A 105,071-nucleotide genomic window follows, 5' to 3' on the forward strand; every position below is an offset into this window, starting at 1 on the left:
GAGTACAACGGGTAGTCTAACTCATATTATACCATGCAAACCATCTCCTTCTCCTGAAAAATAAAATAAAAATATACCTGTTTTTTGTCCTAAAAAATAACTTTTTTTTTTTTAAAGTAAAAGTGGGATGAGCACTTTCAATATGTCATTGTTTTTTAATGAACTGAAGAGAGTTTCATTGATGAGAAAATTAAAATCAATCAATAGTAAATGACCACTAACATAGGAAATACAATCATTTAATTCCTTCGTCGTTTGTAAGAAAAATCATTCAATAAAAAAAAATTAAATTTAAGCAAACATAAGTTTGTGATCGTCATGGGTATAAAAAAAATTAATTATGGATGATGATAACTATTTAAAAAGAAATTAAGCAAACATGCTTCAGCATCCACGCCTACAGGTGTTCACGGGATGAGTCGGTTTTCATTATAATCTATTACCCGATGCAATCAAGTTTCATTAGGTTTGATCAATAAATAATTACACGTAACTTTATTTTAAACAAATCTTAAAAATATATATAATTAAATTACATTCTATATTATAAAAATTTCAAGACTTGGACTAGATTCTACTAATTAAAATTTGAACACACTTGAATTTAATTGAAACACTTTAAATCTCTATGACATGGACCAGGTATATAATAGTGTGAAACTGGGTCAATGCGTAGAAGAAACGCGTTGTATAGCTCAAATACAATGTTAAATGAGCAAGGATGGATACATCGCTGCCTGAATGCAGTAAAAAATAAGCAAGGGTCTCCACATCTTTGTAACATTCAATTTAAGGTGTTTTACTCTGATTAATTTATGAAATTTTTATGTTGGGAAAACGGGGTGTTACAATTGGTATCAGAGCAGGTTGGTCCGTCCGGCCAAGTAGTTGAGTCGTTTGTGTCGTGTGACAGTTAAATATTGTCGTTGTGTTTTTCTAATTAATAATTATGTTTTATTATGTGATCAAGTTGACTGACTAACTTTAATGTGATTTTTGTGTATTGTTGAAGTTTCTATTTGTTATCCATAGTTTAAGATATTTAAGCAATAACTGAATTTGTTTTCGTTTGTGTTTTGAATTTCGAGGACGAAATTATTTAAGTTGGGGAGAGTTGTAACACCCTAATTGTTATTTAATTATTTTTAGTTGATTTAAAGTCTTTCATATGATTTTAAATGATTTATGTTGATTTTGTGGTGTGGTGTATTTTATTAAATGGCTATTTTCATTATTTAATAGAATAAGTGAGAATTAGGATTTAATTGGAGTTTCGGGGTTAAATGAGAATTAATAGAATTAAGGGGAGTTAAAAGAAATAAGTGGGAGGTTATGTTTTACCGAGTTATTAGAAAATAGAACCAAGAGTCAGAGAATCAGTTTTACGTGAAAACAGCAGTTTTGGGATAAAATTAGAGAAAGCAAGAGAACCAAGGGAGAGCCAAGTGAACCAGATTTCTGTTGGAATTATTCTTCTGAATTCAGGTAAGGGTGAGGTTTGCTTCAATAGTGTAGATTATTATAATTCTGATTTTGGTTTAACGTAGTTCTGTTAAAAATTTGGAAATTGGGTTTAGGTTTGATTCTTAGATTTTTATATATTCTATTTAAGAAATTTGAAATTGTAGTGTGACATGCCCGTTTGGGTTTTACTCTGATGTTGAACAATTATTATTTAATTGATTTTGGGAAACGGGGTGTTACACTCCACATCTTTGTAAACGAGTGTGGGTAATCAAGTTAGTTAATGAGAGTATGATCTGTTTTAGAACATAGAATAAAGGTACTCTTATTTGAACATATATGAAAATAGTTTTTTTTTTTTTTTTAGATCACATATATGGAAATAGTTGACGCTATGACTAAAATGAAGATTAATTTTATGTGCCAGCAAAAAACTATGTGGGTAGGTGAGAAGATGAGAAGCCATGATTGGGAAACAAGGATCAAGTGGTGACATTTAAAGGATCAAAACCAAAGTGTTTTTCTGCAAAAGATTTTGAAGGAAGGTTGTGTGAAGCTACATAGAAGTGAAAATGATATGTGGAACAAGATGACATATGAGATTAGAAAAGTAGCAAAAGAGACACTGGAAGAATTAATAGGTTTTGGACCTAGCTAGGAGTAAAAAATCTTGGTGGAACCAAAGAGTTCAAATTAAAGTGAGAATCAAAACAGTACTTCACTAATAAAAAAATAGGGATAAGGGTGATACACATTCCAACCTTGATGACAGGGTTGTTTTCGAGGGGTGTGTTTTTTAGGATATAGTAAAGGCTGATTAGAGTAGTTTAATAGTTAAAAGGTAACATTTTTAGGATATAGTAAAAAAAAAAAACTAAGAGTTACTAACTCAACGATACCATTCAACATTTTCTACATTTTTTAGGATGATACGTTTAAATATAAATCTAATATTTTTTTCTTTCTCTTCAACGTGCACACAAATGCATGCAAAGGTATTAATATTAATTTCGTTACTTTACATTTAATATACAGATCTGCGTATCGGTGACGATGACTTTAAGAACCTTTGTTTGATTGAAATTGAAATGTTGTTTCAGGAAAACGGAGAGTCGCTTACTGACTTCAAATCTATACCCAGGCCAAACGCAGCAGACATGCCAACTTTCACAAACAAGCTTATCGTTGATGAGCTAAATTACAACAAAGATGAACTGTAAAAGACACATGCTGATATGTTACTGATGCTGATTGATGAACAAAGATATGTGCATGAAAAGATCATGGAGTCTGTTGGTTCTGACGACGATGGTTTCTTTTTCTTATATGGTTACAGTGGTATTGGAAAAACCTTTATATGAAAACATAGTCGGCTGCTGTTAGATCGAAGGGGTTAATTGTATTGAATGCTGCATCTAGCGGTATAATGACTCTTCTATTACCAGGAGGAAGAACCGCACACTCGACGCTGACAGTCCCTATTGAGATTATGAGGCATCATCACTTACGATGGAAAAGGATAGTCCTAGGGCAGACCTGATGCGTGCTGCAAAGTTGATAATTTGGGATGAGACTCCATTGATGCACTGATGGTGTTTTGAGGCAGTTGACCGATCAATGCGTGATATCATGTCCAAGATTGATCCCCTAAACGAGTTTAAACTATTTGGTGGAATGACAATAGTTTTAGGTGGTGATGTCAGGCAGATATTGCATGTTGTCCGAAAAGGAACGAGGCAGGATATTGTTGATGCATCAATCAATTCATCAAAGATATGTGCTTATTTTAATGTGTTAAGACTTACTGTTAATATGAGATTGGGTGCATCTTTGGTACCTGCAGAGCAGAAAGAAATTGCTAATTTTGGCAAGTGGATACTCTGAATTGGAGACGGCAACAACGCTTCGGATGAGAATGGTGAAATGAAGGTAGAAATTCCTGAAGATTATTTTTCCAAGAAAGGGGAATACTCGCACCAACACTTGATTAAGTTGAACATGTTAACGAATATATGATGTCACTGATTCCAGGTGAAGAGAAAGAGTATTTAAACTCTGATTCTGTTTGTCGCTCGGGTGAAAATTCTGATGTCCAAAGTGAGTGGTTCACAACGGAATTCCTTAATGGTATTAAGAGCTCTGGAATTCCAAATCACCGGTTGAAACTAAAGGTGGGATGTCCAGTTATGCTGATGAGAAACATCGATCAGGCCAATGGACTGTGTAATGGTACAAGGTTGACAGTTACACATCTAGGGAAGAGCACAATAGCTGCTACTGTAATTACAGGAAAAAGGGCAGGTACCAAGGTATTCATTCCCAGGATGAATTTTATTCCGAGTGATCCAGGACTATCCTTCAAATTCATGCGCAGATAATTTCCATTGACGCTTTGTTTTGCAATGACAATAAATAAAAGTCAGGGTCAATCTTTATCTCGAGTGGGAGTTTATCTTCCTAAACCCGTGTTCACGCATGGGCAACTCTATGTCGCTGTCTCTCGAGTTACTTCTAGAAAAGTTTTTTAAAAAGTCTGATCATTGGTTATATTTTAGAATTGTTGCTGCTATAATTTAGAAAACTAAAGTTGCGCATTGATTGAAAGTTGTTGTTGTTTTTTTTTTTTTTTAACTTCTTTGTAAGGCGTACTGGTCATTATAGACATGCAATTTCTATATAAGCGGATCTTACTGCCATTGACTATTAATTCATGCAGTTTTCAAGTTTAACAATCCGCGGAACCTTTTTTTTTACATCGTTGTTACCCCTAAAATACAATATTTACATTAGACCATTTGTTTTGTAAAAATTAAAAACAAATAACAATCGGTGTTTCTGTAGCCCAAACTACATTTATACACACCCGTAAAAATTAAACGTTTGCATTTACCGACTACGTGTATGCATGTGACAATGACTATTATATATAAAAAAATACATATTTTTTAGTTTTTATGATTAATAAAATACATTTTGTCAACAAATATTATTACACAGTACGTCGGCGTATTTTTGCAAGAAAATTACATATGCGAAGTTTAACAATGAATGCACCTTATACTATAAATAATTAGTACAAGTATAATAATCCAAATATTTTTATCATTATATGCAATGTTTAGATATTTCAAAATATATACAAAATTAAGATGATATTTTTTTCATATCGAATTTAAAATCTATACATTTGATCAAAAATGTTTTTTATTTCCCCGTGCTGGCACGGGTCACTATACTAGTTGTTTGTAATTAATCACTCCGTCCTTATATCTAGATACCCATTTGATTTTCTTTTTATCCCTAAATGTAAGTCCCTTTTCAAATTATTAGATACATTTTTTTTTCATAAACATACCCTAATTAATACTACTAACTTGCCTTGAAATATGAAAAGTCAAATTTAATACACACACAAACAAAGGAAAATTTGGTAATATTAACACACAAAATAGACACATTAAGTAAATTAACAACTTTTCTTCAGAAATGTGAAAAAAGCAAAGAGGGCTTACACATAGGGACGAAGGGAATAAGAAAAAGTTAATCGTAACCCATCAATCTTATATAAACTTGGTCCTATTTATGAGAAAAATTCAAAAAATTGATGGGTATATTTAATACTCCTTCGGTCCTTATTGATCCTATTTATGAGGAAAATTCAAGAAATTTATGGGTATACTATCTCTGGTTCTTTATATAAGAAACAAAACACATAAATCGAAACAAAACACATAAATCAAATAGACTAAGGAAACATTTTGAAAATAGTTATTTGCATTTAATACTCTTATAAATTGACATGGTGATGTATAACGAGGAAGCGTCGACCATGTTTCTCGCGCGGTTTGAAGCAAATCATCGGTTTGTAGGCGGTCGCGATCTAACATATGCTGAATTTCCAACAAAATTTACTTATGAGAAGAAATAAAAATAGTGGCAGCCACGTAAACTAGGATATCAAACCAAGCAAGTTCTCGGAATCAAGAGAATCAATCATAGTATGAAGTAAAAAATTTGGGATAAATAACTTATTTGATATTATGTGATTGCTAATTAATATAAAATTTAATGGAAAAAAATTATGGTCAATCTTAAATTTTAAATTAAAGTTAAAAATAAGGTAACTAATTAGTTGTGGAAGTTTCTACTATATTTATAAATGATTATTATAGTTTTTTATTTACAGAAATTTCAATTTTTATTGTTTTTATTATAGATTTTTTTATTAAAGAAATCATTAAAAAAATATTGATTTCTATAATCCTAATGTGCATTAAATCAGAATTAAAAAAGATATTTTGTGAAAAGATAAATAATGGATATTGGATATTTAAATGGATATTGTGAACGATTGTGGGTAAAGAAGTTAGTTAATGAGAGTATGATCTGTTTTAGAACATGGAATAAAGGCACCCTTACTTGAACATATATGGAAATAGTTGACGCTATCACTAAAATGAAGATTAATTTTATGTACCAACAAGAAACTATGTGGGTAGGAGGTGAAAAGACAAAATAATTAGATAGTTCAAGATCTAAGCATTGATAAACCGGAAAAGTTAGATCGAGAAATGGTGTAGGCATTACTGTGGATAAGGAATTGAAAAAGGAAATTGTGGATGTAAAGAGGATGTGAGATTTGATTGTATCCCACAAATTTTTAGTTTAATAAGACATCTTTATTATTTTTTTTTTTTTAAGGAAATAAGACATCTTTAATGTTATGAGTGTTTACTCACCTTAGGTAGGTTTGGAAGAATATTCTAAAGTTAAATTTTGGAAGGATTTGAAAGGTTTAATTCAAGTAATACACAAGGAGAAAATGTTTTTCTAAACCAAGTTGTTTGGGCTCCAGTGGCAAGGAGTTCCTTCCAAGGACGTATCCGGGGAATACCGGGTTTGATTTCTAGGGGGAACAATGATTGGCCAGTGCGCATGCCTCTATGCATGAGCTGAATTAGTCGTCCACCTTAGGTGGGCCGGAAACCGGTGCGAAAGCCAAAAAAAAAAAGATTTTCTAGGAGGGGATCTAAATGGGCATGTAAGGAGTGTTTGATAAGTTTTAAAGGCGTGAACAAGGGTATGGCCGTGGGGACATAAATGCATAGGGTAATTCCATCCTAGATTTTTTGTAGTCTTTTAATCTTACTTTAGGAAAATAAAAAGAAAATTTATTACATACAAGAGTGGAATTTCATGTTCTCAAATATATTTATTTCTTATTAGGAATTATGACAGAAATATTTGTTTGAATTTAATGTTTTACAAAGAGAGAGTTTGACTATCCAAGATATAATATTGGTTATGGATGTAAGGGTTAAGATAAGAGCGGAGATGAGAGGAAATGATTGAGATGCAAGAATCAAGTGGTGACATTTAAAGGATCAAAACCAAAGTGTTTTCCTACAAAATATTTTGAAGGAAGGTTGTGTGAAGTTACATATAAGCGAAAATGATACGTGAAACAAGATGACATATGAGATTAGAAAAGTAGCAAAAGAGACACTAGAAGAATTAATAGGTTTTGGAGCTAGCTAGGAGTAAAGAATCTTGAGTTCAAATTAAAGTGAAAATCAAAATAGTATTTCACTAATAAAAAATAGGGATAAGGGTGATACATTTGAAGACTATTACACATTAAGAAATTTAGCACATTCCAACCTTGATGACAATGTTGTTTTCGAGGGATGTGTTTTTTAGGATATAATAAAGTTTGATATAGACTCCAATGAAAAATATTTAATCAGGTCTCACTAACTTTACATCATTAAACAAAAATAATTTATTTATTAAACCTCATTTATTTATTGGTATAAACTTAAATTTCAGCCACATAACATTACAAATTTTACATTCTTTCGTTAAATAATAATAATAATTTGCATGAATTACATTACATTTTATTTAAAAGAGTTAAATATGTTTTTGGTCTCTATATTTTACCTTCCTTTAAAATATAGTCCCTACATTTCAATAAATATTTTTAAAATTCCTATATTTTTATTCCGTTACGACAAATAGTCCCTACCCTCAAATCTGTAACGCTTCAACAGTATTGTTCACTTTCATCTTCCTGTTCATGGTTTTCTTCATCATATATCATCACTACCATCTCTTGCTCCTTCTTAGATCTTCTCTCTACCAACACCACCAACTTATTACCACATCACCAAAAACAAAACAGACCCACAAATTTTCCTAGAAATTTTGTCAAAGTCTATCACTCTCCTTTGTTCCTTTATTTTTTTCCAAACTAGAAAATCTTCCACCCTGTAAATTTTGTCCTTCAATCTTCTTAGCTCCCACTCTCTTTGTTTTCCAATCCGACCTTGCACATCAACCGTGGCCATGTCACATGCGGCGATTCCCTGATTCTGAAACCTCATTCTATGGGTGTTGTTGTGTTTCGATCATGAAACCTCACTTCCCTTCCTTCAGACTCCTCTCTCTCTCCGCGATGTTTGTTGTATCTGTGAGGTTTGATCGGAATCGGGAGAGGGTTCAATGGTGGAATAAAATTAGGCAAGAGAGGGGGTGATGGAGAATTTATGAAGTGGGGGGACAGGGAGGATTACATAGGTGACTGGGGGGAGGTGCTATTGATTGTGTTTGAGGTGTCGTGGAAGAAGAGTTGATTGAAACCAGTGAGTTAAAGATCTCTTATTGTGTGGAATGGTGGAGGAATTGATACCAATGTGCTATTATTGGATCCATTAATCTCTATGATATAACATGACGATTGATGAATAGTTCTCAATGGGGAGAAATATTTATGGGTTTATTGAAGTTGTTGAGATGATGAGAGTTTTGGGAAGGATGATGAATTTCTGAGCAGCCACTTGAGGAACATTTTATTGTAATTCACTTGTTTTATTTTGTTTTTGTTAAAAGGGGTTTTATTTAAATTTTTTATAATTAATAATTGTAATAAAATAAATATTAGATTGCCACATCACCATTCTGTTTGGTGACTGAGTATAATTTAACAGCAGGGACTATTTATGCTAACAAAATAAAAATGTAGGAATTTTAAAAATATTTATTGAAATGTAGGGACTATTCTTTAAAGGAGGGTAAAATGTAGGGATCAATAACATATTTAAACTCTATTTAAAATGGGGACAAATAGATAAAATAATCTTTAAAACAACTATTAATTTAAAAAAAAAAAAAATTAAAACAACTACTCCATCCGTCCCTTAATAAGTGACCTAGTTGACCAAATTACGTATACCAATGCGTAATTTTGAGTTTAAATATCTTGAACAATATATTGGAAAAAATTATGAAAATTTGATATTTTGAAAATACTCATCGAGACGAATCTAACGATATCTTATATGATGTTATTTATCTTTGTATATTAGTTGAAAAATACGGTCAAAGTCAGTTAGGTCAAAATTAAAAAAATTCCAAATGGGTCACTTATTAAGGGACGGAGGGAGTATTAATTATTAAAATATTACTTCTTTTGTAAGCGAGCCCACATAGTACATATTTTATTACTTCTTTTGAACATGGGACCCGTTAGTTGCTTTGGAGAGAGGGCCCTTATGCAGTTACCCATTCCTTAATAGGGACTCATTTTTTCTTCCTCCAATGGAGATCCTTAATAGGGATCCCATTGGAGATGCTCTAAAGGAGTCTTTGCAACATCAAATTTAAGGTCTCAATGCCATTTTTTTTGGTAATAAAATGTGGTTAATAATAGAAATCTAAATTCACGTTAGAACTGATTAAAGAAAATCGATGTTTACACATATCGTAAGGATGAGACATACAAGTAAAATACGTAATTGTTTTTTCAGCAGTTAAAAACAATTATGCAGACAGTGAATTTTGCATAATTGTTAAGCATTTTCAAGCCATTTTTCGATCAGTTTTTATCTGTAAATAAATCAGAGCATTTCCAAATGCAATATAAGCCATACAACATTTAAACTCAGTCATAAAAGAAAAATACAATATCTTTTTGTCCATAATTAAATCAAACCAGCATTTGGTTCAAAATACACAAAAGTTTGAAATTCATCAAAACGTTACACAGTGTCCATAATTAAACAGCACATTACAACTCATTACATATCAATAAATTAAATCTTTACTTACATTCAATGCAATTGCATATGGAAAAAACATACATATATAATATATTATTTTCCACAATATTCCGAAACATAAATACGACGTCGCTATCGTCTTTAACAAGCCAAGGCATATAACTTGCCGTTTTTCATGCATATTCATCTCTATCTTCTCCTAGGTCTATGCATGACATTTGACCAAACAAGTGACATGTATATTGATTTTCACCAAGATGCTCAAAATAAGTGTTAAGTTGTGCCTTCAAATCATCAAGAAAGTCGGTCGGCGTTATCATAACCTTAATTGTCTTTTTTAAAAGCGGAGTACCTAACATGACCTTCAATTTTTGCAACCTCATACATGTTTCACTTCACAAAAGCTTTATGAAAAAAAATCATACATTAGGATGTAATTAAACGAAACGTAATAATAATCAATGAAATGTACATAAAATGCATAAACATTAAAAAATATGCACTAGTTTCACCACATAAAAGTCATATTATCATATATTTATATAAGTTACAAAATGTTATTTATATATTGGCCACAACAAATTGGTGTTACAATTTCGACCCAAAAATACGCGTCGGTGTAATTTCTACCAAAAAAAGGACTAACACCGACAAGAAAATCACTCATTAAAGATCAAATGATTGGGGAAGATCACGTGAATTAGAATCTTCCTCATCTTCCGCAATAACTTCAAATGGTTGCTTTGGTTTTTCGGGAGTGCCCAACAAAATAGGCGCCGCTTTGTTCGACTCTTTTTGTGGTTTCGGCGGTTTCTTTCCACTTTCAATAACTACGAGCTTTCGGAACAACTCATGTTCCCATGTCACCACATCTTCTTTCTTATGATTGTGTCACTCCGTAGATGATGGAGGTAGTTGACAACCATTCTTCAAATAAATAAGCACGAAATGATTTGGAATTACTCCAAGGCACGTGATTGGATTGATCAAGTTTGATCTTTGTGTAACAGTTATAAATCCTGCCTTATTTGGTTTACGACGTACTCACTCAAACAATTCTTCCCTATCTTTCGACTTAACATCGTCTGGAAAAAAACCTAGCCATGTCAACTTTGAGGGCATGAAGTGGGAGGACATCGGAGGACACATAAACTCCATCAATGTTTGGTTTGGCTTCAACCTTAGGCGGTTTCACATCTCCGAAAATTTCGACAAAATTTGGTTTTGTCTCTCCCGGAACATCTTCCGTGTTCTCTACCATTACTATTATTAAACAACACAAAAATATGAAATAACAACTAACTAATGCATATACATCAATGCCATAATGAATTAAAACAAAAAAAAACAAAGAATTTTTTTTGGAAAAACTGGCAATACCGAGGATTCCGATGACAGGGTTCTACGTAACTGACGTAGAAACCCATAACAAACCAAAAAATAAACTGATTAAAATGTTCAATAGTTGTTTTTTTTTACGTGAAAAGTGTGTTGATATCTCCTATGCTTGATACTTGAATGATTTTGGTGCAAAATTTGATGAAAAAATATTGAATTTAAGAATTGGATGAAAGTGGTATGGAAGTTGATGATGAAATAGTATGTAGGGTGAGCAGGTGACTGTTTCATTTGATGAAACATATTTCTCAACAGTTAACTACCGAGGTTTTCCTCGACAGTTAACTGCAACCAGTTTTTGAATTTCTCGACAGTTAAATGCTAAGGGGGTAATTACGTATTTTACTTGTGTGTCTCAGCCTTACGATACGTGTGAACAACATTTTCCTAATTAAAAACATAGTTTAAGATAACTTCACGGTAGAACTAAATGAAAATCTTGTCACATGAAAGTATTTAGCATAAATTAATGTCAATATACAAGGTCTATTTTCTATAATAAAAGAGTAATGATTACTCCCATTTGACAATTCCATCATGGGTGGTGGTTGATGGTGTTCAACCTTAGTGAAGCTTAATCTTCTCTATATTTGTCTACTGACTGGATGTCCCCACTCCCCATATACAAACCATTTTGAAGAAAAAATAGACGGGTTATAGTTCATCCATATTTTGAAATGATGGATTCGAATTAATTCTTGCATTAATAAATTAATAATCACGGCTCCTTCCGTTTCAAAATACATATTTAAGTCAACAACTTCACATATGTCAATGCACAATTTTGACTGTTAATATATTTAATTATCTGATGTAAAAAATTATAAATAAAAATTTAATATTTTGAAAATATTTGTCGAGACAAATTAAACAACATCTTACATGCTAATATTTGTATTTATATATTAGTTAAAATGTATGGTTAAAGTAAATCAAGTGAATAGTGCATATTGCAAAAATTGGACATGTATTTTGAAACGAGGGAGTATTTTGTAAAGTGTGTGAGTTAAATGGATACTTCCCCCACACCTCAATTGGAGTTAAGATCCACTCTATTTTTTATTTTCTTTATTTCTTTAATTTGGAGAGATAAAGACACAAAAAATCTTACATATAATTAAATTAAATTATACCATCATTAATTAAATTAATGAGGGTAGAATTCATTTAATGATGGGACCCACAATCTATTTTTTTGTGCCTATCTCTTTCATAATTGCAATCTCCATTTTTATAATGGAGAGAATCTCAACTCCCTCAATTGTCGGCTACCTCCACCCTCCACCTTTCTCTTTCAATATCCAAACCCCATTCCTTTGGATGTAGCTTTATTTGGGGTATTGCGTTCGCGTCTTCATAGTGTTGTCACCTCACCATCCACAACCCCTTGTGGGGTAATTTAAGTAGTTGTCGACGGGTGGTTTACTCTGTCTCTGACAATTTTATGTTTGTCATATTTAAAACCCTCTTTGTACCGGATTTTCTCGTGATTTAGCAAGTTGGTTGCCTAGTCGTGATGGAGTTATGGATCTAGTTATCCAAAAGGGTATGTGAAACGGATGTTGTCATGTCTAGTGACGTTCTCGTTCTTAGATTCTTTGATTTTATTCAGATTTGTTGTAATTTACAAGTTTTAGGTTTGGCGTCTTGATGGCTTAATGTGATTTATCAAGGGGTTTGTTGGTGTCATGGTGCGTGAATCAGTCCATGTTAGCGGCCAGTTCATTCCTCGTAGTTCATATTGAGATGTGAAGAGTAATTGAGAGTGTTATCTATGACTCGTCAATCAACTTTTATAGAGTGTTATCTCTGGACACCATTCTTACTGCTAATGAGGTGGTTGATGAGGCAAACAAATTAAAGAAAGAGTTACTTATATTCAAGGTTTACTTCGAAGAGGCACATAATTATGTCAACTGGAAATATTTAGAGTCAGTTATGGAAAAAATGAATTTCCCCGTTTTGTGGTTGAAGTGAATTATGAAATTTGTAACTTCTGCAATGACATTAATACTTGTTAATGAGAGTTCAAAAAATAAGTTTTCTTTTGGGAGGGGTTATGACAAGGCAATCACCTCTCCATTTTTGTTCTCAAGAAGGGGGATATTAGGAAAAGACCTTGGATTAATTGGAATACCATTATCTACCTAGGCAAGGAGAACATATGTTTAGGGGTGTACAAATTGCGGGAATTTAATTTAGCTTTGTTAGGAAGATGACGTTGGAGGGTTTGTGTTGAACATGATAGTTTGTGACTGAAGGAGGGAGGATGAGGGAGGCTGGGCGTGGTGAGTCTGTGTGGTGGAGGAATGTTAAGGGTCTGCATAGAGGGGAGGGCTTGACAATATGAAGATGATTTAACGACAACTTGGTGAGGGTGGTGGGAGACGGCACAAGAACGTTTGTGAGAGATTGAGAAGGTTGTTCGACTAACAGAGAGTTGTTTCGCTACACTAGTAGATATGTATGCGATAGATTGACAGTTTGGGGGTGGGGGGGGGGGGGGGGGGGGGGGGGGGCTCTGAAATGACGATGTCGGTTATTTGCTCAGGGAGGAAGAGATGTTGGGGGAATGTTGTGAGGCTTTATCTTGCATTCTTTTACATGTGGAGTTGGTATCTTACACCTAACAAAGGTTACGCTGTTAGTGGAGTACACCGATTGTTGACTGCGGTAGAGTCGAGTACCCGCCATGATCTTTAGGAAATCATTCAAAATAAAACAATACCACCAAAAGTTTCAATTTTTTCTTGGAAGTTGGGAAAGAATCGACTTTCTACCAAAGATAATCTACTAAAACATGGTATTTTCACACAAATTTAAATGTTTGTACTATTGCCTGTGACTTTGAGGAAAAATTGGATCACTTGTTCTTGGGATGTAAGTTTTTTTGAGACCTTGTGTTATGGGTTTAACCAGTCAGTTGTATTCTCTTTTTATGTTTTTTGTTCGTGTATATTTTTAACTCTTGTAGTACTTTGTGTTCCTTACACAATTACACTCCTTGAGTTTGAGAGAACATATTTGTATATAATTTCATTTTGCTTTATTCACAAAACATATACAATATATATCTTTGTAATTTTATTTAAAAAATAAATAAATAAAATTCACTAACTACTTTTCTTGATATATGTAAAATAAAAAGTAAAATGGACTTATACTATAAAAAGACAAAATATTTAGCGTTTAATTGTTTTTTTTGTCAAGTAATATATATAGTTGCTCGATCTCACACATTTTAAATTTGAGGCGTTCGAGGTTTGAACCCCAATCTCTACATGTATTATACAATGTTCTTACTAACTGAGTTAATCTTACCGATTAAATTATTAGTGCATGAGTTGGAATTATATAAAATTCTTCCAACTAAGTAAAACATTTTTTTTAAGGGCACATGACTTCTTTTTATTAATGTAGTTCACATAAATTGAGTGCGGACTAAAGTGCATGAATAATATAAAATTGGAAAGATTTAAAGAATAATTTATTTATAAATTAATTCCTAAATTTTCTGGCTCAAAAGACAAATTCTTTCATTTTGTTAAAAAAATTAAATTCTTTATTATATGATAATTTGCCCGTCTTAATTTACAAAACTAATTGTCCTAATTTATTAAAAAAAATTGTCCTAATTAAGTTCTTGGATTAAATATAAAGTCCATATATCTATTCCCTTTTTTTAGTTCATTCTATATACACAATCAATCTAATGTTTTGTAAACTACAAGTAAATCGCAACCAATCAAATGAATGACTAAAAATAAAATGATTAAAGTTTAATTTCTGTAATTTTTTCTTTAAAATTGTAATTTTTTATTTTATTTTTTTAATTTGTATATACCAATAATGTAAAATTATTTTATACATGTATCCAATTAAATCACTTTATGATATCACTAATTTAAACCCCGACCTTATATATATATTATACATCGTCTACAACTACACATTATATATCCTAATAATAAAGTTTCAATTGTTTCAAAAATAAATAAATAATAAAGTTTCGACATAAAATAATCTCTTCCGAAAAACGTAACGCAAATTTAAACATTGGGATTTGTCAATTTCCTACGGCTTCATGATTAACATCACCAAATGACTCATCTTGCAGTTTTTCTTGCATAAAATGCTCTCATTGACACAAATGTTATTCATGCAATCAATTAATTAAAATCATCATATGATATGGCATTCAACATTGTTTTTCTTCTCTGCCTCTTTTCTCAAATTATTACTACCACAGTGACATTGAAAACTTTCTCAGAACCTATTTCTCCCAATATTCTCGATGTTACTTCATTAAATCGAAGTAGTTTTCCTACAAACTTCATCTTTGGAGCATCAAACTCGGCATACCAGGTTTTTTCGGTTTATTCTTTATCTAGATCTTTTTTATTTTCCGTGGTTAAAATTGATATCGTTTCAAATAGTTAGTGCATGTTTGATTATGTGGTGAGATTAAAAAATTATGATGAACCAGAACCACCATGATAGTGTATAGTTTTTGTCAAAATTCATCGTGATTTGACCAATTTGACCGCTCAACCAAACATGCTCTTAGTGCCCGTTTGTTTTCGCGCTACATAAAAATCAATCATGCGTCAAGTTCAAAGCTAGAGTTAATTCGTAGCTTTTTGTAGTGTATTGGGATGTAGTGCAAAAGTGAATTCAAACATACACTTAATATACTCTAATCACATTTTGAAGCAACTTTCTACGTCACAAATTAATTTTTTATTTTTATTTTTGCTACCAAGACATGAGTTTTGTTGTGTTCATTGTATATAAACATGTACAGTACGAAGGTTCTGCAAAGGAAGGTGGCAAAGGAACAAGTATATGGGATACCTTTACTCACAAATATCCAGGTTATCTCTATCTATTTACCTTTAGGAAGCTTTTAAATTATTTATTAAAAGCTACTTTGTTTTATACGAAATTAATTAAGCTTCCCACACAAAAAAAAAAAACTCTCATGTATAAATAATAAATATATATGTATACTTTTTAAAAGGATTGGACAGAAAGATGACATTTTTTTGGTCAAGTCCTCTTTCTTTAATCTTTTTTCCAACTCTTTTATAAAGTACAAACCATTCCTAAAGTGATTTGGTTCGGATAACAACTTATGATTTCAAACCTACAAACTTAATCATTTGAAAAACACATGAGAATATCTACTAGTGTTTCAATTTAGTTAAAAGTGATTTTAAATTATGTAATTTAGTTCAAATGTATGAATTCTATTAAATAGAGTGTCATTGTTTTTTAATTTTAAATTATATATATGTGTGTCATGACATGATCCGAATCAAACCAATTTGTTCATTACTTTCATTGGGTTGATTGCGTATCAAAAAAAAAGTACAATTTTTTGAGCCAATCTGAACTAATGATTCTTGACCGAAACTGAGCCAACCCAACCCAACTCATTTTATTCGTTGATCGAAATATATTTTCAATTTTTTATATAATGTTTGTTTATTTTTTCTTCCATAAAACAAATAAGTTTATAGGTTTAGTCCTTGTAATATAGGCAATTTTTTTATTCCCTTAAACTAGAATTAAACATTAATTTGAAATAAAGAATATGTTAATTATTGTAATTTAGGGTTTCTTAAAGAGTAAAATATATTACAAGTACGTAAAAATAACAACATTATTAACTTTTTTAATCTTGTACTAGAATAAACTTTTTTTCCCTCAAACTTTAGTTGGGGTATATTTATTTCTTAAGATCAAATAAACTAGAATATATTTAAGAGTAAGTATATCCCTTAAAATACATATACTATAAGGATTAAAACAAAACAACTAGAATTAAAGTATGTCAATGCATGACTTACATTTAATAAATGGTGATCGATATACAGAAAAAATAATCGACAGAAGCAATGGAGATGTCTCTATTGACGGGTATCATCGGTACAAGGTATGATTCACATATCATTAGCAAAGTGGTTAAACTTAAAACTTTCACTTAAAGCAAAAATGTCTCAAACAAATTTTACTTTAGGTTTCACTCAATGGATTTTCTACTAAAATTCTTTAATATATCGATGTATTTTATTTTTATGTTATAGAAAATTTGTTTTATACAGGAAGATGTTGGGATCATGAAGTATATGAATTTAGATGCATATAGATTATCCATCTCATGGTCTAGAATACTACCAAGTAAGTTGATAATTTCCCATCCTTAAACAATGCATATATCAAGTAAATTATTGTAGTCATAGTAAACTATATCCACATTTAATCAAAAAAATAAAAATAAAACTATATTCACAGATGGAAGGATAAGTGGAGGCATTAATCAAGAAGGGATCACATTCTACAACAACTTCATCAACGAGCTAATAGCTAATGGTCACAAATATTAAAATTTGCATTTTATAATTTCTTAAGCATAGCATAGTACATTGCAATCATAATTGAAAAATTATTAGTTTTGCAGGTATAGAAGTATTTGTGACACTATTTCATTGGGATCTACCACAAGCCTTGGAAGACGAGTATGGAGGTTTCTTAAGTCCTCGCATAGTGTAAGCGACGATGTACTAACGTTAAAACTATAATTTATTTAGAATTATATGAGTAAATTAAATTTTCTTCTAAGTTGAAGAATGCTTTAGATGTGAAACTAGTATCTTTTTGTGTGTGCATGGAGCGGTAAGAAGAGTCTATAGTGCTACAAAAAGTTTGATTATACTTTTACATTTTGAATTTTAGAAATGATTTTCGGGATTACGCGGAGCTTTGCTTCAAGGAATTTGGAGATAGAGTGAAGTACTGGATTACGATAAATGAGCCATCCACTTACTGCACAGGTGGATATGTTGTTGCGATATTTCCACCTGGTAGATGTTCAGATTGGCAAAACCTCAACTGCACCGGTGGTGATTCGGGGACAGAGCCATATTTAGTTGCACATCACCTACTCCTTGCTCATGCAGCCGCTGTTCAAGTTTACAAGACAAAATATCAGGTTCATTTTATCTTTGAGTAATGATAACTTTGAAGCTCTAAAATGTACCAAACTTATGTATATTAGTCTTCCTTTCATCAGTCTTGAGTCTTGACAAGCAGTTTCCTCTAGATTTTGAAAGCAGGACACAATCCTTTTGTACCAAGCGCGTCATAAGGCCTTTATATCCTTGTGTCTGCTCAACAAAGTCAGTTTCCTCTACATCACGATGTAGAAAAGCACTTTCACATCTAGTTGATAAAGGCACCATCATTTGAAAGTTGTAAGACCAATGATAGTTCTTACTTCTTATAGTATATCCCATATAGCAGCAGGGGGAAACATTTTGCGCTAGACATCCTTGTATTACTTGTGTCTATAGACAAGTTCTCATAAATGTTTTTATCAACTTCAATACTAATTGTGCAAGTTTAATTTACAGGTTCCATTGTTACTTAAAAGCCAAACTACATCTCAAAAGGGTTGGATAGGAATAGCCTTACAATCTTACTGGTTTGTGCCGTTTTCAAATAGCAAATCCGATGAAAGAGCTGCAGAACGAGCAATTGACTTCATGCTTGGATGGTTAGTAGCTCATTGCACACTCGCTCTATATATGAAATTATGAACTTAACATCACTTGATTATATTAAAAAGAAAAAACAAATGGAGCATGATTTACTAAAGCATTTTCATTTTTCATTCATCTATCAAAGTATGAAGTATTGTTAATTATTAATGTTATTATTATGAAACTCTCAATACCCTCGTCGTTTTTTGGGTGCATCCTATCCTGCACCACCACGATGTATTGTAATTTAAAAAATTATATTATAAAGTTTTGAAAATTGAATAAACACATATCCTCAATTCTAGTAAGGTATTGCAAGTGTGACAACGGGAGACAATATGTGCCCGCGTGCACACACACAGCACCATAAGAAAGCTAAAAAACATTCTATTGAAATCTCTATTTCAGGTTTATGACACCATTGACAACAGGAGACTATCCACAACATATGCGATCCTTGGTTGGACAACGATTGCCAAAGTTCTCTGAAGAACAAACCAGGCTACTCAACGGTTCTTTTGATTTTATTGGATTAAACCACTACACATCTCGATATGCAGCCAATGCACCTAATTTAAACACTACTATACCTTGCTATCTCACAGATTCCCTTGCCAATCTTACAAGTAAACACACCTTTATTCATCACTTATATCATAATGAATTTTAACTAATAATTTAAATCTTTGTTGAATTTGACGACGATCTCTCTTATTTTTTGTAATGGAAGCTGAACGTAACGGGATACCCATAGGTCCACAGGTACGTACAAGTGCGACCAAATCAAATGAAGTTTATCTTTCTGCTAAAATAAAAATATGAAACCTCCATGATTATATATATCTGCAGGCTGCTTCAGATTGGTTTTACAGTTATCCAATTGGATTTAAGAAACTGTTGGTCTACATCAAGGAAAAGTACAAGAATCCATTGATTTATGTTACCGAAAATGGTAAATTACAACAATCCTCGATAAATATTGCAAAGTAAATCTATGAATGAACATGAATATGTGAACTAGTTATTTGCTTAGGTGCATCACACACACACACATATCATATACAAGCATATGGATAATGGACTTACCTTCATGTACAAGAAATTTTTCCTCACATACTTGGCTTGATTTGCAGGTATAGATGAGAAAAATGATCCAACACTGCCATTGGAGGAAGCGCTTAAGGACATTGACAGAATTCATTATTATCAGGACCATCTCTCATATCTTCAATCAGCAATTAGGTAATGGTTGTTTTTATATCTAAAAATTCTGTCTATTTGCTTCAATACACATCTTAATACTTTCTATTTTGTTTTGTTTTTTGTTAATATATAAGGATCGGCGTAAATGTAAAAGGATATTTTGCGTGGTCGCTATTGGACAATTTTGAATGGGGTGAAGGGTACACAGTGAGGTTTGGAATGAACTTTGTAGATTACAACAATGACTTGAAAAGATATCAAAAGCTCTCAGCACAATGGTTCAAGAATTTTCTGAAGAGACTTTAATTAGACTTTCTGATATTTATATGCATGTCTCTCTTTGTAATGGTATTTAAAAAAGAAACATAAATGAAGTAGTTACATATGATTGTTCATTTTCTAAAGAAATTATGCGATTCTATAAATCATGGCTTTTGTGTATATTTAGTCTTTTCTCTTGTTATGTTTCAATAATAACCTTGCCACACCCTTTACAACCCTTACCATGACCACACTGACATTTAGATGTTATAAGAATCTTTGGTAATCTATCTTGGAAAAGCCTCTGAAAGAATCATGATTCATATCGAAGAATATTCTTCATTGCTTTGAAAGTCCACCCTATCAACTAAGTTTCGAAGACCTACTAGCAACTCCTCCTCCCACTTAATCACCATTCACCACTGACACGACCAACACCAGACGCCGTCCCTCTAGCTTACAATCTCAGCCACAGTTGCTTGCTTCTTTGTTTTCGGCCATTTGAAATAGTCGGGGATACATCACTCTAAAGCCTGTTCTCTCAATCCATTGATCCTGCAAAAAACATCATTAAGGTTAGTTTACCTCCCAAAGATATGTGTCTCCCTTTCCAAGCCCTTATACTCCTTAAATTTTCCGTTCGCCACAACTTTCGTAACCAGCCTATATAAGCCTTCTATGATCGATGCGAATGCAAAAGGGACAAGTGGATCTCCCTGTCTAAAGTCCCGCTTGATTCGACTATCATCAATAGGGCTACCATTAACTAGTATAGACACATGGCTGCCGAAAATGCATGACATAATCCACTTCCTCCATGCATCACAAAAACTCTATCTAGCAAGCACATATTCAAGAAACTTCGAACTAACTAATAATATTTTTGTTGTCCTACCACTAAAATGGTAAAAGGCTACAGAGATTTGCATAGCACAAACTCTGGTACGTGGATACAGACGCATCGACACTCCTAATGTCAAAAATGCCTATTAAGCAAGAATGATAAATGACCTTTAACAACACCCTCTTCATTCCTCCTTACTCCTTCAATAATTACCTACAATTTCATCAACCTAGTATATAGATTAAGATTTTGTGATTATCAGAAGAAAAATGAAAAATCTATAACTAAAAGCATAAACACAAGAATTTATACTCGAGTTCTATAACTTACATATTAATAGGCTTTAATTGGAAACTAAAACACAAATCCGTTGTAGTCTAGTTGGTCAGGATATTCGGCTCTCACCCGAAAGACCCGGGTTCAAGTCCCGGCAACGGAATCTTTTTTTATTTATTTATAATTTCTCTTTTTTTTTTTTCCTCGAAGGACTCTGTTTCTTTTAAATATTTCCAATTTTGTAAATACATCACGAAAATGGTAAGTTGGTGCCAATGGAATACTACTACCACCCCTCACAATATCTGCAGTGCCAAACTTTTGAAAAATTCTTATTTTTATAAAATACACATTAAATTCTTTTAAGTTTTTTAGGACTGAGTTCAGATAATTTTTTCTGCATTGTGAGTTTATGCTTATTCAAACTTGATTTTGTTTAGACAAAAGTAATTTTAGAACTAAAAAATTGATTTTAATATGTTTGATTATTTTCAAATAAAATCAATTTTGTCTTGAATTAATCTCTAAAGTTAATTTGTAAGCTCAACTTTCTTTTTCATTTAAGTATTTAAATATAAATTACTTATATTCAACTTACTTTTAATCAAAATCAATTCATTCAACATGTGAAATACGGGGTTAAGTAGATGTTTTCAAGACAATGAAAAAGTTGATAACCGCTTTGAGTAAATACAAATAATAACATATCTGAATTTTATTTATTATTGTCATTTTGAAAAGAACAAAAACACTTTGGAACTATTTGTCAAATTGTTAAAATATAACAATATATGCGGTAATAGTAAGCGTGACATGAGCTTGAAACATGTAGCATATATAAATTTGTTACAAAAGACAATTTCATTCAAAGGTGTAGTAGCAACTAGAACCTCAAAAACTACTAAATCTAAATCAGCAGTATCTTATATGTACAGTAACTTGAAAGATCGGTATGAAGTTCAGTATTGTATCCAATATTACAAAGAGTGGGCTTGCATGGCGAATCAAACCTTAACCTCCAAGTTATAGCTTCAAACACACTGTGCTTAGGTGAAATTGTCACCGCGGTTTCAAACACACTAAAACTTAATGGTCTATCAAGCCTATAGCAATCCCTAAATAACATGATACTTGTTCCATCACTGTCTCTTTTACGGCTTTATTATCTGAAATTTGATCAGTACCAGCAATCTACCTCTTCTACTTGCACTGCTGGCAAATTCCACTTCTTTGGAGGCCCTGAGGCCTTTGGAGATCCAACAAAATTATGCACATCAAGTTTCTCAAGTTCTACAGAGATCGTACGACCATAAAAACTCTGCAGATAAAGGATAAAAAACATTAAAAAGATAGCATTCAGTTGTCAAAGTTGATAATCAAAAGATAGGGCATGCCATTAAAATCTGAACCTGTTGATCCATTGTTTCAAGTGCAAGCATGGCATCGTCTTGACATGTGTATTGAATAAAAGCAAGTCCCTTTGATCTTTCTGTGCTTACATCTTTAACCATTTGGACTGGAGCACACACCAAATAAATGGCACAGGTGTGAGCCAAAGTACTAAAATCAGTTATGCACCATATTTTAAGTGCTGCTATATCGAAGTATGAGAAAATTCATGCACTTACCTTCAGCTATCTTGCCAAAATTTGAAAATTTCTTCTGCAAAGCATTCTCGCCAGTAAAATAGGGTAGATCTGTCTCCAAAGAAGAGCAGGTAGGACTTCATAAAAAAATGGTAAATAAAAGAAAGAAATATCCCTTCCAAAAAAATAAAACAAAATGCTCCATAGTCCATAGCATCCAGATATCAGGAGAGAATATTAAAAGGATATGAAAGACTGATCACAGATCAAAATGAAGAACTACATAATGTAAAGAAAATTCTCCACACTCAACAATCAGCCAGATTTGTGAAAACAGAAACTAGTCAATCCACAAGTGTTTTTTTATCTACATCAAGTTAATAAGATAATCCACAAGAAAAGTTTTTTTTGTAGATATCTGGATGAAGCTTAGTGCTTTGGAACAAAAGGCATCAAGTGTGTTAGTGGAAGTCCATAATTTCGAATTCAAAAGCATGTAATATGACAGATAAGTGAACGTCAATTTTGTAAAAAATCAAAATGTAGTTGGCACAATCATCTTAGAGAAGATGAATGCAATATTGCCAATTTTCCATCCAAATGATTGTGCAGTTGGCACCTTCGGATTTTCATTTATCAGTTACGGACATTGTAAAATGACTTTTTTTTTCATTATTATACTGGAACTTATTTCCATTACCATACAGGAAAGAGGAACAAGAACCCATCTAAACAGAGAAAACAAGTTGTTAAAGAGTCTCACATTGGATGAGATATGACCTGACTATGTGTTAAAAGTGGGAGCAGTCCTCACCTTACAAGCCGGCTTTGTAAGGTTGAGTTAGGCCCAAACCAAATTCTAAGACAAGCATATATAACAAGAACCAAAAAAAGCATAATATTGGCTTAAAAAGGCTCTTAAATCACTTTTCACTTCTAACAAGAATACCCTTCTCCTCTACTGCCCAAGAAAAAAATGACTTAACCTACATAGATGCAACAGAAACACATCTATCCTAAAGATGTTGCAACATGTTTTCAAAAGCGTGCTTTAGCAGAGCAGACATGTCTTAATACTACATAGACCGCTACAGACATGCACTAGCTGAGCAGTTTAGTTAACTCTATGATTTCAAAATAGCTGCCATCCCGTTATCTGCTATCTCACTATAGCATTTTTTGGGTTGACCGCTACACTGCTCTATATGGGATTGATAACACCGGTTATAGATAGAAATTTCTGAATGAAAATTCAGTAGTTGCATGCAAGCTGCAATCCAAACCAGTAGAGATAGCACAGTACACGCCTTCATCACAAGAAAGAATCTGACAGGAAGGAAGCTTCCCTTACAAGGGAAGAGCAAATACTACTCAGAGAATGCAATTCAAAATATTATAAATGATGGTCTGCCTGCGGCAGCGTAGCATTCTTCTTATGTATATCTAATGTGTTAAGTAAAAGCATTGAAGAGAGCAAATGGTGAAATGAGGATTTTCGTGATGCAAATAAGCAAATTAGAAAGAAAAAGGTAAATCAGACCAATAGAGCTTCAAATTCCTAGTCCTAACTAATAAACTAACGAAAAACCACGCATCGAGGCTAGGCTGGTGATACCCATTCACAAAAGTGGTTAGTATTATTTTGTATGTGAGATTTGTCTCTGGGCTAGGAGCAATTGTTCTTGATAAGGAGTTCATTGGATTGAACTCTTGTTTTCTCTTATTGTTTCTGTTTTTCACCATTGTAGAGCTTGAAGCTCACCATTTCCCAATTCAATAACAATTGTTCTATCACGCTAGTACGATTCAACACTTGTAACAATGAAAACAACAATGGATCAACTCCTAATATAATGTATTCCCTATAGATTACATTCAACACTTGTAACATTGAAAACAACAATGGATCAAATAAAGAAATTGAAAACAGCTTGAAGGGTAGAAAATTATGAGAAAATAAGAGAGTGAGAGAGTTACTTACTTTTAACAAGGATTTTGCTAGCAAGCGGATATTCGTGTCGCATAGATAATGATGATCTGAGGAGGTTTAGACGAGAACGGTTTGGTGGTGTGTAGTAAGGGAATGAAGCCAACCCCAAAATCTTTGTCTCCATCAAAACTAAAACCAAGCAACCTCGTATTCGTCGTCGTCTCTGTGTCAGAAAATAATCCCAACTCCTTTTTGACTTTTCAATTGTTGGATTTAGACTGGTTGGTTGCTTCCGTTTTCGGTAGAAAAAATAAATTATACTACCTCATTTATTTTTTAATTGTTACATTTTAACATTTTACACAAACTAAGACAATCAATAAATGTTACTATTTTTGATATAATAATTTTTATTTTTACTATAATAACCTTATTTATTTAATATCTCCACAATAATAAATAAGGGTAATATTAGTAAAATAACATTTAATGTTGCATTGATCTATGTAAAGTGACACTTAAATAAGAACAAAAAAATTCTTTAAAAGAGACACTTAAAAAGGAACGGAGGGAGTAGTCTTCCATAGAAAATTGTGGGTTTAAATACTTGGGATTGTCTATTGCGGATGATCCTAAGAAGCTCCAAACTTAGGTGATTGTATTGTGCTTTTAAAGTCTATCTTGTCGGTTGTGCCAATTTACTTCTTATTTTCTTCAAGGAACCATCAAGTAATATTTCTCTTATTGAATCTTCATTTGATTTTTTTTTAGGGGAGAGTGAGGATGCAAGGAAAATCCACTAGGTGAAATGAGATAGAGTGTTGAAACCAAAAGATACGGGAGGTTTAGGTCTAAGAGATCTGAAATTTTTTAATTTAGCTCTCTTAGAAAAATTGTGATGGAGGTTGAAAATTGAACTAAACTGGATGGACTCAGTGTTTTTCGGATGGTTGAATTTTTTTTTTTTTTTTCTTAACACAGTCTCGATGGTTGGATAAACTCTCAAAAAAAATTTGGGTCGTATTTGACTTCCGGTATACATTTTACCGAAATCTCACAATGGACGCCGATGGTCATGTATGATCAAGTCGGGTGTACCTCATGAACAAGATGTGTGGTATTCAAGCCAATGATTTGATCTATCGCGACTCGTCGTATGCTCTTTCTCGAAGCAGATGGGGGGATTTGTTCAACAAAAGGCCCCATAAGACTGTGTAAAGTGATCATACCTTGGGTGATACCCCTATTTATAATGTTGTATTCTATTGATACACTCCTTGTTATTTTTATATTTTCTCCTTTAATTTGTTCAACTTGTAACAAAATTAATATGGTTTACTTTGAGCAACTGATTTCAAAATAGATGTGATGTCTATCCTCTTTGAATGAGATACATGTTAGTAGGAAAAACCCAACAATTATCTTATAGTTTGTCGGCACTTAAGGTAGTAGAGCACGTTGGTCCTTAGTTTGTTCATGAAGTGGGATTAAGGTGATCCCTGAGACGATGTAGGAGACATAGTTTTGTGTTGCACGTTAGTAATCGATTAACGTTTTTGGATAATTCACTCTAATATAATGTTCACAAACAAAAATTATAAAGATATTATTTGGGTGAAAGTTTGTGTGCATGAATGTAGAATATTTTGGTGATAAGAAATGCTAGAAATCTTACATTGAGTAGATAAAAATATTCAATGTGATATTTTTCAATTTAATAAACTGATCTCTTGTGATAGAATCTCTTCGCGTATTTAAATTGTGACAGTTGATGTTTTTGCTAAGAATTGAGTCACAAAAAATCAAAAATAGCAACCTACATAGTATTTGCTACGTAGGCTTTTACACAGATGGCTATGACAGATAAAATTGTTAAATGTGACATTTAAATCATAAGTCTATTATTTTTCTTCAAAAAAAAGTCACAAGTCTCTTCAACCTAATATATTAATCTTTTAAGGTTAAACTCTTTAAATGAGATTAAACCCTAATATAAAAAAGAGAATTGTTTTTTGTAATAGAGATATTTTATGAAAAATTTGTAATAATATGATGAAAAAGAAATTAAGACAGAACAAAGAAATGTTGATAAGAACATGAGAATTGAGATGTGAGATGAGATGGCAACGGTTATGATGCCAAATAAGCCAAATATTAAAGAACGTGTACGTGTCTGTTGTCCTCACTCTCCTTCCTTCCTTCCAACGGTAAACTTCACAGAACCTGCTCTTGCTATCTCAATCACCAGATGGGCCCCACATTTTCATAGCTGGTCCAATCTTATTCATCAATACAAAGAAAAGAAATCAAAATCTTAATCAGCAAGGAGGAAATTATTGGGGCACTTGCACAGTGGTTTAAGTCAAAGATCAAAATCATAAAACACTCTTTCAACACCGATATAGTACACTATTTTTATTTATTCTTTTATTCATTCACACATATCCTAAGACCAAATTTTCTATTTTATTTTTACAACTTTCTCCAGCTTTAACTACCTTCATGTCCCAAGTTACATTCTTACCCTCCACTTTCATTTACATGATTCATTTTTAGTGATCACACGTTATTAGAGTCAACATTCAAATTACTACATTTTAATGCAAGTTAATGTTAATGACCCCTTTAATAATTGAAGAAAGTCATGCTTTACTATTCAAATTGAAATTTATGAAATGTTAACTAGTGTTTTCGAAACACTCTTTAAGAATTTTGGCAAAATTACACAATTAGTCCCTTAACTTTATTTTAGGTAACACTTTCGTCTTTTATCTTTTTTTTGTCACGATTTAGTCATTTATGTTATAAAATAACAACATAGTTATCTTTTTTATGAAAAAAATAATCAAAAACTCCAAAAAAAAAATCATCAAACTCATAGGCAAACGTAAATCTTCATCATACAAGCATATAAAATCAAATTTCTTTGAAAAAAAATTTCATAAAAAATGATAAGATATTGTCATTTTATAACATAAAGGACTAAATCGTGACAAAAAAAGATAAAGGACGAAAGTGTTGCCTAAAATAAAGTTAAGGGACTAATTGTGTAATTTTGCCAATAATCTTTGAAGATAAATTTTTATTAAAATCTGTGTAATCAAGACATTGAAATTTATAAATTTGACTTTTATAAAAAATACTTTTTAAATTAAAAATCCTTAAAGAGTGCGGATATTCGTTTTTTTGACAAAAACAAGGATATTCGTTAACAAGACCCTTGAAATTTACGGTATGTTAAGATTTCTCAAATTAAAAATTATACTATGTGCATGTTTGAATTTCCAATATTTACGTTTATGACGTATGATTTGAGTGAAAGTATATTTTAAAATGATAGACAAATATATGATAAATGTGAGTAGTTGTTCTTTAAAATATGAACTAAAGAGTTCCTTTTTTTTTTTTTTTTTTGGTACAAAAACTAAAGAGTTCCTTAATCCTTTTATTAATGTTTTTGGAGCTAAAACTATGGAAACAGATCTTTGCATAACTTTTATTTTAACAACAGGAAAACAAATATTTTAACAAATATATATACGGTCATTATTATAAGTAAAAATTAACATTTTAGATTCATTTATTAAATAATGTATGTGATTTATAATAAAGACCATATACAATATTAATTAAATGAATCTAAAATATAATTTTTTGCTTATAATAGCAACTGGAGGGTGTACTTTTTTAGAGATTAATTAATATAAATTCGTGTAGAATCTCTTGATAGAATCTCTCCCTCTCCAACAAGTCGGCCCTAGTTTTCTCTATCTAGGTTTTCTCTTACAATTTCTTCATTGAGGGGTGGTTTTGGGTCAATATTTGACCTGAAATCACCCCTCTTCATCTTTTTCTCTTTATTTCAATCTAAATAAGTGATTTTCACATAGATCTAGGTTTTTTTTCTTTGTAATTTCATCATCTAAGTGTGGTGATTTGTTGTTCGTCATCTTGTGCGGCGTTGTTTGATTTCCCATCTTCGTGCGGTGTTCATTTAATTCATATTGAAAGATCGATTGTTCAATCAAAGATTTGGACGTCAACATTGCAGATTCATCCCTTACGTTTTTAGCGGTGTTTAATGATGTAATCTCTCTATTTGAATGAATGAATATCATTTTGTTTTTGTCAAAAAAATTAATATAAATTCGTGTAAAAAATTTAGTTGACCATCCGATAAATATTAATTGAAAAGATATGATGAGATAACTTCCAAAAATAATATAAATATATAATCATATATTATTATTTTATTTATACTTGTGATGGACATCAATTAAATTTTTGTTTCCTTCAAAAAAAATCAATTAAATTTTTGCTGCCCTAATACTTATAACCGAATCTTTGACCGATAATCATATATTTTTTTATCCAACATGATATTTCAAGATATTTCAACAATTTGTAAAAGAAAAGGAAAGATATTTTAACAAATTTATGTAATAATAATCACCAATATATTTTGTCAAAAAAATAAATAAATAATCACCAATATATATATATTATTGGGAAGAAGCTATTTTAAGAAAAATTTATATGATGAAATTTTGTCAAAGAAAAAAATAGTTAGATAACCATAAATTATTATATTTTTTGTGTAAAAATTTTAAATTATTAATTTTTTACTTGTGAATGCATACCAATTAAATTTTATCTTTTCTTTCCCTAAGTACACATAAAACGAATCTTTGACCAATTTCCACATACTCCATATGAAGAAGATAGATATGTCATTCAAGTAGTAAGCAAAGGGCAAAATCGAAGTTTCCATAGCATGGTCAAAGAACGTTTTAAAAATTGACTTGGAAGAAAGAAAGAAAGAAACTAAAACTATAGCTGTGATTTAGTAGCAAAATTCACATCACAAATAACACGCAAATCAAATTAACAATTAAATTAAATGGGTCCCACATTTTCTTTCCTTTAAATAGCAATTCTTCATCCTCCTCATAACACTTATTCATTCAACGGTACGAAAAAAAAAAAAACATAAACACACGAACAAACAAAGACCAATTCCAACGTTAAATTATTTGACTCAAACAAAACAAAAAACCTTAATCATCGTGAACAACAACAATAACCTTAAACATGTCTTGCTCCGTCGCGGTTTCGAATTCGCCGGTGTTTTCACCTTCTTCATCTCTCTTCTGCAACAAATCTGAAACGTTAACGTTATCTCTTTCTCATCTCAAACCATCTTCAACAACAACAACAACGTCTTCATCGTCTTCTTCTTCGCCTTCTCCTTGTTCTTCACCTTCTTCACCTTTTTGTCTTCGGTTACCGAAACTACCCTTGGTTTTTACGTCTAACAAGGATTCTGGGTCGCAGAATGATGCTGTTTTGAAGAGGAAACGACCTACCAGGCTTAATATACCTGTTTCTGAACATGCTTTTTGTGTTCCGGCGACGCCTTCTGCGGTGGCGAGGGATGTTGTTGAGGCGGAGGGAGATGGGTATTCTGTTTATTGTAAGAGAGGGAGGAGGGAGTATATGGAAGATCGTTATACAGCTGGGGTTAATCTTCGTGGTGAAAACAATTTGGTAAGAAATTTTTTAACCTTTTTATTTATTTTTAATAGAATATATAATATTTATTTGGTTGGTTTTGATGTTGATATGTTTTTGTCAATTGGGTTTGTTGAAAGTTTCAAACTTGATTTCTTAATTGATTTGGGTCTTATTGGATCTAATTGTTTGCAGAATTTCAATATTTTGTTCTTTTTTTGGTCTGATTTGGTAGCTGCATATGGAAAATTTGAGATTAATTTATGTAGTTGAAAAAGTCAATTTTAAGCTGCTAGGATTTTTTTGAATTGTTGCTTTTGAAGTTAAAAAGTTTGTCTTAGTAATTAGCCATTAGTTAAATTTGAATTTTGTAGATAGTTGAAACAAATTAGGAACATATGATTATGCATTTAATGTTTAATTGAGATTTGATGTATATGCTTGCTTGTTCTTGTTGTTGTTGATGACTTGGACTTATATTAGATTTGATTGTGTAAAATCTAACTTGTACAAGTTTATTTTGTGGTAATTGCAGGCTTTTTTTGGCGTATTTGATGGACATGGAGGTGCCAAAGCCGCTGAATTTGCGGCAAACAACTTAGAAAAGAACATCTTGGACGAAGTTATCATGAGCGACAAAGATGATGTTGAGGAGGCAGTGAAGCGCGGTTACCTCAATACCGATTCTGAGTTCATGAAAAAAGATCTACATGGTGGTTCTTGTTGTGTGACAGCATTCATTAGGAATGGTAACTTAGTTGTGTCTAATGCTGGTGATTGCCGTGCTGTTATTAGTAGAGGAGGGGTTGCTGAGGCACTAACATCTGATCACCGTCCTTCAAGGGAAGACGAAAAGGACAGAATTGAGACCCTGGTAAATTTTCTTACCATTGTATTGGCTTCTCTTTTTATTTATGTTTTTTTGAAACCTTGTGTTTGAGTTTGGTTCTTAATCTTATGCATTGAAATTTGTCTTGCAGGGTGGTTATGTTGATTTATGTCGCGGTGTTTGGAGGATTCAAGGATCTCTTGCTGTATCAAGAGGAATTGGAGACCGACACTTGAAACAATGGGTGACAGCGGAGCCCGAGACTAAAGTTATTAGAATTGAACCTGAACATGACTTGTTAATATTAGCTTCAGATGGATTATGGGATAAGGTAATACTTCAAAATTTCATTGCGATGTTATTGTATGTGTATTCGGCGTTTGTCAAACATGATTTTGATTGGAATGTTTGTCTAATGTCAAACTCGTGCTAATCCAAACGCATTCAAATCATGTTTGACAAAGATAAAATCAATTATGATGATTTTCGCACTTTTCTTTTGATATTGAATGATTAACTGATCAAGTTTCTTTTTATCATTTCAGGTTAGTAATCAGGAAGCAGTAGACATTGCTCGTCAATTTTGCGTAGGAAATAACAACCAACAACCATTGATGGCCTGTAAAAAGCTTGCAAAGTTGTCTGTTTCAAGAGGCTCTTTGGATGATACCAGTGTCATGATAATCAAATTGAAACACTATGTTTAGAGGTTCATTGGTAGAACAGAAGAAGATGGTGGTGCCTGATGATTAGAAATTAGCCTATTCTTTTCTGTATATATATTAATTATTATTGATTAATTTTATCTGACGACATTTATTGGTGAATTTTTGTACCCGTAGATGGGTGAGTAGAGATTAACAAAGCCATTTAGCCATTTGTTTAGTAGAATATTTATCTAATAATCATGTAATAACTTTATAGATTATCTAATTATTTCGGTAATAATTCATTCATTCTTTTATATTGGATATAACAAATTTGTGATAGTTTATAGTTTCACTTTTTTGATGCATGGAATGATTGCATAGTTCCATAGAATTCAATGAATCACTTTTTCAAACGGTCAAGACCAAGTTAGTTAGCCTACTGTCTTTTGAATTTATCAGCTTAATCAAACGGTCAGATATTTTGACCAATAGGCTGGTGGAGGTTTTTGTTTACAAATTTGAAAGCTTAATCAAGCTTAATTTAGATCAATAACCTAATTTGTTTCTCAGAGCATGGATCAGTGTCACATGTGGTTTATGATGTGCCTTATTTACTCATTATTTGAGTAAATCCTATTAAATTTTAGCAGGCTCTGCTTGCAAGTTTTGAGTCGAAAGTAAAGGAAGATTCCTATTAAAGTATATGATTTTTGCTTAAGACCAAATTTAATAGCAAATAGTACGAAATTTGTCAAATATCGACTTCGTATATGTCTGGTTTAGCTTTTTCAAAGATGAAATCACTTTCAAATGCACATTTGGACGTTAAGCTCCATTTCGTAGCTTCCATTGTGATGTGTGTTAGAAATTAGTTTCTAACGCAGAATTATACAAAAAGTTATGTGGTAATCTTTTTGTTTCAAATAGTGGTTAAAGGATTTTTTTTTCTTTCTTTCTATGATGGTACAAGTTTGACAATAATTCATTTTACAAGCAAAGGTTTCAATGGTTTTGTAAAATGAAAGTAGTATGAAACAATGTAAAAGAAACTAACTGAAGTACAAAATTACATGAAAACATGTAAAGAGTTTCATGAAAAGTAATAGTGTTAGCCTCATGCACCCCAATGCTATCAATGACTTTCAGTTGCAACCTAGTTCGATATTATGAAGTATTTGTCCGAATTACAATGAACTAGTGTGATTTTATAAAAGTTATCACGGTGTTTCAATGTGATTTTGACAAATTCACAGTGAAAACTAAACAAGACCTCAATCATTAAGTTACGATTAGGTACTTTGATGGACGAACAACATCTTACCACCCTATGCTATAAACATAGATTTAAAGTCCGTTCATTCTTACATTCTTATGGAGTACATTAATGGCAAGGTTCATCATTTCCTTTGTATGAACTAAATTGGCGATTGTTGGTTTATCATTGCTACTATTCGTGTTATTAGACTCTCTTCTAATTTTTAAGAGATATTACTCACATCCCAAAAAACTTAATTTTGTTTAAATATATGAAAATAGAAAAAAGGTGAAAATGATAATGACCCTTTATTTTATTTTATTTTTTTGAAGGAAAAAAATTCATTGCTTTTCATTAGCTATCAAGTCTCGGATACATGACGGTACATCATCATAAACGTTGGAGCTAGCATGAGATGAGGCTACCGTAGCTAATTCATGAGCGACCCTATTGGCTTGCCTCCTATTGAACTCGACATAAGAGTTTTGAAAATTATAATCGAACAACTGCCTACATATATCCTTGAGACTTCAAAGATCAAAAGTCGTCACTTTTTTTCTCTCTCTTTATTCTTTTGTAACTAAGCACTTTTTTTAGAAGATGAACTAAACACTTTTACACGTGAAAACTATTCTCTAAAGTAATTTTTCACAATAATTTGTGTTAATCCTCACAAATTTATACTTATAACTTTGGAACTAGTTTGCCAATTTCTTATCAAGAGGTCCATATATTTTCCTCTTCTTATACGTTGACATTTTCATAAGGATCACGAGCCTTAAATCAATAGTATAAAAAAAACTTCAAATTATTTTTTATATATATGTAATACTAATGTGAACATTGAACTAATTTATAAATTGGACCGTTGGTGGAAATTGACCAAGTTTCCTAGCCATTAGGACTTAGGAGCACTGACTCCGTCCCCTGCCGACCACCATTTGTGACATGCACAGAATAATGAACTTATCATTATGAACCTTAGGAATTAATGAAGATTTTCAATTTAATTTAGACCAAAATTAAGGTGGGGAATAAAATAGCTAAGTGTACAAATTAAGGTGGGGATACTATACTAATTAAGTGGCGGTGTGAGATTAAGACATTATTTTTGTCTTGACTAAGAGATTGACTTTAGGATCATAAGGTTGGTTAGAGATATTATTGAGATACCTTTAGGACACGTTCTCATCATTCATGGTCCTTCGAGGAAGGCACAATGTTTTGTTAACTTATGTACACTCCAAAATCCAAATGAAGTTTTGGTGGATAATATATGCCATACAATTCCCACAAGATATTCGATTCAAGAAGAGAAAGTACATGTACATGCAACCAAACTCAATTATCATCAAATCACCAACCAACGTTTGTAATATGCATTGCATGTAGCACGTACCATACGGCATAATAATATGTATGTACACCATTGTATGAATTTGACTCAGAGAAAAATCAGTCTCCTTTAATGATATATACTATACTAGCTAGTATATATTATTTTGGCATGCCATGTATTTTTTGGTATGTCAATGAATCAATGATATATTATATGTACGTCATGGAACATGCATGTTTGGATTGTTCTCTATATAGTTTCTTTTAATATTAAACAATCTTTATGTTTTTTTTTTTTTTTTTTTTTTATATATTTGTTGTTGGTAGTCAAATTATTTATTGTGTGTGTATATATGAGTTTTTTTTTTTGTTTTTTGGGAAGAACCACGTTTGCCGCTGTATGATGGTCAAACCGTCTTGATACTTTTTCTCTTTAAAGACTCGATTTAATATTTTTTTTCCTTCATAATTTTCTCACAATCTAGTTTATATCTCTGGCAAGAAAGAAAATAGTATTTTGATTAGTTTTTGACATTTTCATAAGGCTGTTGTAATGAGGTAAACTTAAGAGAGAAACTAATATAATCCCTCATAAACATGTTATAACTAATTTAAATCTAATTTTTTTGATTAAATTGGTCTGCGAGTCAGAATTAATTTTAAGGAGACAAAAATGTTCATTCTCATACAAACTAATGAAAATACATCCACGTGACTTAAGTCATGTTCGCCTTATATCAACGTGAGTTACGTCATGTCTAAAGCAAGGTTGATATAAGACGAAATTACTTAAGTCACGTTGAAGACATTTTTGTCAGTTCATGTGGAAGTGAGCAATTTTGTATGGGAGAAGAGCAACATTCTTTTCTTCTAGCCAAACAAGGAGGCCCGTTTACACTACAAGGCCTCAGCTTAGGCCCCAAACAATTTTGATAATTATTTACTTTTTAAAAATAAGTCTTTGCATTAAAATGATTATAATTGATGTTGTAGTAATATACTTTTTGATTAGATCCTTCTTGTTATAACGTTGGTAGTCAACTAATAGCTTATTCACAAAAAATATATAATAGTTCATGTCTAATTGTAACCAAATGATCATATTGGCTTAATTTAACACTCACAACAACAATAAGTATACGAGTTACTTTGAACTTGTCCAATGACTTGAAAGATAATTTAAAAAGATCCTTTCAGACACTTGTAAGATGGTATGAGAAGTGGTGGAGGCTATGAGGAGAGAAGCTTCCTCTGTGAGTCCATCAAAGGGTGTGTTGAATCTATACATGTTTTGACGCTCAAGTTGGTGAGTGAACAAGAGAGTGAGGTAGATATTAATGATGAAAAGTGAGGCAGATATCTACCGCTAGGCTTTCACCTAACCATGTGTCCCCAAAAGATCCTTATAATGATCTGGAGGTAGTCACAACATTGGATTCATACTGGTTGGTCCATATTGACAGTCTGGACCACGAACCAATGAGATTTATGGGGTGTCCATGATAGGATCCGCCAAGCAGCAGTATCCAGTCGGACATGGGTCCTAACTCGGATTTAGTATTGGTCCTGTCTGTAACAAAAAAAGAAACTTGAAAATGAGTAATTTGACATAAATAAAAGCAAGGGTTAATTAAGTAAATGATCTCTATAAATATACACAATTTTGTTTTTAATCCCTACAAAATAAAATTGCATTTTTTAGTCTTTTGTAAAATTTTATATTGACATAAAGAAGATACATATGTTTCTCATACTAATTAAACAAAACACATTTCATTCAACGATAAAGAAAACATTTGTGATTGATTTTACATCCACATATATGACTTACAATTGTTTGTTACAACTTTTTCTATGAAAAAGAAAATAGTATTTTTAAACAAAATAAACACATTTAAAAAATTACTCAGTTTGATACAACTTCAAAAAAATAATAATGAATTTGAGAAGGGTACATTTATATTTTAGAATTTTTTTATTTAAAAAAAAATTTCTAAAGATTTTATTGTTCTAAATGGCCAAAGTCCTAAATATATTGATTCTCTAATTCTTAACACGTTTGACATTGATCCAAGACTCCAAGTTAGAACATGATTTTTAGAAAAACGATAAAAATACATCAAAGTGATAAACACCACAAAAACTCACACATATTACAATGTCTCGAGTTCAAATTCAAATAAAGATGTCCAACATAATAATTTCGACATATTCAATTGAGATGGGCTTTAGGGACCTTTTCCTTATAATTGTAATTGGCATGAGAAGGAGTGCAAGGTACAAGGCTAAAAACACATAACCATCATTGCAAAATTTGAAAAAATTTCTTTGAGCAATTTGAATTTTCTAAGCAAGAACTCTAAACAAACAGACAGATAAGAGGGGATGGGGGGAAGCATTGCATGCTAAGCGTAAAAAAAGATGGAATGTTTTGTGTGCACTAACAAGCACTACATGCCCACCTCATAAACCATTAATGACCCTTCTTTTGTCTCATTCTTCATAGACAAATCTCCCCAACATTGCAATTTGCAACAAACACATTTCCCACATCTCTTTTACTACCTCATCATACACCTCTCAAACATAGTACTAATATTGTTTTTTTGTGTCTTCTTTTATGTTGTCAATGTTAGCAAGAACTTTGGGGGCTTCTAACCCTATCATATAGATAAGCAATGGAATACACGTCTTTTGCTTCATTCATTATTGAATATTATAAAGCTTTATATGTTTCTTTTTAAAACGAAAGGTAAAGAAATTATGAAAGGTTCATGCTTCATGTTTTTAAAATTTAAATTTAAAGTCATAGTTGGATGCACGAAGAAAAGAGCTGAGCTACGTTAACAAAACGTTCTTCTTTTTGCATTATTGGCTCGTGCCCATATTCGATCTCGTGGTTACTTGTCCAATGCATATGGGGTTGCTTTTTGCACCCTCTTTTCTTGTTATACTAACAACCATGTATCATTTTGTTTTCTTTTCAAAAATTTCCATGTCTAAAAGTTTACTTTTTGAGTGCATATTCTTTTCAAACCTATATTGTCATGCGAGCATTTTTACATTATGAAAGTTTGTCTCTAGTGATATGTTTAGAAAATGGGTCTTCAAGGTTAACATTATTATTAGAAAGGTATTTTGGTTGTGATTAACGTACTAGATGTTGATCCGTACGTGGAACATATTATTAGATGATAATCAAGAAATAAATTTTTATGAGTAAAAAAAAGAGAACAAGATTTTTAGAATTATAATGGTCTAGATATTTGGTTTTACAAACAAGTAGTAAACAATTTCTTGAGTTTTATTTTCTAAAGGAACTTGAATTTGAAAAGAGTAATGACATTTAAACACAAATAGTTGACACTGAAAAAATACAGTTACTTTAAACTTTGATTCAATTGAAAGACAAATAAAAGAAACTAATGAAAATAAATAAATCAAAATCATATAATGTACGGTCTGATGCCACTTTTTGTGTTGATATAACATTTTTGTTTGAAGAAATAATTTGTCATAGCAAATAGAATCAAGGCTTAAATATGCAAACTGCCCCTGTAATTTGGGCTCATTTTGATTTTTGTCCCTGTAAAAAAAAATAATTTAATTACATCCCTGTAAAAAAAATTTTGTTTTAAAAATGTCCCTGGCCCCACTTCGCTGGTGATGTGGCATGGGTTTTGCCACGTGGCAGTCCACATAATTAAAAAATTAAAATTATTTTTAAAGTTTTAAAAATTATTTTTTTAAATTAAAAAAATATGAAAATAAATTCAAAAATCATTAAAAAAAATTGAAAAAAAACTGTTAAAATTAAATCTTCGACTTTAATTTTTTTGAATTTGAAAATTATATTTTTTTCTTCATATTTTAAAAAAAATTAAAAAATAATTTCATTTTTTTCAGAAATTTCAGATTTTATAATTTAAAAAAAATATTTTTTTTTTTTAAAATTATATGATAAAAATAATTTCAGAAAATAATTTAATTTTTTAAAATGTTTTTTTTATATTTTTAAATTTTAAAAAATAATTTTAATATTTTAATTATGTGGACTGCCACGTGGCATAAGTTGCCTAGTCAGCAACTGCCACGTGGCCCAAAACGTTGCCACATCACCAGCGAAGTGGGGCCAGGGACATTTTTAAAACAAATTTTTTTTTACAGGGATGTAATTAATTTTTTTTTTTTTTTACAGGGATGAAAATCAAAATGAACCCAAATTACAGGGACGGTTTGCATATTTAAGCCTAGAATCAATATTTACATTTCCATTCGAAAAAGAAAAAAAAAAAAAAAAAAAAAACATATCTTTTACACACTAAACTTAGCTAGGCAGAATCACCATGATTGCCAGAATATATATATATTTGTATGGGATTTTGGAGAAAAGAATCCTAACTTAGTCATTGGGCAAATAAATAGTGATTTTCACGAATTTTGACATTTATTTCGTTAACATGTCATGCCTTGGACCTCTAAAAAAAGGTCATACCTTGGTTGATGTTATATTATTTTTTTTTGAATAAAAGTTTGATGTTATATTTGGTTGCACTACAAAGATAAGAAAAATATTTACTAGTCATGTTTCTATCATCAAGACCTAAATTAATCGACTTCTAAAGTAAGGAAAAATCAAAATGAAAGTTGCGTCTACGCTTTATTTTGAGTTAGAATCCTCTACATTTATAAAGAACAATCCTCATTTCGATACCCAATTCAATTGTTGCAATGACTCATTTAAAATTATTGAAGATTAAGTTTGTTAATATGATAACTCAACTAAATATTTCTTACAAAATGCTTTATACAAGGAAATAATATAGCATCACGAAATGGCAACGAACTAATATCATTGGTTTCACGGCCGTGTTTTCCGCAAAGGAAATTGCTAGTTATAGCGAAAGAGAAACTCCAGAACAAGTGTCTATTTAATAAACATATCTCTTAAATTATATCCATGACATCATTGTTTTCCGCCCTAAATGCTATTGGCTTAATGGTGTATCATGAACTGCTCGGACAAAATATCTCACGTTAAATAGCATCAGCGGCGAAGCTAGCAACTTTTTTACGAGGGGGTCAAATGTTAAAAGTTTATTTTTATTTGTAAGAAACTAAGTAATTTACAAGAAATTTATTCTCTATTTTATGTTTGAATCTTATATTGACAATTTTCATTGCTAATGTTGAGAATTGACTCAAAATTGAGGATTCAGCCAAAATCGTGGCCCGATTTTGGACCAGTTTTTGGACTTATGATTCTGGAAAAATCTACCCAATTCAATTGTTGCAATGACTCATTTAAAATTATTGAAGATTAAGTTTGTTATATGATAACTCAACTAAATATTTCTTACAAAATGCTTTATACAGGAAATACATATAGCATCACGAAACGGCAGCGAACTAATATCATTGATTTCATGGCTGTGTTTTTCGCAAAGGAAATTGCTAGTTATAGCGAAAGAGAAACTCAGCAACGAGTGTGTATTTAGTAAATGTATCTCCTAAATTATACACATAATTGTTTTCCCCTCAAAAAGAAATGCTATTGGCTTAATGGTGTATTGCGAACTGCTCGGGACAAAATATCTCGCGTTAAATAGCAATGCTCTTCCGCAAAACACCAACAAATATGTTTTTAAACAATTCTAAAATTTTGACATGTTTCCTTCGTGAATTTTCGTGATCCTTTTCTCCCAATTTTTTTTTTTGGTAAAGATAATGTCTCCCATATTTTCAATGCAAAACACGGCAATTCTAGCTCTAATTCATTTGCAGGGTAAAGTCTTTCATGGTTTTTTTTTTTTTTTTTTTTGCTTCCTAGAGGCAGAATACTAGCAAATGACTTTGTATGGTGTGATTATCCATCGTATGCATCTCTTCATGATATGATGTGGGTGGAGTTTTCTCACAATGATGTTAGGGTGGATTTTGATCGGGGAAATATTATTTATAGAAAAAAGAACAAGTATAAGATACTATCTGACTATGCCAAAGCACCTACTATTTCTAGTTTAAAAGACCACAATATACCACAATATATTCACTAGAATTAGACAAAGCAAGTCATACACGGGCACAACCTTAAATCATAAACGTTTGGACACACATATGGAAACTGTTAAAAGAAAAATAATTTAATCACATCATTTAACGCAAAAGGCATCTCAAAGGGTATATAAAAGTTTACAAAACAAGTATCGCTAGATAGCTAGCCAAAAGGGAGAAAAACAAAACATTACGAATTAGAAAACCCAAGATTGGCTAACGAGTTGGATCACCATGCGTGATAGTCGCAAACATTATGAGAGTTATACGATTTCAGACACCGCCAAAAATGAAGTTTAATACACTCAAGTAACTAATCCAACATAATATGATGTAATCTCACTGTTACCATGAATTCGCCTACATGTTCCCTAAACAAACTTGTCTCACCTCCCTCACCCCCTTTTCAATATCAAATAAATCCTTCCACCACACTGATGTCTGCCTCCCTCCTCTACGAATACTATCATTTAAACACCATATTTAGCCGGTATAATTTTAAATAAAATTAATATATTTTGGTTCAAATAGCTCTCAAACGTTTTAGAATACCAAATCAAATTGATAGTAAAATCAATAAATTTAATTGTGTTAAAATATATTCTATTAATTTGAATTTTGAAAATGATTCATTGTGAAGTTTTTTCTTCAAAAAACGCTAACAGAGAAACCTACACGTACTAAATACTGAGAAGTGACGAATTATAAATTCGAACGACGTTCATGCATATCTAAGGTATCCACAACGTTTTTAGGCTAAATTACATCGGAGATTCTTTAAGTTATTTAATTGTAACAAATTTGTCTTTTAAGTTTTTTCGTATTACTTACGTCTTTTAAGTTATTTAATTGTAACAAGTTAATCGTTTTAGTATTTTTTTTTTGTAACACTTAAGTCCTTTTAAGTTATTTAATTGTAATTTGTTGGAAATTTAGGTTTTAATAAAAAAACAGATTTCATAAAACATGTTCAACAATTATGAATCAATAGCGGAAGCAAACAAAACATTGAACACGATTATGATCGGATCTAGACATGTCTGATTTATCAAGGATATTAAGAATAAGGGTATTAAGAATACCTGGATGAAGCTTTCGTGACAACTCTCTCGCCATCAACGATCTAAAACAAGGAGAGGAGATGATCTAATCTGAAACACACAACATAGCTTAGCGGCGACTGATTTGGTTCTTCCTCAACCGGTACCTTTATACCTCGAGTTCTCTTCAGATGGGGAGAAGAGAATGTTTGCCGTGTACGGTGTATTGGGACCATAGTCTCTTTTATATTGGATGACTATTAGATTTTCCATTATTCCGTTAATGAGTCATCCAGACATCCACTCATTGAATCCATATCTATTAATGAAATATTTAATTAATTATCTAATTAGAAATCCAATAGCCTTATTACTTAATTTAATCACTAATCAATTAAGGCTCACAACTGATAAATAGCTAATATAATTATTATTACAATATTTGTCCACATAATGATATCGGAATATAATAAAATAATAAAATATTCCAACATAACTTTTAAGCCCCAAATAACTTACATTTTTAAGATTTGAAATCCTCCAAATTATTACTATTAAATAACTTAAAAGGTTAGAAAAAAATACTTAAAGACCAACTTATAATAATGAGTTAACTTAAAGACTTGAGTGGTACATTCATATTAATAACTTAAAAATGATCGTCGGAGTTAATAAAGAATTTAAATGATCAATTTATTACAATTAATAACTTTAAAATTATCGCCGGTGTAATTTATCCACGTTTTTACTATACAAATTGTACTTACGACATATGATTTTTATTTTATTTTATTTATTTAGTAAATTGTTTTATACTTTTGAAGGTCTAAAACGATTACTTTGTTGACTTTATTCTTGTACCGACTTGCTTGTTTTAAGAGTCAAAGGCAATGTTATCCAAGAACTCCTTACATCTTTTTTATTCCACCACTAACCTAAAAAAACTAACGATTTAGGCACTTCAAATTGTACCACCTCTCCATTATTTTTTTACTTTAAAAACTCCATGCCAATACATATCCAATACCCTCTTTATTCTTTTTTGAGGGAGGGTGAGGGGTGGGAATGTGTAAAGGAATATACACCTTCTTTAGGTGATGGTCAATTTCATTTAGAAAAGATGTGGACACAATAAACTCCGTCACATAAATATATAGTTCTACATAACTTTGTGGCAATATGCAATGCAAGTCAAGTCATGAAGCACGTTGCTTAACCTTCAAAACTTGAATCTTATCCAAAACCAAGTAGGTCACCGAGTAAGCATAAGCACCACAATTTTATTTGTTTATTCTATTCTTATACTCCTTCGTGCCTTAGTGTGAAAGGTTGCAAATTGAAGTTACTAAGAAAACCATTCCTACGCGTCACACTTTAATCATAACCTTGCCACATATACTTAGAGACCATTTTCTACTACCGTGTGGGACATTCATATTTAAGCCAAATGGCATCATTCTAGAAATTACTAGAAATTAATCCAAATTTAAATTTAAATTCAAATGTCTTTTTTAAATAATATTGACAACTAAAGAAGTAATTTAAACCATGTTGAAATTTTATCATGGTTTTCCTTTTAAAAGTCTTGTTTTTCCTCATTTGTGTAGCTAGTTTTATGCCAAAAGTCATGTTTATGTGGACACATATTTCAATTTTCTATTTCCCTCATGCGTAACGCTTTGTCTATTTTTTTTTTCTTTTAAAAAATCTTATATAGTCAAATTCAGTTCTAATGACCTTCCAATTCATTTAGACTTTGACAAATGGCATGTCAATAAGAGTTCTATCTCACTAAAACTTTGTTTGCACATACAAAAAACCTAAAATAAAATGAATATAAATATAAAATACAAAATACACCAATCATGCATTGAATAGTTTTTTTTTTTTTTTATTTCTCAACAAAAATATTATAATCATACACCATTTTTTAAATTTCATCTTAATTTATATTTTATATTTATATTAATATAATTTACCAAAGAAGTGAAATATAGGAAAACAAATGTGGGATAAGTTGGACTTAGGAATAGGCATTTTCATTTTAAATAATCTTGTATGTTACCTAAAATCATAATTTTGCCGTTTAGGGTGAAGTAGTGCATTTATATGAACATGAGAATAGGTATTTTTCATATAAAAATTTAGGCTGAATTAGGCAAAAGCAATTTAAGGAAAAACCTTATCTTTTAATTTGTATCCAAACAAAAGAATACTCTAGTACGGTATAATGTAAGGTGTCAAGAACTTAATAAGGAAATGAAGAAATGAAGTACCACATGTCAAATTGTTCCAATAATTTTGTCACAACACAAGTCAGAGAGAATTTCCCACATCTTCTAAAAGATACGACTAGATTTTGGGGACCTTACCAAAATCCAAAATTTCACATACAACCAATTAAAAATAAGAATAAAAAAATACATTAAAATATAACATAACATAAAAATATTTGGTGGAAGTGTTATGGTGCACGTCATATAGTTGTAGTTTAACTAAATTTTGTGTGGCTAAAGCCATATACAAGCATCATTGAAATCTTTCTAACATATTTGCATTACCTTTACCAGAATCTAGCACTGTCTTCATAAATTCGTGGACCAACAATTTTTTGCCACGTTAGTGTTATTACCTACTTATATGTTAATTTTACTCTGTTTCCTACTACAGCCACGGTGTTATGTTCCCTTTTGCCAACTTGTAACATTCACCTCTCAACTATAATGCATGCCCATATTCCACACTCCAACCACATGTTCAAATTATTATTCCTACGCAACAGTACCAACTGTATATTATAAATAAATTAAATGTACCTTGCTGGGTAATTTAATAATAAATACCGAACACCCCTTCAACAGAAAACCTATCGTGAACCGTTTTTTTATATGTAAGAAATATTATTATAGAAATGCTACCATGGTATTGTTTTCAGAGAAATATAGCTTTAACAAAATTTGAGTTTGGTCCAAAAGTTAGGTGATGTTAATTAAGAGTTTTACATGAGATGAAAGATAGTTTGAACTTTGAATATATCTTTTATAAGTAGAGGTATTAGTAATTTAGAAATCAAATTTATAATATTGAGTTACATTTAACTTAAATTTTAAGATGGTATGAAAATCTATTACTATTAGATTTCTTTAATTAGATCACTTGAATTATAGTTCGTATGTATAATCCTAACTATGAAGAGTGTACGTTAAGAATAAGACACTAACGTGAGAATATAAGTTAGACCTAATCTAAATTTTAAGAAGTGAAATATAATTAATTGCAAACTTCTAATTAACTTAAATTTTGAAAAATGGTATGAAAACTTATTCAAGATTCATTGGATCATCTACTGCTAAATTTCTCTTATCAAATTGAATTACTTGAGTCCATAATTCAGATATTTAATCCTAAATATGAAGGGTGTGCGTTAAGAGTCATACATTAATGTAATATGATAAAAACATATTAGTGAAGACAATCAACCCCTTATAAATTAAGCTCAAAGTAAATTATAAATTCTAAGTGAAATATAATTAACTACAAACCTCCCATTTTTGCTCAACCTTACTTACACACATTTTAATCCCTTAGTCTCCACACTAGTACCACTAAAATTCACCTAAATCACATAGAAAAGGCTTTAAAAACATTTCCTTAAATCAAAATTAAAAACCATAGTACTTATCCAAGTATTGTCTACTAGTGACATGAAAATGAAAAATAAAAATTGGGATCTTAATCTTGGATAAGGATTAAAAGTCCAATCCCTTAAGAAAGAAACAGTATCACCAAGTTCTCTGTTCCAAGAATTCTCCATTTAATGTCAAAAAACATTACCGTCCTCTAATATCTCTCCCTCAACGTCACACCACCGCTTTTCTTAATTATCCACTTCCATAATTTCCACGCTGTAACAAAAATACATATTTTAAAAAATAAAATAATTTTCCAAAAACACGTAACACCGAATGTTAGAAGAACAAACACGCACTACATGTGTCTATATATATAAACCTCATTCCCCTCAAACAAAACCAAACAACACAACGTCAAAAAAAAAAAAAAAAAACACATTACATTACATTACAATTTTCATAGTTCATAGCAATGAGTTCATGGGTGAGAGGCAAGTGTATTGGTAAAGGAGCGTTTGGCGTTGTGAATTTAGCTTATTCAAAAAGCGATTCTAAAGTTTTCGCGGTGAAATCAGTTGATACTAAAACTGCTCTTCCAAGTCAGTTAGAAGCGTTGGAGAATGAGATTAAGATTTTGAAACGGTTATCTTCTTCTTCTTGTTCTTCTTCGCCTCACGTGATTGGTTTTCTCGGCGAAGATGTCACGTGCGAAGGAAATAAAACGTCGTCGTTTAAGAATCTACACTTGGAGTACATGCCAGGTGGCACCGTCGCTGAAATCAACCGTGCTGACGTGGATGAAAAGTTAGTTAGAAACTTCGCCTGGTGTTTAGTTAACGCGTTACGTGATGTTCACGCGCGTGGCGTTGTTCATTGTGATGTTAAAGGAAGAAACGTTCTCATCGGTGGTTCCGTCGCTAAGCTAGCTGATTTTGGTTCAGCTATGGAATTTTCCGGTGGTGAATGTGAAGTACCACGTGGAAGTCCGATGTGGATGGCGCCGGAGGTTGTTCGCCGGGAGTATCAAGGACCGGAGTCTGATGTCTGGTCATTAGGATGTACTGTAATTGAGATTTTCACCGGAAAATCACCGTGGGAGGATCGGGGATTCGAGACGTTGAGTCGAATTGGATTTTCCGATGAGTTACCGGAGTTTCCAAGCGGTTTGTCGGAGCTCGGGAGAGATTTTCTGGAGAAATGTTTGAGGCGTGATCGGAATCGGAGATGGAGGTGTGATCAGCTACTTCAGCATCCATTTTTGTTACCGTGTGATCGCGTAGTTGAAACTTCGCCACGTTGCGTTTTGGATTGTGAAGAAAACGAGTTTGAATTTGAAGAAGAAAATGAAGTGAAGTTGAATAGTGATGAAAATGAAAATTCAGGTAAAAATAGAATTGGTAAATTAGCAACGGGAATGAGGGTAAATTGGGAAACGGAAGATTGGATTGAAGTGAGGGCAATTTCGTCTGAACAAAAAGAAGAAGCAACAATGGAAAATGAAGAGTATGAGTGTGACTGTGAGGGGGAAGAAGCTGAATCAGGGGTAATATGGGAAATTGAGAATATAATGAGGGTAGAAGAGGAAATGGAAGTTGGGAGTAATTCGGAATATGGGGATTCTGATGAAAGGGTAAAATGGGAAATGTGGAAATACAACCGCAACCGTAGGAACAACGTTATAGGTGGAAGTGGAAGTTGGTCTGGTTGGAGATGTCGGTATAGATACGGTTGGGGAAATTTTAATAGGAATATTAGTGGAATATTCAGCATTTGCACTTGTTGTAATAATTGTAAATTATTCAAATCATGTAAATTGTTCTCAATATATAATAATTGTTATTATTCCTTGTGGTTGAAAATATTCTTTAATTGGTGTTTCAAATTGAGATTCATGTTAAACATGGTTAAGAGTGTTTTTATTTTAAAGTTTAGTGGAAATAATTTAATCAGAACTATTTTATTTAGTCAAATATTAGAAGAGTTCGTTCAATATAAATAATTTTTTTAATAAATAAAAATGAGATATATTATTATTAAAAGAAAAAAATTTACCCCTCTAAGGATCATATTAAGGGTCATGCTTAAGAATATTGGAGGCCAGAGATAATTCTCAAAAGAAAAGAAAACTAGTATAAGTTTACATGTCTAAAGAAAATTGTACTGATTTTATATATTTTGTACGACCTTGTTGTTTGTTTATTATTTGTTTGCATTGACGTTTATAACTTTGAATGTTTGCCAAAAATCTATGAAATCTTATATATTTCATAATGTTTACGAAAAATTTAATGCAAAAATAATTTTTTAAAATCTTCATCGAAGAGAAGGATCAAGAATATTCTAATTTACAGATGACTACTATAACATCATATATGGAGAGAAATGTTACTCATGAGGTCATATGAAACTAAAATATTTAAAATTGCATTTTAAATCCATAATGTTCTTTGAAATTTTAAAGGTATAGGTATGTGTTATAAATTCCTACTCACTATTTTAAAATCCTCAAGACATTTTTTTGTTGTTGTTAACATTGTCTCTTAAAATTCAAGAACATGATGTAGTATCACATACGCCAACCTTTCAAGGCAAAATACACGATATTTTCCATTCCAATAATTAATTTTGTGTCAAACTTTGAAGGAATCATGAGAAGGCATTGTCCACTCTTAAAGAATTAATTGTGTGTCAAACTCTATGTAAATGAATCTAAAGGTCTAAAGGTAGATTTCTTATTTCTCCCAATTCAAAGATGGAAATCTCAAATACTAAACTTTGCATAAATCATGAGAAGGCATTTTCCACTCTAAGAATTAATTTTGCATCAAAGATTTCTTTTTCTCCCAATCAAAGATGGAAGTTGCAAATACTTTCCAGTGCCCAATACATTTTGAATCTAAAAATTTATGCAATTCTATCCTTGAGCTCTTGTGAAACATTCATACTACCAAAGTATTTTTTTTGTTGATTTTTCAAGTTACCCAGACTTGAACCAAAGACCTAAAGATTGACGGCATAAACCTCTAACCAATAGAACACTTGGGAGCAAGTATAAGTATACTACACAAGTATTAAGTCTTCTAAAATTACTCATGTCTCATAATAATAGTCACATTTGTAAAAAAATAGTCACAAAAAGGTTATCATTTTTAATTTCTAATGTAACTTTAATTGCTTATTATCTAATTATATCACTAATTAACGCTATGTGCACAACTTTTAAGTTATAATTGTCTCAAAAAAATTGTCTCGAAAAAAATTAAGTTATTATTCTTTACTTTTCATTTATGATAATTGACATACACATTAGTCATAGATAATTGATTAAAATCACCATTCATTTTTTTTTTCCATTTATAATTGTTAATTATTTCTTTATTTATTTTTTCGATAAGCAAAGAGATATGTATGACATCATGACGAGTCTAAATAGAGTACCTCATCAGATGTTTTTTTTTACTACTTGATAATTGTTTTTTAATATGTATGAAATAATCAAATACGATAAATACCGTAGAATGACTAAAAAGAAAAACAATAAATACCGTAGAATGACGAGAGTAATGGTTTGTCTCGATGCAACCACATAAGTTTTTGTCTAAGTGTAAATGTCTCACATGTTAGTTTGTTAGTGATAGAGTAGAACTCATGACCTCTATATTTCTCTAATTCAATTTTTGTAGGTGTTATCCAATATGGATCTATTAGAACAAAAAATATACCCACTTCGAGATACAGATATACCCACATTGACTTGCAAGAACTTAATTTAGACATTATTTTATGGACAACATTACATGGGGATATAGGCCTCCGACCCCTCATAGACTTCCCGTTATCACACTTAGGAATCAAAACAATATTTGTTGAGTTCATGTCTTATAGCATAAATCCTAAAGCAAGCCAATGACAACAAGATGTATCAAAAGACAATTAAACCCCACATATCTAACAAGATTTCACTTCTTGTGGTATCTATTTTAAGGAGTGGGCAAAACAAAGTGGGCCCCAATGTTTAATAACGGTTTTGGATGGTTGATCAAAAGACACATAAAGATTACTTATTTTATTGAAAAAAGCTGATCGAGAGTTACGATTCGATCACATTTTACATACAAAAACAGTTGATCAGAAATTACGTTCCGATCAGAAGCGAAATTGAGAAGTCTATTGAGCAACTTTATGGATTTTATATGGCACACAACAGAAGTGGAAAAAGGCACATGTAACTTATAATTTGGTGTTTTCTTTGTTGGATTTTCAATTGGACAACTACGAAACATGGTCACAAGAAGCATACCTCATGTTGCAACCGCAGTAATGCTTTTTGGCTTTGAGCCAACAATTGCATATGGCAAATGGATTTGGAGGAGTCAATTGGGTTTTGATGGAAAAGAAAAAGGAAAAAATGTTTGGATGATATGAAATTGTATGCTGTATATAATTGGATTGAGGTGTGTCATGTGGACCATATAGTTTCTTTACAATTCTAGAGATATTTTTAACATGCATTATTAATAAATGTCAGTGCTACTTGTGCTTGCCCATCACTTGAGATTGGATGGCAAACATATCCATATAGTAATAAAAAGATACACATAGATATATATCATAAAAATATAAACTACAATGACCTAATGTGTGGTACATTAACACTTCCCTAAAGTATCTGTTATAAAAATGTTTTTTTAGAGAAGTTATAAAAATGTTATAGTTATTTTTATATCAATTTTTTTGATCAGATAGTCTAGTGGCTAGAATTCACCTTATTAATTGTTATATTAAACCTTATCTATCTATTTTAAAATAATTATTTTGTCTGATGATATTGGAGGAAATTTTGTACCTTTATTTTTATTAAGATCACAAATTCTTTATTTATTTCTTTCTAAAAAGTAGTTTTCTTATCATGAAGTAAGGGGAAATGTTTTGTTTGACTCGTGAAACATACCTCTACAACAAATATATATTGAACTTTAATTAATTTTTTATTTTTAAAATAAGAGAGGCCTAAGCCCAAGAAAGAAGAATGTTATTGTTCCCACATCAAAGAATTGTAGGAAACACTACGAAAATACTAAAGTAACCTCATCAACAGTTAACTGCCGATGGATATTAACCAATGGTAGTTAACCGTCGATGAAAATTGGTGTTAAATTCGCCATTTTATGGTATTTCTTAACTTTGTGCAAAGTGTAAACAACAATTTTCAAAAAAGAAACTACATTAAAATTACGCGTTTTATTTTATTTTTGTTTTTTAAAACAAAAGAGGGCCTAAGCCCAAAAAAGACACTGAAATTATACAATGACTTTTGACACCAGTTTGATCAACTAATAGTTTTCTTAGTAAACATCAATGTAATTCAATATGTTAATTGAATTAAAATTTAAAACTAAGTTGAAGTACATTCTAGAGCGTAGTAAGACTAGAGAGCACCTCTGTCTATTGCAGGTGTCATAGTTTTTTGGTAATTCTAAATTTGAAGCATTACCACTCGATCACATGCATGTCTATTGCATGAGTGCATCTTCCAAAGACTCAAAGTCTTCATTTACATGAAATTTTAATTCAGCTTTCAACATTCATAAGCACTTAATGAATTGACGACCAATATATTGGATGCATATTGTTTTGAATATGCCCTTAATAAAGATGAAAAGGAGAAAGATGAACTTGAACTCATCATTTTTACAGCCGTTAAAATAGCATACATGATTTGCTTTTGCTACTTGTCTAAATTTTATCTAAACACCTAATTATGATGGTTGCCAAACACATTCAAACATTTAAGTTAGTAACAATTTTATAAGCATGGCATTTTTAGTTTACTAACTTTGGTATTTGATTGAAGGGTTAATTATATTTTCGGTCTCTACAAAATTGCGACCTTGTAAGTTTAGTCCTTATTTAATTTTAATAGTTTTTTTAATCCTTACAAAAAATTTCTGCACTCAATATTAGTCCTTACTCAATCCAAATTTGTTTAATTTATGCTTAAACTCTTAAGTTTTTCAACAATTTTTTACAGACGTGTTAAGAACGTTATTAAAAGGTCCTCCGAAAAAAATATCGCAAAAATTTGATTTCTACGTCCATATTTTTGTTACTTATATCTTAAACTTTTGTCGTTTTAAAAAATTCATATTTAATTTATTTCATGTTAAAAAATTATAGATTTTAGCAAATGAACCTTCATAGTGTTATAAACTTGTATAAAAAGAATCGTTAAAAAAGTTAAGAGTTTAAGGATAATTAAGCAAAATTTATTTTAGCAGGGACTAAAATTATAAGTAATTTTTTTTTGTGTAGGGATTAAAAAAGCTATTAAAATTAAGTAAGGACTAAACTTAGAATGTCGCAATTTTATAGAGACCAAAAACATATTTAACCCTTGATTAAATTAGTTTTTCCTTTTGCCAATCCAAAAAGTCATGCAAGCCTCACATCTTTCTCACTTGTGAGCTTAGCTCAGTTGGTAGGACAATGCATTATTATTTGCAGAGAACCACTAAACTACCTGACAAAAAAAAAAGCTAGACTTGTTTCCCTATATTGTAGATGCCAATTAAAGCCTGAATTTATTTTTTTATTATTTTTTTTTCTTTGAAAATGAAGTCTGCAAATCTTATAGCTTATGTCTTTTTGGCTTTCAGCAAACTACAATGGGGCTCTGTTGGATATTTTTAGGGTTGTATGGCCCAAAAGTCCTAAACCAAATGGCTTTCACCTCCCATCCGTCATGTTTCTCATGCGTCCTCCTAAATTTCAAAACTGCCCTCAGATTTTCGGATTATTCAATATGCTACTCTTATTTTCAACTCTTCCTTTGAGGTCCAACTCGATTAGTCTCTTCAGTGGTTCAGTTGTGATTTTTCCTCTTAAGTCCAACTAGATTAGTCTCTTTAGCGGTCCAGTTATAAAGTCGATTTGTGACAATACCTTATATGCATCTATGTTAGGATTGATACGAGCTGTTAGTGGGTTCTGATACCATGTTGGATGGAGGAATGTTTTACATATTGAGCTGTAGTTGTTTCAAGGGGCACTCAACATGGAAAGGATATTGAAGATTTGCAGAAAAGTTTGGACAATGCTGAGTAAGGTACATATACAAGCATTTCTAATTTTCTGACATAATTACATTTTCAGAGTGATTTTCAAATTAACTAAGAATAAACAGTATTGTTCTAAAGTTTTTGAACTAGGATAAAAAACTTTAACAGTGTTTGTGGTTTCTAGAAGCATTGCAGAAGATTATGGTCAGACTCAGACAGTCAAATATAGGTTTGACGCCATCTAAGTAATCAGCATTTCAATCTTGGGCTATGTTTCAGAGTTTATAAGAGATCATAGCAGAATTCTATTCACTTTGTGTTATTGTCAAATCTTAATTCTTAGTGTTAATTGATGGTCTTATGATGAAAATTATAAATTTAACCCAAATAAAAACGGATATTAAGAACATATCCATGTACCGAACTAATAAGTAGCAAGAAAGTGAAATAAAAGAAAACACAATGATTTGAACTTATCATTGAAAAACATTACAGAAACTAACATGCACTGCATGATAATAATGAAGTGACAAGAGTGCAATATCCTGCAAATAAAGTAAAAAAGGTTGTTACTGCACAGTAAGAAACATAAACAAGTTGAATCAAAGCTTTTCAAGTGTGTCTGTTTCTTCATTTTAATTCTAACGAATGTCTAATTTTGGAATGTGTGCTATCTTTTCCCAGTACACCCTTGTTCCCTCGTTGCATCGCTCATTTAATCCTCCAGACAAACATAAATAGTCAGAACCTCAAGTGAAGTGAGGCGTGGAATACCTTCTTGCAAGGATTTCAATCCTTTATACCAAGCAAATTCCATTGTTCGAATCGTAGACCTTTCCACATTTTCTCCGGAAAAGACTCAGGCTCATCACAGTATAAGATATGCAGACACTCTAAAGCTTGGTTTAACGGTTCTCAAAATCCTCTATGGGAAAGATTTCATTTCTTTACCTACACAAAGGTAGAGAGTGTCATGACCATTGAAACTACAGATTGACATCAGTGACTCATAGTTACGTCCAACTGCAAAGAGGTCTTTAACAGATGGAAGAGATGGCAACTCAAATTTCGGGCAATCATGGATGGTCAGATCATGGATTAGCGAGGTCTTTAATATGAATTACATCAATTCATATTAAAAAGTGACAAAAAGAAATGCAAATTCAATATATTTGACAAGGCCTGAGAGTTTGTTGTGATATATGACACAAACTATATGAATGCAAATTTATTACTGGACAACACGCGATGCATCCAAGAACTCGCGCATTGCGCAGCATGGAACGTAATTGAAGGTTGTAATAAGAGTAGTAGTACTTCTAGATACTGAATCCTGCTACCTCTATATGATTCTACTTCCATTGTTCTAGACAAGCCCAATCTAGAGCCCCAAATATTTAGAACTTTCTCACCATTTTATTTTCCTCCCTTTTGTAAATAACCAAGAAAGTTTCATGTGTACTAAACAAACTCATGTTAATTTTCCCTTCAACAATTCATTTGCTTGTGTGATTTTTCAATATTTGAAAGTGCAGTCTTCCACAATTTTGTTTATTGAATTCTTTGTCTGGTTACATTTCTGTTGACAAGTCAATTTTATAAATGACAAAAAATCTTGTAGTCACTGATTTTAGCCTCCATAAGGCAATAATTTGATCAAGTATGAATTCAAAAAAGTATTTGTCCCTTTTAAATAAATAATGTATGTACATTATTTGGAACAACCAAGGCACAAAATGGCAAGGACAACCTCCTGAGGCTTAGGAGAAACTCAAGTGAAGTCAGGTGTCAAATATCTTCTGGCAAGGATCAAGTTCGAAGAGAAATAAACTAATGCTAATCTACTAAAATATACGTAGTTAAAAGATGGAAAATTCACTTTGTTATAAAATAAAACAATTGATTTCTCATTCAGGAAAAGCAGTGGATGCAACTTGGTTAATTAACATTGTCTGACACAAACGAAGTCGGGATTCAGCAGCATTCCACAACATATACGACACAAACCCAAAACAATAACACAGATTAATCAATGGCTGTGCGTCTGGAAGATAGGCCTTTATCATGCAGTTCTTTGTCATATCAATCAAACTTTGATTCCATATCACATGCTCTGCCTCATTAATTTATCCAGTTTTAGAAGTTTCTCCAATGTATTTGTAATGAATATCAGGATCCTCTATAAATAATACAAAATAAAAAGTTATGAAAATGAAAAAGAACTAGAAAATGCAATATAGGTTAGTCTAGAAAACAGTCTTAAGAAATACCATAGCTAAAATATTGGTCAAAGAGGCCTTTAATTGGTAAAAGAGTTTGATGCATGCATCAACAATTTGCAACTCAGAATATTCCTTAGAAGTCATCAGATTTTGAAGCAGTAAAATTCTTTAATATAAGTCCAGAAAAATAATTTATTTGAAAAGAAAAGGCTTATGTTAACAACATGAGTGCTAATACATTACCTGCACAATTAATTGTATATTTCCCCGAAGGATGACCAATAAAGATCTTCCGTGTACTCCAGTGTTCATTCTTCGAAATAGGTTCAAACCAATTCAACCAAAGCCTGAAAATCACTCATATGGAGCATATATAACAATGTTTTAAAATTCAGTGAGTTGAGCACTTGAAATCCAAACATGTGGTGCAATGACATGTGTATTCACAATGGCCTATTTGACCAGCCAGAAGCAGAAACACAAACACAATACCTTTGCTTCTTGATTCCTATTGAACATAAAAGCAACATCACCAAAAGTCTAAGTTCGGAATACGTGCTATCTTGTTCCAGTCCTCTCCTGTTCCGTCCTTGCATTGCTCCTCTAATGTTTTAGTTGGAGAACATAAACCTTTGAAAAACATTGAAAACGTTGAATTCTATCAGGAACCATTGCTGCTATCATAGATCCTGTTTCAATAGGCAAACATAATTAAAATTAAACACAAACAAACAAACAAACTTAACCTAACCAAATCTTAGGACAAACCATCTGAGTTTTAACTAAATCAAAAACTCACTAAAAAAGACAATGAAACAAATTCACTAAAATACTAACCCGTTGAGTGCCCAAAAACATGAGCCTTTTTCCAACCTAAACGACCCAACAAAGTAATTGCATCCTTGGCATGATCTTTGTTCTGCACCCAACAATCATTCACCAATATTCAAATTTCCATTTCACTTTTTGTAAATCATTCAAATTAACGTATTGATGACATGTCTGATGTTTAGATACTGATATGACACCAAGCCATAACAAACAGAAACTTTCATTTTTTATCAAAATTAAGCAAAAAAGAAGCCAAACAATATATCATTCAAATAAACAATCTAAAACAAATAAATAAAAAAGACCAACAAAAACTTAAGAATAAAAATGGAGTAAACCTTGATGATCAGACTTGCTAATGGGCACAGAGCTCCGACCCATGCCCCGATTGTCAAAATCGCAATCCTCGATACCCCCACCAGGGACTCATTGTCACCTACTCCAACTGTATTTTTGGAATATGAGCTATCTTGTCCCAATCCTCCCCTGTTCCCTCTTTGCATCGTTCCTTTAATGTTGGGCAATCATTGATTGTCAGAACCTCAAGAGAAGTGAGGTGTCTAATACCCTCCGGAAAGCATCGCAATTCTTTACAATTAGAAATATATAGATATTGAAGGGATTGCAGACCTTCCCAATTTTGCTCATTACAATCAGAGATACGCAGATGCGTCAAAGCTTGGTTAAAGGGTTCATTTTGTAACTCCTTCAGTGTTGGGAAATCATTTACAACCAGTGATTGAAGAGAAGTAAGGTTTTTGAACATCCCCTCTGGGAAGGATGTTATTCCTCTACCGTAATCTAGGGAAAGCTCAGTAAGACCACGGAAGGTAGAGATTGACCTCAGTAACTCATTGTTACATCCCAATACATAGAGGGATTTAAGAGATGGAAGACATGGCACTCCAAGTTTAGGGCAAGCTGTGATTCTCAACTCAGAAAGACAAGGAAACATCTCCCCTCTTTCCACTTTCAATAACCCCTCTATGTTTGGTAGGCATAGTAAATGGAGTTCCTCCAGAGATGGGAAAACCCTCACCTCCACACCATCCTGAGATTCATCATCATCCAAGTATTTCAGATTATCCATATCAGATAATTCCAGTTTTTTTAGAGACGGTAGTTTACCAATTAACTGAAGTCGCACAACTTTCTTGCAATTCCCAAGTTCAAGAGAAACTAAATTACTAAGAATAATTATCCAACTTGGTAATGATAATCCGTCATAGTAATTTATTTTCAAGCACTTGAGATTTGAGTGAGGTTGAAGCACTTCGAGTACTTGCTGAGCACTAATAGTTGGGGGATTGGTAAATCCATAGTTGCTTTCCCATGACAAGCATAATTCATGAAGGTCTTTTTTACCCATCAAATCAGCCGCTTGAGCTTGAGATAAACTGCCAAAATCTTTTAAGCCTTCGATACGCAGTTTTCCACCGAGGTTTAGATCACGTAACTCTGACAAGCTATTCCCTTTCTCTAAACTAACAATGTACACACTTAATGTTTTTAGACTAGTTAATTTTCCAATGTTAGGAAACATTCGAGACAAAGATATACAATATTCAATAACTATATGTCTAAGATTTTGTAAGAAAGCCAAGCGTTTTGGGAGACAAATCAGTTCACCACAATGTTTTATTTTCAAGGTTTCCAGTTTTTGTAAGTTGTAAATTGAGTCAGGCAACTCTTGTATGTCAAGATAAAGAAGCTCCAAATACCTTAAATGAATTAAACTACCTAGTAATGGCCCCCGGATAAAGGTTGTGCATAAAACCCGAAGAGAAGGGTCTGTTGGGAAGTAATCCTGTTCTTCTTTTGGAAAAGTAGAAAACTCAAACCATGTTCGCAAGGATTCAACTTTTCTGAAGGCACCCTCATCGAATGATAACAAATTATCAGAGTTAAAACTTATGTGGTGTGTGCTTTTTGACAAACTAGTCATGTTTGCATTCTCCAAATATATACATTCTTGCCCCATTACTGACTTAGCGAGATCATGGACAAGATCATGCATCTTGAATGAAATGTTGCCAGAAAATTCATCCATTTTTTTGTCTTGAAAGAATGATTTTTGGTACAATTCATCCCAAACCATGATGCCAACATCTTCAACCTCCGTATTACCCCAAGATGAAATCAATCCATTAGCCATCCAAAGCTGAATCAATTCTTCTTTCAAGATTTCCCTATCCTTGGGAAATATAGCACAAAAAGAGAAACATTGCTTTAGGGTCGGTGTTAAATAAAAGTAACTCAACCTCAAAGAACGCAAAATATAATTTTCTTCTGGTAAAGCCCAAAGCTCAGTGTCTTTAATATCAAGCCATTCCTTTTCTCCATTCCTTGAGCTCATCAAACCTCCCAATGCTTTTGCTGCAAGAGGCAATCCATTACATTTCTTTACTATCTCCTTTCCTATTGCTACAAGTTCTGCACGCTCTTCTCTATAATGTCCCAATGCATATTCTTTGAACAACAACCAACATTCACTATCAGAGAGACCAGACAAAGAGTGAGCTTGGCATGTTCCCATGATTGTTGCAACAACTTTATCACGGGTGGACACTAAAATGGAACTACCTTTTGATCCACACGACAAAACAGATTTCAAACGATTCCATCTATCTTGTGTTAACCCAGATTCCAATTGTTCATTTTGATTCCACACATCATCCAAAATCAGCAAATATATTCTCCCTTGCAACAATTCTTGCACCTTTCTTTGTATTACATCTGAATCCAAGGCATCACATATCTCTCCTGTAATATATTCTATAATAGAACACAAAATCCTCTTGACAGAGAAAGTCTCGGAAACACAAACCCAAGATCTTATGTCAAAATAGTCCCTCACCCTAACATCATTGTAGACCAATTGAACAAGAGTTGTTTTACCAATACCACCTAAACCAACAATGGGGTAGACGGAAAGGAAGTCAGAGTCCCTCGCATGGGTGAGAAGAAACTCAAAAATCTTTTCTTTATCATCTTTTCGTCCAAACACTTCTGGTTTAGCAATAATGGAGTTGATTTGACGCCATTCATCTACTTCATCTGAGCTTTCCCTAACATATACAGTACCATCTCGTAGAAGAAATTTGTTCTTAATATCAGCAATATCATCCAATCTTCTTGTAATCTCTTTCAACCTGTTGCCGATCTGACGGCGAAACACGATGTTCTTTGGGTTGAAAGAGAATGAGCCTCCAAGTCGAGCAGACTCGATCGAACACTCATCAAGGATATCATCGAGCACATAAACAGCATCTTTGAGTTGTTGGAGCCATACCTTAATATAGCTGTCTTTGACTTGTCTCTTCTCAGCATCTACAAGAACAGCCTCGATGTGATTTAAGGAGGTTGATAGGTTTTTGGCCTTTGACTTGATTCCAGAAATGGTAGAAAATTCACTTTGTAGGAGAGAATTCACTTTCTCAAACGCAGCTCTAAGTAAAGCTTCGGCCATTTTTTTAGAAAAGAAAGAGTTGAAAAGTTATAAGGAAATGAGAAACTGGTTTAGACAGAAAGAGTGCTAAGGAGACGCAAGTAGGTGTTCAATAATTGATGCAACTTGCAGAGTCCATTACATTGTATTTTATTGGATTAACGGTGTTTTATCTAGATCATTTTTGGATTTATCTCTTATAAAATATTTTTTTGGTTTAATTGCACTTTTCCTCTCTATAGTTTGCCAATTGTACAATTTTGCATCCCATAGTTTTAAACTAGCGATTTTGCCCCCTATAATTTTCCCCTTTATGATTTTATGGTCCCCATGATATTTAGTGTTGGTTTTTTTTTTATCAATTAATGTGTGTCACGTGTGTAATTCCATTTTTTTAAAAATAAAAAAAATGGTATTTTTTAGATTTTGAGAAGGGGGCACGTGATTTTTCAGATTTTAAGAAAAAATATCACGTGCCTCCTTCTCTCAAAATCGATGGAAAGAGTTTGATTGAACTACTATAACGAGTGGTCGACATAACAATGAAATACCTTTACTTTATAACCCTCTAAAAAAAATTTAATTGATAGTACTTTATGTAACACTCCGTTTTCTAAACATAAACAAATTCATAAAAATAATCAGAGTTTTTCACATAAACGGAATGCTACACTTCTTTTCTTAAAAATCATAAACGAAATAATTAACTAATAAATATCAACATATAACATAACAAAATATCACTCATCAAAATAAATCGACTAAATTATAAAAAGTCATTTAAACTCAATAAAATAAATAAATAATAAAATAGAGTGTTACAACTCTACCTTCTTAAAAGAATTTCGTCTTTGAAATTTAAAGCACAAGAGAAAAATGAATTTAATTATTGCTTAAATATCTTAAACTTTGTATAACAAAAATAGAAACTTCAACAATACACAAAATTCACATTAAAGTTAATCAGTCAAACATGATCACATAATAAAACATCACCATTAATTAGAAAAATACAACGACAAACGACTCAACTACTTGGCCGGTCGGACCGACCTGCTCTGATACCAATTGTAACACTCTGTTTTCCCAACATAAAAAAATTCATAAAAATAATCAGAGTTTTCCACATAAACGAAATGCTACAATTCTTTTCTTAAAAATCATAAACGGAATAATTAACTAATAAATATCAACATATAACATAACAAAATATCACTCATCAAAATAAATCGACTAAATTATAAAAAGACATCTAAACTCAATAAATTAAATAAATAATAAAATAGGGCGTTACACTTTATACTACTCTTCAGTACTTGTCGCTTTTAGAGAATAATTTTATTTCATTTTACTTGTCACTTTTAAGTTTCAATACAAAATTAATTATTGGTTTGTCAATAATACCCTTATCCATTTATTGAAGAAAGAAAAATAATAAAATGAAATAACAAATGATTAAGAGTATTATAGAAAAAAAAACACAGAATTTCATCAAAAATAACAAAATTTATTTGGTTTCTTGGTATGTGTAAATTTCTCAAAAGAGATAAGTATTGTGAAATGGAGAGAATAATAACTTTGTTTTACATTTTATTTATAAGAAATGCATGTCTTTAATTGTTTCGAAGTTTAAAATGAAAATATTATTTTAAAATAAAAAATAATTGTTTGTTCATGCAAACATTGAAATAATAAGAAATAATTATTTTCTACCTAAAACTCTAACATTAAACAAATTTAAATTGAATAAGGACTAATATTGAATGTATAAATTTTTTATAGGGTCTAAAAAAACTATTATAATTAAGTAAGAACTAAACTGAAAAGGTCGCAATTTTACAGGGACCAAAAACATATTTAACCCAAAAAAATTATTCACTTTTAGTTTATATTTACATGTTATAAAGGACTATTTTGGAGTACTAAATGTGCCCATTTTTTGTAAAAAGTTTTTAAAATAATGACTATTCTTACAAACTATATGGAATAGAAGATTAAAATTACCTTAAAATTTTATAGAAACTAAACTTAAGAATTTGTGATTTTGCAGCGACTAAAAATATATATTTAATCATTTGTTTCGTGAGCATAACTCAGTTGGTAGGACAATACATTATTATATACAGGGGCCGGAGTTTGAACCCCGGACACCCCACTTATTCACCTTATAAGGTGAATTCTAACCACTAAGCTACCTGACAAAAAAATAAAAAAGATTTAATCATTTAATTTCATACTTGCTCAAGTTCTCTCTCCAAAAAAGTCTAATTTATTGTACTAATTTTAGATAAAATAATATATAGGAGTTCTCTTGATTCTTGAATCCAAAAATCACCACTGTATCTCAATTCTCACAAGCGTAGGTTAGGGTCTGTTTGGTTCGCGGGTTTTGAACGGGAGGGGAGGGGAAGGGAGGGAATATTTTAAAATTTTTGTGATTAGTTCAATTTTTAGAAGGGGATGAGAGGGAGAGGAAGGGGAACAAAATCCCTCATATAAGCTCATTTATGGCTCCTCCTCAAATTGAAGTTTTTTGGAGGGGAGGGGAGAGAAAAAGAGATGAGTTAATGCAATTTTAATTACATTAACATAATTATCCTCATGTTTATTTTTAAATGACAAAACCGTCCTTATTAAAAATTTAAGTGTTTTCAACATATTGCTTATTACTATCTTTTTTGTAACATGTCAATGTCAATTTTTTTTTTTTTAACGAGAATTGCATATTCTTGTCTTCTAATTATTATTTTTTACGTGAATTCACTTTTTTTTTACTAACGATGCTTTTATTTTTTTTATTTGGATATATTTATTTTGGGTTTGGTTATGGTGCATAAGGATTTTCCTTATGCACCCTGCATAAGGATTGCTAATAGGGCCCATTAATAGTAGCCCAACAAATTTTCTGCTTCCTACACCCCAAAAACAGAAAACAAGTAAAACTGGCAAAACAAAACAAACTATTCATTTCTTCAACAACCACCTCTCTTTCACCTCTCACCGGAAACCGTCGCCGTTAACCATCGCCGTCGTTCTTCACCACTGTATCAATCGCCATCATTTCTCAAGGTCGTCGTTCTCCACCACTGTCTTGATTTCCCCACCATCGTCGTTCTTACTATCGTCGTTCTTCACCTTCCACCACCATCGGAACACGAGGTCCATCGGAAACAACCTCCACCACCGGAAACACTAGCCGCCGTTCTTCATCAACACAAGGTCGTCATTCTTCACCACCGGAGACACCGTCGTTCACTACACCAGCTCTTCACCACCACCGTCGTCGCCGTTCACTTCCAACACCGTCGTTCACTTCCAACGCCTTCGTTCACTACAACATCTTCAACAAACAGCAAACATGTCGAAATCAAATCAGGTTTGCACTGAACTTCTTTATTGATCGTAAATTTGATTTTCAACCAAAACCATTTTTACGTGGAAATGGTTTCTATGTGTTGTACACTAAAACCATTTGGTGCTGGTAATTTTTTTCTTTGGATTAATGACTCAAGTATATTATAATCATCTGATGCTGGTAATTGATTTCTTTGATCCAGGTTAACAAATCTAACGACGGGGGGCCAATTCCAAACTTCAGTATTGGACTTACGCAATTAGAGCAAGAGCAAGCATCTGATGAAGATAAAGGAAAAAAAAAGGGTAAAAAGATGGAAAAAAGGGTAAGTCTTCAATTCTATTTGCTGTCATTTTTAGTACGAGCAATAATTTCTTCGTTGATTTTTTAGTACGAGCAATAATTTGTTCATTATGCTGCAATGTTGTTCAATTGAAAGGTATATTTCATTGATTCTGAAATAAATTGTTTTATCTATGTTTCTTTGATGTTTTGATTTCATCAATCTCAATTTGTTGTTGTATAGTTCATGCTATGTTTTTAATTGTTGCTGGATGTATGCTCTATGATTCATGTTTTGACTCTTCGTGCTTAACACTGAACTGCTAGTGATAGTTAACCTATGATATGAAGCATGCACTCGGACACACACAGCGCTGATACGACACGTCAGACACAATTTGAGAAAATTAGACAATTCAATGTAATCACATGTGTCCTGTCATCATTTGATTTGATACGCTATGTAGCACGGACACTTCTATTTGACGAGGATTTGGTTTGTCTGAATATCCATAACCAATAAGATCAATAGAGTATATGCGGTGGGATTTTGCTAGGTCTGGAATATTTTTCCTCCAGTGATCACTGCAATGAAGTGTATTCTCAATCACTCAAAATAACTGCAGAACCAAACAGACCTAGCTATAAGACCCTTACAATAAATATGTGATATAATATGTGTCCTGCATTTTCTAATTGAAATGAAAGAACATGAATGCATGTTTCTTAATCAAATTTCTAGATACCTCTATTCATGAAAAAATTCAAGAATAAAGATCCCTATAATTTCTAAATCTTTGCCTGATAAATTGGTTGATGGTTTATGAGGAAGGAGAGGTGAAAGAAGCTAAAAAGTTGTGACTTATGATGATGAATGGTTTTGTTATCTGATGGTTCTGTTGTATGCTTCATGTTTAGAATGGTTCTGTCTGCTGTCATTTACTCTGATATTGAAGACGTAGGCACAATTGGTCTATATCCTCTTATATCTCTGTCTGCATAGTCCACTTCGTCATAACTTCAATCTAATTTTTCTTCGTCTAATGGTGCTAAGTACTAGCTGAGGCATAGTCTACTGTGTTGTGTCTTATATTTCAACACTGATATGATGGATAAATGTATCTAATATGATAGAAGCAAATATCTGAAGACCATATGATGCTGTTAGTTATTCTAATTGTTGCTCCTCCCTATTAGCTCTCTTCCATATATTTGGTTATGCAATATAAGGTCTTTATTCCAAGTTCAAAAAACAAGAAAATGTGAGTGAGTAATCACTTTTGAGAAAAGGAATTCTTCACTGAACTCCATCTACAATTCACAAATCACAAGATACATAAGTTTAGAAAATTTATGTGAGCCTAACTGATAGGAATAGGATCACACATAACAAATTCATGCACTGCTTGGACTTGCACAATGTTGAATGTTGGAAATAACATATGAATGGTGGAATGGTAGTTCTGGGTGAGCATCAAGTCTCACGAGAGGCTTCAATCCAAGAGGAAAAAAAACTGAATTGAATTTGTCTTGAACTCTCTCTGCATTTGTGTGTGTCTGCATCGTCTTATATCTCTCTCTGGCCCACTTGAATTTTTCTTAACTACAAAGTTTCAATTGTTTCGTTGAACACTGAGATGATAAATACATGTGTTTGATAAGATAGAAGAAAAAATCTAATACTGAGATGATAAAGACCGTTGGTTATTGGTAGTTATTCTAAATTTCTAATAGTGACATCTCTATGTTAGCAATAGTTTTAATTCAAAATACAAGAAAACATGAGAGGAAACTTACAAGAGGAATGTCTGAAGGTCTGTTCTTTAGAAACTTAGACAAAATATGTGAGTGTTCATTAAACTATATATCTATAATTTGCAAGATCACAATGTAATCTGTTTCCTCTTATGGTTCTGGACATAACCCTTGATTCTAAGGTGAACCACATTAATTAACTCTAATTGAGTTCTTATGTGTTTTGTTTTTTCACAGAAGTTCCAACCATTGTACTCCAAAACCATTAGATGTATTTAATGGTTTTCTTTGCTCATGCAGGTGAAAAAAACTAAAGAGCTAGAGCCATTGCCATCATTTAGTATTGGACTAACTCAAATAGAAGAGGAGGGCAGGAATGAAGAGGCTAAAAGTTCAGATATGGAAAATGAGGAAAATGCAAAGCAAAGACTGAGGCATAAGATGAGTATACCTAAGGTATATGATCTTATGAATTCAGTAAATGGCAAACAAAGAAAGGATGAGATCATTAACGTATTGAATGAAAGTGGCTTTGGGGGAATGGTTCATTTCTGAATCTGTGTTAATGCTTCAAAAGATGTTTATGAATTTCGATGAATTTGCTCAAAATTAGGTGTATGGAATACTGAAACCATAAGTATGGTATAATGGTTTTGATAGTGTACTAGGTAAAACCATACTTATGGTGTAATGGTTTTGATCAAAATTATTATAGGTACGTGGTTCTAATGGTTTTCTAAATAAAAACAAATGTGATAAACAGTTATTTTAGGCCCAAGAATGTTGAATTTAATTAAAATTTGCTCAAAATTAGGAGTATGGAATACTGAAACCATAAGTATGGTATAATGGTTTTGATAGTGTACTAGGTAAAACCATACTTATGGTGTAATGGTTTTGATCAAAAATTATTATTGGTACATGGTTCTAATGGTTTTCTAAATAAAAACAAATGTGATAAACAGTTATTTTAGGCCCAAAAATGTTGAATTTAATTAAAATTTGCTCAAAATTAGGTGTATGGAATACTGAAACCATAAGTATGGTATAATGGTTTTGATAGTGTACTAGGTAAAACCATACTTATGGTGTAATGGTTTTGATCAAAAATTATTATTGGTACATGGTTCTAATGGTTTTCTAAATAAAAACAAATGTGCTAAACAGTTATTTTAGGCCCAAGAATGTTGAATTTAATTAAAATTTGCTCAAAATTAGGTGTATGGAATACTGAAACCATAAGTATGCTATAATGGTTTTGATAGTGTACTAGGTAAAACCATACTTATGGTGTAATGGTTTTGATCAAAAATTATTATTGGTACATGGTTCTAATGGTTTTCTAAATAAAAACAAATGTGATAAACAGTTATTTTAGGCCCAAGAATGTTGAATTTAATTAAAATTTGCTCAAAATTAGGTGTATGGAATACTGAAATCATAAGTATGGTATAATGGTTTTGATAGTGTACTAGGTAAAACCATACTTATGGTGTAATGGTTTTGATCAAAATTATTATAGGTACGTGGTTCTAATGGTTTTCTAAATAAAAACAAATGTGATAAACAGTTATTTTAGGCCCAAGAATGTTGAATTTAATTAAAATTTGCTCAAAATTAGGTGTATGGAATACTGAAACCATAAGTATGGTATAATGGTTTTGATAGTGTACTAGGTAAAACCATACTTATTGTGTAATGGTTTTGATCAAAATTATTATAGGTACGTGGTTCTAATAGTTTTCTAAATAAAAACAAATGTGATAAACAGTTATTTTAGCCCAAGAATGTTGAATTTAATTAAAATTTGCTCAAAATTAGGAGTATGGAATACTGAAACCATAAGTATGGTATAATGGTTTTGATAGTGTACTAGGTAAAACCATACTTATGGTGTAATGGTTTTGATCAAAAATTATTATTGGTACATGGTTCTAATGGTCTCAGATAACACAAATGCTCTGGTTTATGTAATGGATGACAGTGAGCCACATCCCATCTATAAATCTTATACACATTCAAAACTTCATCCAGCTTCAAATATATTCCAGCTTTACAACCGACCCTTTCCTCAGGTTTTTCTTTCACTTTCACAAACTCAATAACCAGTGGACTGTCTGATGTTGGCCTGTTGTTAGGATTAAGCAAACTTCCCTTCTTGTAACCTTGTTTGTTACAAACATAACGCAAATAATGTATCTTTTCTGATTTCTTATTTTGTGAATTATTCTTCGACTTCAACATAGTCCTAATAGAAAATCCAGTGTTATATGCATAATTACCATAAAAATCTTCAACCTCTTTGATAGATTGAAAGACTAAAGACTTCCATGATTCTTCATTGCTAGGGGAGTAACATTCAGTATGAATCATTGAAGAAGTTTCAACACTCAGTTGTCCACTCTCAGCATGAATCAGTGATGAAGCTTCAACACTCAGTTGTCCACTCTCAGATGAAGTTGATATCAAATCCATTGAAAACAGCAACAAACACTATTAAGAACAAACAACCATTAGCACATTAAGCATTTTTCATTCAATATACAAAACGATTAACACATCAATGCATGTAAATTTGCAGATTAAGCATTCAAGATCAGAAAAGTAGACAAGGACTGAAAAAACTACAAACAATAACACATCAATGCTCTTATTTTTCAATCTAATATTCCTAAAAGTTTCGCATAAATCTTTGCTTGACTTGAATAATGAGTTATTCACTCTTGTTTATCATCGGCTTAAATTCGATTGTATAGCTATAAATTCCATTTTTCATGGTTACAAACCAGGAATAAAAGGACTCCTCTTTTCACTGCATATCATATTAGGTTCTAGAAGTGACAGTTTTTTGTGATTGACAGTTTTATGTGATACATTGATTTTCATAAGTTGTAAATTTTAGGTATCATACAACTTTCAATAAGTGTCCTGGAGTTTGTGACACAAGAGTTTTATGTCTGAAACTATATAGAAAAATAAACTTGTTTGGTTCTGACTAGGTTTGGATATTGTTTTTACAGAAATCAATTGTAGCAAATATAAGTTATTACATGATACAATAGTCCTCAAATATAGTAAAATGTTAATGTCTGACACTATATAGCAAATAAACTTGTTTGGTTCTGATTCTTAATGCATCTAATTTTAGTCTCTTAATGACACTTCACATCAAAATTGTAAGACTCTGAACAATAATTTTGTAAATCATGTTCAATGACACTTCACAAGAAAAACTTTATCTGCTGTTTCATATCCTTTACTGATGGTTTCAGGTTGAGAAAGAATTCTATGTTGAGGAATTAGTGTTTCCTTATAAGCAAAATCATAAATTCAACACAGAAATAGAGAATACAAACAAACAATAAATCTTTGCCTGAAAAAACTACAAACAATAACACATCAATGCTCTTATTTTTGAGGAATTAGTGTTTCCTTATAAGCAAAATCATAAATCCAACACAGAAACAGGGAATACAAACAAACAATAAATCTTTGCCTGAAAAAACTACAAACAATAACACATCAATGCTCTTATTTTTGAGGAATTAGTGTTTCCTTATAAGCCAAATCATAAATTCAACACAGAAACAGGGAATACAATCTATTGAATTTATTAAGAAATTCAATAAATTCAATCACAGGAACAGGGAATGGTTCATAAATCACCAAAAATGCAGGAACAGGGAATGGTTCATAAATCACCAAAAATGCGAAATTGAAAACCGATCAAACACAGAAAAACATCACAAACGCAAAACCTGAAGGTTAATCGGAGTTGAGCGAGCGGCGAGCGGCAGAGAATGAGCGGTGAGCGGCGGTAGAGAAGCACTTATGAGATGAGCGGCGGCAAGCGGGAGGGTTGCAACAACAATGAATAGGCGAGCGGCGAGCGGCGGTAGAGATTGAGAGGCGACGGCGGCAGAGAAGCGGCGAGCAGCGATCGGCGAGGTGAGAAGAGGAAAATGATAGTATGAGATGTGAAGGAGAGTGTGAGCTGAGATTATTACACGTGTAAAACCAATCTGAAGGTTGAAAAGAGCTTATGCAGGGTGCATAAGGGAAACCCTTATGCACCATAACTTATACCATTTATTTTATAGTTTTTGATTGTATTATATATTAAAACATAATTAATAAAATTTGTAGAAGATTTTTTTATAAATATATTTTAAAAATAATTTCTAACAATAAATTTTTTATAAATATTTTTATATTGTACTAGATTATTTTAGAAGTGCTCTAATATTTATGGATATCTAATATTTTGTTAGAACTTTTGTGTTTGATTATTTATGGAGTTTTTGGTTACCGAGTTTTCATGTTTAAATTTTTATGAACGGAATAATATAAAAATCATGATATTGTTTTAAGGCTAGAGGGATAAAAAAGTAATTTGGTTTTAAAATCCATCCCATTCCCTTATGAATCAAACATATATTTAATTAAAATCTCTTCCTTCCCCCTTCCCTCCCATCATTTGAACCAAACATATATTTAATTGATATATCTCCCCTTCCCCCCTCCCTTTCCCTCCCTTCCATTAAAACCCCTCCCCTTCCCTCTGTTGAACCAAACGGACCCTAAAGAATTATAGACTGGTACGTTGTGAGTAGTGCACAAACGTGAAAAAGGATTGATGTGTGCTTTTGAAGACCGCTAGGGTTTTACGGCACCGCTTGCGATTGCACTTGCCCTTAATTCCATCAATTTTGAATTGAAGTTCGGTTGGTGTTTTAATCCAATCGGTTACCATCCAATTGGTGTTAAACCTTTATCATCATCAATTTGTTTTAGCAATTGTGGGGCTGGTGGTTCAAAGGTATCACGTAGAAGTTTTTGAGTTACTAGCTTTCAACGAAGTCCTTTACAACAAGTTAACAAGTTGCTGCAATTGATAATTGTATGTCACATTTTGGCTCTGTTTGGTAAACATAACGGATAACTATAAGTTCGTTGATAGCTTATAGCTGATAGCTTTTAGCTGATAGCTTTTAGCTGATAAATGTAAAATGACATAAAGGGTATTCTTAATTCATAATAAAAATTATATCATTAATTTAAGTATTTGTAATTTTGTAAACTAATTTTTCTTTCAAAAAATACTTTAAATTTATTAATTTAATATATCCTATGTATTATAAATTAAATTAAATTTTATTCACTAAAATTTTATCTTATATTTATTATCATTTAAGTGTTTCCACTTTATAAAGAAAATAACATTTACCTCAAAAAAAAAAAAAAAAAGGTAGCACTAATAGAGTAATACTAATAACAGAGAATAAAGAAAATAACACTTACCTCAAAAAAAAAAAAAGTAACACTAATAGAATAATAGTATTTTGTTTCGTAAAAAAAAAAACGAAGGTATATATTTTTTCAAAAAAAAAAGAAAGAAAAAGGCCAGCTGCTATATATACAAAAATTGGAATAAAGGGATAGTAGTCTTTATTACGTAGCTTATTATAAAAATTATAATGGATAAAAATACAATTTAAATGAAATAATAAGGGTAAAATTGGAAGAAAAAGTGAGAAGATATAAGCTATAAGCTCAAACGCTACTTGGAATAGCTTCTGAAAAATAGCTTATAAGCTCGTGAAATAAGCTATAAACTCATGGTGAAAAAGTGTTACCAAACAGAGCTTTTTTTGTCAAACGAGCTTATAAGCTATAAGCTAAAAGCTAAAAGCTTTTTTTTTGGGTTTCCCAAACAGACCCTTTGGAACCAAGGAATCACGACAGGTTTGAATTACGACTGCCCTAGCTCCGGTGTGGCTTTGCCAGCCTCAGCCATGTTTGACTGACTGGCAGGCAGAGCTAGCGCCTCCAACCCTCAACTTTGGAACCAAGGAATCACGACAGCTTTCAACAGTGCTCGCACCCACACCTGTTAAGTCTATTGTCGCTCCTACGGTTCAGATGACATCAGTTGCACCTAAGCCCTCGTTTGATCAGGTCCTACGTGGTAATACGATACTGTCTGACCCTCTCCCGGTGCCTTCCATTCGTGGTGAAATATTATCTGTCAAAATCACGGATGATGTCTATTTTTGTGAACTAGATGCTTGCAAAACCAACCTTCGAGGTCGGTTGCTTCTGAACAAAGGAGATAAGCCTTACTCCTCCAAAGATCTTGCTGACAAATTACAGAAGTTGTGGAAAGTGAAGGAGCCATGAAATTTGACGTCCCTTGGACAGGGTTATTATGAAATTTTCTTTAATTCACAAGAGGACATGCGAACCGTTTGGGTAGACGGTAGTATTAGCTTGAAGCCAGGCTTACTCGGATTATTTGAATGGACAAAAGACTTCAACATGCACACGCAACGACAAACTCACACTCAGGTTTGGATTCGGTTATGGGAATTACCACAGGAGTACTGGATGGAGAGAACCTTATATGAGATCACAGGGGCGGTGGGAACTTCGTTACTCATTGATAATGTGACTAGAAATAAACTTTATGGTCATTATGCCGCATTTTGGTTGACATGGATCTTTGGAAAGATATTTTTAAGGTTCTGTTTGGTTAGAGACGCTTCCAGCTAAGTTGCATATTTCTTTCGAGACAGAATTGGTCTACCCAATATAGATTTCTTTTGTTCTGTTTTTTTTTCTTTTTTTTCCGAGAGTTTTGGCCTAGTCTCCCTTCTTTCTTGTACATACTTTTTTCCTTTTTTTTTAATTTTATTTTATTGAATTTAGAGTTTGGCAAAAATAGGACCGAGGCTTTCCGGGGTGCCAACTTAGTTACGATGTCGGTGTTGTCTCCTGATGTCTGACTTTCTCCTGCTGAGCAAAGAAAAAAAAAAGTGCACAAACGTGGAATGGAATAATAAGCATTACTACAATTAAATGTTAATATTAATTTTAAAGGTTAAATATGTTTTGGTCCCTGTAAATATATCAAATTTTTCTTTTAGTCATTCTAAAAAATTTCATTGATTTTTAATTTTTTTAAAATTTTCAAACACCACTTTTGATTCATATTTTTATGTCAATTCATGTAATTTTTAATGAAATTGTGCAGAAATGTGTAGAATATTGTAAACATTTATTCGAAAACATATTTGATTTTTTAGATGTTCATATAACATCACTAAATTTTAAAGAACCCTATTTGCAGAGACTAAACACATTTATATTATTAAGGTGTTGTTAATTAAGGAGTGCCCCCGAACACTCTTTTAGGATCACAAGTTTGGAAAATATTCTTTCAAAAAATCAAATATTACAAATTTTAATACATTAATAACATACATTTTTATAAAAAGTTACTACTATTAAAAGATCTTAAAAGAATACTCTTGGAGCATTGATCTTATCATTTCCCTTATTTGGAGTAAAGCTCTTAAAACAAATAAATTATTTGGAGTAAAATTGACTTGGGTCAATATGGATTGATTATTATATTGCAATAGACTTGCGTGACTATCTGTATTTTGCATTTTCGATAAGGAAAGTGTTGACTGAATGAAATCAATACTCCAAATATGAACCATCAATGGATATACGACGTGTTCATAAATTTCAGAGGGGACGACAGTCGTAATAGCTTGGTTTCTCATCTGTACGCTGCTCTCTCAAACGCGCGAATCAACACATTTCTTGACGATGAGAAGCTTCACAAGGGATCGGAGCTGCAACCACAACTATTGAGAGCAATACAAGGGTCTCAGATCTGTTTAGTTGTTTTCTCGGAGAATTACAGTAGATCTAGTTGGTGTCTTCTTGAACTTGAAAAAATCATGGAAAACCGTGGTACTCATGGTCAAATAGTTATACCAATATTTTACCATATTGATCCAGCCATTGTTCGTCGTCAGTTAGGTAATTTTGGAAAAGCTTTAGAAATTACAGCTAAAAAAATGCAATCAAAAAGGGAGAAGCAAAAACTGTTGTTGCAGACGTGGAAGTCTGCTCTTAGCCAAGCTACAAATTTATCTGGCTGGGATGTCACCTCTTCCAGGTAAATCATTTTCTTCTTCTTTTTTTTTTTTAATAATTTTATTTTTTAGAATCAGAATGAATTAATGTTTTTAAGTTTTTTTTCTTTCACTATATTCATATTATAATTACTGTGTGGTGTGTAAAAAAAAGAAAGAAGCTAGTATGTGTTAACAAATGTTTCTGACAAACCATTTTTTATAATATACGTCATTTTGGTCACTATTATAAAATTATAATACTGAGTTAGCAGAAACAATGCATTTTTATATGCAGAAAATGTAAGGATTATTCTTCAATGCATTGTTTTTAGTCCCAGTTATTTATTAAAATGTAATGATTATTCTTCAAAGTCACACAAAATTTAGGGATCAAAAACATATTTAACTCTAAAATAATTGGGACCCACTAACTATCACATCAGCATTCCGTTGGAGAATTAACAGCTGAGCCTAATTTTGATAACGGAGACAAAATGTGAGGATTTTAAAAACATTAATGAAATGTAGGGACTATTCTTCGAAGGAGCGTAAAATGTAAGGACTAAAACCATATTTAACCCTAATATTTACTAGATCCAATAGCTTTTCAAATAATCTAATTTTTTTTTTCTTCTTATAATAATAACCGAATTGTGTAACATTCTTATAAACACATTTATTTTTTGAAGGATATAAACACATTTATTTAAAAGTATAATTCAAAGTATAAAAAAGTCGGTCCAAAATTCCTATAACTTTATATGTTGTTAACTGATGATAATAATAATAATAATATTCATTGAATTTGAAGGAATGAAAGTGAACTGGTGCAAAAAATTGTTGAGGAGGTATTGGCAAAGCTAGACAACACATTCATGCCTCTTCCTGAGCACACGGTTGGACTAGAGTCCCGTGTTGAGAAAATGGTTCCATGGATTGAAAATAATTCAACAAAGGTTTGTATGATAGGCATATGGGGAATGGGAGGGTTGGGTAAAACTACGGCAGCCAAAGCCATCTACAATCAAATTCATCGCAAATTTGTGTACAGAAGTTTCATCGAAAATATTAGAGAAACTTGTGAAAGGGATAGCAAAGGCGGATGGCATATTTGTTTACAACAACAACTTCTTTCAGATCTTCTCAAAACAAAGGAGAAGATACACAACATTGCCTCTGGGACAATTGCAATCAAGAAAATGCTCTCTGCAAAAAAGGTGCTCATTGTACTTGATGATGTGACCAAAGTAGAGCAGGTAAAAGCCCTATATGAAAGTCGTAAGTGGTTTGGTGCAGGAAGTGTATTAATTGTTACAAGCAGGGATGCACACATACTTAAGTCACTTCAAGTTGACCATGTCTATCCAGTTAACGAGATGGATCAAAAGGAGTCCCTCGAGCTTTTCAGCTGGCATGCGTTTAGACAGGCAAGTCCAAGAGCAGACTTCAGTGAGCTCTCAAGTAGTGTAATTAAGTACTGTGGAGGACTACCCTTGGCTGCTGAAGTCATCGGATCTTATTTATATGGCAGGACAAGAGAAGAATGGACAAGTGTGCTATCAAAACTAGAGATAATTCCTGACCATCATGTGCAAGAGAAACTAAGAATAAGCTACGATGGTCTAAGTGATGGTAAGCAAAAGGATATATTTCTTGACATATGTTGTTTCTTTATCGGCAAGGACAGAGCTTATGTTACTGAGATTCTAAATGGCTGTGGACTTTTTGCTAGTATTGGAATATCTGTCCTCATAGAGCGGAGCCTCTTAAAAGTTGAAAAGAATAACAAGCTTGGAATGCATGATTTAATAAGAGACATGGGAAGAGAAATTGTTCGTCAAAATTCAGAAAAAGATGTTCGCCAAATTTCAGAAAAAGATCCAGGGGAGCGTAGTCGGTTGTGGTTTCAGAAAGATGTACATGATGTTTTGACAAATAATACTGTAAGAACTTTCTCCATATACAATTTGAAACTTTTGAATATCCTCTGTAATCTTATGAAAATTATAAAGTTCTCTTTGTTAATGAACTGATTTGCTCTTCATAACTATTTGCTGAAAAATCTTCATGTTTGTTACAAGTGTGCTTGGGCCACAGCCCACATCTGCCGTTTTGTTGCCACTGTTCTAGCAAGTAAACGAAAAACATTTCCCCTTACTTTTCTTAGTTTTTTCTCTTCACACACAGGGAACAAAAACTGTTGAGGGTTTGGTTTTAAACTTGGAAACAACAAGCAGAGCTAGCTTTAATACTAGTGCTTTTCAGGAGATGAAGAAACTGAGACTTTTACAACTTGATTGTGTTGACCTCACTGGAGATTTTGGGTTTCTTTCCAAACAACTGAGATGGGTCAATTGGCGACAATCTACCTTCAACCATGTTCCCAACAACTTTTATCAAGGAAATCTAGTTGTTTTTGAATTAAAATATAGCATGGTTAAACAAGTTTGGAAGGAGACCCCGGTATAATAACATTTTCTTTAAAATTCAAATGCTCATGACAATAGAATCTGTTGCCACTCTTTCATTTCTGATTTTCATCTCTAATTTTTCTTTTAAATGATTATTTTCTTGCAGTTTCTGGACAAGCTAAAAATTCTCAACCTCAGTCATTCCAAGTACTTGAAAAACACCCCTAACTTTTCATTATTACCGAGTCTAGAAAAGCTCATTATGAAGGATTGTCCAAGTTTGTCCGAGGTACACCCGTCCATTGGAGATCTCAATAATCTTCTTCTGATAAATTTTAAGGATTGTACAAGTCTTGGCAATCTACCAAGAGAGATATCTCAATTGATGTCTGTGACAACTCTCATACTTGATGGTTGTTCAAACATTACTGAATTGGAAGAAGATGTAGTGCAAATGAAATCCTTGAAAACTCTAATGGCAGCAAGAACTGGTATAGAAAAAGCACCTTTTTCCATAGTTAGTTCGAAAAGCATTGTTTATATATCCCTGTGTGGATTTGAAGGATTTGCACGTGATGTTTTTCCTTGTCTCATACGGTCTTGGATGTCACCAACAATAAATTCCTTACCACATATCCCTCACATGTCCTTGGGTGTAGAGAGTAATGATTTGCGTTTGGGCAATCAATCATCAACGCTTAGAAGCTGTTCAACACCTAGAAGTGTTTGGGTACAATGCTGCTCCGATATTCAATTAACTGAAGAATTAAAAAGATTACTTAATGATCTAAACAGTGTGGATTTTACTGAATCAGAAACTTCACATGCATTACAAATCTCAGATCTATCATTGAAATCTTTTGTTATTACTCTTGGCAAGAGCTTATCACAGGTTCCTTCTCTATCCTTTTAGTCTCACATGTACTGATATCTATTGTTAATTAAGAGAACACGATGATATTTTCTGTTTGCATTTTTTTCTTTAAATGGTTAAAGTTTCTTGAAGATACAAATTTATTCAGTCAGACGTGTACCATTGAAGTGAAATAATTTTTTAGATAATTACACCCTCTTATTTTTTACTATACGTGTCATATTTTTTATAATCAATCTGGTTTTATGTCTGGGATGTTTACCATTGAAGCAATCTACTTACTGCAAAATGTAATGGAGTGATATCGGATGGATAAGACTTCCACTTAGTTTTCATTAATTTGGAGAAGACATAGATAGAGTGCCTAGAGAGATTTTGTGGAAAACTCTCGACAAGAAAGGGGTTAAGACTGCCTACTTTTGAGCTATCAAGGATATGTGTGGGAGGTTCTCGACTAGTGTGAGGACACAGAGTGGGGTCACAAGATTTTCCCATAACAATAGGACTGCACCAAGGGTCCATTCCAAGTCCTTATCCTTTTTACTTTGGTTTTGGGCTTACTTAGGGAGAGGAAAAAGAAAAATTATAAGAGATAGTATTAAAAACAACAATTATTTTTATGCAATAAACAAAGCAAATGAGTTCAAGCACGGTATAGCTGCTAGGAAAGAAAGGCGTAATAGAAAATTATTCATAGAGATAACAAAACCCTCATCTACTAGAAAAGTTGAGGTTCCTTCCCTTTTCTAAGTCCTAGATGACAAAACTCTCAACTGAAATTTAGTGATATCATTATTATCTTACAGATGGAAATTACCAAAACTTTTAAGTTGAGATATTAACTAGCATATGGAAAGTGAAAAGAAGTATAAGAAAAGGTTAATTATAACATGAGAAAATGGTCATTGGCCAATTACAAGTTAAAATCTGTGTATGGCATATCAGTATTTCAAGGGTTCTGCAGCTATTATAAAAGCATTCTGCTATTGATGTGAGTGTTACAAAACTATTGCCTCATTGCTTTAAATCAGTTTCTGTGTATATTTTTATTTTTATTTTTCTGTGTAATGCACTATTTTTACACTATAAATGGCACAAAAATGTCTATTAGCATGAAATAATTACACAACTAACTCAACATATGTTCATGATACAGGGATTAACAACCACAACCACTGGTTCCAATGATTGTTTTGTTCTGGTTAACAATTATCCTTCTGGGTTATCTTATACATGTACAGGACCTTCAGTCCGATTTCGAGTGCCTGAGGATAGTGATTGTCACATGAAGGGAATTACTTTATGTGTTGTTTATTCATCAACATTTGAAAACATGGAAACTGAATGCCTCGTTGGTGTTTTGATTATTAATTATACAAAATTCACTATCAATTTATACAAGCGAGACACAGTAATGTCCTTTAACGATGAAGATTGGCAGGGTGTAAAATCAAATTTAGGAGCTGGTGACAATATGGAGATTTTTGTAGCTTTAGGGAATGGTATGACTGTTAAAGAAACAGGTGTCCATCTTGTACATGGCCAATCAAGTACTATGGAAGTTGAGTCGTCGTCAATGACCATGGAAGTTGAGCAATCTATTATGGTAAAAATGGAGCCATTGCCCGAAGTGGAAGTGCAAACGCAGCCTAATGTGAAAATAGATCCATCACCTGAAGAGGAAGTACAATCATCCCTTGATGTGAAAAATGAGGCATCACTTATTATCCAGAATGAACCATCACTGGAGCCATCGCTTACTGTCCAGGACGAGTCATCACCGAAGCCAAATGAAAACATCTTTGCAAAACTTGGAAAGAGAGTTGGTAAATGTGTATGCTTGAAACTATAGAATAGGGATCTCAGAAATTTATGATTGCCCAATTGGGCACACTTTGTCCTAATATCGAAATACCTTCCTAAATATTATCATCTTAACGACTTTACCTGTATGTTTTTGTAGGATACTCATCTAGTTTTGAACTGCATTAACTACTTATTTATATATTACCCATTTATCATGTAAATGTAAACAATAAATATCATGACATCCTCTAAAAAAAAAACAATTGGATAGAAAGATAAACTAATGATCTATCCTGAAGAGGAAACTTAAGAAAATCGACATCATTTGTTTTTAATACCATTTCACCAACATGTGGCACAATTGGAAAAACATATTAGGAGATGTGAACTCAACTCTTTAAATGCATCTCAATTATTTTTATATATTAGTTTTCACAGTTATGTGGGGATAAACTGGTTTATCAAAAAATTAATACCACTTCTATTTTTTAATGCTTTTAATTTAGTCACTAAATTTAGGCAGAGAAGACAATAAATTAATGAGAAATGATATTTGTACATCCATTTTATGATAATTTTTGTACAATCTTCTCTCTCATACTTACATTATCTTTTTGGGAGGGAGCTTGGACTATGCTAATGTCAGTTTTTATATTAGTAGTATGTGAAACTTCCATCGTATTGTTTGATTCAATTTATGTGGTTCTGAAAATGTTGTTAAGAAATTCTCATGCGTGGTATCCTGCTTTATGATTTAAAAATTTAAAAAAACCAAAAATCAGTGTCAGATTTCGAAAAAGTTACTCCCTTCACCCAAGTTAACCCTCCAAGGTCAATGGGGAAGGCGACGGTGCAGGGAAGGAATTAGTGAATAAAATTGTTAGGTCATGTATTGTTTTCGATCAAATCGCAAAAACAAAACATCAACTTTGGCCTGAAGCATTGAACCCGCTTCCTGAAATTTATTTCAGATTAGACGACTATCCATCAAATTGTTTAGTCCAAAAGCTCTTGAACCGATCTATCACCTTGCATCTAAAAGAGATTGCAATCCAAAAAAATAAAATTGTAATAATAAAAAATGAGATTAAAATAATCTTTTTGATAATTGAATGTGTGAGGTGATGTCATTATAGAATTTGAATGCATGAATATCACAAAAACATCTCAAAGTGCTTTTTGTTAGTAATTTTATGGATGAAATTGACTAATGAAAAACATTTTCAAGAACCAAGCAAAAAAGAAAGACTTTTGAAGACCAAACTCAATAAAAAAAATATGTATTTCAATAATTTTTATTATTTCGATACATTTTTTTATTTGAATCAGCAACATTTATTAGGCTCGGCTAGCACAAGATGCACTTAACCGGCGAAGGAGGAAAAAGAGTACAAATAGGCACTACAAAACAGACCGCAGCGCACTACCAAAGACAAACTTGATAAAAAAAAACCCCTAAGAGCCCAATTCCAACCAAAGGAGGACTCAAACAACAGCATAAAAACAACAAGAACGAAATACAAGTGGAACGCTTAAACAACAAAAAACGCAGGCTGCCAAACACACACAACCACCAACAACAGAAAACAGCTCCCAAAAAAACCAGTCAACAAAAGCTATCTCACAAGGCACGCCAAAGGGTTCCAACACCATTCGTAGAAAAGGAAAAGCAGCGCTTTTTAAACGACTTAGACACCACCGCCACGACAAAACTTTAATATCATCCACCAACTCCATCACCCCCGTCTCCTTAGCATTGAAAATTTTATCATTCCTTGCCTTTCATATCACCTAAATAGTCGCATGCCAAATGAGTCTAAGTCCTCGAATGATCTTCTTGTTCGACGAAACCGCATTCCAACACGCCCAATGGATGAACAAGTTTTGAGGAATGATGAACATAAAACCCACCCAATGGAGAAGTTCTAACCAAACACCTCTCGCAACCTCACAATGCATAAAAAGATGATTCGTGCTTTCGTTATCCCTTCCACACAAAACACAACTCAAATTAATATCTGGAGAAAGGGCGTTCCTTCTACGAAGGTTGACACGGGTAGGGATACGGTCTAACAACATCTTCCACGAAAGAGCCTGATAGTACTCAAAAGTAATATATTTCATGTGTTAATTTAGGCATTTTAGTGACTTGTTTTGCAAGTTATCTAAGGAAAAACTACCATTTATCGTAATTTTGCCATTTATGCTTTACATGTCTTACTCTACTCAATTTGTGCAGGAAATGACAAGCAAGGACCAAGAAACCACTTTATGAGCCAAGCCAAACTCGCTTAAGCGAGAAAGTTCCAGAGAGCAGCCATCCATCTCGCTTCTGAGCCGTGGTTTTATTTCCGATGCGTTGTTTGGTGAGAACTATTTAACTCTCGCCCTTGACGAGCTTGTTTGTATCTTTTCTATGATTTATCTGAAACATAATGATACTTCCACACTTCCAAAGTAACCAACAAAATAAATAATGAAGTTTTAATCATATCCAATCATTTTCAATGGGAATTATCTATTCTTTGTCTTAGCTTACCCATAATTTCTACTCTTCTTCATATTCTCTTTTATTTTACTAAATTCAAAATCTTTTAATCCTTTTCTTCTTTCTATTAGATTGGAACTAAGTCTTCTACTCTATGATACTACTTCTCTTAGATCAAAATTCGCTACATCCCTATTTAGATTTGAACTAGCTGGCCCATTTCATTCTTTTCTGTTATACTCCTTCTCTTAACTTGGAAAAAAGCATCGCCTGCTATCCTACTTTCTACTTCTCTTCATGCTCCTATTAGAAATTTGAACTAAGTCATGCATATTTTATTCATTCTCCTTCTACCGTTCATCCATCCCATGAAGTGTAAAATGTAGTTGCTGACATTATAGGCTATAGAGAAATAATAAGAGCTCACTTATATAAATGAGTTGCACATAACCACATATTATGTGTATATGCACCAAATAATAGTTGGAAAATAGATAATATCGATTAAATTGTATAACCAAATTTTGTCTCAAAATATGAACTCTTAAGTTGTTATTAATTACTTTTCAAATGCCGCAAATGTATAATAATTTTGACACATAAAATCGGAAAGACAGAACCTGAGCGTTAATTCTCTCTTTTGAATGAAGTGTTATGTTACATAGAATTATAGAGTTCTGGTGTCGCCGACTGTGATCCAGAAGTATGTCATTAATGCACTGCCTGACGCCAACCTTGATCCTGCATAAGATACGCAAAGTCTAGCTTGCAATTATTAGCACAACCATCTCTCAAGAACACCTCTGGAACTATAATACAAATGTGATATTCACTATAGACAAAGCGAAAACAGTAGAATATTTAAATTGAATGGAAGTTAGTGTCACAGAAAAAGCTTCTACTTGCTGCCAGAGAAGAAACAAATTTGCAGTAGAGATATATAGTGGATTTCTAAATTCTTCTAACTAGTAACTTTATCCATAAGAGCAACATTGTTAATTTTGACCATGGGGTATCGTGATTTATAGTCTTGTAAATCCAACATCATTCAATGATATAATTTGTAAATTTATTCGAACTGAAAGACATGTATAAAAGGCTAACTTGTGTAGTAATGATTTAAATCATTGATGGTGTGACTGTCATCAACTAACGAATTTGGTTAAACACGCATTAATATCGATAATATATAACCTGGAGGATGTTGTTCTGGTTGCGCGGCGCTTCATGTGTTTTGAGCGTTAATCTGAGTTCCTGTATTTTAGAAATTGATATATTTTCCTAGCATTCAAAAGTTGTTAGATAATATAGATAATATCATCTATAAACAAGGAAGTCGTTTACACAATACAGAGGTTGTTTTAGTTTATCATTTAAAACTGAAGTGTATCTAAAATTGTGCAAATTTGATCAAGGACTTGTGGAACTGATTTAGCTCTAGATCGATAGCGACGAGACTGACATGAAAGCGTTTTACAGGAAATTCGTTACACCAAGGGTTTTAATAAATCAATCAAACAATTTCAAAATTATGCAAAACAACAGTAGACAGTAGCAAAACTGACAGTTTGCTATGAGAAGGCTCTCAAGGTTAGTATTTACAGTCATAAGCGGGTTGGATAAACCCTATATTCTAGGCATTTAGTTACTTTGATAAGAATAACTATCAGGGGTTCTAGCTGCTTTTAGAATGTGCTCATTCGTGATGCCTGTAAAGGTGCCACCTTTGCTTGCTTCGAGCCTTTAGAAGGGTGCTTATGATCATCTGAGTCCTTATGAAGGACATTGTGTCCTTTATCCGGGTTTTCCCAGTCCATTATGAAATTAAAGAAAGAAAAAAGGCTTCAATCAGTCCTTTTCCCAGTCCTTTATCCTCCTTTGCTTGCTTCGACCCTTTAGAAGGGTGCTTATGTCACCAGGTACTCATTTTTTTTGTATTCCAAATATTAAATTTGTCATATAAAATCTTATGCTTGGTTTCATTTCATGTATCAGAATTTAAAGAGGACATTCTTGTGCAAATGTGCTGACTCTAGCATACCAAAGTCTTGGAGTAGTTTATGGTGACCTAAGTACTTCTCCTCTTTATGTATACAAGACCTCATTCTCAGGGAAATTGAGCCTTAAAGAAGATGATGAAGAAATTTTTGGGGTGCTTTCATTTATCTTTTGGATATTTACTATTATTGCTCTCTTCAAATATGTTTTCATTGTCATGTCTGCTGATGATGATGGAGAAGGTACAGTCTTCAATCATTGATGTTGCTTAAGTCTGTCTTCTCAATTATAAGATATCATTTTGGAATAAATAAAAGGACTAATATTGTCTCTCTTAATTATATATTAGGATAAATAGTTAAATCTTTGTTAGAATCAATTGCAGGAGGCACCTTTGCATTATACTCACTTCTTTGCAGACATGCAAGACTAAGCATTTTGCCTAATCAGCAACCAACAGATGAGAATTTATCTGCTTATTCCACAGAAGATTCTGCCGATACATGGCAATCTTCTCTTTTGAAGCTGTTCTTTGAAAAGCATCCTAGATTCCAGAAAGGACTGTTAATATTTGTTCTGTTGGGAACTTGCATGACGATTGGTGATGGTGTGATTACTCCTGCAATATCAGGTAGTTTGATCGGGAGCAGCCCCTCTCAGCTTCTATTATTATGTTTACTTGATACTTCCTGTACGCTTTGACCTTAATATCAGTTCCAGATTACTTGTTGAACAAGTATACAGGAGTTTGGTCTTATAAAAAACAGAATTGTTTAAATATGTGTTTTGTCCCTGTAAATAGAGCGAATTTCGGTTTTAGTCCCTATAAATACCTTATTGTTTTCTTTTCATCCTTACAAAATCATGTATTTGTTTTTTGTCCGTAGTGTCAACTTTCTGTTTAAAATAACTAACGTGGAAAATACAAGTAAATGACATCCGTTCCATGTAGAATAATTATGCCACGTGTCAACACCACCACATCGGGTGATAGTGAGACATCAACACTAATGAACACGTCATTAAAAACGAGGAGATAGACATGGCATATCAGCTCCATGTGTCCGTGCTGATGTTCATGCCAGTCGTAGCTCACTATCATCCAATGTGGTTTTGACATGTGGCATTGTCATCCTACGTGGAAATGATGGTGTGTACCTTTGTTTACACCATTAGCTTTTTTAAACCGAAAGTTTATGCCAGGGACCAAAAATGAAAACATTTGATTTTGCAAGGACTAACCGTAATATTTTAAACCAAAAAGAATTATGCTATCCATCATTAGCAATGTCACAGATACACACATGCATTCCTTAAATTGTAGCTTTAGTTGATTACTAATTTCTAGAATTCATTATTTCTCACTAATGTGATTAGACAAAAGCACATTTCACAATAAATAATTGCACTGTTTACCGAAAATATACTGTTTCAAGAGTTGATCCTTATACAAAGTTCTGTACCAGTTTGTCCGTTTCGGTCTATGACCATCCTTTTCGTGTCTCATTTCAGTATTTTCAGCAGTTTTAGGAGTTCAAGTTAAGATCAACCAACTACATGACAGTAAGCCAACCAAACTTCTATCATTACCATTATGTCTATTCAATGCATAATTTTAAAACTCTACCTTATGTATTGCGCAGATTATGTTGTTATAGTCTCATGTATCATTTTAGTTGGCCTTTTCTCCATTCAGCATCATGGAACACATAGAGTTGCCTTCATGTTTGCCCCAGTTGTTGCAGCATGGCTTTTGTGCATCAGTGGTATTGGTATATACAATATATTCCGATGGAACCGACAAGTATATCGTGCACTTTCTCCAGTCTATATGTTCAGGTTTCTCAAAACAACTGGCATTGAAGGATGGTTGTCATTAAGTGGAGTGGTGCTTTAGATAACAGGTAACTATAAGTTAGTCAATTTTATTATAGTTGTCTAGCTTGTGTTATTTGAACAACCAAATTCAGACAATTTTCGCAATAACTTTTTAAGTGGTTAACACAGTTCATGTAAGTGGCTAATTGCGTTCAGTAGGTGCTTAATGGACCATAAGTGAAAACTCATTGACCATCAATTTAACTTCATCCCAAACTTGTGGTTGATGAATTTATGTTGGTGGTTAATAAGTTTGGACACCTGATATATCTATTAATCATCTACTAAACATAATTAATCACCTATTTGAACTAAGTTGAACACTTAAAAAGTCACGAAAATTGTCTAAATTTGGTTGTACAACAAATCATTTCTCGATCAGCTACTGTCTTAGGTGTGGAGACAATGTACGCTGACATGGGTCATTTTTCTGCACTCTCAATAAAGGTAAATTAAAAGTATGCAATAATTAACAATGTTGATCCAAGTATATTAGTCTAGCATACAAAAATGAAATCTGATTTAACAGTTACACGTAAATCTCAGATAGCTTTCACATGTTTAGTATATCCCTGCCTGATTTTGGCATATATGGGTGAGGCTGCATTTCTCTCTAAGCACCATTATGACATTGAGAGAAGTTTCTACAAAGCCATACCAGGCAAGAATTCACTTTAATAAACAACAAATATATCGATATTATTTATGATAACTCTAGGGTAACAGTGCTACTATTTTTCTGCAGAAGCTGTATTTTGGCCAGTTTTTATAGTGGCCACTTTTGATGCTGTTGTAGGAAGTCAAGCAGTGATTTCTGCAACTTTTTCCATCATAAGCCAATGTTGTGCTTTAAATTGTTTTCGAGTCAAGATTGTTCATACTTCTAGCAAAATATATGGACAGATATATGTTCCAGAAGTCAATTGGATATTAATGTGCCTTTGTTTAGCTGTTACAATTGGCCTTTGGGATCCAAACATGATGGGTCATGCATATGGTATGATATCCTTTTCCATTGTGTTTAGATTAAACAATCATTTTTATCCTAAAATGTGTGAGGTGCTGTCACATTAGTCTCTAACGTATCCAATTATAAAAATAAAATGAAAAACTGCATAAATGCGTCTTTCAGTAGTCCGTTTCTTTATCAAATGTATCTTTCATTAATTAGTTTAGTTCTCAAATGTGTCTTCTTGTAGTCAATTTGGTCCATAAAATTACGAACAAAAGACATGTTTGGGACATTTTTGTAATTCGGATACAATCATTACTATAGTGATTACGCCTCACACATTTAGGGAAAATGACAGTTTATTCTTATGTTTACTCATTATGATATATGAAGTATGGAAAACTAAATTTAAACTACTTTTCTTGGTTTGCAGGGTTGGCTATCACCACTGTTATGTTTGTGACAACATGTTTGATGACACTAGTAATTATAATGGTTTGGAAACAAGGGATAATAAAAGCACTTACATGTTTCCTATTGTTTGGATCTATTGAACTTCTTTACATCTCAGCTTCTGTCTGCAAAGTCGCTGAAGGAGGATGGATCCCAATTTTGCTCTCTTTCATTTTTATGGCCATAATGTTCACATGGAATTATGGAACAATGAAGAAACACCAATTTGATGTTGAAAACAAGGTCTCCATGAGCAAGATGGTCCGTGTCCCGGGAATCGGTCTCATTTTCAGTAATCTTGCTTCCGGTATCCCGGCTATTTTCGGTCATTTTATTACAAATTTACCAGCATCCCATCAGGTTTTAGTTTTCGTATGTGCTAAATCAGTCCAAGTCCCTTATGTCAGTGAAAATGAAAGATTAGTCATCAGCAGGATTGGTCCGAAGGAATTCTACATGTTTCGGTGCATTGTTCGATACGGATACAATGACATGCAACAAGAGAATTACAATTTTGAAATTAAATTGGTATCTGCAATAATACAATTTATAGAAATAGAAGACAGTGTTCCAGAACAAACAAATGAATTGACTATAGATGATGGGAGAAACTTAAATATGGAAGATCTTGGTCAGTCACAACACACCTTGAAATTGAATTGGTCACATTCTGAAAAGAATTGTTTACCATTTTCATGCGATGGCCAACAAGTTCAAGACGAGTCCTATAAATTTGAGTCATTTCAGATTTTAAGAGCCAAAGAATTAGGTGTTACTTATATAGTTGGGTATTCCTATGCAGAGGCAAAAAAATCATCTACCATTTTAAAGAAATTTGGAATAGATGTTGTTTATGCTTTTCTAAGCAAAAATTGCAGAGAACCTGATATTATGTTGGAAGTAGCTCATACTTCTTTGCCAGAAGTTGGTATGGTTTACCATGTATAACTCTAACCTTATACTGAGGTATTTGCATAGAAGAGAATAGATATAGTTTGTAAATGTTGGTCATAAACATTAACAATGACTTCTAGTATCTAAGAATGTATCAAAAAATGTTGATCATTAGGTTGTAGGTTTTTCATCATTGATCTCTAAAGAGTCTTTGATTCTGTATCTAAGAATGTAATTCAAAAAGTAGAATATATATACTTGTACTTTTGTTGAAATGTAGCTACTGAGATATGACACAATCATTAAAATACTTCATTTATATTTACTGAGATGTTATTTCCTTTATTTTCTTCTATGTAAATGTAAATATTCTCTATTTTCATGTATATATTTATGATGTAATTAGATTGTAAGGTTATTCTCAAGTTAACCCTTTCATGAAAATTTCATCTGATCTTGTTGTATAAAAATTGTATTTATAGTGAACTTAATGTTCCCTTACTAATGGCTAACATAACCAGCACCTGACATTATAGAAACTATAGTTCAGAATTAGCAAAAAAGGTAATTAATACGATGATGTTTGAAAAAGAAAATCAATTGTCATTTAAAAAACTTGCCTGCACTCCCAAAGTAGCCATCAACTATATTATTTGGAATATTGCAGTGATTTGAATATACATGGTCTTAATATACAAATGATTCTATATTATTCGGCATACTGTATTGGAATCAATGTTGGTCAAAAGTTTCTTCTTCTTCAGTCTAATTAATATATAATTTAGGAATGTGTTCTATCTTGTCCCAGTCCTCTCCTATTCCCTCCTTACATCGCTCCGTTACAGCTGGGCAACCATAAATTGCCAGAACCTCAAGTGATGTGAGGTGCAGAATACCTTCTGGCAAGCATCTCAATCTTTCACAGAAAGCAATCTCCATGGTTCGAAGGGATCGTAGAGTAGACCTTCAAAAAGTTGTTCCGGTAATGAATCAAGCTCACAACAGTGATGGATACCAAGATGCTCCAAAGCTAGGTTGAAGGCTTCACTTGGCAATGCATTCACTTAATTTGGGAAATCAGATATTTCCAAAGTTCGAAGACAGGTCAGGTTTTTCAACATCCCTTTTGGAAAATATGTCACATCTTCACGTCTATTAATCTCAAGGGTAGTTAGGCCGTAGAAACTAGAGATTGACTCCAGTAACTCATTGTTACATCCATCTACAATGAGTTCTTTAAAAGATGAAAGGCATGGCAACCCAAGTTTAAGGCAACCAACAATGGCCAACTTAGAAAGGTGGGGAAAAATCTCCCATTTCCACTTTCAACAACCGTTCCAAGTTAGGTAAATTACCTAAAAGCAGATCCTCCAGAGATGGGAAACCCCTGACCTCCACACCATCGCTTGATTCTTCATCATTCACATACTGCACATTATCCATATACCATAATTGGAGTTTTCTGAGAGATGGTAATTTAGCAAGTGATGGAAGCCAAACACAGTTTCTGCAATAAGAAAGTGTAAGAACAGCTAAAGTACTTTGAATTTGGATCCAACATGGGAGGTGCAATCCGTCATAGCCATGTATTTTCAAAATCTTAAGATTTGAGTGAGATTGAAGCACTTCAAGTACTTCCTCGGTGCTAGTAGCAGGTGTCTTGGCTTTACACCTGATGTTCCATGAGAAGCATATTTCCTGAAGTTCTTTTTTATCTTGCAAATTTGCTTCTCGAGCTTCAGACAAACTTCCAACATTTTCTAGACATGTAATGCTTAGTTTTCCTCCTAGCTTTAGATCATGTAATTCTGCCAAGCTGTATCCAATCTCTAAACTGGATCCTGAATCCTGCCCAATCTAGAGCCCCCAATGTTTAGAACTTTCTCACCAATTTTTTCCCTCCCCTTTGTACATAACCAGGAAAATTATATTTAATTAGCCAAGTCATGTTCATTTTGCCTTCCACAATTCATTTGTGTGTGTGATTTCGCAAGATTTGAAAGTGTTTTCTTCCTGAATTTTGGTTATTCTTTTCGTAAGTCTTCCTGAATTTTGTTAATTTCATGATTATGATGATCGTTATATGGCAAATAAGACTTCTGATGTTACTAGTCGCAAAGCTTTATACTTCATAAACTTCACCATATCCATGGTGGAATCAGAGAAAATGCAGAAGCTTAAGGAAGAAAAAAGAGATAAAATCTCTAGATTCATTCAACTGAGATGAGTTTGTTACAACATAGCTATATATAGCTGAATTTAATCCTAACTAACTGTAACTAACTATTAGCTAGGATTAGAATCATAGAGAGCTAGTACATAGTAAAGTTTTAGGGAATTGCAAGATAACTTGCTGCGCAAGCTATCTGTTAGTAGAAATAATCACACAGTTTAATAATAGTCATGATGATAGATTGCTTCCTGATTTTTATTTCTGATCTGAGAACTATCCATCAATATTTTTAGCTCCAGCCGGGGAACAAATCTATCACCTTGTCTTCGAAAGAGGTTGAATTCCAAAAACTACTGGTTTGTTTTTCTTCTGCACAATTGGATTTTGATTTAAATATAAACTTCAGAAAACAAAGATCTCAAGCTAACTGTACTATTGTGAAAAATAAACATCAAATGGAAAAATAAGGCTCTAAGAAAAATTCTTCAGACTGCTCCCTCTCCCCATGCAATTACAACTCAGCAGAAGTATGTAAAGGTTGTGGGGCTGAAGTGTCACTATTTACATAATTTCATTACCTTTTTTCTTGATTGATTTAAATATTACAACACATGACTGAGATTATTTAAGTTAGCGTAGCTCTCAAGATGAGAAAAACCAAATAAATTGTGCATAACCATGTATTCTTTGGTGGTTTGATTGTAATAATTTGGACAAGAGGCTAAAGAGCATTAGTAACATCTTTGTCTGGTTACATTTCTGTTGACAAGTCAATTTTATAAATGACAAAAAAATCTTGTAGTCACTGATTTTAGCTTCCACAAGGCAATAATTTGATCAAGTGTGAATTCAAAAAAGTATTTGTCCCTTTTAAATAAATAATGTATGTGCATTGTTTGGAACAACCAAGGCACAAAATGTATGATTATAAGCTCACCAACAAAAAAACTACACTAGAGGAATAGGAAAAAGATTAATACAAAGAATCCCTTATGTCAGCGACATTAGTACTAGTAGATATTGTAAAATCAGCAACATCTGTTGTTAGTTGGAATTAAGTTCGGCTCATGTGTTGGATCCTCTCCTTTCATGCCAACCATATCAATTTTATATTCCCTTTTCTCATTATTTGATGGACTAATAGCTTGTTTACTTCCTTCTTTCGAGATTAATTTTTCAGGCCAAAATACATTCAGTCCCTTGCCTGTATGTATGACCAAAATACACTCAATTCCTTTATAAAATCTTACCATACATCTACAATATACTATTTTTTTTCTTTGCTATAAGGATGGAATTTTAAATATGTTTGGTGAAAAAAAAAATCTGTGAAGGTAATTAGCATTAAAAAGTCCTGAAAACCAACTCCAACCACAAGGAGGTGGAGAGAGTATTACTTTGTTGAAGCATGCAATAAAAAGAAAGCCGACTAAAGTTTCGATATGTATGTTAAAATAAATCAGTTTGACGAGGCAGAAAATTCATGTTAAAGTATTCACGAATATATGAACTATGCCTTACCTTGAAATTAACCATAACCAGCAAAGAGCTATCAGTTAAAGGAAATTGAAATCTTCAGCAGCAAACTTCATTCCTAATATTGCTTAACAACGTCGCCAATTCTGGCTATTGGTGTTTCCCCTGATCGAACATGAAACTCCGACTCTTTCATAAATGTATTATTATACATGAAACGGCTATTTCATAAATGAAGGACCATCACCTGCATATTTTCATGGATATATGTATTTAAATTGAAATAAAGTAATGTATGTTAAAATTAATACTATAGGAATTGAAGATCTATACCATATCAATACCAGCATTAACGAAAGTGGAGACGCGATAACGATAATATGACCAATAAGGTTGACATCTTGATTTCGCTCAGATAAAAATCACAAGTTTCACATAAATCAATTCAAGGATGTCTTCTTCTTCATTCCAATAAACAATTTTTGGAATATGTGGTATCTTGTCACATTCCTCTCCTGTTCTCTCCTTACACTCCTTTAATTTTGGGCAACCACGGATATTCATAAACTCAAGTGAAATGAGGTGTTAAATACCTTCTGGCAAGGATCTGAATTCGTCGCATTCAACAATATCCATATTTCAAAGAGAAATAAATGGCACCTGTTCAGTTTCACAGGAGATGCTCTCTGTAAGTGATATGAATAATGCTAATATACTAAAATATATGGAGTTAAAAGATGCAAAATTCACTTTGTTATCAAATAAAACAGTTGATTTCTTGTTCATATCATCCAAAATCATCACCTCTTGCTTTCAGGAGAAGCAGTGGACACAACTTGATCAATTAACATTGTCCAACACAAACATGGTTGGGATTCAGCAGCATTCCACAACATATCTGACACAAACATAATGAAATAACATGAGTGTCTCGACTAGAAAAAATGAAATACAATGACACCATCCTAACAAAGAGCTGTATACACACCTGCAGATTTTCTGTCTTTGGTTGGTAACATGCCAAGCATCACAGTGCTCCCTTTGGTAAGCAAGAATGACAAACACAGGGCCTCATTTCTCACAATATGCATTGGTTGTGACCTGAATTTTAACTAAATCAAAAACTCAATAAAAAAGACAGAAATACACAATAATAACCCGCTGAGTGCCCAAAAACATGAGCCTTTTTCCAACCTAAATGACCCAACAAAGTAATTGTATCTTTTGCCATGATCTTTGTTCTGCACCCAACAATCATTCACCAATTCACCAATATTCAAAACTCAACCTAATTGTATCTTTTGCCATGAGCTTTGTTCTGCACCCAACAATCATTCACCAATATTCAAATTTCCATTTCACTCTTTGTAAATTATTCAAATTAATGTAGCACCAACACTTCATATTGATGAGATATGTTTAGACACTGATATGACACCAAGTCGTATAATTACATTCAAAAACTTTCATTTCTTCAAATTATTATTAAAATTAAGCAAAGAGGAATCCAAACAATATATCATTCAAACAAACAATATAAAGCAAATAAATAAAAAGACCAATAAAAAAACTTAAGAATAAAAATGGAGAAAACCTTATCATCAGACTTTCTATTGTGCACTGAGCTCCGACCCGAACCATGCCGTCTTCATCATTAGGTACGTTTGTTCCTGTTAATCCCTTTATTTGTGGACCCCACCCTTGTGTCAAAGGCAATCCTAACCATTCAATTCAATCTCCACGAAATCAGCAAAATTAAAAATGAAATCAAAAATCAAAAAGGAAATGAAAAAAAAAATTAAACTATGATGAAGAAAATTACCTGAATTAGAATATTAGAACATATCTTTTGGGGGATACCTTCAAAAGAACTCAACAGAAAAGCCTGCAAATCATCCTATAATGAGAATATATAACGATTTTTGAATAAAATTCGAGTCAATTAATCACTTAAAATCCAAACAAAAGAAGGGTGTATTTTAGGGGGAAATAGAGATCCTACCAGTAAAATAGATTTTTGCGATGGTGATTGAGGCAGATAAGGGTAAACGTCTCTGCTTCTTAAACATCAATCAACTCTATTCTTGGAATATGAGCTATCTTGTCCCAATCCTCCCCTGTTCCCTCTTTGCATCGTTCCTTTAATGTTGGGCAATCAATGATAGACAGAAGCTCAAGAGAAGTGAGGTGTCGAATACCCTCCGGCAAGCATCGCAATCCTCTACAACCCCAAATCAGTAGAGCTCGAAGGGATTGAAGACCTTCCCAGTTTTGCTCTGGTAAGGACTCCAATTGTGGTAAAAAAGTTACAAACAGGGATTGAAGAGAAGTAAGGTTTTTGAACATCTCCTCTGGTAAGGATGTTATTCCTTCACCACTATTTAGGGTAAGCTGAGTAAGACCACGGAAGGTAGAGATTGACCTCAGTAACTCATTGTTACGTCCATCGACACCGAGGTCTTTAAGAGATGGAAGACATGGCAGTCCAAGTTTAGGGCATTTCCAGATATCCAAACTAGAAAGACAAGGAAACATCTCCCCTCTTTCCACTTTCAATAACCCCTCTATGTTTGGTAACCCATGTAATTCGAGTACCTCCAAAGATGGGAAAGCCCTCACCTCCATACCATCCTCAGATTCATCATCATCCAAGTATTTCAGATTATTCATACCATATACTCTAAGTTTTTTTAGAGATGGTAGTTTACCAAATAACGGAAGCCGCACAATTTTGTTGCAATCCCCAAGTTTAAGAGAAATTAAATTACTAAGAATAATTATCCAACTTGGTAACGATAATCCGTCATAGCAATTTATATCCAAGCACTTGAGATTTGAGTGAGGTTGAAGCTCTTCGAGTAATTGCTCAGATCTAATTATAGATTCCTGTTGCGATATCCACGACAAGCATAATTCATGAAGGTCTTTTTTACCCTTCAAATTAGCCGCTTCAGCTTCAGATAAACTACCAACATTGTTTAATCCTTTGATACTCAGTTTTCCACCGAGGTTTAGATCATGTAACTCTGTCAAGCTATTTCCTTTCTCTAAACTAACAATGTACACACTTAATGTTCTTAGACAAGTTAATTTTCCAATGTTGGGAAACATTCGAAATAAAGATCCACATCCTTCAATGACTATATGTCTAAGATTTTGTAAGCAAACCAAGCGTTTTGGGAGACAACTCAGTTCACGACAATATTTTATTTTCAAGATTTCCAGTTTTTGTAAGTTGTAAATTGAGTTAGGCAACTTTTTTATATCAAGAGAACAAAGTTCCAAATACCTTAAATGAATTAAACTCCATACTGGGCCTTGTAGAGAGGATGTGCTTAAAACTCGAAGAGAGCTGTTTAATGGGAAGTGATCATGTTTTTTTGGAATATAATTCTCCAAGTCAAACAATGTTCGTAAGGATTCAACTTTTTTGAAGGCACCCTCATCGAATGATAACAAATTTTCAGAGTTAAAACTTATGTGGTGTGTGTTTTTTGTCAAATTAGTCATGTTTGCATTCTCCAAATACATACATTCTTTCCCCGTTACTGATTGAGCGAGATCATGGACAAGATCATGCATCTTGAAAGAAATGTCTCCAAAATATTCATCCATCTTGCTATCTTGAAAGAATGATTTTTGGTACAATTCCTTCCAAACCATTTTTCCAACATCTTCAACGTCCAAATTACCCATAGATGAAATAAATTCATTAGCCATCCAAAGTCGAATCAATTCTTCTTTTAGGATTTCTCTATCCTTGGGAAATATAGCACAAAAAGAGAAACATTGCTTTAGGGTTGGTGTTAAATAAAAGTAACTCAATCTCAAAGCGGGCAAAATAGAATTTTCTTGTGGTAAAGCCCAAAGCTCACTGTCTTTAATATCAAGCCATTCCTTTTCTTCATTCCTTGAGCTCATCAAACCCCCCAATGCTTTTGCTGCAAGAGGCAATCCATTACATTTCTTTACTATCTCCTTTCCAATTTCCACAAACTTTGTATGCTCTTTGTAACGTCTAAATGCATGTTGTTTGAACAACAACCAACAGTCACTATCAGAGAGACCAGACAAACGGTGAGTTTCCCATGTTCCCATGATTGTTGCAACATCCTCATCACGAGTGGACACTAAAATGGAACTACCTTTTGATCCACACGACAAAACAGATTTCAAATGATCCCATCTATCTTGTGTTAACCCAAATTCCAATTGTTCATTTTGATTCCACACATCATCCAAAATCAGCAAATATATTTTCCCTTGCAACAATCCTTGCACCTTTCTTTCCATTACATCTAAATCAAAGTCAGCACACTTCTCTCTTGTGATAGATTCTATAATAGAACACAAAATCCTTTTGACCGAGAAAGTCTCAGAAACACAAACCCAAATTTTTTTATCAAAATTGCGACTCACCCTAACATCATTGTAGATCAATTGAACAAGAGTTGTTTTTCCAATACCACCTAAACCAACAACGGGATAGACAGAAATAAAGTCAGAGTCCTTCGCAAGGGTAAGAAGAAACTGGACAATCTTTTCTTTATCATCGTCTCTTCCTAACACTTTTGTTTCAAGAGGGGTGGAGCTGGTTTGGCGCCCTTCAGCAGCTTGATCTGGGCTTTCCCTAAGAGTTACACCCGTATGGAGAGAAAACTTGTTCTTACGTTCAGCAATACGATCCAACCTCCCTGTAATCTCTTTCAACCTGTTACCGATCTTATGGCGAAACTTTAAAGATGTGAATTTTCTCAGTCGACTAGACTTGATCGAACACTCATCAAGGATGTCATCGAGCACATAAACAGCATCTTTGAGGTCTTGTAGCCATACCTTAATGAAGTTGTCTTTGACTTGTCTCTTTTCAGCATCTTCAAGAACAGCCTTGATGTCAACTAAGGTGGTTGATAGGTTTTCAGCCTTTGACTTGATTCCAGAAATAGTAGAAAATTCATTTTGAAGCAGAGATATCAAATTCTCAAACACAACTCCAAGAAAGGGATCAGCCATTTTTTGAGAAAAAAAAGAGTTGAAAAGATAAGAAAAATGAGAAATTGGTTTAGATTGAAAGAGTAATGAAGTAAACAGAATGAAGAACTTTGAAAATAAATGCAATGGTAGTAGAAAGTTAGGTGCTGAATGGTAGTAGTAATTTTTAAAATAAATGATTTGGAGGAAGCTTCAATGTACGTTTACCTCTTAATATAAAAAAATAATAGAAAAAATTCACTTCAACATGCGTAATCCATAAACATAATACTCCCACCGTCCCAATTTAATTGAACCATTTATTCATTTCACACTTATTAAGAAAAATATATTAACGAAGAAGACAGAAAAATAGTTTTGAGTGTTTTTGTTAATTATTGGTCCATTATTCTTTATCATAAATGTAAAGTAGAATAGATTATATCGGAAGTGATGAAAGTAAAATATTAATTAGAGTTATAATTAAAAAAAAGTAATTAATATTGTATTTAAAAGTGAAATGACTCAGTTGTTTTGAGATACTTTTTATTGAAAATAACTCAGTTATTATGGAAGAAGAAGTAGAATTTTACGGTGACAGGAAAAAAAACAAGTACCAAAACCGAAACCATGTCAGAAGCAATAAGACAAGCGGTGCCTCGGTGGTAGATTCATGAACTTGTAAATTCTTTATTCAAGATGTGACCGACCACTTTAACCAATAAGATGTGGCCGATAGAATAATGATCCCTACACAGCACGATAGCCAGTTGTTTATGGGTCCAACTCCAACACTTGTTTTATTGGTGAAAAAAATAAGTCTTATCTATTATTCTAATGTTTAGATAAAATAATATTCCATCTATCCCGTGAGTTTTTTTTTTAAGAAATCTATCCCGTAAGTTTGATTCAGTTAGTAAAGGATATTGCGTATTATATGTAAGAATCGGAGTTCGAAACACCATACTTTTTCACATTTAAAATCTATTAACTTAACTCTAACCACCAAACTACATAACAAAAAAAAAACAATATTAAAAACCATCTAACTGTCAAAATTATAGTTTCAATTTAATCATTTAATTCAAAATTATACTTCTTATGATATCTATGTTAAGGAGTGGGTAAACACATCGTAGGCCCCTATGTTTAATAGCAGTTTTGATGGTTGATCAATAAACACATAAATATTGCTCACTTTATTGAAAAAAGCCGATCCAGAGTTACGATCTGATCGTATTTTACACACAAAAACAATTGATCAGAAGTTACGACACGGTTGGAAGCAAAATTGAGGAGTCTATCGAACAACTTTATGAATTTTATATGGCACACAACAGAAGTGGAAAAAGGCACATGTAACTTATAATTTGGTGTTTTCTTTGTTGGATTTTCAATTGGACAACTACGAAACATGGTCACAAGAAGCATACCTCATGTTGCAACCGCAGTAATGCTTTTTGGCTTTGAGCCAACAATTGCATATGGCAAATGGATTTGGAGGAGTCAATTGGGTTTTGATGGAAAAGAAAAAGGAAAAAATGTTTGGATGATATGAAATTGTATGCTCTATATAATTGGATTGAGGTGTGTCATGTGGACCCTATAGTTTCTTTACAATTCTAGAGATATTTTTAACATGCATTATTAATAAATGTCATTGCTACTTGCATGCCCATCACTTGAGATTGGATGGCAAACTTATCCCTATAGTAATAAAAAGATACACATAGATATATCTTATCATAAAAATATAAACTACAATGACCTAATGTGTGGTACATTAACACTTCCTGAAAGTAAATGTTGTAGTTATTGTTTATATTAAACCTTATCTATCAATTTTGAAATAATTATTTTGTCAGGTGATATTGGAGGAAATTTTGTACCTCTATTTTTATTAAGATCACAAATTCATTATTTTTTTCTTTCTAATAAATAGTTTTCTTACCATCAAATAAGGAAAAATGTTTTGTTTGATCCGTGAAACATTTTTTTTTTAAAGAACAATACATAATACCAAGAGATGGATAAGTACAACACAAACATCAAGCTATGTCGTGAGTAATCAAGTTCTGCTAATAATAAAAGTGTCTCCAATATTTTTGCCCTACAACATAAGTACAACACAAACACAAAACTCATGTATTGATACAAAAATCTGCATAATTATGAAGAATTGCAGGAGCAACCAAGTTCTTTGCTTATAATAAAACGATAGAAAAAAATATCCAAGTTAAACTAACCATTCATATTGACATTACTAACTAAAACGTTGAATGATTCAATTACAACACCTCTTGGCCCGCCTCGGATCAGCCATAACAATCTCAGCAGCTTTCTCATTAGCCATAATTTTCTTCAACTCTGAAGCATTCTTCTTAGTCTAAGACATCAAATTCCGACTAAGACTTATCAAATCCTTCTTCCTCTGAAGCATTATTCTCGGTCTAAGACATCAAAATTAGTTCAAATCAGCAAAAAGGTAATATAAATCCAAGTAAAATAAGAACAGTAAAAATTCACAGTAACAGAGAAGTTATAAAAGTAATTACAATTCCCATATTGTACGCAAGCATTGTCTCCTCATACTCCTCCTTGAACTTCTCAAACTTAGCAATGAATCGAGCCTTATCCTAAAATACACATAAATCACAAAAACATTTAAAAACAAAACACGAACTAAGATTTATATCAATTTTCTTCAGTGAAACATAGGTGAAATTCTCACAGCATCCTAACCTATTTCAACCTTTATATCCATTCCATTCCTTTCCACCAACTTTCCCAACCTAATTCAAATTCACCGTAAATCACGTTAGAAAACTCAATAACATTCAAAATTTCCTAAAAATCAAATTCAACAGTTAAACAATATTGCTTCACAAAACTCACCACGACAATGGATTTGTTGCTTGGATTCTCTTTTCTTAAACCTCTCTCTGAATTCAGACCTAAAAATCACAAAACAAAAATCATCAGAATCAATGGAACTTCAGCATGTTGCAAATCAGACACAAATTTGTATGGCTGATTCCAGTACAGGTTTCACTATAAGAATTTGTATACGATCACTCTATCAGACACAAATCAGATCGAAATTATAACTCAACATCAACAAAATCTACACCAGAATCAAGATTATCACCAATGTTATAGTGAAAACCTAGAAAAAGACCAGATGTAATAAGTTTTATTCTAAAAAACACCATTGTTTGTTCAATAAAACAACAAAATACAAAATTCACTTAATTTAACGTTAAATCAAATAAACATAAATAAACCCAGATATTTAATTCTAAAATTCACAAATTAGCATACAACAAATTGAATACCTGGGAAAATGGAATTAGGTCAGCAAAATCAATGAATTTTCATGGGTTAAAACCAACAAATCTAGATGTAGAGGATTTTGAGATCTGGATTTGATGTGAGATGAATATGTTCATTCTCAACTCACAGTCTTGTGGTGGTTTACGTAAGGTGGCTGGAGCTAGAGGCAATGACGATGAAGAAGAGCAGAGCATCGACTGAGAGAGGAGAAGAGAAGAGCAGTGACCGGAAGAGAATGAGAGAGAAGAGTCACGTTTTTTTTTTTTGTTAAGAGGCATTGAGCGTGTGAAATATTTGTCATTTACAATGTTAAGAGGCATTGAGCGTTTTTTTTTTTTTTTTTGCATTGGAACATTTGTCATTTACAATGTTACTTTTAACTTTACATGGGAACTGCTTTATTATACACACAGTTGCACAACCATATAAATGTGCATGGAAAATATACGCACGTTTACAGCTTTGCCATTGAAAATGTGCATCCGAAATATGAAATGCTTTAAATGTTCTTCATGTTTGAATGGTGTACCGCCCTAGCATATAGTGAAGAGATTTGAAATTTGAAAATGGCATTAAATGTGATATTATTAGCAAAAGTTTCCCGCTCTAAATCTAGGTTTAGGGTTTTAGAGGTGTTGTGTGCATTGTACATTAGGATTAGATAATACTAGGACTATTACCCGTGCTAACGTCCGGGACATTAAAAATGGAGAAGCTAAAAAAGTTCCGATATTATTCATTACATAAAAAATAAAATAAATAAACATAAAAAGTATTTAAGAGCATACAAAATATTGGGTCACACATTTTCGAATATCTCCTTATAAACTACATTTGAAGTGGTGCTGATACAATCCCATTGTCATCCGTTAATAATTTCTTCAGACCATCCCTTGATGTCACACGTGATACTGCAACATATAGCTGCCCATGTGAGACGACCGACTGTGGAAGATAGATGCCAACTTGCTATAGATCCAAACAGCTGCAACTGCCAACCCTATAGATGCTAGCCAGCAGCTGAAACCAACAACTAAAATGCCAACAACACCATGACAGCACCCTGAAACCACCAAAAACCTGCACAACACCACCAGAAAAGCTCCCAAAATGACAGCAGAACCCGCACAAAATAAAGGAATTAAACGTAAGGAATGTTGAATAACTAAATATACTTCGCAATCATATTTTCAATTTATAAACACAGAGCGAAGTGGAAAGCACAATCATTAAAGGTCAGCATCAATGGACATATTGGTGTGTTTGAAAAAAAAATAAACATATGATTTTAAAGTATCAATCAATTTATTAACAACATAATACATGATGGTAAAATCTATTTAAATATCATCAATTCACTTACAAACAAACCAAAAATGTAATGGAATAACAAAGTTAGGGAAAAGTTACAGGAACAACGATTTAGGATATATATAGTAGCATCTTCAACACATATGGCTGATACGATGCCGCAGACGACAACGGCCAAGGTGATGTCGGAATCGAGAGCATTGGTGAAGGGCGACGACAGGAGAGAGCTGCGGCAACGGAGAGAGCGGCAACGACAGAGAATTTTGTTTGAATGTCTGAGAGTGAGGTGGAAGATGAACAACTCAAAGGGCGAAGAGATTTTTTTTGAGTAAAAGCAATCTGAATTCCAACACATAAAGAAGGAATAATGAGAGTGGAGAGAAGAGAACTTTAAAATGAAGGAGAAAGAGGTGGACATCGATAAGTGTGGAGTCAATTTGGGAATTGGAGGATAATTAATGAGTCAAAACTTGGAAAAGTGCATAGGAAATATACATCAAATTTGAAAATTTGACTCAGATTAGATCAAAGGATGAGATGCATGCTTAGCCAAATGATGAGATCCAACGGCCTCCCTTGTTTTGGAGCCAAAACCATTTAGGTTTAGGGTTTGCAATTTCATTAGCAATGTTAACAAAGATTAGATATAAGCATGACTAGGACTATTACCCGTGCTAACGCCCGGGACATTAAAAATGGAAAAGTTAAAAATGTTCCGATATTATTCATTACATAAAAAATAAAATAAATAAACATAAAAAGTATTTAAGGGCATACAAAATATTGGGTCACACATTTTCGAATATCTCCTTATAAACTACATTTGAAGTGGTCCTTATACAATCCCCATTGTCATCCGTTAATAATATCTTCAGACCATCCCTTGATGTAACACGTGATATTGCAACATATAGCTGCCCATGTGAGAAGACCGGTTGTGGAAGATAGATGCCAACTTACTTAAGTGATTGTCCCTGACTTTTGTTTATAGTCATTGCAAAACACAAAGCTATAGGAAACTGTATGCGTTGAAATTTGAAAGGAATTCTGGTATCAGATGGTTCAATGACAATCTCGGTATGTAGACCTTCTCTCCAACATTGCTTCCTGATATTACCCTCCCTTCAATAACATATCTTCCCATCTTAGTGACTATTAGTCGAGTACCATTACACAAACCTGCTGTTATGTCCAAATTTCTCAACAACATAATAGGAACTCCAACTTTCAAAGTAATCTTGTGATTAGGAAGACCCGATGAATTGATTGTGTTCAAGAATTCTGGTATGTGAATATCATCTGGCCTATTGACTGATGCGATATCTGCTATTACAGAATCACAACTCAAATATGTCCTTTCTTCGCCGGGAATGAGAGACAAAACATAGTTATTAACCTCATCAACAATTGTATTTTTAGGAGTCAATATTGCTTTATCTTGAAAAAAAGATGTATCATGCATATTGAGTAATATTGACGGATAGATGCAGTCAACAATTGAAGCAATATGATCACTTGCGCTATTAACGAGTAGATCATCTGGGATTTCCACCTGAATGCTATCATCTCCAATCCCTAATACCCATTTGGCGAATTCTGTTCTTTCTTGTACCTCATTTGGTGAACATCCATGCAAAAGTCTCATATTCGTTGTTAATGTTAATACCTCACAATGTCGCCAAAGTTTTGACGAATTAATACTTGTATAAACGACATCTGGTCTGGTGCCTTTAGGAACGACTGGTAGAATCTGTCGAAAATCTCCACCAAGAACCACAACTTTACCACCAAAAGGAATGTCTGTCCTCCTGTTATTATGATCTTTAAGGACATCCCTTAAGGTGCGATCAAGAGCTTCAAAGCAATGTTTGTGCATCATAGGTGCTTCGTCCCAGATGATTAGTTTTGCTCGTATAATCAATTGTGCCAACGGACTTTTAGGCTTTATAGTGCAAGTCGAACATTCGTCCACATTGAAAGGAATGCAAAACCTTGAGTGTGCTGTTCTTCCGCCAGGGATAAGCAATGCGGCAATACCGCTGGATGCAACTGTCAACACAATTTCACCCTTCGAATGCAATGCTGATGACAAAGCTCTCCAAATAAATGTTTTACCTACATTAAGGAACCTAATTAGATTAATATCATACACTTGCCAATATATATTTCTCACCGGAATTTAACAAAATAATCAATTGTTGTAAACTACTATATTTCAAGTATAGATCTGATGCAAAATTGTTGTACTATTATGCTAATATATACCATCAAAATAAAAATTTGATAAAACAATAATTTTCCCAGCCAAAGACTACAATAATGATTATTACAAATTTTTTTGAATGTTATTAAAACGATATATTTTAATAGGCAGCAATGTGAAATTTAAAAAACCAAGATGAGCTTCGAAAACAAACACGTGATAGATATTATTGAAGTAGCAATAAACGTCACAAGAAAGGGGGGGTTTGAATTGTGACCCTTTTAAAAATTATTCCTGAAACTTAATTTTAGATTTATATACTCAAGAATAATCTTGGTGAATGTTAGTTTATCAAGATTAGAGTATATAACAATTAATTGAATTAGAACAGAACGTTCTGAAGAATGATTATAAACAGAATGAGAAAAATGAAGTTAAGTTAAAAGATTATTTTAGCAAGGACCAGAATGTTCTGGAGATTAATAAAATAATGTGTGTGTGTTGTGTAACTTTAAATAAAGAGAGAGAGAGAGAGAGAGAGAGAGAGAGAGAGAGAGAGAGAGAGAGAGAGAGAGAGAGAGAGAGAGAGAGAGAGAGAGAGAGAGAGAGAGAGAAATAACACAGGAGAGTTATCCTGATTCACCAAACCCGGCTACTTCCAGTCCCCACACCTCGTGTGAGATTATCCACTATAGTTTTCTTGCTAACAGAAACTTCTGACTAGCACTACAATTTCTTGATCACACCAGATCAGTCCATAACACCTGTATTATCAACCTCAGCAGGCTTATACAATTCTTTGCACACTAGCAAAAGAAAGGTTGGAATTTTCTATCTCAAAACTATTAAGCCCAATAGACTTTGAGAAATACAACACACTTTGTATGAAGAGATTTGTTTGGATAGAATAAATACTCAAATCTTTGTTTGAGTTTTACAAGAGGCAAATTCAAGAGAGATGATCCAAGAGATATAGTGAGAGAGCTTGGAATTTGCTTTGTATGTGAAGAGCTTTGTTTGTAGTGATGATTTTCACTTTGAGAGATATTAGCTTTCAAAACTCTTGCTTATGACCTTCAAAGGCCCTTGTATTTATAGGTGAGGAGTGTCTTGGTGACCAAGGGAGAAAATAGAGCTGTTGGACACGTTTTTGATAGCTGTCCAAAGTCTCATTTGATTTCTCTTTTCTTCTTAAAAATAGCCAGAACGTTCTCAGAATGTTCTTTCTGATTTGCCTGACTTTGAAAGCACTGTTGCTTTGCTTGCGCATGAGATAACCAGCTGTAATGAGCTGTATAACTTGCAGCCCACTTCTGATGATGTCATGTCCTTTTGCTCTAGTGATGTCATGCTTAAGTAAGCCATGTGATCTTATCCATTTAATGGGCTTTACTTTTCCAAATGGGCTTAAAGCTTTTCTTATGGCCCAATAGACATAATCAGCCAAGCTTTCTTGCTGTGCAGACTTGTTCGCTTTTGATGTACTGTTCCTTTTTCATCGTTTTCGCCAGAACGTTCTCATTTCATTCTCATGAAACAAATTCTCACAAAAACGAATTAGTAGATAACAAGATTAAATAAATATAATATGTTTGTAATCTTTAAAACATCAAATAAGGATTTTGTCTCAACAATCTCCCCCTTTTTGATGATGACAAACATTTATAATTTATTTTGATTTTGATTTTGAGTTTTTGAAAAATTTGTTAAAAACTCCCCCTCAAGTTTAGCAACCAAAATTTTGTGCCATTTTGAGAGTTTTCCAGAATTTGTTTATGGACAATTGAGTTTGATAATTTTATCAAAGAACTCCCCCTCAATTCATGCATTCAAGATTTAATATGCAAAATGAGAATATAGAACATAAACAACATAATTCATAAATCATGAAGATCATTACAAGGTATCAAACCTAGCATTTCAAAACATCAAAAAGCATTGTTCATATGCGCACATACTAGCAGCAATTTGATCCTTAGTTAATCATGATCAAAAGACATAAACAGAGAAATAAAAACAGAGTTTTTTTTAAACATCAAAATACTTAAACATAAACAGCAGCATAGTGATCTATTCTTCCCTAGATCCTAACTGTTTTCCTGGTCCTCCTAACTCATAATCCCCTAAATCATCTCCCCCTTTGTCATCATGAAAAGGGGCAGCAGCAGCAGTAGGTGGAATGGTTGGAGAAGAAGCATCAGATGATGAAGAGATAGTAGGCATGAACATGGGATACATAGGAACTGGGAATGGGTTTTGTTCTGGTCTAGCAAACTCATTCTTGTCACTTATGGAGTCCTTCCACTTCCTTGACAGAGACATTTCAAAAGTCATCCAAGACAGATAATGCAAAATTGCATTGTTCCCTTCAATTACCCTAGTCAAGTCACTGCGTGTCTTGCTGCAGTCTTTCTCAACCTTGGACCTTTTGGTTGGCCTTTCATTGTGCTCAAAAATCCTTTGCGCCATTGAAGGAGATTCATTGAATCTTGAAGGAAAGGAGAGATTAGTTTGAAGAGACTTAAGGGAATCCATTTGGACAGATGAATCAAAAGCTTGTGGAGCAAATAATTTGTCCACTGAATCACATTGAAACAAAGCAGAATAATCATGCTTTTGAGGAGAGATAAACAATTTTGAAGGTTTTGTGATTATGGTTTTTTCAGTGAAACTTTGAAGAATTTCTGAAGCTTTGACTTTTGACAGAGAAGCATGATTGCCAAAGTTTTCAAGCAGTTCCTGATCTTCCTCCATCACAGGAGAACGTTCTGAAGAACGTTCTGGAGGATTGCAGTGTTCATCAGAAGCATTTTATGGAACTGGATTCTGCAGATCAGGCCCATCTTCCCTCTTTCTTTTGAGGTCAGAAGGAGGCTCATCAACAGGTTCCTGCTTCATGTGACTCAGATTTTTTGGAGTAAATTGAGAATACTCAAAAACAGATTTTTCACCTTCAAAAGGAATATGATTCTTAATGAAGATTTTGGTAAGAGCCATTCCATAAGGAAGACAAGATTTTTTGTTACGAGACTGAATAACATTGATCATGTTATGAATAATGATATGAGGCAGACTCAATTTTTCTTTCATTAAGAGATGATACATGACCAAGAGATCATTTGAACTAACATGTTGAAAATTACCATTTCTAGGCAAGACACAATGTTGGCTTATGCCATTCAACATTTTTGGGGTTGGCAGAAGGTTCGAAGACACAAACTCAGTGACATTTGGTTTGAAAAGGAGTTTGTAAACATTTTCAGAATTGACTTCAAGTTTTTCAAACCAATCATCACCAAAGACAGTTTGACCATAATTTGAGATACCAAGAGTATCAGAGATTACCTGTGGAGTGAGACGTATCTCAACATCCTTAATCCTAGACACTATTAAGCTTTCCTCAGGGTATGCTTCTGCCATGAAATAGAAAGCTTGGACAAGCTTTGGGTAGTGTCTCTCACGAAGCTGTAGAAATTTGGTCCAGCCTTGCTCATCAACATACTCCTTAAGAACGACTTTGTCTTTTTCCAGCTTGACAAAATCATAATACCTTCCAATTCCAATTGACCTATTTCCCCATTTTTCTTTGAAATCCTTTTTCAGAGAAGGATCAAACAGAGGTACTCTCTTTCCTGTAGAGATATGAATGATCTTCTGTTTTGAAGGATTTTTGGGCTTTGGAGAACATTCTGGAGAATAATCTGAAGAGAGTTCATAGTCTTTATCAGAAAGACTTTCTGAAGAACGTTCTGGAGAACGTTCTGGTTGAGCAGTTTGCTTCTGCTTTCCTTTGTCCTTCACAGTTGGTTTAGGCTTTGGTTTTGGTACAGAAACCTTGATAGGAGGTTTAGAGACCTTTTTGTTACTCTTAGGTTTGGGCTTAAGAGGAGAAGGAGTTTTCTCAGCCAAAGGGGTAGTTGGTTCAGTTTCTTCATCTGAATCAGAGATTTCATGTACAGTTGTGTCTACACTGTTGGTTTTCTTTGTTCCAACTGCAGAACGAAGCCTTTGAGATTTTCTAGGTCTTGGATTAGGAGCAGATTTAGCCTTCTTGGGAGGCAACTTCCTTTTGGTCATGTTCCTGAGATGAGGA

General features: G+C 32.8%; 9 protein-coding genes, 2 long non-coding RNA genes, 1 other non-coding gene and 1 pseudogene across 15 annotated transcripts; 7 read left to right on the forward strand and 6 right to left on the reverse strand.

The window, feature by feature from the left end:
• The first annotated feature begins 15,081 nt into the window (after positions 1-15,081).
• Positions 15,082-20,110, forward strand: LOC11411976 (beta-glucosidase 12). Its single transcript, XM_039834069.1, has 13 exons — positions 15,082-15,287; positions 15,727-15,796; positions 16,802-16,860; positions 17,030-17,105; positions 17,220-17,297; positions 17,386-17,473; positions 17,661-17,916; positions 18,338-18,480; positions 18,875-19,092; positions 19,197-19,228; positions 19,316-19,418; positions 19,600-19,708; positions 19,804-20,110. Exons 1-13 carry the CDS (start codon positions 15,114-15,116, stop codon positions 19,973-19,975), a joined length of 1,578 nt encoding a protein of 525 aa, XP_039690003.1. The 5' UTR covers positions 15,082-15,113; the 3' UTR covers positions 19,976-20,110.
• A 1,030-nt stretch (positions 20,111-21,140) lies between these two features.
• On the forward strand, positions 21,141-21,213 carry TRNAE-CUC (transfer RNA glutamic acid (anticodon CUC)). The gene has a single exon. It is a non-coding gene; the product is annotated as a tRNA-Glu (tRNA).
• Positions 21,214-21,821: 608 nt separating this feature from the next.
• Positions 21,822-24,853, reverse strand: LOC11433950 (multiple RNA-binding domain-containing protein 1). Its single transcript, XM_003615677.4, has 4 exons — positions 24,618-24,853; positions 22,679-22,747; positions 22,460-22,566; positions 21,822-22,368 (listed from the first exon to the last, which is right to left on the reverse strand). Exons 1-4 carry the CDS (start codon positions 24,748-24,750, stop codon positions 22,228-22,230), a joined length of 450 nt encoding a protein of 149 aa, XP_003615725.1. The 5' UTR covers positions 24,751-24,853; the 3' UTR covers positions 21,822-22,227.
• A 4,661-nt stretch (positions 24,854-29,514) lies between these two features.
• Positions 29,515-31,870, forward strand: LOC11426315 (probable protein phosphatase 2C 2). The gene is made up of 4 exons (XM_003615678.4): positions 29,515-30,113; positions 30,613-30,951; positions 31,058-31,237; positions 31,452-31,870. Exons 1-4 carry the CDS (start codon positions 29,658-29,660, stop codon positions 31,611-31,613), a joined length of 1,137 nt encoding a protein of 378 aa, XP_003615726.1. The 5' UTR covers positions 29,515-29,657; the 3' UTR covers positions 31,614-31,870.
• A 13,394-nt stretch (positions 31,871-45,264) lies between these two features.
• On the forward strand, positions 45,265-46,874 carry LOC11415577 (mitogen-activated protein kinase kinase kinase 18). The gene has a single exon (XM_024784938.2). The coding sequence runs from the start codon at positions 45,348-45,350 to the stop codon at positions 46,872-46,874; it is 1,527 nt and encodes a 508-aa protein (XP_024640706.1). The 5' UTR covers positions 45,265-45,347.
• A 5,507-nt stretch (positions 46,875-52,381) lies between these two features.
• LOC120580578 (uncharacterized) lies at positions 52,382-53,274 on the reverse strand. Its single transcript, XR_005646331.1, has 2 exons — positions 52,708-53,274; positions 52,382-52,478 (listed from the first exon to the last, which is right to left on the reverse strand). It is a non-coding gene; the product is annotated as an uncharacterized lncRNA (long non-coding RNA).
• Positions 53,275-53,792: 518 nt separating this feature from the next.
• LOC11410635 (putative disease resistance protein RGA1) lies at positions 53,793-58,579 on the reverse strand. Of its 3 annotated transcripts, XM_024783733.2 has the most exons (5): positions 55,325-58,579; positions 54,993-55,074; positions 54,648-54,844; positions 54,399-54,502; positions 53,793-54,112 (listed from the first exon to the last, which is right to left on the reverse strand). In XM_024783733.2, exon 1 carries the CDS (start codon positions 58,453-58,455, stop codon positions 55,423-55,425), a length of 3,033 nt encoding a protein of 1,010 aa, XP_024639501.1. In that variant the 5' UTR covers positions 58,456-58,579; the 3' UTR covers positions 53,793-54,112; positions 54,399-54,502; positions 54,648-54,844; positions 54,993-55,074; positions 55,325-55,422. The 3 variants fall into 3 exon arrangements, with proteins under 3 accessions (XP_024639501.1, XP_039690432.1, XP_039690431.1); XM_039834498.1 differs by having other exon boundaries at positions 54,399-54,785; XM_039834497.1 differs by having other exon boundaries at positions 54,399-54,844.
• A 2,681-nt stretch (positions 58,580-61,260) lies between these two features.
• Positions 61,261-64,597, forward strand: LOC112421796 (uncharacterized). Its single transcript, XM_024783532.2, has 3 exons — positions 61,261-61,810; positions 61,992-62,114; positions 64,127-64,597. Exons 1-3 carry the CDS (start codon positions 61,793-61,795, stop codon positions 64,379-64,381), a joined length of 396 nt encoding a protein of 131 aa, XP_024639300.1. The 5' UTR covers positions 61,261-61,792; the 3' UTR covers positions 64,382-64,597.
• A 1,135-nt stretch (positions 64,598-65,732) lies between these two features.
• On the reverse strand, positions 65,733-67,903 carry LOC120580577 (uncharacterized). The gene is made up of 2 exons (XM_039834500.1): positions 67,585-67,903; positions 65,733-66,319 (listed from the first exon to the last, which is right to left on the reverse strand). The coding sequence occupies exon 2, from the start codon at positions 66,299-66,301 to the stop codon at positions 65,735-65,737; it is 567 nt and encodes a 188-aa protein (XP_039690434.1). The 5' UTR covers positions 66,302-66,319; positions 67,585-67,903; the 3' UTR covers positions 65,733-65,734.
• A 3,277-nt stretch (positions 67,904-71,180) lies between these two features.
• On the forward strand, positions 71,181-77,167 carry LOC11407889 (disease resistance protein RUN1). 2 transcript variants are annotated; one of them, XM_003615684.4, is made up of 5 exons: positions 71,183-71,798; positions 72,569-73,700; positions 73,945-74,220; positions 74,335-75,060; positions 76,199-77,167. In XM_003615684.4, the coding sequence occupies exons 1-5, from the start codon at positions 71,323-71,325 to the stop codon at positions 76,892-76,894; spliced, it is 3,306 nt and encodes a 1,101-aa protein (XP_003615732.2). In that variant the 5' UTR covers positions 71,183-71,322; the 3' UTR covers positions 76,895-77,167. The 2 variants fall into 2 exon arrangements, with proteins under 2 accessions (XP_024639932.1, XP_003615732.2); XM_024784164.2 differs by lacking the exon at positions 73,945-74,220 and having other exon boundaries at positions 71,181-71,798.
• A 3,742-nt stretch (positions 77,168-80,909) lies between these two features.
• LOC11411977 (potassium transporter 1-like) lies at positions 80,910-85,565 on the forward strand (annotated as a pseudogene).
• Positions 85,566-89,205: 3,640 nt separating this feature from the next.
• On the reverse strand, positions 89,206-94,292 carry LOC11406327 (putative disease resistance protein RGA1). Its single transcript, XM_039834499.1, has 7 exons — positions 91,163-94,292; positions 90,983-91,045; positions 90,755-90,878; positions 90,149-90,478; positions 89,965-90,058; positions 89,494-89,820; positions 89,206-89,407 (listed from the first exon to the last, which is right to left on the reverse strand). Exon 1 carries the CDS (start codon positions 94,171-94,173, stop codon positions 91,222-91,224), a length of 2,952 nt encoding a protein of 983 aa, XP_039690433.1. The 5' UTR covers positions 94,174-94,292; the 3' UTR covers positions 89,206-89,407; positions 89,494-89,820; positions 89,965-90,058; positions 90,149-90,478; positions 90,755-90,878; positions 90,983-91,045; positions 91,163-91,221.
• A 1,897-nt stretch (positions 94,293-96,189) lies between these two features.
• On the reverse strand, positions 96,190-97,796 carry LOC120580498 (uncharacterized). The gene is made up of 5 exons (XR_005646214.1): positions 97,467-97,796; positions 97,027-97,085; positions 96,874-96,923; positions 96,687-96,767; positions 96,190-96,581 (listed from the first exon to the last, which is right to left on the reverse strand). It is a non-coding gene; the product is annotated as an uncharacterized lncRNA (long non-coding RNA).
• Positions 97,797-105,071: the final 7,275 nt, after the last annotated feature.

The sequence above is a fragment of the Medicago truncatula genome, chromosome 5 (genome assembly GCF_003473485.1).
Source record: "Medicago truncatula cultivar Jemalong A17 chromosome 5, MtrunA17r5.0-ANR, whole genome shotgun sequence".
Taxonomy (NCBI): Eukaryota; Viridiplantae; Streptophyta; class Magnoliopsida; order Fabales; family Fabaceae; genus Medicago; species Medicago truncatula.

What these genes read in the sequence shown, in the direction of transcription:
- LOC11411976 (XM_039834069.1), top strand. Translation starts at nt 15,114, where the DNA reads ATGGCATTCAACATTGTTTTTCTTCTCTGCCTCTTTTCTCAAATTATT. An exon ending in TTCTTAAGTCCTCGCATAGT is followed by an intron (nt 17,474 to 17,660) that starts GTAAGCGACGAT and finishes TTTGAATTTTAG; the next exon opens with AAATGATTTTCGGGATTACG. An exon ending in TTCCCTTGCCAATCTTACAA is followed by an intron (nt 19,093 to 19,196) that starts GTAAACACACCT and finishes TTGTAATGGAAG; the next exon opens with CTGAACGTAACGGGATACCC.
- LOC11415577 (XM_024784938.2), top strand. Translation starts at nt 45,348, where the DNA reads ATGAGTTCATGGGTGAGAGGCAAGTGTATTGGTAAAGGAGCGTTTGGC.
- LOC11406327 (XM_039834499.1), bottom strand. Translation starts at nt 94,173, where the DNA reads ATGGCTGATCCCTTTCTTGGAGTTGTGTTTGAGAATTTGATATCTCTG.
- LOC11433950 (XM_003615677.4), bottom strand. Translation starts at nt 24,750, where the DNA reads ATGGAGACAAAGATTTTGGGGTTGGCTTCATTCCCTTACTACACACCA. An exon ending in TTTTGGCAAGATAGCTGAAG is followed by an intron (nt 22,567 to 22,678) that starts GTAAGTGCATGA and finishes TGTGTGCTCCAG; the next exon opens with TCCAAATGGTTAAAGATGTA. An exon ending in TTGAAACAATGGATCAACAG is followed by an intron (nt 22,369 to 22,459) that starts GTTCAGATTTTA and finishes CTTTATCTGCAG; the next exon opens with AGTTTTTATGGTCGTACGAT.
- LOC120580577 (XM_039834500.1), bottom strand. Translation starts at nt 66,301, where the DNA reads ATGGATTTGATATCAACTTCATCTGAGAGTGGACAACTGAGTGTTGAA.
- LOC11407889 (XM_003615684.4), top strand. Translation starts at nt 71,323, where the DNA reads ATGAACCATCAATGGATATACGACGTGTTCATAAATTTCAGAGGGGAC. An exon ending in ATGTTTTGACAAATAATACT is followed by an intron (nt 73,701 to 73,944) that starts GTAAGAACTTTC and finishes CTTCACACACAG; the next exon opens with GGAACAAAAACTGTTGAGGG. An exon ending in TTGGCAAGAGCTTATCACAG is followed by an intron (nt 75,061 to 76,198) that starts GTTCCTTCTCTA and finishes TTCATGATACAG; the next exon opens with GGATTAACAACCACAACCAC.
- LOC11426315 (XM_003615678.4), top strand. Translation starts at nt 29,658, where the DNA reads ATGTCTTGCTCCGTCGCGGTTTCGAATTCGCCGGTGTTTTCACCTTCT. An exon ending in TTCGTGGTGAAAACAATTTG is followed by an intron (nt 30,114 to 30,612) that starts GTAAGAAATTTT and finishes TGGTAATTGCAG; the next exon opens with GCTTTTTTTGGCGTATTTGA. An exon ending in AGGACAGAATTGAGACCCTG is followed by an intron (nt 30,952 to 31,057) that starts GTAAATTTTCTT and finishes TTTGTCTTGCAG; the next exon opens with GGTGGTTATGTTGATTTATG.
- LOC11410635 (XM_039834498.1), bottom strand. Translation starts at nt 58,455, where the DNA reads ATGGCCGAAGCTTTACTTAGAGCTGCGTTTGAGAAAGTGAATTCTCTC.
- LOC112421796 (XM_024783532.2), top strand. An exon ending in GTAAAAAGATGGAAAAAAGG is followed by an intron (nt 62,115 to 64,126) that starts GTAAGTCTTCAA and finishes TTGCTCATGCAG; the next exon opens with GTGAAAAAAACTAAAGAGCT.